This window comes from Coregonus clupeaformis, unplaced genomic scaffold (genome assembly GCF_020615455.1).
Source record: "Coregonus clupeaformis isolate EN_2021a unplaced genomic scaffold, ASM2061545v1 scaf0539, whole genome shotgun sequence".
NCBI lineage: Eukaryota > Metazoa > Chordata > Actinopteri > Salmoniformes > Salmonidae > Coregonus > Coregonus clupeaformis.
Genome location: NW_025533994.1, coordinates 121,573 through 264,282, shown reverse-complemented (window position 1 = coordinate 264,282; position 142,710 = coordinate 121,573). Strand labels below are relative to the sequence as shown.

Here is a 142,710-nt window from a genome sequence, read left to right as displayed (position 1 = left end):
TTAAAGCTGTCAACACCTCCCCTTGTCTATCATTGGTGAATGACCTTACTGTCAACACCTCCCCTTGTCTATCATTGGTGAATGACCTCACTGTCAACACCTCCCCTTGTCTCTCATTGGTGAATGACCTCACTGTCAACACCTCCCCCTTGTCTATCATTGGTGAATGACCTCACTGTCAACACCTCCCCCTTGTCTTTCATTGGTGAATGACCTTACTGTCAACACCCCTCCCCTTGTCTATCATTGGTGAATGACCACACTGTCAACACCTCCCTCTTGTCTATCATTGGTGAATGGCATTACTGTCAACACCCCTCCCCTTGTCTGTCATTGGTGAATGACCTCACAGTCAACACCTCCCCCTTGTCTATTATTGGTAAATGGCCTGACTGTCAACACCCCCCTTGTCTGTCATTGGCGAATGAACTCACTGTCAACACCTCCCCCTTGTCTATCATTGGTGAATGACCTCACTGTCAACACCTCCCCTTGCCTATCATTGGTGAATGACCTTACTGTCAACATCTCCCCCTTGTCTTTCATTGGTGAATGACCTTACTGTCAACACCTCCCCTTTGTCTATCGTTGGTGAATGACCTTACTGTCAACACCTCCCTTATGTCTATCATTGGCGAATGAACTCACTGTCAACACCTCCCCTTTGTCTTTCATTGGTGAATGACCTTACTGTCAACACCTCCCCTTTGTCTATCATTGGTGAATGACCTTACTGTCAACACCTCCCCTTGTCTTTCATTGGTGAATGACCTTATTGTCAACACCTCCCCTTTGTCTATCATTGGTGAATGACCTTATTGTCAACACCTCCCCTTGTCTATCATTGGAGATTGGAGGGTGACCTCACTGCCTGATGATTCGTTTTCAATGTTGCCATGACCCTGATGTTACAAGTCAATTAAGTTTGTACTATTTGTTTCTATAATGAGATATTTTATGGCGTTTTAGCTCTTATTTAAAAATAAATGGTCAATAAAAGTCCGAACAAATGAGTCTGTGGTGAATTACAGTGTTGTAGCGCCGTGCCACGTTGTACAGTGACTTTATTCATGTTGTCAGCTGTTTATGACTCTGTGCAGTAACACTCACACACACACAGACACACTCACTCACACACAATAACACACACACACCCACACTCACGCACGCAGTCACATTCACAGACACAGTCACACTCACAGACACAGTCTCACTCACAGACAGTCACACCCACACACAGTCACACTCACAGACACAGTTACACTCACAGACACAGTCACACTCACAGACAGTCACACCCACACACAGTCACACTCATGCACAGTCACACGCACAGAAACAGTCTCACTCACAGACCCAATCACGCTCACAGACAGTCATACTCACAGACAGTCACACTCACACACAGTCTCACTCACAGACACAGTCACACTCACAGACAGTCACACTTACAAACACACACTCAGCAAGACACTCAAGAGACACTGTGAAAGACTGAAAGATGCTGCAAGAGAGAAGTGTAGGAAGTAATTGTAGCAGTTCCTCCACATTTCACTCAGAGCTTTCTTTACACAACCATGGAAAAAGACAGCTGCTCTACTCCCAGAGAGAGAGAGAGAGCGAGGAGAGAGAGAGAGAGAAAGAAAAAGAGAGAAAGAGAGCGAGAGAAAGAGAGAGAGAAAAAGAGAGAGAAAGAACGAGAGAGAGAGCGAGAGAGAGAGAGAAACTGAAAGCTCAAAGTAGAGGGATCAGTGTGAGAGCTTTGTTTTATTTGTACTGTCACTGTAAATCAAACAGAAGCATTGTTTAACTCTAACTGTGTGCCTTAGCATATACAGCACACCCTGAATCATGGAAACACACACACACACAACCTTCCTCTTTGGGACATTCCAACAGTCCAGTACACAGTACAGTTGTATTATTAACCTAGGATAATGTTCTTACAGAATCACAAGTGGGTGTGTGGAATGATACAACAATATTAAGTCTGGTAGTGTTTCTAAATCTGCTAGTTGGCACCACCCATGACTAGCACTTGAGATGAAAAGTGAAATGGATCTTCCCTGCTTCCTGAATGAAAACAAAAACAACCACCCCCGTCTTTAGCCCCACACACTCCATTAGCCTAGCTGGATCATTCCACCATATGAGTACCTTAAGGTACACTGGAAGTTTTATTTCACCTCATTTTAACATTTTGTCATAAAGAGCACATGTTCAACATAATAAAAAACGTTTTTTCCCCCATCTCAAAAGGTTTAAAGAAAAAAGCCTATTAAGTGCCAAATAAAGTAACAGGGTTGACCGTAACAGTCTATACGAAGAGGCAGCACGCAGACATTAACCAGGTAAAGGTTTACTTAACAATGAGAACAACAATGTGCAAGTAAACGTCACGACACTAACAATTACACACAACACTGAACAGTCCAGGGCTGTATAGGGGTGGTGATGAGATGATGAGGTGCAGGTGCGCTGGAGGTGATTAGGGTGCGTTGGGTTTCCATTCCTGTGTTTGCCGAGGTGGTGCGCTCAGACCGGTGGCTCAGTAGACCGGAGAATCAGAGCGCCGGAGGGAAGCAACGGGAGGAAACGTGACAGGTTGACCGTAACAGGGTTGACGATTTTATCTTAATTCACCCATAAATCCTCTTGTGACAGGGGGAATGGAAGCTTATTGTGTAGAACAGGGAGGGGTAGTTGAATGCAAGCTTCACAATTTGTTTTTATTGTTAAAACATTTCTAGCCTTTCTATCTATGGCTAACAGGGTTGCTGTGTTATGCTCCACCCGCTCAGTTCACGTAATGACAGACATTTCATGTGATTAGATGAATCACTAGTCACAAGAAATAAATAATAATCTTCAGAAATGACTTTGTCAAAGCAACAAAATAACTAGGGCTTTGCAATGATGATGAGAACTTGGAGAAATGTTGGGTTGAAGTGGGTTAAATCTTCCTAGAAGTCACAGAGGATGCATAGAGGGACATGTCAAAATGAAGAATTTTGGCACTTTAGCAAAGTCTTTATTCATAATAAAAATCTGATTTAGTAATGTTTCCATATCTTAAAGGCCACTTCATTTAATATAACAGGCTTTTAAAATGCAATATTGATGCACAACTTTTACTGAAAATATCTAAGGGACGCAAAAGGCCCTCTTTTCCTGACATTACCCGGCACAACATTGACTCTTGGCAACAACGCCAAATGGCAACAACGCCAAATGGCAACAACGCCATACGTTTCCAGGAGCTATATCAGAGAGAAAGTGCTAGCTGGATATAGTATTTTCTGTTAGCCTTACCTGTATAAAACTGAACTGATCCTTCAACACCTGTTGGTAGACAAACATGTAGTGGAGAGTGGGGTAAGTTGAGCCATATTTTACATCTACAGTGAGGGAAAAAAGTATTTGATCCCCTGCTGATTTTGTACGTTTGCCCACTGACAAAGAAATGATCAGTCTATAATTTTAATGGTAGGTTTATTTGAACAGTGAGAGACAGAATAACAACAAAAAAATCCAGAAAAATCCATGTCAAAAATGTTATAAATTGATTTGCATTTTAATGAGGGAAATAAGTATTTGACCCCCTCTCAATCAGAAAGATTTCTGGCTCCCAGGTGTCTTTTATACAGGCAACGAGCTGAGATTAGGAGCACACTCTTAAAGGGAGTGCTCCTAATCTCAGCTCGTTACCTGTATAAAAGACACCTGTCCACAGAAGCAATCAATCAATCAGATTCCAAACTCTCCACCATGGCCAAGACCAAAGAGCTCTCCAAGGATGTTAGGGACAAGATTGTAGACCTACACAAGGCTGGAAAGGGCTACAAGACCATCGGCAAGCAGCTTGGTGAGAAGGTGACAACAGTTGGTGCGATTATTCACAAATGGAAGAAACACAAAAGACCTGTCAATCTCCCTCGGCCTGAGGCTCCATGCATGATCTCAACTCGTGGAGTTGCAATGATCATGAGAACAGTGAGGAATCAGCTCAGAAGGCCGTGAGGAATGATCTCAAGGCAGCTGTGACCATAGTCACCAAGAAAACAATTGGTAACACACTACGCCGTGAAGGACTGAAATCCTGCAGCGCCCACAAGGTCCCCCTGCTCAAGAAAGCACATATACAGGCCCGTCTGAAGTTTGCCAATGAACATCTGAATGATTCAGAGGAGAACTGGGTGAAAGTGTTGTGGTCAGATGAGACCAAAATCGAGCTCTTTGGCATCAACTCAACTCGCCGTGTTTGGAGGAGGAGGAATGTTGCCTATGACCCTAAGAACACCATTCCCACCGTCAAACATGGAGGTGGAAACGTTATGCTTTGGGGGTGTTTTTCTGCTAAGGGGACAGGACAACTTCACCGCATCAAAGGGACGATGGACAGGGCCATGTACCGTCAAATCTTGGGTGAGAACCTCCTTCCCTCAGCCAGGGCATTGAAAATGGGTCGTGGATGGGTATTCCAGCATGACAATGACCCAAAACACACGGCCAAGGCAACAAAGGAGTGGCTCAAGAAGGGGCACATTAAGGTCCTGGAGTGGCCTAGCCAGTCTCCAGACCTTAATCCCATAGAAAATCTGTGGAGGGAGCTGAAGGTTCGAGTTGCCAAACGTCAGCCTCGTAACCTTAATGACTTGGAGAAGATCTGCAAAGAGGAGTGGGACAAAATCCCTCCTGAGATGTGTGCAAACCTGGTGGCCAACTACAAGAAACGTCTGACCTCTGTGATTGCCAACAAGGGTTTTGCCACCAAGTACTAAGTCATGTTTTACAGAGGGGTCAAATACTTATTTCCCTCATTAAAATGCAAATACATTTATAACATTTCTAACATGCGTTTTTCTGGATTTTTTTGTTGTTATTCTGTCTCTCACTGTTCAAATAAACCTACCATTAAAATTATAGACTGATCCTGTCTTTGTCAGTGGGCAAACGTACAAAATCAGCAGGGGATCAAATACTTGTTTCCCTCACTGTAGCATCACTCCGTCAAGGGAAATAAAGTATTATTTCTAACAAAGATATCTACATATATTTCAGGATGTTGTGTATCCCTGGAAATAATCAGAATCCATGTATACATTACAGTTTTGAAGCATAGCTTGTATTGGGTATGTTGAGCCGTGAGACAGGGTAAGTTAAGTCGCCTACACATTTCTGTACTTAATGAAATATTACCACTAACTTTTTAAAACCATGTCTATCTTTATTTCCCAAACACAATTCAATACAGTCATAATGGCTTTTTTTGTCTTTTAAACACAGGCTTAACACCTAACAAACACTTTGTACTTTTTGAAAACACTTTTAACATAGGCCAGGCCCCGTTGTTACCTCATATCCCAGTGATAATGCCTTGCATTATGCCTGGGAAGAAAACACTTACATTTGCTCAACTTGCCATTAGCTCAAACACTTGCTCAATTTACCTCATGGCCATTGGCTCAACTTACCCCAAGGCAAACATTTTGACTATATTAGCCCACACAGCTACAATGATGCACTTTCAACGCTAGGTTTAGGTCCTCATATTGAAGCTTATAGAGACCCCAACTAATGTATAGAACAATCTTTAAATTATCTACTTTGGTTTAGATAAAATCGTCATGAAACCTCTAACTTGCTTATCACTTTTTCCATGTGGTTTCTTCCTTTACAGACTCCATGAAATGATGACCTCTTCCTAAATATTTGGTCAAATGATTAATTTTGTGTATGGTTTCCTAGAAACAAGGGTGGCTCAACTTATCTCTTTGGCTCATCCTACCCCACTCTCCCCTACAAGATTCTGGAACTAATGAATTACCTTTTTCCAGTCCCCCCATACAGAATACATTCCCTTTGATTCTCTCCTCTCCACAGCCTGGACCATAAGACTAGTTATCCCTGTGTTATTTCCTGTCATTCACAGTGTACTTTATATTTCCAACAGGAATGTAGGGCCGTCTGTGTGTCTGTCAGTGAGTGGCTGTGTCTGTGTGGGCCTGGGCCGTCATGGAGATACAATCCAACTTTCTCTTTCTCTTCACCAGTCAACAGGAGAGATTATCATGAGCTATTTAAGACTCACAGGGCTTAAACCCCTTCTGTCACCGAGCCTGATTCAGAGGGGTTGGGTTAAATGCATTCAGTTGTGTGTGTCGCGACTTCCGCCGAGGCTGCCCCCCCCTCCTGGTTCGGGCAGGCTTCGGCGTTCGTCGTCACCGGAGTACTAGCTACTGCCGATCCCATTCTCATCACTCCACTTGTCATGTCTTGTCAATCACACACACCTGGTGCTCATTCCCCTAATTACTATGTGTATAAGTGTTCCCTCTGTTCCCCTTGTCTTTGTGAGTGATTGTTTGTTGTGCGAGCGTGTAGCTCGGTTGAGCTACTATTCTTAGTGTTTATGCCAAGTTGGATGTTTTCCCTTGTTAGCTTCGTTTTGACGCTTGGAGCATTTGATTTATGTAAACGTAATAAACTCTGGACTTCGGTATTTTACCTCCTGCGCCTGACTCCTTCCTTCACACCTCGTCACAGAATCACTCACCGCTGAATGGAGTCAGCAGGAGAAGACCGCATGCCTGGAGTTGTGGCAAGGGTCCAGGACCACTCTTTGATGCTGGCCAGCTTGGGGGAAGCGATGGATCGGATTCTTCAGGTAGTAGAACGCCTGGAGAGGAGAGGACCCGATCTATCGAGACCAGCTGGTCAACTGGATCCAGCTACCTACACCCCAGCCCCTGGAGGGATCCAGATACCCTGGCCACCGGCGTTTGATGGGACAGCAGCGCGATGTAAGGGATTTATGCTCCAACTCGAGCTGTATTTCTCCAGCATCAGGCCGGTGGATGTCCTCCCTTAGGTGGCACCGGGGGGTAGAAGGATTACTTTATCCTATCCCAGGTATTCCTTAAAGAGGTGGGGTTTCAAATGTCTCCGGAAGGTGGTGAGTGACTCCGCTGTCCTGGCGTCGTGAGGGAGCTTGTTCCACCATTGGGGTGCCAGAGCAGCGAACAGTTTTGACTGGGCTGAGCGGGAACTATGCTTCCGCAGAGGAAGGGGAGCCAGCAGGCCAGAGGTGGATGAACGCAATGCCCTCGTTTGGGTGTAGGGACTGATCAGAGCCCGAAGGTACAGAGGTGCCGTTCCCCTCACTGCTCCATAGGCAAGCACCATGGTCTTGTAACGGATGCGAGCTTCAACTGGAAGCCAGTGGAGTGTGCGGAGGAGGGGGTGACGTGAGAGAACTTGGGAAGGTTGAACACCAGACGGGCTGCGGCATTCTGGATGAGTTGTAGGGGTTTAATGGCACAGGCAGGGAGGCCAGCCAACAGCGAGTTGCAGTAATCCAGACGGGAGATGACAAGTGCCTGGATTAGGACCTGTGCCGCTTCCTGTGTAAGGCAGGGTCGTACTCTCCGAATGTTGTAGAGCATGAACCTGCAGGAGCGGGTCACCGCCTTGATGTTAGCGGAGAACGACAGGGTGTTGTCCAGGGTCACGCCAAGGCTCTTCGCACTCTGGGAGGAGGACACAACGGAGTTGTCAACCATGATGGCGAGATCATGGAACGGGCAGTCCTTCCCCGGGAGGAAGAGCAGCTCAGTCTTGCCAGGGTTCAGCTTGAGGTGGTGATCCGTCATCCATACTTATATGTCTGCCAGACATGCAGAGATACGATTCGCCACCTGGTTATCAGAAGGGGGAAAGGAGAAGATTAGTTGTGTATCGTCAGCGTAGCAATGATAGGAGAGGCCATGTGAGGATATGACAGAGCCAAGTGACTTGGTGTATAGGGAGAAAAGGAGAGGGCCTAGAACTGAGCCCTGGGGGACACCAGTGGTGAGAGCACGTGGTGCGGAGACAGCTTCTCGCCACGCCACTTGGTAGGAGCGACCGGTCAGGTAGGACGCAATCCAGGAGTGAGCCGCGCCGGAGATGCCCAGCTCGGAGAGGGTGGAGAGGAGGATCTGATGGTTCACAGTATCAAAGGCAGCAGACAGGTCTAGAAGGACAAGAGCAGAGGAGAGAGAGTTAGCTTTAGCAGTGCGGAGAGCCTCCGTGACACAGAGAAGAGCAGTCTCAGTTGAATGACCAGTCCTGAAACCTGACTGGTTTGGATCAAGAAGGTCATTCTGAGAGAGATAGCAAGAGAGTTGGCTAAAGACGGCACGCTCAATAGTTTTGGAAAGAAAAGAAAGAAGGGATACTGGTCTGTAGTTGTTGACATCAGTGGGATCGAGTGTTGGTTTTTTGAGAAGGGGAGCAACTCTCGCTCTCTTGAAGACGGAAGGGACATGGCCAGCGGTCAAGGATGAGTTGATCAGCGAGGTGAGGTAGGGGAGAAGGTCACCGGAGATGGTCTGGAGAAGAGAGGAGGGGATGGGGTCAAGCGGGCAGGTTGTTGGGCGGCCTGCAGTCACAAGTCGCAGGATTTTATCTGGAGAGAGAGGGGAGAAAGAAGTCAAAGCATAGGGTAGGGCAGTGTGAGTAGGACCAGCAGTGTCATTAGACTTAACAAACGAGGATCGGATGTCGTCAACCTTCTTTTCAAAGTGGTTGACGAAGTCATCCACAGAGAGAGAGGAGGGGGGGAGGATTCAGGAGGGAGGAAAATGTGGCAAAGAGCTTCCTAGGGTTAGAGGCAGATGCTTGGAATTTAGAGTGGTAGAAAGTGGCCTTAGCAGCAGAAACAGATGAAGAAAATGTAGAGAGGAGGGAGTGAAAAGATGCCAGGTCGGCAGGGAGTTTAGTTTTATTCCATTTCCGCTCCGCTGCCCGGAGCTCTGTTCTGTGAGCTCGCAATGAGTCATCAAGCCACGGAGCTGGAGGGGAGGACCGAGCCGGCCGGGAGGATAGGGGACACAGAGAGTCAAAGGATGCAGAAAGGGAGGAGAGGAGGGTTGAGGAGGCAGAATCAGGAGATTCTGATTATTGAGTCTCCTGCTTACCCTGTAGTCTTGGGTATCCCGTGGTTAGCCCTTCGTTTTCCAAGACGCAAGCTACTAAATTACCACCTCATCGGGAGGGGGATTGCGCGATAAACCTTCGGGTAGACGATGTACCTCCCAGGAGTCATGTGGTCCTCTGTAGCTCAGCTGGTAGAGCACGGCGCTTGTAACGCCAAGGTAGTGGGTTCGATCCCCGGGACCACCCATACACAAAAAATTTATGCACGCATGACTGTAAGTCGCTTTGGATAAAAGCGTCTGCTAAATGGCATATTATTATTATTATGTGTATCCCCTGTCACAGGCTGAAACGGAGGCTATGGAAACATATGTCACCGAGTCCCTGCGCCAGGGGTATATACGTCCCTCCACTTCACCTGCCTCCTAGAGTTTCTTCTTTGTGAAGAAGAAAGATGGCGGTTTACGCCCGTGTATTGATTATCGACCACTGAATAATGTGATGGTACGATTTAGTTACCCTCTTCCCCTCATTCCTTCAGTGATTGAGTCAATGCATGGAGCCCGTTTTTTCACCAAATTAGACCTCAGGAGTGCCTACAACCTGGTGCGTATTCGGGAAGGGGATGAGTGGAAAACAGCATTCGGCACAACCTCGGGGCATTATGAATACCTGGTGATGCCCTACGGTTTGATGAATGCTCCATCCGTTTTCCAGTCCTTTGTGAACGAGGTGTTTCGGGACATGCTTGGTCGTGGTGTGGTGATCTACATCGATGACATCCTGGTGTATTCCGTTACGCTCGCCGAGCATGTGTCCCTGGTTCGCAAGGTACTGGTCCGACTGCTGGAGAAGGATCTTTATGCCAAGGCAGAGAAGTGTGAGTTTTTCCAGCAGTCAATCTTCTTCCTCGGATATCGCATTACCACCACAGGTGTGGAGATGGAGGGAGACCGCATTGCAGCCGTGCGTAATTGGCCGACTCCAACCACGGTAAAGGAGGTGCAGCGCTTCCTTGGCTTTGCCAACTACTATCAAAGGTTTATTCAGGGCTTTGGCAAGGTCGCAGCTCCCATTACCTCCTTGTTGAAGGGTGGGCCGTCCCGGCTCCGCTGGTCTGCTGAGGCTGATTTGGCCTTCAGTAGATTGTGGGATCTGTTCACCTCCGCCCCTGTACTGGCTTACCCCGATCCATCACTACCATTTGTAGTGGAGGTGGATGCGTCCGAGGTAGGGATAGGAGCTGTCCTATCCCAACGCTCGGGCACGCAACCCAAGCTCCGCCCCTGTGCCTTATTTTCTAAGAAGCTCAGCTTGGCGGAGCAGAACTACGGCGTTGGTGATCGGGAGCTGCTGGCTATTGTCCGAGCTTTGACGGTGTGGAGACATTGGCTCGAAGGGGCGAAACACCCTTTCCTCATCCACCGTAACCTGGAGGTACTGACTATGTATCCCCCTTTCCCTTCCCTCTTTGGCAGAGAACCAGGGTTTAGACAAGAGGAAAGGGATCCCAGGTATCGGAGTGTTAGCAGGTGTATGTGTCATCTTGATTATTATTTTAGGACATCTGTCTTCTCCCCTGAGCACCTTGGTGTCCTCACTCCATATATAAATATCCTGTCCCATCGTTCAAAACACCTCTAAAGAACACACAGACAGTCTCTCTCTCTCTCGCTCTTTCTCTCTCTCTCGCCCCCTCTCTCTATCTCTCCCCCCTTCTTTCTCTCTCTCTCTATCCCCTCTCTCTCGCTCTCTCACTCTGTCTCTCTCTCCCCCTCTCTCTTTATCTCTCTCCTCTCTCTCCCCCCTCTCTCTCTCTCTCGCTCTCTTTCCCCCCCTCTCTCTCTCTGTCTCTCCCTTTCTCTCTCTGATCCAGCCATAGACAAACCCCAGGATAGTTATGAATCTCCACAAAAACATGGAGGTTCTAATCTAACACCCATTCATCCTATCTCTTTGTGTCATGTTGAAAAAGGATTGCTGTGAGACTCCAGAGAGTTTACCATGGAGCATAAACCATTCACTCTGACATCTGCTCTCCAGTGCAGACCAGCGGTTCCTCTGTGGTGCGGACAGAGTACTGTGTGTGTGCATGTATGTGTGTGTGTGTATGTGTGTGTGTGTGTGTCTGTGTGTGTGTGTGTGTGTGTGTGTGTGTGTCTGTGTGTGTGTGTGTGTGTGTGTGTGTGTGTGTGTGTGTGTGTGTGTCTGTGTGTGTGTGTGTGTCTGTGTGTATGTAACCCTCCCCTCTCTAGCCTCTCTGCTCTGTACTGATGTGGCGCCAGTGGTGTGGGTTCTCTGTCTGTTCTGAAATATGATTGACTGACTCACCAGGCTCTCAGACTTAACCCCTACACCTCCATCCAGATCTCTACACTCTGCTGCTCACCACCGGAATGTTATCTTCTGTTGGTGAGGGAGGAAGGGTGGGGGGGGTTGTATAGATTAGATCCAGAGGTGGGAGTGAGTTGTTGTTAGAAGCCCTTTAGGTCAAGAAGCCCAGGTGCAGGACCGGGTCAATGACCACGAGGTACTTGGGTCATCATAACTCCTCTCTTTAAGGTGTCCAAAAGTCAGTGAGGATAATTTATGAATGTATCTCACTCACTTTTTCTCTAATAACAGGCTTTCTAACTACATTCAGCATTTATTTTCTTTAAATGGATCATTAAGCCCTAAAAACTTATCAGTAACGTTAAGAAAGGTGACATGGAAAGTAGGTTAATTACAGAACTATCTAGGTCAAATCTCCTGAGATTTAAAAAGAAAAAGGGCCTTGAGGTCAGTGAGAAAACCCTTCCCAAGTTTTATTGGCCATAGCTCCATTCTGCTTCACCTCCACTTGTGTATGAGCTGCACCGATGAGCTGTACCAATGAGTTGTATCGTTGAGCTGCACTGATGAGCTGCACCGATGAGCTGCACCGATGAGCTGCACCGATGAGCTGCACCAATGAGCCGTACCGATGAGATGTACCGATGAGCTGTACCGATGAGCTGTACTAATGACACCACAGGAGTTCTGCTGATCAGTCAAAGGTCGCCATGACACACTGGTTTCCATGACGACCGATAGTGTTGATAGAGAGATGGAGAATGAAAATAAATACTTCCATCGTCATGTCACTGGGAGAGAGGCGTAGCAGTGCGGTCGTGTTCTCTTGTGTGTCCATGTAAATAGCCTGTTTTTTGTATTACAAAAAACCTCTACATGCTTTGTAAGTAGGAAAACCTGCAAAATCGGCAGTGTATGAAATACTTGTTCTCCCCACTGTATTTCCCTATCACACTTTTCATCCTTCTACTAAATATACTTTCCTGCAACCCGCCTCACTCAATGTGGAACAGATTCTATTATTTACTCACCTTTATCTAAAATCTCCAGTTGAAACTAGCCAGCCAGCTAACTAGCTACTTGCTATTAGCCACCGTCAGCGGTTTTCACCCAGAACATCGGATTTTCTGCCGGAATAACTGAATCTCTGGACCTTAACACCGGCTCTAGCTAGCTGCAACCAAATGGATGTCGCTGTAGGCTAATCACCACTGCCCCCGTAGCACCAGTTAGCCTTGAGCCTTGAGCTAGCCCCGGCTATCTACCTCTCTGTCTACCGGACGGGAGTAGCCAGCTAACCAGCTAACTAGCTACTTGCTATTAGCCACCGTTAGCGGCTTTTTCTCCATTGTCCGTGGCCTGCACTACCTACCAGCCAGCTCTAGTCTGGACTATTATCGGCCAGTCTGCACTGTCTGCACAGTGAGTTATCGACCCAGAACCTATCTGATTTTCTGCCGGAATCACTGGACCTTTAGCACTGGATAATCGCAACTAGCTAGCTGCAACCATATGAACGTTGTTGTTGGCTAATCAGCCTTGAGCTAGCCTTGAGTCAAGCACATCTCCCGGCTATCTACCTCTCTGTCAACCGGATGGGACCTCCTAGAGTCGACACGGAGCCCTGCCGATCCATCACGACTGGTCTGCCGATGTAATCGTCTGTGGTTTCAACAGGCTTCCCGTTGCGACGACCAAGAAGATCCATCGGCCCGCTAGCACACGCAAACTACAACCGTGCTTCCTGCTCGTTGTGCTGAAGCACCAATTTGAACTGCTCTCGGACTCACATACTGCTGTTCACTGGACCTTATGATCACTCAGCTGCAAAGCTGATGCCTGATGGACTGTTCCTTTACACGGTACCCTGTCCTGTTTATTCTGTTTAGCCTCAGCCCAAACTTTATCGCCATTACCAGTTGTTGTCTTAGCTCTCTCTAATAACACCTGTGATTGCTTTATGCCTCTCTCCCATGTCAATATGCCTTGCCTATTGCTGTTCCAGTTAGTTCTTATTATACAATTTCACTGTATAACCCCAAGTCCCTCTCAAACTGCCTCAAATAGTTCCTTTGTTCCACCCCCCATACACGCCGAGCCGGCTCAATCGGTGCCTCCAGTGATGCTATCTCTTTCATTGTTACCCAACGCTTAGGTTCACTGTACTCATATCCTTCCATATCCTTGTCTGTACACAATGCCCTGAATCTTTTCTACAACGCCCGGAAATCTGCCCCCTTTATTCTCTGTACCCAACGCACTAGAAGACCAGTTCTTAAAGCCTTTAGCCGTATCCTTATTCTAGTCCTCCTCTGTTCCTCTGGTGATGTAGAGGCTAACCCTGCCCCTGCAGCCCCCAGTATCACTCCTACTCCCCAGGAGCTATCATTTGTTGACTTCTGTAACCGTAAAAGCCTTGGTTTTCTGCACGTTAACATCAGAAGTCTACTTCCTAAGTTTGAGTTATTCACTGCGTTAGCACACGCCGCCAACCCTGATGTTCTAGCAGTGTCTGAATCCTGGCTTAGGAAGGCAACCAAAAATTCTGAAATTTCCATCCCCAACTACAACATTTTCCATCTAGATTGAACTGCCAAAGGGGGTGGAGTTGCAATCTACTGTAGAGATAGCCTGCAGAGCTCTATCATACTATCCAGGTCTGTGCCCAAACAGTTTGAGCTTCTACTTCTAAAAATCCAAGTCTCTCACTGTTGCCGCTTGCTATAGACCCCCCTCAGCCCCCAGCTGTGCCCTGGATACCATATGTGAATTGATTGCCCCCCATTTATCCTTAGAGTTCGTACTGCTTGGTGACCTAAATTGGGATATGCTTAACACCCCGGCCATCCTACAATCCAAACTAGATGCCCTCAATCTCACACAAATTATCATACCAGGTACAACCCTAAATCCGTAAACATGAGTACCCTCATAGATATCATCCTGACTAACTTACCCTCTAAATACACCTCCGCTGTCTTCAACCAGGATCTCAGCGATCACTGCCTTATTGCCTGCGTCCGTAACGGGTCCGGGGTCAAACGACCACCCCTCATCACTGTCAAACGCTCCCTAAAACACTTTAGCAAGCAGGCCTTCCTAATTGACCTGGCCCAGGTATCCTGGATGGATATAGATCTCATTCCGTCAGTAGAGGATGCCTGGTTGTTCTTTAAAAGTAATTTCCTCTCAATCTTAAATAAACATGCCCCATTCAAAAAATACAGAACTAAGAACAGAAATAGCCCCTGGTTCTCCTCAGACTTGACTGCCCTTGACCAGCACAAAAACATCCTGTGGCGTACTGCATTAGCATCAAATAGCCCCCGCGATATGCAACTTTTCAGGGAAGTCAGGAACCAATATACACAAGCAGTTAGGAAAGCAAAGGCTAACTTTTTAAACAGAAATTTGCATGCTGTAGCACTAACTCCAAAAAGTTTTGGGACACTGTAAAGTCCATGGAGAATAAGAGCACCTCCTCCCAGCTGCCCACTGCACTGAGGCTAGGAAACACTTTCACCACCGATAAATCTACAATAATCGAGAATTTCAACAAGCATTTTGCTACGGCTGGCCATGCTTTCCACCTGGATACCACTACCCCGGCCACCAGCTCTGCACCCTCCGCTGCAACTTGCCCATGCCCCCCCCGCTTCTCCTTCGCACAAATTCAGACAGCTGATGTTCTGAAAGAGCTGCAAAATCTGGACCCCTACAAATCATCTGGGCTAGACAATCTGGACCCTTTCTTTCTAAAACTAGCCGCCGAAATTGTCGGAACCCCTATTACTAGCCTGTTCAACCTCTCTTTCGTAACGTCTGAGATCCCCAGAGATTGGAAAGCTGCCGCGGTCATCCCCCTCTTCAAAGGGGGTGACACTCTAGATCCAAACTGTTACAGACCTATGTCCATCCTGCCCTGCCTTTCGAAAGTTTTTGAAAGCCAAGTTAACAAACAGATCACCGACCATTTCGAATCCCACCGTACCTTCTCCGCTATGCAATCCGGTTTCCGAGCTGGTCATGGGTGCACCTCAGCCACGCTCAAGGTCCTAAACGATATTATAACCGCGATCGATAATAGACAGTACTGTGCAGCCGTCTTCATCGACCTGGCCAAGGCTTTCGACTCTGTCAACCACCGCATTCTTATTGGCAGACTAAATAGCCTTGGTTTCTCAAATGACTGCCTCGCCTGGTTCACCAACAACTTCTCAGATAAAGTTAAATGTGTCAAATCGGAGGGCCTGTTGTCTGGACCTATGGCAGTCTCTATGGGGGTGCCACAGGGTTCAATTCTTGGGCCGACTCTTTTCTCTGTATATATCAATGATGTCGCTCTTGCTGCTGGTGACTCTCAGATCCACCTCTACGCAGACGACACCATTTTGTATATATCTGGCCCTTCATTGGACACTGTGTTAACAAACCTCCAAACGAGCTTCAATGCCATACAACACTCCTTCAGTAGCCTCCAACTGCTCTTGAACACTAGTAAAACTAAACGCATGCTCTTCAATCGAACGCTGCTGGCACCCGCCCACCCGACTAGAATCACTACTCTCGACGGGTCTGACCTAGAGTATGTGGACAACTACAAATACGTAGGTGTCTGGTTAGACTGTAAACTCCTTCCAGACTCACATTAAGCATCTCCAATCCAAAGTTAAATCTTGAATCGGCTTCCTATTTCGCAACAAAGCCTCCTTCACTCATGCTGCCAAACATGCCCTCGTAAAACTGACTATCCTACCAATCCTTGACTTCGGCGATGTCATTTACAAAATATCCTCCAACACTCTACTCATCAAATTGGATGTAGTCTATCACAGTGCCATCTGTTTTGTCACCAAATCCCCATATACTACCCACCACTGTGACCTGTACGCTCTTGTTGGCTGGTCCTCACTACATATTCGTCGCCAAACCCACTGGCTCCAGGCCATCTATAAATCACTGCTAGGCAAATCCCTGCCTTATCTTAGCTCATTAGTCACCATAGCAACACCCACCCGTAGTATGCGTTCCAGCAGGTATATCTCACTGGTCATCCCCAAAGCCAACACCTCCTTTGGCTGCCATTCCTTCCAGTTCTCTGCTGCCAATGACTGGAATGAACTGCAAAAATCTCTGAAGCTGGAGACTCTTATCTCCCTCACTAACTTTAAGCATCAGTTGTCAGAGCACCTTACCGATCACTGCACCTGTACACAGCCCATCTGAAATTAGCCCACCCAACTACCTCATCCCCATATTGTTATTTATTTTGCTCTTTTGCACCCCAGTATCTGTATTTGCACATAATCTCTTGCACATCTAGCATTCCAGTGATAATACTAATTGTAATTATTTTGCACTATAGCCTATTTATTGCCTTACCTCCATAACTTGCTACATTTGCACACACTGTATATATATTTTCTGTTTTATTTTTGACTTTATGTTTTGTTTTACCCCATATGTAACCCTGTGTTGTTGTTTTTATCGCACTACTTTGCTTTATCTTAGCCAGGTCGCAGTTGTAAATGAGAACTTGTTCTCAACTGGCTTACCTGGTTAAATAAAGGTGAAATAAAAAATAAATAAATAAAAAACTGGAAAGACTAAATGAATGTCCAGTCTGCTGGAGAGATGTTAGGGAGTACACATGAGTTCATATTCCAACCATAGATGGGTGGTAGACAGGACAACACGGTGCCTGACACTTCTCTGACACTGTTTCTGTGAGAACTGGGCCCCAAGTGGTTGTGTACTGTGCTGTGCTGTGTACCTCATCTCTGGACACTACCTGTGTGCTGTCCGAATACATGCATTCTCAGCCATTTCCCTAGACTGGATCAAATATTCTGCAGAAGAAGGTGGACATGGTTCTCAACTCTACTTGATCTGGGAACATGCTATACTTATCTACTGCACCAATGTGTCTTCACTCATTCTAGTGGGGTTAGGCACTATACAATGTCACACGCTTTGAGCACCTGGAAAATATATAAAGTAAATCCATTGGTATGACTACATTACCACTGGCATTATGACTACTGAGATACCCCAGGACATGGGTGAGCCAACATGACACAGACACACAGAGGAATTGTAGACACATTTCTGTTCTTTGGCCCACCAACATGTTGCGCCGTATTAGCCTGGTCTCAGATCTGTTTGTGCTCTTGCCAACTCCATTGCTGTCATTGTCCAGCCAAACATGTGTTCCATAAGGAGTTGGCAAGACAGTAGAAACAAACTGGCACCCACACGCTGCTTCTATGTTGTCATGACTTCCTCCGAAGCTGTCTCCTCTCCTTGTTCGGGCAGGCTTCGGCGGTCGTCGTCACCGGCCTTCTAGCCACTGCCGCTCCTCATCTCATCATTCCATTTGTTTTGTCTTGTTTATTACACACACCTGGTTCATATCCCCTCACCAGTACCTGTATAAGTGTTCCCTCTGCCCCTTTGTCTTTGTGTGTGATTGTTTATTGTGGAGGATAGTGAAGCTCGGTGGAGCGCCGCGTATTTTGTATCGCCGGGATATTTTCCCGTGTGCCTTGTATTTTCCAGTGCGCCTGTTTTGCGCACTGGAGTGTTTTTGACGGATTACTGCGTAACTCTGTATTTGCGGAATAAAGCCTGTTATTCTGCGATTTACCCTCCTGCGCCTGACTCCTTCAACATCACCTCATCACATATATATCACTCACTCTTGTTGCGTCCCAAATTACACCCTATTCCTAACATAGTGCAATACTTTTAACCAGAGCCCACATGGGTCTATGTTAGGGAATAGGGTACCATTTGAGACACAGACTCTGTGTAACACAGACAGAATCACTAACAGCAGGACCCTGTCAGGAGACAAATTAGAAACAGAGTGGCTGTTAAACCTTACACCTAAACACTTTGGCATCAAGACTTTTAACTCTAGGAACTGATCTCAAAGTGACTGCTTGGGCTCTGTTCTATTCAGTCCAACTGTCCATTCCATATTAGTTTGCTATTCATCTTGCAGGCTCCAAAGCCCACAAAGTACTGGTAATCTAACCAAACTGGTTGTGGGTAGCTGATTGTAATAATTGTTCCAGATTTAGCTGGCCTGGCAGCCCAAGATCTCAGGTCGTTGTGTTTTGGACTGAAACATGTGGGAAAGCAGAATGGTACTCCCCCCTCAGAGTACAGCAGAATGGTAGTGTCCCCCTCAGAGTACAGCAGAATGGTAGTCCCCCCTCAGAGTACAGCAGAATGGTAGTCCCCCCTCAGAGTACAGCAGAATGGTAGTCCCCCCTCAGAGTACAGCAGAATGGTAGTGTCCCCACTCAGAGTACAGCAGAATGGTAGTCCCCCCTCAGAGTACAGCAGAATGGTAGCGTCCCCCTCAGAGTACAGCAGAATGGTAGTGTCCCCCTCAGAGTACAGCAGAATGGTAGTCCCCCTCAGAGTACAGCAGAATGGTAGTCCCCCCTCAGAGTACAGCAGAATGGTAGTGTCCCCCTCAGAGTACAGCAGAATGGTAGTGTCCCCCCTCAGAATACAGCAGAATGGTAGTGTCCCCCTCAGAGTACAGCAGAATGGTATTGTCCCCCCTCAGAGTACAGTAGAATGGTATCCCCCCCTCAGAGTACAGCAAAATGGTAGTGTCCCCCTAAGAGTATAGCAGAATGGTAGTGTCCCCCTCAGAGTACAGCAGAATGGTAGTCCCCCCTCAGAGTACAGCATAATGGTAGTCCCCCCTCAGAGTACAGCAGAATGGTAGCGTCCCCCTCAGAGTACAGCAGAATGGTAGTGTCCCCCTCAGAGTACAGCAGAATGGTAGTGTCCCCAGTACAGCAGAATGGTAGTCCCCCCTCATAGTACAGCAGAATGGTAGTGTCCCCCTCAGAGTACAGCAGAATGGTAGTGTCCCCACTCAGAGGACAGCAGAATGGTAGTCCCCCCTCATAGTACAGCAGAATGGTAGTGTCCCCCTCAGAGTACAGCAGAATGGTAGTCCCCCCTCAGAGTACAGCAGAATGGTAGTGTCCCCCTCAGAGTACAGCAGAATGGTAGTCCCCCCTCAGAGGACAGCGGAATGGTAGTGTCCCCCTCAGAGTACAGCAGAATAGTAGTGTCCCCCTCAGAGTACAGCAGCATGGTAGTCCCCCCTCAGAGGACAGCAGAATGGTAGTCCCCCTCAGAGTACAGCAGAATGGTAGTGTGCCCCTCAGAGGACAGCCGAATGGTAGTGTCCCCCTCAGACAGAGGACAGAAGGGGCTCAAATGGAACGTCCAGTGCTGGGCTCCATCAGACGGTATCAGGGACTTTATGCCTTGGTACACTATTAATATTATACCTTCTGTTGGTACATTTTTATTAAGCTGTGTGGGTTTGCACAAGTATTTCCAGACACATATCTCTGCCAGGGCAGGTGTAAGATCAAAAATTGAGTGTGGGTCCGCAATTGACTCACTTATCCAACAAGAATAGTGGGGGGAGTAAAATAATTATTTTTGTGTTGCCGAATGAGTTGATAGTTTAAAAACTACTGAGAATAGAGTTGTAATGTGGGCTATTGAATTGAAATACATGGAGTCTAAGGATAACCTCCATCATGGAACTAGGTGGAGGGAGATGTATAAACAGGTAAAACAGATGCAAAAGGTGTGTAGAGATAGAGTAGAGAGACAGTGAGTAGAGGGGCTAGACAGTGCTGGGGTGTGGCTCTCTGAAGCTCGGAAGAGAGAGGAAGGTCAGAGAAGGAAAAAGGAAGTTATGCAGAAGGAGGAAGTAAGTGAGAAGAAGGTGAGTGAGATGAAAAGAGAAGTAAAGGTTGAGGTCCCAGTGCCTCCCCCAGAGCAGAGGGCAGAAAGGTTATATCCAGTCCTGGCAGAACAGACTTGGAAAGAGAATCCAGATGATGAGGTTGTTGTGTGTAGAAGAAGATTAGGACAGGTCCCCGCACCTCCCCCGCCATGTGATGGCCAAGCCGGAATGTTGGGGGAGGAAGGAGCAGTGGGGGGAGGGGGGAGACCAGTAAATATTAGGAAGAGGGGGAGAGCAAGAGAGAGAGAGAAAGCGAGAAACAGAGAGAGAGAGAGAGAGGGAAACAGAGAGAGAGAGAGAGAGAGAGAGAGAGAGAGAGAGAGCGAGAGACAGAGAGAGAGAGAGAGAGAGAGAGAGAGAGACAGAGAGAGAGAGAGAGAGTAGGGAGGATGTAGACAGACTGAGAAAAGAGCTGGAACGAGCAGTCAGACAAGTGGTAGGAAAGGATTGGGCAGCTGGGAAGGGAGACTGGACCCCAGGAAGGAGAGACAGAGTTATTTTACAGTGGGCTGTAGACGTAGAGTATCGAGATAAACTTAATCAACTATGTAACAATCTTAGAGATTACTACCATAGACATGCTGATTTTTCTAAAATCCATGAGTGCAAACAGTGAGACAGTTAGTCAATATTTGGAAAGGTTAAGTGTTACGGATACAGGTATCCTGTGTGTGTTTTTGTGTTTTTCCTCTCCTTCTGCCCTAATCACAGGTGTCCTTTGTGTTCCTGATTGGTGGAAGTTGGGGTGTCCCACCTGTCCGACATCCGTTTGTCTGCTGTTTGATGAGGTGGACCAATCAGTGGACATTCCTCTGTATTGCACCACCTGTTTCTGGTTTTTCATTCACATCACACATCCCATTGTTTTAAAAAGCCAGTCAGTTGTGTTTGCTGACAGAGACTCTTTTCGTTTGTGAGTATGGATACTGTGGTGTCCTGTTTTTTGTGTACTCAATCATTTGCTAGTTACTCTGTATGGTAACTATGTTGTGTGTTCCTGGGAAAAGGGGGATTTAGCAAGTGCCCTTGGGCATACATTACCCGTAGAAAGAACATTGTCTAAAAACATTAGTTAGACCTGAGCGGACCACCCACTGTATTTTTGTATGGTTAGCAGTAGCTTAGCGGTTCTTGAGGCAGGCAAGATCAGTTTAGGGGGTTTTGACATTATTGTTTCATTCCTTGGGTCCTGCTCAGCCCTTTTTCCCAAACCTTTACCGTGTGTTCATAATAAACATTTTGGTTTGACGGTAGCTTATGGTTGTCTGTGTATTTTTGTTCTCACTGTTTCCGTGTCACGATTCTAATTTGCATGAGTTATGTTACGGGTCTCTTTTCCATCCACCCTAGACTTTTAAAGCCACGGGGTTCGTAACATAATGGGATGTATTCAATACAAACAGTGGGTTGATAGATCCCGGACAGGTAGCAGATGGGCCATATCATCAACAGTTGAAAATAGCATTTTTGAGTGGTATGAGACCTGAAACCTACCAAGCAATAAAGAAAACTCTTATAGGGTGGGGAACTGCCACTCTGGCAGAAGTAAAAAGGTATGTGATTCACCATGAACAGAATGGGAAAGAAAAGAAAAGCAAGAAAGAACAGAGAGGAGCAGAGTATCTAATAGCGACTCTGGGAAATAGAAGGTCAGCATAAAGGGAGCTTTAAGGGAAAGGGACCTAACAGAGAAGGGAAAAAATGGACAGGATCAGACGATAGAAAGTGTTTTAATTGTGACAAAACAGGACACATGGCAAGGGAGTGTAATGCTCCTCCAAGGAATGACAGACAAAGACAGTACCGGGACAGACAGAAAAGACAGAACAAAAATAGAAAGAGAGTGGAAGGTAACAGGAATAGAGGGGAAGTAAGTGAAGGGAACGGAATATTTGATGGCCACATTGGGAAAGTTTGAACGTCAGGAAGGAAGCCAAATTTTAATTTATGTAGATGATATTCTATTGGCTAATCCCACTCAAGAGGGATGTAAGAAAGATACACTCCAATTGTTAACCTTTCTGGCAGAACAGTGACACAAAGTTAGCAAAAGGAAACTTCAACTCTGGTAGAGCGAGGTGATTTACTTAGGACATACCATAACTCAGGAGGGGCGAACGTTAAACTCATCCAGGAAAACTGTTATACTTGAAGCACCAAAACCGTTAAACAAGAAACAAATGATGAGCTTTTTGGGAATGATAAACTACTGTAGAGCTTGGGTACCCCATTATGCACTGCATACTGGTAAATAAAGTGATCTTATCTATGGGAAGGCAAAGGCAGGCCATGATAAAATCATTTGAACTCTGAGGCGGAGGAACAATTTATAGAGATAAAAAAGTTGCTCACTTCCCAAACAGTCTTATCTTTTTCTAGATATGACAGGCCTTTTACCCAAACGGTAGACTGTAGGGAGGGATATATGACATTGGTCTTGACTCAGAAACATGGTGATGAGGGAGATTTTTTAGTGGACTATGAGATAAAACTGGGTTAATCACAAAAAGAGAGTTAGAATTCTTTGTTGCTAGGCAAATAACTTAATTGGGTCATTTAACTGTGTTTGTGTGGGTGAAGTGGGAATCTGACCTAGGGTCAAATTGCTCGCTCTTACTTAAATCCATGGCTGTCCTACTTTATCAGAGACTGAAACCAGACTGTGGCCTTTTGCCTCTCTCCTCAAACAAAGTGGAAAGACAGCCGGGGTTGAACAGAGTTTAAACTAAACATTCGTGTTTTTCTAGATAAGGGATTGATTGATTGTATTACTATTGATTCTGAACTGAATGAAAGTCGAATTTAGCCGCCATCATAGACAAAGGAAATGGGCGGAGCGATAAAGAGGCAAGGGGCAGTCTCAAAAGAAGGAATATGGCATATATAAGAGCATCTGCTAAATGACGTAAATGTAAATGTAATAAGGATAATTTACCAATATTACCTAAGTGATTGTTTAGATATGTGGCAATATTGACACATGGGCAGAGCCATGTGTCAACAGGGGGGATGATGGTAGATGGTAGGATTAAAGATAACTAGATGGAGGCGAGGACTAAATACTTAAATATTTATTTATTTTTTGGGTACAGTCGGTACGATTAGAGAGGGGTTAAGGAAAACACACATGAGCACTGGTAGAAAAAGGGTACAATGCTTACCAATAGTATTAATGACTGTAAGGATAACCCCAGATAAAAATGGACTGTCCCCATTCGAGAAAGTATTTGGAAGACCATACAGAATGCCTGAGTTAGGAGGACCAGAGCAGGCAGAGATAGAAACTGAGAGCACCCTAGCCGAACACATGAGAAGGTTGTTTATTAACCACACCCGTATGTCAAAGGTTTTGTGCTAAAGGAGAAGGTGACCCACTCTATCCAACCAGGTGACTGGGTGTGGATCCAATCCTTAAGGAAGAAAGACTGGAAGCAGCCCCGTTGGGAAGGCCCCAATCAGGTTCTATTGGTCACCGCCTTTGCCATTAGAATAGCAGAAAGAGCAACCTGGGTCCACGTTACCCACTGCAAAAAGGTAGGAACACATACAAGCACCACTGAACACACGCAGAGTTAGAGAGAAGAACTACACCAATAGGGTCTGGGGATCACCTCTGTTAACGAAGATCTCCTACCCCGACCTATCATCACTGTAGTGTGTTCCTAGGGGTGTGAGTATGGGGTGGTACCAAGCAGACCGACTAAGGGCAGGAGAGGGGTGGCGGTTCTTGGAAATATGGGGGACCCTGAGCTGCATCATAGTCCTAACAATTTTTTTTTATACATCCATATCCACGACCTCCCAGCATGAATAATAACGAAACTCTACCTTTGGTAAGAACTAAAAGACAGACGACTCAGCATAAGGATTCCACTGAAAATGAATATTATAACATAGTGGTCAGAGAGGGGCAGGATGTGGGTTTCAAAATAACTATTGCCAAACTCTCCAGTGGTTGGGGAGCATGCAATCGAAGGAAAGTTGTTCAGACTTATGCGCTGTACCTCTGTACGGGACCCACTTCTAGTTGCCCTTGGGCTAAAGTGTTTAAACATGCTTGGGGAAAATATTCAGACACCTGTATACAGTTTCAATTAGGTTGACTGTACAGGGATAGGGTTGGCGAGATTGAAAAATGCTGCTAACCCACCTCAATTCACTCTAACTCCTGGGGAGTACCAGTGTTATAGACACAAGAATGGCACCAGGAATTTGGGTGATTTTAATGGATGTAAGTCAGTAGTTAATGTTACTGATCTAAGTTCAGAGGCACAGGAGAAACTACTAAACCTCACAGCCCCTGTAACCGATGTGTGGTGGGCATGTACCAGTAAAGGCCATATATGGCAGATATTGCCAAAAGGGTGGGTAGGTACCTGCGCCCCAGTTCTACTGGTTCAGCCAGTTAGAATTAGTCACCAGAAACCAAGGAAAGGGTTAAACAGACATAGTTTTGACCAGAAAGAGAATAGCCCTATTTGGATGGATGCGATTGGGATACCAAGGGGCTACCGGATGAATACAAAGCTATGAATCAAGTAGGGGAAGGATTTACTACCACGTTCTATTGGTGGGTAATAATCAATAAAAATGTGGATTGGATTAATTATATATATTACAACCAACAACGATTTGTGAACCAGACTAGAGATGTAAAGGGGATCTCAGATCAATTATCCGCCACCTCACTCATGACTTGGCAAAATAGGTTGGCTCTCAATATGTTGCTGGCAGAGAAGGGCGGTGCCTGTAGAATGGTGGGGGGCCATTGTTGCACATTTATCCCCAACAACACAGCACCAGACGGTACTGTGACAAGAGCTCTGATGGGGTTAACAGCTCTAAGTGAAGAATGGGCTGAGAACTCAGGAGTTAATACATCTTTGATAGGGTGGTTTGATGAAATGTTTGGTAAATGGAAAACCATAGCAGCCACCATCTTGGGGGCTGCCATCGCTTGTATGGGTATGCTTGTATTGTGTGGTTGTTGTCTTGTTCCCTGTGTCCGAGGGTTGGTGAGTAAGGCGTTGGAGGATGCAGTGTCTCAACAGATGGTGAGATATGGACCAACTCCGGACTCTGACCAGTGAAATGTGAAATGCGATCCTCCAGGCTTGGTGGATAACGAGGACTGTGACCCTGAAAAACTGCAATTGGATGACATTTTTCTTAGTTCTAATGTGTGAAGGTCATGATGAAAATCTTAACAATGAAGAGCCATGACTGGAAGTAGTAATATAACTGACCCCAGACATAAAGACATAATTGTAAATACATTTATCCTGTGTGTGTAATATTTAGTCAAAGGGTGGATTGATAGAAGATTTGTATGTTTAAGGTAATGACTAAAGTATTCTACCCCGAAACTGTAGAAATGTGTTAGAATCATAAGACTCTAATCTGATGAGGAGTGTAGCTTAGTTAGAGTTAGAACTAGGACATTGTGTTATTGTGTAGTTGTACCAGCTGGGTGCAACTTCGAGAACAAGAACAAAGAAAGAGGTTTTGAGACCAGAGGTCCCAGTGAGAGGCTGGCAGAATGTTGTGAAACGCGATAACCATGTAGGAGTATAGTGGGAAAATACAGCCAGCCTGAGCAGGCATAGCCTAGACTCAAAACTTGTGTGTGTGTATAAAAGGATTGACCCGTCTTGAGAGGGGCAGAGCTCTCATGAATAAAGAAACGGATTCATTGCAGAAATGGGACTTTGTTTAATTCATTATTAACTAGAGCCTTACAACCTCTGGGAATTATTATCCATCAAAATCTCACATCCACGTAAACATTTTAAAAGCTTCGAAAAAACTGATTAAATTAAACAGTCTCACACTTAGTCAGGTTAGCACACAGACGGTAATACTATTCACTATTGTTTTCTGCAGTTTCTCTCTCAGATCGCACAATGGCTAACAATATCAATTATGACCTCATGCATAAAGTAGAAAAAGAATACAACTGACTAATACAACAACATTATGTTTATGACTAACATTGTGTAATCATATGGCCATATAGACTTCAGACACATACTGTATTGTGCTTCATGTTTGATTTTCCACTCTACACCATGCATGGACATCCAGAAAGACACTTGATATCTCTGTCCGACCATGTTTGTCAGGTTTGTGCATGTGTGTGTGAGAGATAGAGAACGAGGGACATGAGAGAGATGGAATAGAATGAGAGAGAGAGAGAGAGAGAGAGAGAGAGAGAGAGAGAGAGAGAGAGAGAGAGAGAGAGAGAGAGAGAGAGAGAGAGAGAGAGAGAGAGAGAGAGAGAGAGAGAGAGAGAGAGAGAGAGAGAAAGAGAAGAGAGAGAGAGAGAGAGAGAGGGAGAGAGAGAGAGAGAGAGAGAGAGAGAGAGAGAGCGAGAGAGAGAGAGAGAGAGAGAGAGAGAGAGAGAGAGAGAGAGAGAGAGAGAGAGAGAGAGAGAGAGAGAGAGAGAGAGAGAGAGAGAGAGAGAGAGAGAGAGAGAGAGAGAGAGAGAGAGAGAGAGAGAGAGAGAGAGAGAGAGAGAGAGAGAGAGAGAGAGAGAGAGAGAGAGAGAGAGAGAGATAGAAAGAGAGATGGCACCCACACACTTCATCTGTGGTTCCCCTCTTCCTCTCTTCCTCTCTGGGCTTCTCTCCACTGCTTTTACTCCCTCAGCTTTTCCAGTCAAACCAGAGACAACCCAACAACGCCTACTATCACAGTCTACTCTCTACCATATGAGCTCATTTGTCTGTGTTCGTGTCTGTCACTCTCTGATGGCTTCCCTATATTGGTAATTCATCTGGGATATCCCTCCAACACTAAGCCAGATTCCCTGCTCTCTCCTGGCAAGAGTCCCTGCACTCCCCTGGCCAAACTCCCTGCTCTTCCCTGGCCAGGCGGATGCTGCAGCCTGCCTTTGATAGGTCTGCTTGGTGAATGGAGGAAACAGAGCTGGAGATCCTGAGGTATCAACTATCCAGAGTCTCTGTTCTGTCTCCAGATCCTGGATGTGGGAGGCTTCTCTACTACCACCCCACTGTGACGCTCTGTTATGCTTCTTCAGTCAAACACCTGATGCATGAGATCAGTACAGGACAGTAGGAACCGTACAGTACATCCACCAGCCGACTCCATCTTCTGTTGCCATTCCTGACATCATCTACATTCATATCCCTTCAGGCCCTGTATCCACAAATCCCTCCCTCTGACTTTCAATAAGCTAGAGTATGTTTGACCTTAACCTCAAAACTCTCTACGTCTATTCCACAAGCACACACACACTCACGTACAAACACATACGCACACAAAAAGTGACATCCAGAATGTGTAACATAACACTGCAATTTCAGACTTTGGTTTCTTTCCAGAGAAGTCTGGAGTTTCACACAGCTGGCTGAGGTCAAAGGTCAATAGAACAGCCCATAGGGTGACCGCAGTCAGTTCTCTCACGCTCCATCTGCTCCATTAATTCCACCTTGCTGACTGTGCAGCTCCTCTCCACTGTCCCACTTCAATGTCGCCTTAGAGACACTGAATCCCCTGTATGGCCGTTCAACCTGCATGTTGTCTGCAGAAGCAATCACTAGTAAACTAGGCCCATTAAAAAAAACTCCAGCAGACGTTCATATGGCAGCAGCCTCACCGACCGTGTTAACAGTGAGCCCCAGTGACATTCATAACTTATTTTACTGAGAAGAGGTTTTAAGACCTTGCTAAATTGGGCTTCAAAAGCATGGCATCTTGAGGTTTTGGAGCCGACAGGGGGGTTAGGCTGAGACACTGGGAACGTCCCAAATGGCACCCTATCCCCTATATAGTGCACTACTGTTGACCGGAGCTCTATGGGAGAGTCTCTTTGCTGTGGGCCCTGGTCAAAAGTAGTGCACTACATAGCGAATAGGGTGCCATTTTGGACGCAACCACTGAAGTCTGATAGGACAGTGGGGGTCTGTGATTCAGAACAGAGCAGACAGAGCTTTTCCCCTGTTGGGGGGTCCTGGGTATTTACAGCTGGAGCTGGCCTTGTATCCGAGCTGGGAACCGTAATGGGTTCTCTGGGATCATATCGTAACCTAGCAGAGACCAGAGAAAAAGAGAATAACTCCAACCAAAGCTGTTCTATACAAGCTCTGAACACAACACAATACCTGCTTTCAGCTGGGAAGGAAATACCTTCACACACACTGACACACAGTTGTCTTTCTCAGCAGACCATGTCACTGTAAAGTCTCTGCAGACGTGTCACTTTAAAGTCTCTACAGACCGTGTCACTTTAAAGTCTCTACAGACCGTGTCACTGTAAAGTCTCTGCAGACCATGTCACTGTAAAGTCTCTGCGGAACGTGTAACTGTAAAGTCTCTGCAGACGTGTCACTGTAAAGTCTCAGCAGACCATGTCACTGTAAAGTCTCTGCAGACCGTGTCACTGTAAAGTCTCTGCAGACGTGTCACTGTAAAGTATCTGCAGAATGTGTAACTGTAAAGTCTCTGCAGACCGTGTCACTGTAAAGTCTCTGCAGACCATGTCACTTTAAAGTCTCTGCAGACCGTGTCACTGTAAAGTCTCTGAAGACCGTGTCACTGTAAAGTCTCTGCAGACCGTGTCACTGTAAAGTCTCTGCAGACATGTCACTTTAAAGTCTCTGCAGAGCGTGTCACTTAAAGTCTCTGCAGACCGTGTCACTGTAAAGTCTCTGCGGACCGTGTCACTGTAAAGTCTCTGCAGACCGTGTAACTGTAAAGTCTCTGCGGACCGTGTCACTGTAAAGTCTCTGCGGACGTGTCACTGTAAAGTCTCTGCGGACGTGTCACTGTAAAGTCTCTGCGGACGTGTCACTGTAAAGTCTCTGCGGACGTGTCACTGTAAAGTCTCTGCGGACCGTGTCACTGTAAAGTCTCTGCAGACGTGTCACTGTAAAGTCTCTGCAGACCGTGTCACTGTAAAGTCTCTGCGGACCGTATCACTGTAAAGTCTCTGCAGACCGTGTAACTGTAAAGTCTCTGCGGACCGTGTCACTGTAAAGTCTCTGCGGACATGTCACTGTAAAGTCTCTGCGGACGTGTCACTGTAAAGTCTCTGCGGACGTGTCACTGTAAAGTCTCTGCGGACCGTGTCACTGTAAAGTCTCTGCAGACGTGTCACTGTAAAGTCTCTGCAGACCGTGTCACTGTAAAGTCTCTGCGGACCGTGTAACTGTAAAGTCTCTGCGGACCGTGTCACTGTAAAGTCTCTGCAGACCGTGTCACTGTAAAGTCTCTGCAGACCATGTCACTGTAAAGTCTCTGCAGACGTGTCACTGTAAAGTCTCTGCGGACCGTGTAACTGTAAAGTCTCTGCGGACCGTGTCACTGTGAAGTATCTGCGGACGTGTCACTGTAAAGTCTCTGCGGACCGTGTCACTGTAAAGTCTCTGCGGATGTGTCACTGTAAAGTCTCTGCGGACCGTGTCACTGTAAAGTCTCTGCAGAGCGTGTCACTGTAAAGTCTCTGCAGAGCGTGTCACTGTAAAGTCTCTGCAGAGCGTGTCACTGTAAAGTCTCATCAGACCGTGTCACTGTAAAGTCTCATCAGACCGTGTCACTGTAAAGTCTCATCAGACCTTGTCATACTATACCAGCTCAAGGGAGGGCAAGCTTGTTTGTCTAGAGCTCGACTGTTGGGCTGCTAGTAAACACCTCTCTTGCTTTGGGTGATGAGAGCTCTGGATGTTTCCATTGAGTGTCATTGTTGTCTGTGGGTCTGCTGTTTCCATAGTTTGAGTTCTGGGCTATTGCGCACCATGTCCTTCCAAGATCTGCATGTTCAGAAACTGTAATTTTGGTTTCGGAATAATCACAGGGTATCTCAGAAAACAGCTCCTATATATATATATATATATATATATATATATATAAACAGTGTGTTCCAGTGTGTTTCTGACCAAAGTGGGAGGAAAACACAGTGAAATAAGTGAATGCGCACATTAAAACAGAATGAAACTGTTTCAACATGGTGTTATTATCCATGAAGGAAACAACACTAACTGCTTTTCTGCTTTTCATACGACTAAAGTCTCACTGGTTGAAAATAAACCAATATATAAATAACATGTCTCATTATTATTGGTCTTATAAACCCATGAGAGTACCACTCCACATCATATTTAATGACAGTCTACATTTATAGAGTGACATTTTGTTTAGCACCAAAATACACATAGTAACTGCACTATCATTAACGCCAGAGCCATGTGTTACGCACGCCTCTCGGAAGAGAAACGCAACACCCTGCTACAACTCAACTCTCCGTGGTGTGAAAGAGGTATGGGACTGTAGGTGTGAGTAAGGATGACAAAAGGCAGAGAATACCGTTAACAGGGAATTTATTCCTTCGCACGGTAAGTTTGGGGAAAAGGGGCTGGACGGAACCAAAGCAAAGAAAGTCAATATCAAAGCCCCCTCTCCTACCTTACCTGCCTACCCACTACTTACTTAACTAGCACCACCTGGTGCATACATACACTATATATACAAAAGTATGTGGACACCCCTTCAAATTTGTGGATTTGGCTATTTCAGCCACACCCGTTGCTGACAGGTGTATAAAATCAAGCACACAGCCATGCAATCGGCATAGACAAACATTGGCAGTAGAATGGCCTTACTGAAGAGCTCAGTAACTTTCAATGTGGCACAGTCAACAAGTCAGTTCGTCAAATTTCTGCCCTGCTAGATCTTCCCCGGTCAACTGTAAGTGCTGTTATTGTGAAGTGGAAACGTCTAGGAGAAACAACAGCCCAACCGCGAAGTGGTAGGCCACACAAGCACATAGAACGGGACCGCCGAGTGCTGAAGCGTTTCCTGTTTCAGCATGACAATGCCCTCGTGCACAAAGCGAGGTTCATACAGAAATGGTTTGTCGAGATCGGTGTGGAAGAACTTGACTGGCCTGCACAGAGACCTCAACCCCATCGAACACCTTTGGGACGAATTGGAACGCCGACTGCGAGCCAGGCCTAATCGCCCAACATCAGTGCCCAACCTCACCAATGCTCTTGGGCCTGAATGGAAGCAAGTCCCTGCAGCAATGTTCCAACATCTAGTGGAAAGCCGTCCCAGAAGAGTGGAGGCTGTTATAGCAGCAAAGGGGGGGGGGGGACCAACTCAATATTAATGCCCATGATTTTGGAACGAGACGTTCGACAAGCAGGTGTCCACATACTTTTGGTCATGTAGTGTATGTGGTTTCTAAATAAGGTCCTAATATAACTTCTAAAATAAATATCAAGTGATTTTCTTCTTAGAGGTTTGGTACACTCATCTATTAGATGTGAAGCTCTTCTATAGGTTTTTCAGATGTGTGTAGCTAAAGAGGAGATAGATGGCTTATGTCCTGGAAGTTCCACACCCACAGGTAGTGTCCTGGAGGAAGTGGCTGCTTTGGCATGACTGTGGCTGGGATGAAACCAGAGGTAACACTGGGGCCCCTGGAGGAGGAATCTTTCTTATATATCCATGTAAACGTCAGCCTCTTTCTCTGTTTCTCCAGTCTCTCTGTAGGGATTGAGCCTCTCTGTCGGGATCCAGCCTCTGGTTCCTGGGCTTCTGGCAAACAGACTGAGGTAATTGCTTCCATCCGTCTTCAGCAGACATGATGTCCAGCAATGGGACAATTATTCTACACTGATCCCCCCACTGAATATATTCCCTTCTTTCTTTCTCTCTCTCTCGCTCTCTCTCTCTCTCTCTCTCTCTCTCTCTCTGCCGCTCTCTCACTCTCTCTCTCTCTCTCTCTCTCTCTCTCTCTCTCGCCGCTCTCTCACTCTCTCTCTCTCTCTCTCACTCTCTCTCTCTCTCTCTCTCTCTCTCTCTCTCTCTCTCTCTCTCTCTCTCTCTCTCTCTCTCTCTCTCTCTCTGTCTCTGTCTCTCTCTCTCTCTCTCTCTCTCTGCGCTCTCTCACTCTCTCTCTCTCTCTCTCTCTCTGCCGCTCTCTCACTCTCTCTCTCACTCTCTCTCTCTCTCTCTCTCTCTCTCTCTCTCTCTCTCTCTCTCTCTCTCTCTCTCTCTCTCTCTCTCTCTCTCTCTCTCTCGCACTCTCTCTCTCTCTCTCTCTCCCTCTCTCTCTCTCTCTCTCTCTCTCTCTCTCTGTCTCTGTCTCTCTCTCTCTCTCTCTCTCTCTCTCTCTCTCTCTCTCTCTCTCTCTCTCTCTCTCTCTGTCTCTGTCTCTCTCTCTCTCGCCCTCTCTCTCTCTCTCTCTCTCTCTCTCTCTGTCTCTGTCTCTCTCTCTCTCTCTCTCTCTCTCTCTCTCTCTCTCTCTCTCTCTCTCTCTCTCTCTCTCTCTCTCTCTCTCTCTCTCTCTCTCTCTCTCTCTCTCTCTCTCTCTCTCTCTCTCTCTCTCTCTCTCTCTCTCTCTCTCTGTCTCTGTCTCTCTCTCTCTCGCTCTCTCTCTCTCTCTCTCTCTCTCTCTCTCTCTCTCTCTCTCTCTCTCTCTCTCTCTCTCTCTCTCTCTCTCTCTCTCTCTCTCTCTCTCTCTCTCTCTCTCTCTCTCTCCTTTGCCCCCTATCCATCAAATATCCCCCTGTGGTCTATCTGTCAGCTCCATAAACACACCTCTCAGTCTTCTGACATCAACTGTGTCAGTGCTGAAAGTTCTTATTGCCTGACTGGCTCAACATGGTGGCCATTCCATCCACCTAACAAAACACTCCAGCCTTATTCTCATTGAATGGACAGGACAGGACAGTTTAGCTACATATGTTTTAGAAGAGATTTCCCCACTCAAGACGAGTTGTGTGTTGCCAGAAACGTCACACCCTGATCTGTTTCACCTGTCTTTGTGCTTGTGCATGTTTGTTTAGTTTGCTAGATTGTTTGTTTCGATATATTTGAGTTCTCAGTAGGGAAGTTATTTTATTACTTCACTAGGCCCCCTAATGCTTGACCAGAAGTCCATGAAATCCATATGGGAACCAACCAAGGAGTCAGATAACAGTAATGCCCCTGTTATGTGGAGCTGGGCACAGGAAAGCTGGAATAGCTTCAGGCTTAATACTGCTGGACATTCATAGGGTGTCCTTGGATGTGTTTCTCATTATAAGACACAGGGGGTCACATACCTGGGGTCAGTTGTGTTGCTTTTCAACGCATCTGAAAACTGTAAGTTGAAACAATATCTGTTTTAGTCAGTGCCTCATAAAATAACATTTTTAAAAAAAGGACCCATTGTAAAAAACTGCATGCATGAAAGCCTGTCATGGTCATGTTGCTTTTGATTGTTGTTCTGAATAATAACACTGAAAATGTAAAATGTAAATGTAAAGCAGTAGTAATAGTAGTAGTTGTAGTTAGCAGTACTTTATTTATCCCAACAAGAGAAATGTAAGTCTGCATTGGTAAGGCTGAAAGCAGTATCAGATGATTTCAAATAAAATTAATGTTTATTGGTCGCATACACAGATTTGCAGATGTTAGCGCAGGTGCAGTGAAATGCTTGTGTTTCTAGCTCCGTAATAATACCTATTTGCTAATTGAACAGATTTGCAGATGTTAGCGCAGGTGCAGCGAAATGCTTGTGTTTCTAGCTCCAACAGCGCAGTAATAATACCCATTTACTAATTGATCAAAGCCTTCACCAAGTAGATCATCTTAGCTAGAAGCAACAGTGATTCAAACTAACCTCTACCCAGGTGTGAAAATGTTACCTCATGTGGGTCTGCTGCAATGCCATACCTGCTGCAGAATCAAAGGCTCTCTCCAGGTACTCACTGCCAAGCTATGTGCATTCTCCAAACTCACATTTCGTCCAGATGCTGCCAAGTTCTTTGTTGAAAGGGAGAAGTATGATGTCATAAAAGCAGGAAAGTTTGGCAGGCCGTACACATTTCAACAGAATTTCCGTATTTGGATAAATTAGTCTATACTTTTTTAGCAACAAGAGGCCCTGGGATGTTAGGTCATAGCAGGTATTGGAGATATCTAGGTATAAATACTGTAGCTTTGTCAAAGATGCTTCACTTGAATCATGATGATGGAGTTGCTTCTTTCTCTTTTCTTCTGATGCCCCGAAGTGGATAAGTGAATGTAGGCCTACTGTGCCCCCTAGTGGTAGGCAGAGAGTTACACGGTTTTTGAGTGTCTTTTACCAACGTGTAAACCCCTTATTCTCCCCACTGACACAGGTATCGTACTTTTCCAAAGGCCCATCCTGAAAAGCCTGTATTGTAATACTTAGTTCAAACTTAATCTCAACCTTTTTCCTCACCGAATAACCACAATCAGCTGTTACAATCTATGTATTTAAAACTAAAAACTAAAAAAAACAATACAAAACATACACATACAAACGACATCATACAAACATCAACTACATCACACCTGCCCAGACCCACTAGCTTCCCTTATCACTTTCTGCCACATGGCCTCAAATTAAAATCTAATTGAATGTCTATAACGATGATGTAACTTTTGACCACTGACCAATGATTGTCACGTTAGGCAATATTGTACATAAATCATCACAAATTAAAATCTCTCTCAAGACGTCAGTAGTACGTCACTGATGTGCACATTTTTTAAATACAATTCCATAGCTTGCTATGTGTAAGCAGCTGGGAGCTCTGCTCTGTTCAGGCGCTGTAGTCTTTCAGCAACAACATGGATAGCAGCAGGTGTAGCATTAATGTAGTGTTTCCTCCAAAGCTAAAGTCCACTGCTCCAGTCCACTCCCCCTTTGGGACACTCACAAGGTCACAGTGTCATAGATCCACTGGCGTAGCGCACCCTCCCACGAACTTTGGGCCCCACAAATAGCATATGAACGCATCATAAGGAAAATATTTGTTTTTAGAATTTTTTTAATACTTTCAATATTATTCATTTCTATGCCTGGAAATGCCCTTGTCCTGAGCAAAGGATCCCAATTTCAAACTCTCCAAAAAAAGTGTTAAAAAAAATTAAATAAATGGCAATAATGGATATGAACTGAAACATGATCTTATGTAGTTTTATGCAATAGCCCTCTGTGACTTTAAATAATATTTATCTCAAAACTGTGATTCCTAAAATATGTGGCCGGAGATTTGGTGAACTCCATCAGATTTGTCGAAAAATCTCAGATTAATCAGGAATGAGCAGGGTCAGCTATACTATAAGGACCCCTTCATCTCCTTGTTACATTTTTTTTGGGACATTTTAGTCATTTAGCAGACGCTCTTATCCAGAGCAACTTACAATTAGTGAGTGCATACATTTTTCATACTGGACCCCCGTGTAGTGCAACAAGACCACTCATGGTCTGTTAAATTGAAAGACCCAGCACCACCAACCCACCCTGCCTTCCCTTCCCTTCCCTACCTGCCTTCCTCTCCCTGGGAAGAGGCCTGGCTGTCCCGACACCAGCAGCCCAGGTCCCCAAGGAGAGCCCCAGGGTCCTGAAGACCCAGGCCCCAGTGGGGAGGGTGTAGGTGCCTGTCCCCCCAGGCACAAGACTCAGTACAGCGAGCTGTTCCCCAGCAGGCTGCCCCTACTCCTGCCAGGCCTGAAAACATCCCTGGTGCAGGGAGAGGCCTCTTCATCCAGAAACCCCAAGGTCTCACCTCTCCTCTCAGTCTCTCCTTCAGTTCCTTGAGAAAGACTTAAGAGGACCTCCTGTGATTGTGAAGGGTTGGTTGAAAAATGTATGCACTCACTAACTGTAAGTCGCTCTGGATAAGAGCGTCTGCTAAATGACTAAAATGTAAATGTAAAGTTCTAAACTTTTAATAGATTTAAACAAACAATATTGAAATCACCATGGTCACAACCACATAAACTGTCAACTCCATCTGTCTGATAGATTACGATAGAATATGATTTTTGGTTCAAATATATTACATTTAATGAGGTTTTAGAGTCATAAAGCAACTGAGGAAAAACATAATTCCTACTGTGTATACCACTTGAATGAAGAAGAAAAATGCAATATTTGTAAACTCCTTAAAGCATCAACTCTGTCAGATTTTGGTCTAACGCCAACTCCGCCAGAGTGCTGAAAGATCTGATAGAATGGTTCTGTTTTTATTGGGGACTTTCAAATGAATAATTTTCCATATTTTACAAATGTTTTTTTAGAGGCAAAAATATGTCTGTTTTGAGTATCTGTTGTCAACTCCGTCAGTGGCTTGTCAACTCTGACGGCTAACCCCCTTAAGATAATTACTGCGCTACGCCACTGCATAGGTCATAGGTCAATAGTACCTAAAGGCACCCACAAGAGAGGAGTGTGTGTACTGTCTGTAATGGTCTCAGCTTCCCCTATTCCAGGGTTCCCTAACTGGCAGCCCGCGGGCTGGATTTGACCCATGGGTGGTTTTATTTGGACCTCCAAGTTTTCTGAGCAAGAAATATCTATACACTACCGGTCAAAAGTTTTAAAACACCTACTCATTGAAGGGGCTTTCTTAAATTTTTTACTATTTTCCACATTGTAGAATAATTGTGAAGACATCAAAACAATGAAATAACACATATGGAATCATGTAGTAACCAAAAAAGTGTTAAACATATATATTTTATATTTGAGATTCTTCAAATAGCAACCCTTTGCCTTGATGACAGTTTTGCACACTCTTGTCATTCTCTCAACCAGCTTCACCTGGAATGCTTTTCCAACAGTCTTGAAGGAGTTCCCACATATGCTGCTTTTCCTTCACTCTGCGGTCCGACTCATCCCAAACCATCTCAATTGGGTTGAGGTCGGGGGGTTGTGGAGGCCAGGTCATCTGATGCAGCACTCCATCACTCTCCTTCTTGGTAAAATAGCCCTTACACAGCCTGGAGGTGTGTTGGGTCATTGTCCTGTTGAAAAACAAATGATAGTCCCTCTAAGCCCAAACCAGATGGGATGGCGTATTGCTGCAGAATGCTGTGGTAGCCATGCTGGTTAAGTGTGCCTTGAATTCTAAATAAATCACAGACCGTGTCAAGAGGAAAGCACCCCCACACCATAACACCACCTCCTCCATGCTTTACAGTGGGAACTACACATGCAGAGATCATCCGTTCACCTACACCGCATCTCACAAAGCCATGGCGGTTGGAACCAAAAATCTCAAATTTGGACTCCAGCCCAAAGGACAAATTTCCACCGGTCTAACGTCCATTGCTCGTGTTCCTACATGATTCTATATGTGTTATTTCATAGTTTTGATGTCTTCACTATTATTCTACAATGTAGAAAATAGTAAAAATAAAGAAAAAACCCTGGAATGAGCAGGTGTGTCCAAACTTTTGACTGGTACTGTATATATACAGTGGGGAGAACAAGTATTTGATACACTGCCGATTTTGCAGGTTTTCCTACTTACAAAGCATGTAGAGGTCTGTCATTTTTATCATAGGTACACTTCAACTGTGAGAGACGGAATCTAAAACAAAAATCCAGAAAATCACATTGTATGATTTTTAAATAATGAATTTGCATTTTATTGCATGACATAAGTATTTGATCACCTAGCAACCAGTAAGAATTCCGGCTCTCACAGACCTATTCGTTTTTCTTTAAGAAGCACTCCTGTTCTCCACTCATTACCTGTATTAACTGCACCTGTTTGAACTCGTTACCTGTATAAAAGACACATGTCCACACACTCAATCAAACAGACTCCAACCTCTCCACAATGGCCAAGACCAGAGAGCTGTGTAAGGACATCAGGGATAAAATTGTAGACCTGCACAAGGCTGGGATGGGCTACAGGACAATAGGCAAGCAGCTTGGTGAGAAGGCAACAACTTTTGGCGCAATTATTAGAAAATGGAAGAAGTTCAAGATGACGGTCAATCACCCTCGATCTGGGGCTCCATGCAAGATCTCACCTCGTGGGGCATCAATGATCATGAGGAAGGTGAGGGATCAGCCCAGAACTACACGGCAGGACCTGGTCAATGACCTGAAGAGAGCTGGGACCACAGTCTCAAAGAAAACCATTAGTAACACACTACGCCGTCATGGATTAAAATCCTGCAGCGCACGCAAGGTTCCCCTGCTCAAGCCAGCGCATGTCCAGGCCCGACTGAAGTTTGCCAATGACCATCTGGATGATCCAGAGGAGGAATGGGAGAAGGTCATGTGGTCTGATGAGACAAAAATAGAGCTTTTTGGTCTAAACTCCACTCGCCGTGTTTGGAGGAAGAAGAAGGATGAGTACAACCCCAAGAACACCGTCCCAACCGTGAAGCATGGAGGTGGAAACATCATTCTTTGGGGATGCTTTTCTGCTAAGGGGACAGGACAACTGCACCGTATTGAGGGGAGGATGGATGGGGCCATGTATCGCGAGATCTTGGCCAACAACCCCCTTCCCTCAGTAAGAGCATTGAAGATGGGTTGTGGCTGGGTCTTCCAGCATGACAACAACCCCAAACACACAGCCAGGACAACTAAGGAGTGGCTCCGTAAGAAGCATCTCAAGGCCCTGGAGTGGCCTAGCCAGTCTCCAGACCTGAACCCAATAGAAAATCTTTGGAGGAGCTGAAAGTCCGTATTGCCCAGCGACAGACCCGAAACCTGAAAGATCTGGAGAAGGTCTGTATGGAGGAGTGGGCCAAAATCCCTGCTGCAGTGTGTGCAAACCTGGTCAAGACCTACAGGAAACGTATGATCTCTGTAATTGCAAACAATGGTTTCTGTACCAAATATTAAGTTCTGCTTTTCTGATGTATCAAATACTTATGTCATGCAATAACATGCAAATTAATTACTTAAAAATCATACAATGTGATTTTCTGGATTTTTGTTTTAGATTCCGTCTCTCACAGTTGAAGTGTACCTATGATAAAAATTACAGACCTCTACATGCTTTGTAAGTAGGAAAACCTGCAGAATCGGCAGTGTATCAAATACTTGTTCTCCCCACTGTATACACTGTATATATTTTTGTGGAATTTTCATTGTTGACATAAAAGACTGTAAAAACTACAGGAAATCAGCTCCAAGTGATTTTAATATAAGAAATCTGTTCCCAAGTATTCCCACCCATAATAGAGAGACACGTGAATGATACATATGGAAGCAAGGTTTTGAAATAATGTTTTAGTCAAACTATATCTGTTTCGGCTTCTTGCGGTCAATTTGCAGTTGACAAATTATTTGTAATTATGTTCCGGCCCCCCGACCATCTGTTCCAGAAAAAATGGTCTGGCGGCTTAATGTAGTTGATGATCCCTGCCCTATTCTGTCCACTTCCAGGTAGAACAGTGGCACGCACTCATGTCCCCCCAGGTATCCATTCTTAAATTCCCTCTGTTGTCCTTCCTCCTCTGTATGTTAGCAACACGTCTTCTTGTCTGCGATCACCGCCGGCCCGTTGATTGGTCTTGAGTTGGCTCGGAGCAGGACGCGAGGCGAGTCGTTGTTACTAGGCGCCTGTTGCTGGACGGCCATGCCGTTGCGTGCCAGCAACTCGCGGGCCATCATCATGAAGGCATCGTCCACATTCTGAGCCTCCTTAGCTGAGGTCTCTAACGCTGCCAGGATGCCTCTCTCCTCAGCCATACAGCACGCCTCCTGGAACAACACCCGACGCTCAGACTCCAGGTCAGACTTGTTACCTGGGAGGGAGAGGAAGGACATTGTTGGAAATGTGTCTTCAGCATCTATTTGACAGTTCACAGACAATATAAAAGACAAAGAGCCAGCTTCAATGTTTAACCCCTGACCCCTTCCTGTGACTAGTTGCCTGGGAGGGAGATAAATTGTTGTTTAAAAGACTTTAACCCCTGACCCCTTCCTGTGACTTGTTGCCTGGGAGGGAGAGAAATAGGTGTTTAAAGTTTTGTTTTTAGAACTGATTTGTCAGAAACACATTGATTTGACCTTTAATTGAACAGGAAGGGGTCAGGTGTTAAAGTATTTTAAAGGTTTGGACCTCTTTTCTGAGAGAGGCCCAGAAACTTTTTTATTTCAAATCTTTACATCTCAATCATAGAAATACAAATGGTAGAACAAACATTTCAATTCAAAACAATGGCCCATGTCACACGGAGTCAGCAGATATTTCAGCTCCCACTCACCAATGAGACAGAGCACTATATTGGCCGCGCCGTACAGCTCCACCTCTCTGATCCAATGGGACACAGAGTCAAAGGTTCCGCGGCGTGTGATGTCATAGGCGATCATGGCGCCGTGGGCGCTGCGGTAGTAACTCTGGGTGATGGTCCGGAAACGCTCCTGTCCAGCTGTGTCCCATACCTGCATCTGTTTTACACAGACACAGAATTAGACCAATATCTCACACACAAACACAATGATCTCAAAGCCTAATATACTCCTGGAGGGGACAATACAAAACAATGATCTCAAAGCCTAATATACTCCTGGAGGGGACAATACAAAACTGAAATGACACCTTAACAAAATGATGATGTACTGTAACTTAAAAAATGCTGCAATATGTCACTGTCTGAGGCATCTCCTTCAGCCTCCGCCTGCCCTTCTCCTATCTTCATGTTAGCATAGCAACAACTGCCATAGCAACCTGACAAACCTGGCACCAGAGTTCCTAATCTCCCCTGCTCACCTGGTCTGAACCTGCAACGGTTTCTTTATCACTCCCCTCACAGTCTTTATCTTTCTCTAAAACCACCGTTAACTCCTTTTATCTCTCTTTCTCCTAATCATCCATGCAACATGTACACAAGCACAAGAGAACTTGTTGGGAAAAAAATATTTAATATGCTTCCAAAAGCTACTGTAGGGATTGTCATTGTTTTGATCCATATGTGCTGTAGTTTTAATGTACTAAACATGGCTCTGTCACTGGCTTTGGGAGGGATAGCTTATATACAGTATGCGTGCAGTGATGCACAGGGGATTTCCACTGGTTCCTGTGTTTAACAATGACACACCTCTATAGGGTGGGAAGCAAAACACCCTTCAATTCCATTTCTGCCTGGAGCAAGAGCACTGGCATTGTCATGCAAAGTGAGGAAATAAATTAAATTGAAGTCTTCACAGCACGATGATATCCATGTTCCTATCAGTAAATAGTACAAGCCGTCTCAATAAATACTGTTTGCACTGATCTCTGTCTCTTTGTATGGTTACAGTTGTCATTTTGAGTCAGGCATGTGGTACTGGTTGAGGCAACAAGGTCCTATTCACACTGAGTGGCCATAAACTAAATGGCACCCTATTCCCTATATAGTGCACTACTTCTGACCAGAGACATGGGCCCTGGTCAAAAGTAGTGCACTATATAAGGAAAAGAGTGCAATTTGGGACATAGGCCCAGACTGAGATACATTCTGAAGCCATCATATTGCCTGCTCTTCCTTCCTGTGTCAAAGTTCAGTTGGTTGATGACACAGTCAGTATCACAGAATGAAATACAACCCATTCTAGAATGAAGGAGGTTTATGACACGGTAGGTCACTCTAGTAATAATGTACAGATACACTCATAAACAAAAAGGTGCTATCTAGAACCTAAAATGGTTATTTGGCTGTCCCCATAGGAGAACCCTTGTTGGTTCTTTCCACAGAGGGTTCTACATGGAACCAAAAAGGGTTCTCCTATGGGGACAGTGGAATAATCCTATTGTAACCCTTTTTTCTAAGAGTGTATCTCTATGGTTGGTAAGAGGAAGAGAGCCTGCCATAAATACCTTCCTATCATCTCTGTTGTCTGGCAGGTTTGGGGAACAATACAGTTAGCAGGTGTGGGTAGAGGAGGGAGGGAGGTGCCCTCCAGCAACAAAATCATTTAAACCTAAAGTATCTCTAAAGTATTTAAACCTACACTCTTAGAAAAAAGGGTTCCAAAAGGGTTCTTCTGCTGTCCCCATAGGAGAACCCTTTTTGATTCCAGGTAGAACCCCTTTGGGTCCCATGTAGAACCATCTGTAGAAAGGGTTCTACATGGAACACAAAAGGGTTCTACCTGCAACCAAAAAGGGTTCTTCAAAGGGTACTCCTATGGGGACAGCTGAAGAACCCTTTAAGGTTCTAGATAGCACCTTTTTTTCTAAGAGTGTAGCCAGCGCCTCATAGAGGTTTCCTATTCAAGCATACAGTAGGCCTACCTTAGTAGGTACTTAAGGCGTACTCCCACTTTTCTCACTGAAGTTTTTTTAAAATGCTGACGTTTTTGGTCCGGGAAAAGAAGGAGGAATGATGGATGTGTTGTTGGAGAACCAGAAAGGCGAGTCCCTCGTGAACTGCTGGTACAACTTGTTTTACATGTCAAAAGGCCTGCAAAGTCTTCTTGGCAGTATCACAAGACAACAGCTGTATTTTACATCAACCACTCCAATGGCCTCAAAACTGAAGTATTCAAACAGCAACTAATCTGATCAGGAGGCAACACTTAGATATTTCAGTTATACTTTGTGTGTATAGTCAACAACAGAAGATCTGTTGTAGATGTTCAAACTATCAACAAAATATCAACTGCAGCTCTGTTGATATGCAACAGCTTGCGGGAGTGAGAGTGACAGTAGGGTTAGGTTTAGGGTTAGGCTGACTTTCATTGAACCCTTTTTGGTTTTATAAGGCTGACTTCCTTACCTTAATTTTCTTGCCCTCGATGTCCACTGTCCGCACGGTGAAGTCCACCCCTATGGTGTTCTGTTGCCTCTCAGAGAACTGTCCTGACTTGAAGCTCTGGACCACACAGGTCTTCCCCACGTTAGAGTCTCCAATCAGGATGATCTTGAACAGGAAATCAAAAGATTCGTCCTGCTGCTCCACTCCTCCTGTCGGCTGCTGCATCGTGAAGAGGCCTGGCCTGGGAGCCTCACCAAGACACTGACTCAGTGTCACGTCACAATGGTATGACTATGTTATAACTGTGTTATGAGCAAGTGTGTGATGGTCTGCCTTACAGCGCCATCCCCTGATGGTTGTGGCTAGGTTACAATCACAGATGACATATGGTCTCTTTGTGACTTGTAAATCCTCCTAGGCCAGAGAAGACTCTTCCACATACAGTAGCTTCAGTCCTGTAGTAGGTCACAGCACAGGTGTGGAAAATATCATTCTTTAGTTGATCAGGTGTGTTACAGGATTTCCTTCTTGCCATATAACCACCTCAGAGCTGAGAATGGAGCACAGGTCTTTCAGTCAAGCCCAGAATGTTCCCTCCAACCAGGCCTCTGTCTCTTCCCTCGCTCCCCTACGTCCACCAGGGGAAGATAACAGCAGCTCAGTTCTCCAGAAAGACAGCGTTCCGTTCCCGCCTCCTTCTCAGGTGTTGCCCCAGTTTATCTCCAATGGCAACAGAGTGCACCGAACAGACAATAATAAGCGCTAACCCTCCACACAGAATAAGAAACAGATTGAGTCTCCTTTACACTGTCAGAAGAGCTGCCGTCCTTCTCCTCCAGATTGTTTTTGTTAGTGGATGGGACTTTCTCTTTCTCTAGCCACCTGATGCCTTCCCGCCCACATTAGGCTTTTCCGTCTCTCTCTCTCTCTCTCTCTCTCTCTCTCTCTCTCTCTCTCTCTCTCTCTCTCTCTCTCTCTTCTACCCACCCACCCTTAACTGTCCAACTGCACCTGCACAAAGAATTTAATCCCGCCCCACCTGCTAATCACCATGTGAGCCCCCCCCCCCTGTGGTATTGTATTTCAGTTCTCAACGACATTGCTCTCAAAACCTGGATAGAATCTGTTAAAAATACTTTGTTAAAAATACTTTTCAAATTAAATAGATAACAAAATAGATACAAAAACAGATCAACTGTTTGGATGTATTATAATTATTTATCATGTTGTCATTATTGCCTTTATCTGTGAGAAAAACAACTTTCAGTCTTTGTGGAAACTTCCTCACTTTCTATTCCATGTTGGAACTCAGAACTTTAAAGCAGTTGTTTTGAATTGAACATTCTATTCAAATGACTAGCATCTTCCAGAACACTTCAATCAAAACCTTCTCCACCACAACACAACTCCGGCTTGTGGATTGGTGGAGCAATGCCCCGGCTACCTTTGCAGAGTCTTGGGGACAGTGACGGTGACAGAGAGTATGAGATGACGAAAAAAAAAGGAAAGAGTTTCGGGGGAAAAAGAAAGAAGTGACTTTCAGGAGAAGAGGGAACAGAGGGATGAAGAGGAGAAGAAAGAGGAGGAACTGGAGGAGGAAGAAAGGCTGGAACTGGTGGTAGAACGGGCAATACAAGCAGCGGGGGAGTGTAATCAATTAACATCTGTGATACAGAAAGAGATTGAGAGAATCAGAACAGATTGGAAGAGAGAAAAGGAAGAACGGAGTGCAAAGATAAAGCAGTTTGAGACGGAGAGACAGAGAGAAGAGGAAGGTACATCTGAAGCAAGAGGGGGAGGTGGAATGGCACCTAGGTAAGATGGAGAGAGAGAAGGATGAGGAAATTCAATTGAAAGCAAAGGAGGTGGAGAAGTTAGAGGAGAGTTGAGGAGGACAAGAGAAGAGGAGGAGGAGGTGGACAGTGGTGGAAAAAGTACTCAATTGTCATACTTGAGTAAAAGTAAAGATACCTTAATATAAAATGACTCAAGTAAAAGTGAAGGTCACCCAGTAAAATACTACTTGAGTAAAGGTCTAAAAGTATTTGGTTTTAAATATACTTAAGTATTAAAAGTAAATGGAATTGCTAAAATGTACTTAAGTATCAAAAGCAAAAGTACAAGTATAAACCATTTCAAATTCCACATTTTAAGCAAACCAAACGGCACAATTTTCTTGTTTTCGTTTATTGACGGATAGCCAGGGGCACACTCCAACACTCAGACATAACTTACAAATGAAGCATTTGTGTTTAGTGAGTCCGCCAGATCAGAGGCAGTAGAGATGACCAGAGACACTCTTGATAAGTGTGTGAATTGGACAATTTTCCTGTCCTGCTAAGCATTCAACATTTTACGAGTACTTTTGGGTATCAGGGAAAATGTATGGAGTAAAAAGTACATTATTTTCTTTAGGAATGTAGTGAAGTAAAAGTAAAAGTTGGCAAAAATATAAATAGTAAAGCAAAGCACAGATACCCCCAAAAAACTACTGAAGTAGCACTTTCAAGTATTTTTAATTAAGTACTTTACACCACTGGAAGTAGAGCTGGAACTGTAGAAGGAGAGAAAGAAACGGTACCCATTGGAGATGGAGAGAGCAGAAGAGAAGGAAGAGTTGGAACGGAAGAGGGAGAAGGAGAGGAAGGAAACGGAGATGATAGATTTAGAGGATAACAGAGTTAACCAGAAGAAGCTTTGGTTAGAGTGTTGCATGGAGCAGCTAGAGAGAGATACGCTGGAGTACCAGCTATGGCTGGACGACCGCCAGGAAAGTATGTCGGCGGTAAGGGTGAGGTTTAGGAGCGAGAGAAAGAGGCTGAAAGAGTTGGAAAAGAAAGCGATAGAGGACAGAGAGTGGATAAAAGAGAAGAGCAAGGCAGCGCCGGAGGAGATCGAGTCACTCAGCAAACTCCTGGATCAAGAGAACTGGAGAAGATGTAGGAGAAGTAGAAGAAGAGAGAAGAGTGGGTCAGGGGACTGGAGGAGCAGAGAGTGGACCAGGAGGAAGAGGAGGAGAGAGAGGGGGAGGAGAGGTGGAACACTGAGAGAAATGCAATGGATGAGGAGAACAAGCATCTGAGGGGGACTGCTGACGTGCTTAATACCATCATCGACTTGCAGGACATGAAAAGCAATGGAAACATGGTGAGAACCATGCATTAGTAATAAAGACCGTTCTTAATCTAGGTCACACATTTCATTTGGACAGTCCATCTGTAGATGCTCTTCAGATCCTCATACAGATGACGGATATTCATTTGATCATGCTGTTGTTGATGAGAATTTTCCTGCACATCAGGAAATGCAAGCTTGTAGTGTATTCAAGGTTAAAAAATGCTTCTAAAGTTTGTAATTTCCACTTTTAAAATTTCAGACTTGAGTTGCCCTAATGAAAATTGACCATTAATTATATAATCCACATAATAATTCAAATGTTCTGTTGCTGCAGGACTATTTTCCTGCTGTGAAAAACAGGTTCAAATGAAGATACAGCATTTGTACTATCAAGAAACTATCTGTTGATAAGCAACTGCTTGCTAAGGTTACGGTTAGGGTTAGGGTAAGGTTTAAAATAAGGGTTAAGGTTAGAGTTAGGGTTTGTAGATAGATGAAATGCTACTGATAGTCTGTAGATAGTCTGTAGAGCATCTACAAATGGACTATCCAAATAAAATGTTACCTTAATCTATAAGGTATCAGGGGCCCTTCTTAGCCTGGGAACCAGTCTGTTTGTGTCATCATGCCTCTGCTTGTCATGTCAAACACATGATAACACAAACAGATCTGGGAACAGGCTAGGCCCCTCTCTCTGTGCATCTAACTAACTTGATGAGTTAATATATACTGCCCTCCTGTGATTTGACAGTGCAAGGCAGGTAATTTGGGGAGCCATGACAATGGAACCACAGCAGCGCAGCAGGTTGCCATGGAAGCTTCTGCCACACAGGTAAATAGAACAAAGTAGAGTTTATTGAATTCATGTAAAATACTATTTTGAGTAGGTACCACTGTAGCCTGGGTACCAGTGTGTTTAGATAACTTGTACTCCGTGTCATATGCCAAGGAGTGTCAAGGAGTGGAATGATAGCTAAACAGACTGGTACCCAGGCTAGAACCACTGGTCTAATAACATACAGTCTAGAGTCCTTCATTACTTCTTCATTGTTTTAAACAACTTTTCCCCCTGAGTCAGACTGTATTCAGATGGAAGAAAGAGAAGTTGAAGAAACAAGAGAAGGAGGAGAGGAAGAGAAAGGAAGCAGAGACAAAGGCAGAGAAGGAAGAACAGAAGAGGAGAGAGAAAGAGCTGAGGGAGTCAGAGAGGAGGAGAAGAGGGTGAAATAGGGACAGAGGAAGAGAGGATGAGAGGAGGTTGAGAGGAGAGAGCAGACGGAAAAGAAGAAGAGAGAGGAGGATGAGAGGAGAGCAGACGGAAAAGAAGAAGAGAGAGGAGGATGAGAGGAGAGCAGACGGAAAAGAAGAAGAGAGAGGAGGATGAGAGGAGAGCAGATGGAAAAGAAGAAGAGAGAGGAGGATGAGAGGAGAGAGCAGACGAAAAGAAGAAGAGAGAGGAGGATGAGGGGAGAGAGCATGCGGAAAAGAAGAAGAGAGAGGAGGATGAGAGAAGAGAGCAGACGGAAAAGAAGAAGAGAGAGGAGGATGAGAGAGGAGGATGAGGGGAGAGCAGACGGAAAAGAAGAAGAGAGAGGAGGATGAGGGGAGAGAGCAGGCGGAAAAGAAGAAGAGAGAGGAGGATGAGAGAGGAGGATGAGGGGAGAGCAGACGGAAAAGAAGAAGAGAGAGGAGGATGAGAGGAGAGCAGACGGAAAAGAAGAAGAGAGAGGAGGATGAGAGGAGAGCAGACGGAAAAGAAGAAGAGAGAGGAGGATGAGAGGAGAGCAGACGGAAAAGAGGAATAGAGAAAATGAAATGGGGATGTGGAGAGGACAAAGGCCACTGGAAGAAATACCATTTTTTGTCAGTCTGATTGTGACTTCCTATGATAATGGTAAAGTAATTTGGTAATACAGTTGTGTTTAGCAAACAAAATATATATTTTTAAGAGATGTTGGTTGTCCCTTTATTCAAGACACTGTAACCAACACTGAGGCACTTCAATGGTTAAATGGTTACCAATTATTTACAACAGAAAAACAAACCACAGGTTTTACAGAACCCTTGACAGCCAATAAGAAGACCCTTGTTGGCAGTCAGATGGACAATCAGTTGAACAGTAATACTTTGGACAACCCATCAGAGATCTCTAATGTCTAATAATGTCCCTAGTTGTCCTTTCAAGTGTGTTATGAATATGTACATAATATGAGTGCATTGCTAGCATGATCCCAGATCTGTTTGTGGTCTGGCCAATGCCAACTCCATTGCTGTCATTGCCAAGCCAACTATTTTGTCACCCATTGCCATGTGTGGCTTGACACGAATGAGTGACAAGGAGTTGGCATGATAGCACAAACAGACTGTCACTCAGACTAGTGCATTGTGTATCCTTCATAAGAGGACCATTTCATGTCAGACATTCTCTGCTGTGTCACACAGCTCTCTGTATTGAGGTGGTTGAGATGTGAAAATCACAGGTGGCACATCAAACTTTCTTCTCATCTGGCAGAGTATTGTGATGGCCAGGGCAACTCCAATATCCTGAGGACCAAACACACAGTAACGGTTCAGACAGGATTGATGGAGCAGGTGACTTGGTGCTGAATGTGAAAGATAACAGTGAAATCAAATAGGCCTACACTCGAAACATAAGGTAAAAAAAGTATGGTATAGTGGTGGGCTCGATTCATCCATCCTTCAGCTCCCATTCTGACTTTCACATGTTTTAATTGTTCTTGTTTACTTGTACAGTGAGGGAAAAAAGTATTTGATCCCCTGCTGATTTTGTACGTTTGCCCACTGACAAAGAAATGATCAGTCTATAATTGTTATGGTAGGTTTATTTGAACAGTGAGAGACAGAATAACAACAAAATAATCCAGAAACACGCATGTCAAAAATGTTATGAATTGATTTGCATTTTAATGAGGGAAATAAGTATTTGACCCCCTCTCAATCAGAAAGATTTCAAGCTCCCAGGTGTCTTTTATACAGGTAACGAGCTGAGATTAGGAGCACACTCTTAAAGGGAGTGCTCCTAATCTCAGCTTGTTACTTGTATAAAAGACATCTGTCCACAGAAGCAATCAATCAATCAGATTCCAAACTCTCCACCATGGCCAAGACCAAAGAGCTCTCCAAGGATGTCAGGGACAAGATTGTAGACCTACACAAGGCTGGAATGAGCTACAAGACCATCGCCAAGCAGCTTGGCAACTTCCGCAAATGGAAGAAACACAAAATAACTGTCAATCTCCCTCGGCCTGGGGCTCCATGCAAGATCTCACCTCGCGGAGTTGCAATGATCATGAGAACGGTGAGGAATCAGCCCAGAACTACACGGGAGGATCTTGTCAATGATCTCAAGGCAGCTGGGACCATAGTCACCAAGAAAACAATTGGTAACACACTACGCCGTGAAGGACTGAAATACTGCAGCGCCCGCAAGGTCCCCCTGCTCAAGAAAGCACATATACATGCCCGTCTGAAGTTTGCCAAAGAACATCTGAATGATTCAGAGGAGAACTGGGTGAAAGTGTTGAGGTCAGATGAGACCAACATTGAGCTCTTTGGCATCAACTCAACTCGCCGTGTTTGGAGGAGGAGGAATGCTGCCTATGACCCCAAGAACACCATCCCCACCGTCAAACATGGAGGTGGAAACATTATGCTTTGGGGGTGTTTTTCTGCTAAGGGACAGGACAACTTCACTGCATCAAAGGGACAATGGACGGGGCCATGTACCATCAAATCTTGGGTGAGAACCTCCTTCCCTCAGCCAGGGCATTGAAAATGTGTTGTGGATGGGTATTCCAGCATGACAATGACCCAAAACACACGGCCAAGGCAACAAAGGAGTGGCTCAAGAAGAAGCACATTAAGGTCCTGGAGTGGCCTAACCAGTCACCAGACCTTAATCCCATAGAAGATCTGTGGAGGGAGCTGAAGGTTTGAGTTGCCAAACGTCAGCCTCGAAACCTTAATGACTTGGAGAAGATCTGCAAAGAGGAGTGGGACAAAATCCCTCCTGAGATGTGTGCAAACCTGGTGGCCAACTACAAGAAATGTCTGACCTCTGTGATTGCCAACAAGGGTTTTGCCACCAAGAGGGGTCAAATACTTATTTCCCTAATTAAAATGCAAATCAATTTATCACGTTTTTCTGGATTTTTGTTTTGTTATTCTGTCTCTCACTGTTCAAATAAACCTACCATTAAAATTATAGACTGATCATTTCTTTGTCAGTGGGCAAACGTACAAAATCAGCAGGGGATCAAATACTTTTTTCCCTCACTGTATGTACTGTGTACTGCAATTCATCTGTTAGCTGCCAAGTACGGCCTGCGGGTAATAATTATAATATACCAATACTACTACTAATGCAAGAAAAGTTTTCAATTCAGGTAGTCAATTAAATTCAATCAATTGAAATTCACTTCCTGAATTGAAAAATCCACATGAAAAACGATGGACAATTTTCAATTCGGGAATTGAATTTCAATTGATTGAATTGAAAAAACTGAATTGACCCCAACCCTGGAATGGTTCAATAGTACAGACATAGATCTGAAATACATACCCATAATGCTGTAAGTGCTATAAATATTCCTGTTATCAGAATGAGTCCATAGCCCATGACAGAGATTAAGATGGGAAGACATGGCTGAAAATGAAAAATTAAGAGTTTGTCATTTTGTGAGAAAAACAAGAGTATATAGGTCCATATTATATCAGAACTTGAACAAATAGCCGTTTATTGTATCAATGAGTACTGTAACTCATCTTTATGTATCAAACTAGAATCATGACCTTCTAGTTTGATACACAATTGCGAGCAAAACATTTTGCGCAAAATTGCGAGCTAAACTTTTAGTTGCCCCCTCTTGACAGCAGAGAAGAAAAAAAAGTTTTTGAGTTCATTTCGTGCAATTCTACACATTTTGACATGGGGTGTAAAGAAAATGTTGCAGTTATAAAGCAAGTTTGCTGCAATTCTACACATTTTGCCATAGAGTGGTGAGAAATGTATGCAGTTTTTAATATGACATGAGAGTGAGACTGACTAACAACATCAATGGGGGCCCCATGGGCGGAATTTCGACCATGATAACAAGTTTAGATAGCTGGCCGCTAAACTAATTTAGCAATCTAAAAAATATTAGCTGACATGGGCTAACTGATCCGAGGGCCTTCAAAATGGCCAGTTGGCCAGTTGATGGCCAGTCACCAGGGATGGCCAGTTGCCCATCCCTGGTGTAGTGGAATTACATGTTTTTACCTCTTCATATACCAGCATGTGTTCATCCATTAATCTCTTGCGGTCATCAGGCTTATCACTGTTGGGATAGTGAATAACAAATATTGTATTGTTACCACGAGCAACCTGAAATAGAATGTGACATGGTTTAAAACAGTGCTTGACTTTATCTGCATTATTTCTTATTAGGTTACACTACAGCATCCATGATAATTGTCTGGTCCAAATGTGTTCTATCGTTTTTGTTGGTCTTTTAGAATATTGTCATGTACATCTTCCTCAGTGTATTTATGGTCGTCTTGTCACTCTCCTTATCGTCTGTTTTGTATTTTGTTTTAAAAACACATTTTAAAGAAATAATAGAATAAATAAATAAATTGCTCTTTCCGAAAGACAACAGATTTACACTTTCATATTTGAGTGGTAATTTATTTAACACAGACTGACACATTGAAACCCATCCTCCTTAGCATACACATAACAACAACATCATCATCAACAACAACAACAACAACAACAAGATAACTTATTTAACACAGCAGACTCACACATTTAAAGTCTGTTGAGTCCTCATCAGAACAGAGGCAGGAGATTGGGATGTCTGTGCCCCAGTCTTGGTAGCCTTGTACGAGCCCACAGCATTTGAACTGATAGTGAAGGAAACACCACAGCAGACATTTTAAAAACACTTAGGCGTGATTTACCAGATATAGTTCAAGCCTAGTCCTGGAAGAACCCTCCATGGAGAAATCTCCAATGAAAGTGCTTTTAGTCTAGGCCTAGGTTGACATAATATGGAAAACTGGCCCTTAAGACACACATTGAATTGACACCCTGGGACATTGAATTGGCACCCTGGGACATTGAATTGACACCCTGGGACATTGAATTGGCACCCTGGGACATTGAATTGGCACCCTGGGACATTGAACTGTCACCCTGGGACATTGAATTGGCACCCTGGGACATAAAATTGGCACCCTGGGACATTGAATTGGCACCCTGGGACATTGAATTGGCACCCTGGGACATTGAATTGGCACAAGCAGAGACCATAAGAAGCATTAAATGAAGGTGACTTACGTTAGTCTGGATGTTGTAAATCTCTTTTATATCTGTTGTATTCGCTCTACTCAGAGGCATCATCGCTAGGTATTCGTCTCTGGTTAACTCCTCCATCTTGAAATTAATAAAGTTTACATTGAGTGTTATATTCACAGCTGAAACCTATAATCAGCTATGAATTTGAAATGGACAGACACAGTACATTAAATTATCAAGAATCAGATGCATTGCACCATCATACAATACATTCTCAAATATATTTTCACCAGAACAGCAAACAAACATTGGCTCAAGGTTGAATTAAAAAGTTAAGATATATACAGGGAACTGCCAAAATAATGGAAACCCTTGAGTAAATGAGGGACACGGAGTATATTGAAAGCAGGTGATTTCACACAGGTGTGGTTCCTGAGTTAATTAAGCAGTTAATATCCCATCATGTTTAGGGTCATGTACAGTATGAACATTATTTTGGCTACCATGGCTACGCCCCCATAGGATGATATGCCCACATCCAAAGGGCACGAGTGGTCACTGAATTGTTTGTTGAGCATGAAAACGATTGATGTAAACCATATGCCATGGCCTTCTCATTCACCAGATCTCAACCCAATTGAACACTTGTGTGAGATTCTGAAGCAGCGCCTGAGACAGCGTTTTCCATCAACAAAACACCAAATGATGGAATTTCTCGTGGAAGATTGGTCTCACATCCCTCCAACAGAGTTCCAGACACTGGTAGAATCTATGCCAAGGTGCATGGAAGCTGTTCTGGCTGCTCGTGGTGGCCCAACACCCTGTTAAGATACTATGTTGGTGTTCCCTTTATTTGGGCAGTTACCTGTAAATATATATATATATATAGACTACTGTACCTCGTGTTTGGATTCATATGCTCTCACGCACTCCACAAACAGGTATAGGCTGGCCAGTGACATACCTACTGAAAACTACACACACATATAGGGGTTGTCAAGCAAAATCAATACTAAAGGTTAATTCAAACCTTATCACTCTTTTTGGAAAACATGTTGGAAGCATGTCATGGGAAAAGTCTTGACTGGTTTCAGTTGAGTTTTATGGCATGCCATTACTTGTCAGAAAGGAACAGTTTGCAGCAGAGGAGACGTCAAGTCGGTAGCCAGGTCCCAGATATGTTTGTGCTGTATAGCCAACTCCTATGATAATTATCCAAGACAAAACAGATCTGGGATCAGGCTAACATTTTTTGACAGGTCTAAGCAAGCTTACCAAAACCACAGCCCATTTCTTCTCCCTTGCGAGCGCCAAAACCCCCCAAAGATTGACAGGACCAGGGTTGCTGCTTCTAGGACATACATAATTACTATCCCTGGTAGAATCTCGCCTATCTGTGAATAGGAAGACAAGCCAAATTAATGATATGGCAATTCTGGCTTTATAATCATAATATTACAATGATGCTGCTGGACTCTAGCCTGGTCTCAGATCTGTTTATGCTGTATTGCCAACTCCTATGGTTGTTGTCATGCTAAACACTGTAGGAGTTGGAAAGACAGCACAAACAGATCTAGTACCAGGCTAGATGGACACATCATTATTATAACAACATGTGTATGATATAATTAGTAAATGTAATAGTGGCTATAAAAAAACAACATAATTACTTCTTCTTTTTTGTGGAAGAACCCATGTCCAAATAACGTGATGGCCAGCAAGAGGGTGCTGATGATCTGAAGAGAATACAACACATGATACAATCAATCATTCCACATGTATAGGGTATTATCCTGAGAGTTCTACTGCTAATGCACAGTAAAGCTTGATACAGTCATTTGATTCAGAGGAGAGTTGAGGGATCGATTTATTCATAACTTCAATAATGCATTTGATAATAATCTTATACCTCATTTATAAATAGACTAAGAAATTATAAATTGTTAAGAAATTAATCGCTGAAATGTTTAGTTAGTCGGCTGTTTATAAAAATGTAATATCAGTTATTGACTAGCCTAATATTTTGCAGAAACGTTACTAAGGCCAGTAGGCCTATTTGAAGAAGAGAATAAATATAACTCATAACTTTAAAATATTTAGCAGCTAGATGATTATACTGAGCAAATTAGCAAATAGGGGGCAAATAAAAAGGCGGAAATAAATAAATAAACTGGACACACCCAAAAAACAGCGCTAAAAAACGTGTTACAGTGAAAGTGAAACATGACAACTGAAGGTTAGATAAAAGCCAAGTGGCCTAATTGTAACATGAAATACAAAATGTATATGTGATTTTAGTGATTCTTTCAATACTGCACTATAGAACAATCGGCTCATATTGTTGATGAAAGCGCCACCGCTCTTTATTCCGTCGCGTGTAAACTGCAACTCTCACTGCTTGCGTAGAAGTTGCCAAAAGAACCAGCAATAATGTACAAAAATAATGTAATATTAAAAAACCTGTATACACAGTCCTAATTGGCGCCCTGCCCCTATAAAAAACAGGTTTATCAACTCGAATAGGACCAGGCCAATAGAATGGACGATCACTTACCCCGATTAAGACACAGACGAAAATGAACGCCCGTTTTACGCAGATATTAATTTTTCCCATTTCAATATTTGGTTATGATAAAAACAACCGTTTGGATAAGCGGTTCACTTCAGATTTGGGCTAACTGAAGCCCAAAATCTTTAAGTCCAGAAAACAGATTGTCCGATTCCTTTAACTGTTTCTTCTTTTTCTCAACATGAGTGTGTTTTCCATGCTGCTGAATGGTGTTTTCCATGGCAATAACGCCCCATTAAAGAGAGAGAGAGAGAGAGAGAGAGAGAGAGAGAGAGAGAGAGAGAGAGAGAGAGAGAGAGAGAGAGAGAGAGAGAGAGAGAGAATTAATAACTCATAAAGCACGTATTGTCTGTCCTCATACTGTAATCCAGACTCCAGAGGTCCAGTCCAGAGCAAGGTGGGGTGAGTGAACATGAAATCACATGACCAGCCATTCCTGGACATCTCTGAACTCACCAGCGGTTGCATCCGGAATCCAAAATGGCACCCTATTCCCTAGTGCTCTATGGGTCCTGGTCAAAAAGTAGTGCACTATATAGGGAGTAGAGTGCTATTTGAGACGCCATCCACTGGGTCCCTAGGGTTCCAGAGAAGGGCCAATTGTTAAGCAATGTCAATGCAACCCCCGCAAAACATCTTGAGCACATTTTGCACAGAGGAAGATAGTAATGGAACATACTCAAGCATATTCCCCATTCACAGGAAAAGGATGTACGAATTTTTTATTTTTTTATTTTTTATTTCACCTTTATTTAACCAGGTAAACCAGTTGAGAACAAGTTCTCATTTACAACTGCGACCTGGCCAAGATAAAGCAAAGCAGTGCGATAAAAACAACAACACAGAGTTACATATGGGGTAAAACAAAACAAAAATCAAAAAAAAAAATACAACAGAAATACAATTAATATACAGTGTGCAAATTTAGCAAGTTATGGAGGTAAGGCAATAAAATAGGCTATAGTGCAAAATAATTACAATTTAGTATTAACACTGGAATGATGTGCAAGAGATGATGTGCAAATAGAGATACTGGGGTACAGATGAGCAAAATAAATAACAATATAGGGATGAGGTAGTTAGGGCGGGCTAATTTCAGATGGGCTGTGTACAGGTGCAGTGATCGGTAAGGTGCTCTGACAACTGATGCTTAAAGTTAGTGAGGGAGATAAGTGTCTCCAGCTTCAGAGATTTTTGCAATTTGTTCCAGTCATTGGCAGCAGAGAACTGGAAGGAATTGCGGCCAAAGGAGGTGTTGGCTTTGGGGATGACCAGTGAGATATACCCGCTGGAGCGCAGACTACGGGTGGGTGTTGCTATGGTGACCAATGAGCTAAGATAAGGCGGGGATTTGCCTAGCAGTGATTTATAGATGGCCTGGAGCCAGTGGGTTTGGCGACGAATATGTAGTGAGGACCAGCCAACAAGAATGAAGGATAGGGGGGCATATGTATTTTACAATATGTTTGAAATGCTGGAAAATAACTGTTCCTTTCTGGGTAATTAATTAGTTCAACAACTACATAACTGAGCATAAACAGTATGTCCAGTTGTTTCGTGTGAGGTCTTAATGTTGATTGTCAACATGACACTTGACACTGAAGAGGGTCTTGTTTTGAAAACATCCTTCCTAATTCCCTTTGGTAGTCACTGAAATAACACATCTACGGTAAATCGTCTGAAGCATTCACCACTCCACTTATGATATCAGTGGTACTCGAAGTGTTAGAAATTGCGTAATTCAAATCTGGTATTGGAATAAGAATCAAGAGATCTTCAATCCAAGCTTAATTTATTATATGCAAAATGTATGTATGATAAGTATGAAGGTTCGTATATACGGGTCCACTGAAATACCTCGCAGGGCACTCAGAGAACTAAAACATTGTTTACAGGTTCTTTCTCAAATACTCTGACAGAGATAGTTCCCGCTCCCGGCTGGCCAATCAGAGTAAAGGACTGAGTGTGGTTTAGACTTTACTCAGCCAATCCGTTGGTGCACGGGTTAGTCCCACCCCTTGGCGCTTCACCCCTTGGCGCTCCACCGTTCCCAGGCATAAGTTGCTATCATAATAACCTGCGGAGTCAGCACCCAAAAGACACCCCTCCAATCTGTACTCCATGTACCCACGTTCAAGGACGTGTCAAGGGGTGCTGAAGGTGGGTGTGGTGCATGAATCAAGTGCAGGACGCAGAAGCTCAGTCCAAAAGACTTTAGTGCAATAATCACGTAGAAAATAAGCACAATAAGCCCGAAGGCGAAATCACGGCGCACACAGGCGTCAACCAAACGGCGCACTAACATGTGCGAAAACCCTCTCCAAAACACTGGAGGGAAGTACATAGCTCCAACACGAAAACAGAAGAGCAATCACACACAAAGACAAACACAACCAACGAGAACTAAATAGGACACTAACGAGGACTAACAAGACACAGGTGTACAACAAACCAAACGAACATGAAACATCGATCGGTGGCAGCTAGTACTCCGGGGACGACGACCGCCGAAGCCTGCCCGAACCAGGAGGAGGAGCAGCCTCGGCCGAAACCGTGACAGGACGGTTTCACAGACAACAAAGAGAGAGTGTTCGTATCTGTAAGAAATACAAGTCTTATCTGTCCTACCCCTAACGTTCCTTACACATGAATCACAGCCTGTTATGTGAAACAATTTATATCAGTATAGTACAAACCTATGCTCCTCATTAATGCATTCCTTCTAAGTTATTCATCACATACAGATCCAATTATGAGAAAAATAGAACCCAACAATCCCCCTTTTGACACCCTCTAGGGTGTCACTCATTAAAATACAATACAAACAAAAATAAACACTTTTATTAATAGACAATTTGATAATAAAAGGCCTTCAGTCCTTCCATCTACACCCAACTTGCAAACGGTTGGCTACAAGTCACCCAGGCACTTCAAACCTTCACATAAGGAAAGACAAACATACCCAATGGTTAACTTGATTAATAAAGCATAAAACACAGGATTAATAGAACACAAAACATAAGATTATTAAAACATAAAACACCAACAGGGAAGTACATTTTGGCCCCCTTTAGACACCCTCTAGTGTCATTCCACCAAGCCTGGTTTCATTCCTTAGGTCGGAGTCCGTGATTGGGCCGTATCTCACCATCTGTTGGGAAACCACCTTCTCCATCTCCTTTCTCACCAAACCTCAGACACAGGAAATAAGACAACATCCACAAAGAACAAGTATACCCATAGAAGCTATAACTTCACCCAGAATAGTCACAACAATAGTTTTCCATTTACGAAATATGTTATCAAACCAACCGTTTATGGAGCTATCAATACCAGAGTTCTCAACCAGTTCGTTCGCCAGCGTGGTGAGTCCCTGAAGCGCTTTGGTCACGGACCCGTCCGGTGCTGTGTTGTTTGGGGATGAAAGTGCAGCACATAGATCCAAACAGAACACAAACCCCGTCCCGCTCAGCCAAAAGCATATCTAAAGCTATTCTATTCTGCCATGTCATTAAGCTAGTTGCCGCTGTCTGCTCAGCTAATCCCTTTATTGCATCACGAGTGTGGTTTATAAATCTTTTGCTGGTTATATTAAATATAATTTATCCAATCTATGTTTTTATTAATTGTTGACCACCAGAAAATACTTAATTCAAACCCAGCTGCGATCTGATTGTGGATCCCATCAATATATATCCTTTCATCAAAGGATCCCGTGAGGAGGTCCTACTTTCTACGTGACAACTCACCAGTCTCTGACACGTTTGATTGTTTGCGTATGTAGGTGAGTTCACAATCAGTTATCACCACACAACCATCAGATGTCAGCACGGGCCTGGTTTTGGTTCCTAAAATCCTCTGGCTGCAACAAAGAGGAGAGATTAGTCATGGTCTCTTTTAGTTGTGATATTCTCTGTGTGGGAGCAGGAGCTAAGATGCCTTACCCTGTATCCTATCTTATTAGTCCTAGAAAAACAATAAGAATCCCCTGTGACTTCAAATTGAGGCAACCCAGGTCGGGATGACTTTGTTATGGGGGATACATATAGTGCAAGTTACTACAAGACTCTTTCACCACATTCCCAGGTGGCTTGCATGGAGGATAAACCTGACAGAGAGTCAAAGCCTGTCAAGGGGAACGGAGTAGTTGTCAACCTTGGTTTGGCTGTCCTACAGGCATAACAGTCCTCTTTAGACCGTATACTGAATCCATTCCAACCACAGGTTAAAATCTATTTACTCCGTCTCCATCTGTATTACTTCCTTCAGGTCTATAGTTTGCACTGTCTCACTACCTCCCTCAGAGAGGTTTACTCTATAGGGTGCCCCAGTTGAAGAGGATATCTCACCTGTCAGGTCTGTAATCTGTTTTAGCATAATTCAGACTTTCAGACAGTACCTACCCTTATATGGGTCGCACTGCCATTTCTGATAATTCCCTACTTTCACAATACTACACCTGTCCCTAAACTGTGTATGGAGATTGGTGATGTCCTTCCCTAAAGTTCCTAGTACTTCCCCTTTCCCTAAGTCTAGCTGTCTCCTATGCCTTTTCAACTTGTGTTAGGTTAACTACCACTTCTGGCTGAAACAGGAGGGTCCGTGTGTGTTAGGAATATGGCCCCCACAATCAGACAGCTACCTACCGTTGGGAGACCTGTGAATCCCCACCCTCGCCCTGAGAACATGTCAGACGCCAGAGGCCAACCCATTGCTTCACCTTCTATCGAACTCACACAGGGATGATCAGACAGGGTAAGGGAATCTTCGTTAAGGAGCCAACCCCCGAGCCCTAGTGGTGATCGGTTCTTTCTCCTAACTCTGTGTTTGTTCGTCAGGTGTAGCTGAGTTTACCTTTTTCCAGTGAGTGACATGCACCCAGATGGATCTCTCAGCTATTCTGCTGGCAAAGGCAGTACTTGGTAGGGCCCTTCCCGCCAGGCCTGCTTCAGTCTCCTGGTTAGATAGAGTGGGTCACCTTCTCCTTTAGTTCACCTGTGGGGCACAAAACCTCTGACATACGGGTGTGGTTAATAAACTATCTTCACACATACATGTTCAGCTCTCAATTTCTAATCTTTTTTTTTTTTTTAAGTATTTTGTCCTCTCCTTCGTATACATTTATTATTTAATCCAACATCCCCCTTTTTGACACATGATTTGGCCATGTGTCAATATTACCACCTACCTAAACAATCACTTTAGTTAATATTGGTAATTCATTATCCAATTGCCATCCCTCCACTCTCTCTTCTGTTATTTAATGGTTCAAATCAAATATACTATTACCAAACTATAATCTTCTTCACAATTTGCACAGTATTACAAATTACCCTCAACTTAGTAAAATAAACTATCTTAAAGTCCTCCTCTCATGCCTTTAGAATTTACTAGTGTGGATGATTAAAATAACACCAGAATGTTAAAACAGAGTTCAGAGGCAATTGAAATCATTTAACGAACTGTTTAATCCCATAGTATACTAAACATTACCATTATTCTAAATATTTCATAAATGTTAATTATCCCAAGTGTTCATTAAGTCCTCATGACATTCATTCTCATAAGAAATCATATATACCCCCAAACTCAGCCAAAAGCTAAAAAACTCCATAAAATTCACTGTGTGCTCCTCTAAGACCTATCACCCTTGACCTGCTGAAACCCCCAAAATTGAAACAACAAGGCTTTATAAACATCATACTAGGTGTGTTGTTTTTTGTTTGAAAAACCCAATTTGAAAAACAACCACAAATAGCCAGGCCTTAATTTGGTAGCTCACTTTTATGACCTAAATACTGCCTAACTTCACTACTGCTCCCCCTAGCCCTGGGCAACATTCCAACGAGATGAGCTAATCTCTTTCTCCTGGTTATAATCTAAAGATGGGAGTACACACAAAACATGATACAGATATCCCCAGTCTTAACCCATCAATAATTGTTTGTATCAATCTAATTCCTCATAACTAATCTATAAAACCACTCAAAATTCCTCGAGTATACAATTATTATTTAATTGATTACCCTAACTCTGCTACATGTGATCTCATCTCAAATGATCCATTATCAATTATTTGTTCAACCCCCTAGGAAAATATGCCTCCCCTTCTATTGTTCCTGTCCCCCCTGTAAATGTCATATTTGAGTTTTTAGCCAATACAATCACGGTTACATCAAATGTTCCCTCATTTAATGGTATTTTCTTCCTAATATAACTTCCCTAAATGAGATTAAATCCCCTGCCTTCCTCTACTATCCTTATATCATTACTGGATCAATGATAATAACTGTAATAACTATCAATAATAATTTTAATAACTATTTCACATTAAATTGTGTATTTTTTCTGATAATGTTATAATTGTAGCCTATTCCATCACTTTAGTTTAAAATATAAGTTTATGTAACAAATTCATAACCCACCACAGGCTGGCGCTATTCCCCCATCACAACAGCCAATGTCACTTGCATCCACTTAACCAAAATACATTATCGTTCTAAAATGTACCAAACATTTATATTTTCCCGCTAAACCATTTCAGTTCGCTATTCAATTTATTTAACTGTTCTCTCTGATTATGCCCTAATTAATAAAACAAATACTTGCTATCGTTGATTAGCATACATTTAATGATGTTCCTACCATCTGAACTGTACTGTCTCTCACCCTCCCCTTGCTCCTTCGGGGAGAGCGCATGGTAACCTTATAACATATTTTCATAGACTTTTCTAGAATACTTCTATTTAAGCTATCTAATTCAACCTTTCACATTTCTCAATCCACATAGTAATCTAGGTATATAGCCCCACTGCGAAAGCTTTGTCTACTGTCCCTACCTGTGTTCGAACCAGGGACATCGCCAGTCACTTCACACCATCTGCGATGCTCTCAAAGTAACTACTCCCAGTTCATAGAGCAAGTGACGTCACCAAATGAAAATCGCAGTAGCTTTCAGCTCAGCAAAAAACTCTCTCTCCCTTTGATTCCCTATTGAATAAGTTAGTTTTTCTATTTAACCCCAAAACATGCTACAAATAGTCCATTCAACATTACCAAACTAAATACTCAGTAGCATCCGGTCACCACCCACACCAGCCGTTGACTTCGCCTCATGCCACCGAAATGCCAAATAAACCATAATAGTTCAATGGAGCCCCCTATTGGCTCTCCCCTACCTATACATTACTTCCATAACCACATTAGTTATGGTCCGATTAGCAATTAAACCTTATCACATGATCAAACAACGCCACAACCTTAAACTCATATGGGGCGGCAGGCAGCTTAGTGATCAATAGCGCCGCGCCAACAACCGAGAGGTCGCCGGTTCCAATCCCCGAGCCGACCAGGCGAAAAATCTGCCGATGTGCTCTCGAGCAAGGCACTCAACCCCAATCGCTCCTGCAAGTCGCTCTGGACAAGAGCGTCTGCCAAATCACCAAAAATGCAAATGTAAATATTCTCTACTTTCTCACCCATCTCATCCATCGTCAGAAACCCACATGCACCTCTCAAGTAATCACCCCGTGGTGTTCCCAGCCAACTCCAGTCTTTCCTGGCTCCAAAAGCCACACTTTCGCTCTCTCCAGCCCCTCCCCTCGCAACTCTCTCTCCCTCTCCTCTGGGAGCAGGCTCTTTCGAGGAGCTGTGTTAGTGTTTCCAATATTCTGTGGTTATTTAAAGTATTTTAGTCTATTTATTTAAATCAAATCATTCCCACCTAATTAGTTAAAGTTGGTGCATATTTATATTTCAATGATAAACCGAATTATTTCAGTCTAATTGTTTAACCAGTATTTTGCAGGGTCAAACATAAAACGCCACAGTTCAATCATATCAGCTCAAACGTTTCAGTTCAGTCACACAATTAATCACTTTAGCTTTATGTTCCTAATTGTTATTAACGGGTTATATGGTTTAAGCAACCACAAACCCAACAGTTATCCCCAAATTATACAGTTTGGACAGCCACATACATTTTAATTCCCAATTAGTTTTCTATCAAGGTAAACTGGTTTATCATTCACACTCTCATGCATACGACAACACCCGCACTGTCTAACTTTTAAAGTACCAACAATAGGTACGTTGCCACGCCCTTACCCCTTTCGTTTAACCTACTCTATTTCTTATGTTCCCATTTACACCCTATTGGTGCAAAGACAATAAGTTTATACTCTCTACTAATTTGCAGTATCTCACTTATGTTCCCATTTACACCGTATTGGTGCAAAGACAATAAGTTTATACTCTCTACTAATTTGCAGTATCTACCCATGTTCCCAGTTGCCCCGGCCAATACCTAAGTACAACGACAAATGGCGATTTATACTGTCTTCTAAGTTTTTAGGAGTGCTGTCCTATGATCCCAACTATATTCAAACTATGTTCCCAATTATATCCATCCCAGACCGATACAATGACAATAGATTTTTATAGAATATAGTGACAAATAGCGTACACACTCGAGTGCTGTCCTATGATCCTAACTATATCCAGACTATGTTCCCAATTATATCCAGCCCAGACTGATACAATGACAATAGATTAATTAGTCTATGTTCCCAATTATATTCAGCCTAGACTGATACAATGACAATAGCTTTTTATGGAATATAGTGACAAATAGCGTACACACTTTTATCCAATAATTCCCTATATCCCCAGCCCACCCCTGGTGGTACCTAGTCTGGGGATTTCAGTATTTTCCCAGAACCGCTCTTCTGTGGAACAATACTCAATATACCATGGCTTTTAACCCTCACATTTATCAAACATTTGCATAGTATATTATGAAATCGAAATAGTATACTGTAATCGTTATTTATAGTACAATAGGGTTCACTTACATCAAACAGGTGTTTCACAAAATTAATTTGGATAAAGCCAATGTGCAAAACTTTAGTTATATTACAATAGGTGTTTTGCTTACCTTTTTAGAAGCCCGGGCAATTTGTGAAACACAGTTCGATGACAGTGATGTCCAATAGGCTGGGTGAATTCCAGTGATGTCCAATAGGCTGGGTGAATTCCAGTGATGTCCAATAGGCTGGGTGAATTCCAGCAAAGTTCCGCCACCAGATCACAGTCGGAGGTCACCAATTGTTAGAAATTGCGTAATTCAAATCTGGTATTGGAATAAGAATCAAGAGATCTTCAATCCAAGCTTAATTTATTATATGCAAAATGTATGTATGATAAGTATGAAGGTTCGTATATACGGGTCCGCTGAGATACCACGCAGGGCACTCAGATAACTGATCCATTGTTCTAAGTTCTTCTTCAAATACTCTGACAGAAAGCCTCCACTTCTGCTGTTGGCCAACCAGAGCAAAGGACTGAGTGTGGTTCAGCCAATCCGTTGGCGCAGGGGTTGGTCCCAACTCCTCTTCTCCATTTATTGCACACTGTTGCCAGGCATAATTGCTATCATAATAACCTGCGGAATCAGCACCCAAAAGACACCATTCCACTGTACTCCATGTACCCATGTTCAAGGACAGTTTCACAGACAACAAAGAGAGAGTGTTCGTATCTGTGAGAAATACAAGTCTTATCTCATCCTAGCCCCTAACGTTCCCCACATGAATAACAGCCTGTTATGTGAAACAATCCATATCAGTACAGTGCTCCTCATTAATGCATTCCTTCCAAGCTATTCATCACATACAGATCCAATTATGAGAAAAATAGAACCCAACACTATGGCTGGACGACCGTCAGGAAAGTATGTCAGCGGTAAGGGTGAGGTTTAGGAGCGAGAGAAAGAGGCTGAAAGAGTTGGAAAAGAAAGCGATAGAGGACAGAGAGTGGATAAAAGAGAAGAGCAAGGCAGCGCCGGAGGAGATCGAGTCACTCAGCAAAGACCTAGATCAAGAGAACTGGAGAAGATGGAGGAGAAGTAGAAGAAGAGAGAAGAGTGGGTCAGGGGACTGGAGGAGCAGAGAGTGGACCAGGAGGAAGAGGAGGAGAGAGAGGGGGAGGAGAGGTGGAACACTGAGAGAAATGCAATGGATGAGGAGAACAAGCATCTGAGGGGGACTGCTGACGTGCTTAATACCATCATCGACTTGCAGGACATGAAAAGCAATGGAAACATGGTGAGAACCATGCATTAGTAATAAAGACCGTTCTTAATCTAGGTCACACATTTCATTTGGACAGTCCATCTGTAGATGCTCTTCAGATCCTCATACAGATGACGGATATTCATTTGATCATGCTGTTGTTGATGAGAATTTTCCTGCACATCAGGAAATGCAAGCTTGTAGTGTATTCAAGGTTAAAAAATGCTTCTAAAGTTTGTAATTTCCACTTTTAAAATTTCAGACTTGAGTTGCCCTAATGAAAATTGACCATTAATTATATAATCCACATAATAATTCAAATGTTCTGTTGCTGCAGGACTATTTTCCTGCTGTGAAAAACAGGTTCAAATGAAGATACAGCATTTGTACTATCAAGAAACTATCTGTTGATAAGCAACTGCTTGCTAAGGTTACGGTTAGGGTTAGGGTAAGGTTTAAAATAAGGGTTAAGGTTAGAGTTAGGGTTTGTAGATAGATGAAATGCTACTGATAGTCTGTAGATAGTCTGTAGAGCATCTACAAATGGACTATCCAAATAAAATGTTACCTTAATCTATAAGGTATCAGGGGCCCTTCTTAGCCTGGGAACCAGTCTGTTTGTGTCATCATGCCTCTGCTTGTCATGTCAAACACATGATAACACAAACAGATCTGGGAACAGGCTAGGCCCCTCTCTCTGTGCATCTAACTAACTTGATGAGTTAATATATACTGCCCTCCTGTGATTTGACAGTGCAAGGCAGGTAATTTGGGGAGCCATGACAATGGAACCACAGCAGCGCAGCAGGTTGCCATGGAAGCTTCTGCCACACAGGTAAATAGAACAAAGTAGAGTTTATTGAATTCATGTAAAATACTATTTTGAGTAGGTACCACTGTAGCCTGGGTACCAGTGTGTTTAGATAACTTGTACTCCGTGTCATATGCCAAGGAGTGTCAAGGAGTGGAATGATAGCTAAACAGACTGGTACCCAGGCTAGAACCACTGGTCTAATAACATACAGTCTAGAGTCCTTCATTACTTCTTCATTGTTTGAAACAACTTTTCCCCCTGAGTCAGACTGTATTCAGATGGAAGAAAGAGAAGTTGAAGAAACAAGAGAAGGAGGAGAGGAAGAGAAAGGAAGCAGAGACAAAGGCAGAGAAGGAAGAACAGAAGAGGAGAGAGAAAGAGCTGAGGGAGTCAGAGAGGAGGAGAAGAGGGTGAAATAGGGACAGAGGAAGAGAGGATGAGAGGAGGATGAGGGGAGAGAGCAGGCGGAAAAGAAGAAGAGAGAGGAGGATGAGAGAAGAGAGCAGACGGAAAAGAGGAAGAGAGAGGAGGATGAGAGGAGAGCAGACGGAAAAGAAGAAGAGAGAGGAGGATGAGAGAGGAGGATGAGAGGAGAGCAGACGGAAAAGAAGAAGAGAGAGGAGGATGAGAGGAGAGCAGACGGAAAAGAAGAAGAGAGAGGAGGATGAGGGGAGAGAGCAGGCGGAAAAGAGGAATAGAGAAAATGAAATGGGGATGTGGAGAGGACAAAGGCCACTGGAAGAAATACCATTTTTGTCAGTCTGATTGTGACTTCCTATGATAATGGTAAAGTAATTTGGTAATACAGTTGTGTTTAGCAAACAAAATATATATTTTTAAGAGATGTTGGTTGTCCCTTTATTCAAGACACTGTAACCAACACTGAGGCACTTCAATGGTTAAATGGTTACCAGTTATTTACAACAGAAAAACAAACCACAGGTTTTACAGAACCCTTGACAGCCAATAAGAAGACCCTTGTTGGCAGTCAGATGGACAATCAGTTGAACAGTAATACTTTGGACAACCCATCAGAGATCTCTAATGTCTAATAATGTCCCTAGTTGTCCTTTCAAGTGTGTTATGAATATGTACATAATATGAGTGCATTGCTAGCATGATCCCAGATCTGTTTGTGGTCTGGCCAATGCCAACTCCATTGCTGTCATTGCCAAGCCAACTATTTTGTCACCCATTGCCATGTGTGGCTTGACACGAATGAGTGACAAGGAGTTGGCATGATAGCACTAACAGACTGCCACTCAGACTAGTGCATTGTGTATCCTTCATAAGAGGACCATTTCATTTCAGACATTCTCTGCTGTGTCACACAGCTCTCCGTATTGAGATCACATCAACATTTCTTCTCATCTGGCAGAGTATTGTGATGGCCAGGGCAACTCCAATATCCTGAGGACCAAACACACAGTAACGGTTCAGACAGGATTGATGGAGCAGGTGACTTGGTGCTGAATGTGAAAGATAACAGTGAAATCAAATAGGCCTACACTCGAACCATAAGGTAAAAAAAGTATGGTATAGTGGTGGGCTCGATTCATCCTTCAGCTCCCATTCTGACTTTCACATGTTTTAATTGTTCTTGTTTACTTGTACAGTGAGGGAAAAAAGTATTTGATCCCCTGCTGATTTTGTACGTTTGCCCACTGACAAAGAAATGATCAGTCTATAATTGTTATGGTAGGTTTATTTGAACAGTGAGAGACAGAATAACAACAAAATAATCCAGAAACACGCATGTCAAAAATGTTATGATTTGATTTGCATTTTAATGAGGGAAATAAGTATTTGACCCCCTCTCAATCAGAAAGATTTCAAGCTCCCAGGTGTCTTTTATACAGGTAACGAGCTGAGATTAGGAGCACACTCTTAAAGCTATGGCTGGACGAACGTCAGGAAAGTATGTCGGCGGTAAGGGTGAGGTTTAGGAGCGAGAGAAAGAGGCTGAAAGAGTTGGAAAAGAAAGCGATAGAGGACAGAGAGTGGATAAAAGAGAAGAGCAAGGCAGCGCCGGAGGAGATCGAGTCACTCAGCAAAGACCTAGATCGAGAGAACTGGAGAAGATGGAGGAGAAGTAGAAGAAGAGAGAAGAGTGGGTCAGGGGACTGGAGGAGCAGAGAGTGGACCAGGAGGAAGAGGAGGAGAGAGAGGGGGAGGAGAGGTGGAACACTGAGAGAAATGCAATGGATGAGGAGAACAAGCATCTGAGGGGGACTGCTGATGTGCTTAATACCATCATCGACTTGCAGGACATGAAAAGCAATGGAAACATGGTGAGAACCATGCATTAGTAATAAAGACCGTTCTTAATCTAGGTCACACATATCATTTGGACAGTCCATCTGTAGATGCTCTTCAGATCCTCATACAGATGACGGATATTCATTTGATCATGCTGTTGTTGATGAGAATTTTCCTGCACATCAGGAAATGCAAGCTTGTAGTGTATTCAAGGTTTAAAAATGCTTCTAAAGTTTGTAATTTCCACTTTAAAAAATTCAGACTTGAGTTGCCCTAATGAAAATTGACCATTAATTATATAATCCACATAATAATTCAAATGTTCTGTTGCTGCAGGACTATTTTCCTGCTGTGAAAAACAGGTTCAAATGAAGATACAGCATTTGTACTATCAAGAAACTATCTGTTGATAAGCAACTGCTTGCTAAGGTTACGGTTAGGGTTAGGGTAAGGTTTAAAATAAGGGTTAAGGTTAGAGTTAGGGTTTGTAGATAGATGAAATGCTACTGATAGTCTGTAGATAGTCTGTAGAGCATCTACAAATGGACTATCCAAATAAAATGTTACCTTAATCTATAAGGTATCAGGGGCCCTTCTTAGCCTGGGAACCAGTCTGTTTGTGTCATCATGCCTCTGCTTGTCATGCCAAACACATGATAACACAAACAGATATGGGAACAGGCTAGGCCCCTCTCTCTGTGCATCTAACTAACTTGATGAGTTAATATCTACTGCCCTCCTGTGATTTGACAGTGCAAGGCAGGTAATTTGGGGCGCCATGACGATGGAACCACAGCAGCGCAGCAGGTTGCCATGGAAGCTTCTGCCACACAGGTAAATAGAACAAAGTAGAGTTTATTGAATTCATGTAAAATACTATTTTGAGTAGGTACCACTGTAGCCTGGGTACCAGTGTGTTTAGATAACTTGTACTCCGTGTCATATGCCAAGGAGTGGAATGATAGCTAAACAGACTGGTACCCAGGCTAGAACCACTGGTCTAATAACATACAGTCTAGAGTCCTTCATTACTTCTTCATTGTTTGAAACAACTTTTCCCCCTGAGTCAGACTGTATTCAGATGGAAGAAAGAGAAGTTGAAGAAACAAGAGAAGGAGGAGAGGAAGAGAAAGGAAGCAGAGACAAAGGCAGAGAAGGAAGAACAGAAGAGGAGAGAGAAAGAGCTGAGGGAGTCAGAGAGGAGGAGAAGAGGGTGAAATAGGGACAGAGGAAGAGAGGATGAGAGGAGGATGAGGGGAGAGAGCAGGCGGAAAAGAAGAAGAGAGAGGAGGTGTCACGGTCGTCTATGTCGTCCAAGTATGACCAAGGCGCAACGTGTCCAAGAAACATGACTTTATTAATCAAAGTAACCAAATACAAAACAAAAGACGACTTAAATGAAGTCCACGGTACAACAGACCGAAAACGGAACAAAAACCCACAAAAACACAGTGCAACCACAACAGTTTAAATATGGCTCCCAATCAGAGATAACGAGCCGACAGCTGTCACTCGTTACCTCCGATTGGGAGTCACATGAATAATCAAGAACCACCACAACATAGAAATGAACACCTAGAAACCAACATAGAAATACACCCAAAAGAAAATGAACAACCCTGGCTCAATAATCAAAGTCCATGGAGCCAGAGTGTCACAGTACCCCCCTAAAGGTGCGAACTCCGGGCGCACCAGCATACAGTCTAGGGGAGGGTCTGGGTGGGCGTCTGTCCATGGTGGCGGCTCTGGCACTGGTCGTGGTCCCCACCCCACCATAGTCACTACCCGCTTACGTAGCCTCCTCCAAATGACCACCCCCCAACTAAACCCCACAGGATTAAGGGGCAGCACTGGACTAAGAGGCATCACCGGACTCAGGGGCAGCACCGGACTAAGGGGCAGCACCGGGCTAAGGGGCAGCACCGGGCTAAGGGGCAGCACCGGACTAAGGGGCAGCACCGGGCTAAGGGGCAGCACCGGACTAAGGGGCAGCACCGGACTAAGGGGCAGCTCCGGACTGAATGGCGGATCCGGGCTGGACGGCTCTGGCGGATCCCGGCTGGACGGCTCTGGCGGATCCTTGCTGGACGGCTCTGGCGGATCCTGGCTGGACGGCTCTGGCGGATCCTGGCTGGACGGCTCTGGCGGATCCTGGCTGGACGGCTCTGGCGGATCCTGGCTAGACGGCTCTGGCGGATCCTGGCTAGACGGCTCTGGCGGATCCTGGCAGGACGGCTCTGGCGGATCCTGGCTGGACGGCTCTGGCGGATCCTGGCTGGACGGCTCTGGCGGATCCTGGCTGGACGGCTCATGGCTGGCTGACGGATCTGGCTGCTCATGGCTGGCTGACGGATCTGGCTGCTCATGGCTGGCTGACGGATCTGGCTGCTCAGCTGGCGGTGGAGGCGGACCCCAGCCTCGGATTGCGGTCATCACCTCCAGCAGGGCGGCTCCCATCTGCAGGAGCTGCTCTTGCTGGCCCCGAACCTGGGCTTCCAGTCTAGTATGGGCTGCGTCGGCTCCTGCTGATTCCATAGCTGGTGTATGATTCTGTCTGGCGGAAGACTCTGGCTGATCCTGTCTGGCGGAAGGCTCTGGCTGATCCTGTCTGGCGGAAGGCTCTGGCTGATCCTGTCTGGCGGAAGGCTCTGGCTGATCCTGTCTGGCGGAAGGCTCTGGCTGATCCTGTCTGGCGGAGAGCTCTAGCGGCTCCCGGTCTGGCGGACGGCTCTGAAGGCTCATGGCAGACGGGCGGCTTTGCAGGCTCAGTACAGACGGGCAGTTCCTGCGGCGCTTGGCAGACGGACAGTTCAGACGGCGTTGGGCAGACGGGCAGTTCAGGCGCCCGTTGGGCAGACGGGCAGTTCAGACGGCGTTGGGCAGACGGACAGTTCAGGCCCGTTGGGCAGACAGGCAGTTCAGGCGCCGTTGGGCAGACGGGCAGTTCAAGCGCCCGTTGGGCAGACGGGCAGTTCAGGCGCCGTTGGGCAGACGGCAGACTCTGGCCGTCTGAGGCGCACCGTAGGCCTGGTGCGTGGTGCCGGAACTGGAGGTACCGGGCTGAGGACACGCATCTCAGGGCTAGTGCGGGAGAAGGAACAGGCCGGACCGGGCTGGCGACGCGCACCGTAGGTTTGGTGCGAGTGGCAGGAACAGGCCGGGTCGGGCTGGCGACGCGCACCGTAGACTTGGTGCGGGTGGCAGGAACAGGCCGGACCGGGCTGGCGACGCGCACCGTAGGTTTGGTGCGAGTGGCAGGAACAGGCCGGGTCGGGCTGGCGACGCGCACCGTAGGTTTGGTGCGAGTGGCAGGAACAGGCCGGGCTGGGCTGGCGACGCACACCGTAGGTTCTGTGCGTGGAGCAGGAACAGGCCGGGCTGGGCTGGCGACGCACACCGTAGGTTCTGTGCGTGGAGCAGGAACAGGCCGGGCTGGGCTGGCGACGCACACCGTAGGTTCTGTGCGTGGAGCAGGACCAGGCCGGGCTGGGCTGGCGACGCACACCGTAGGTTCTGTGCGTGGAGCAGGAACAGGCCGGGCTGGACTGGCGACGCACACCGTGGGCTTGATGCGTGGAGTAGGAACAGGCCGGTCCGTACTGGGAACACACACCACTGGCTTTAACTGGGGATCAGGAACGGGCCGGACCGGACTGGTAACACCCATCAGTCTCTCACGCCGTGCCGCAACAACTTCCCTTCCTCTACTCGCCAATGGCTCCCGTAATCCGATAGCCTTCTCTCCACGTCTCCCTGTGGCAGCCTCCTGCTGCCCAGCCGCCTAAGCCATGTGCCCCCCCAAAATTTTTTTGGGGGTTGCCTCTCGTCCTTCCGACGATGGCCCTGCTGATGCCGTTGCTCCTCTCCTGCCAGGTTCTCCCCCTTCATCGCCCTCCGGTACCGGACGGCCTCCTCCTGCGTAATATGTCCCCAGCCGAGGAGGACATCCACCAGCGTTCTCTCCATACCTGGCGCTTCCTCCCCAAGAAATTCTTGGGTAGTACTCTCGGGCTTCCAGCCTTGCCTCCGTGCTGCCTCCTCATATCGCCGCCTCTCGGCTCTAGCTGCCTCCCGCTCTTCACGAGGACGGCGATATTCTCCCGGTTGATCCCAAGGCCCCTTACCATCCAGAATCTCCTCCCATGTCCATGAATCCTTTATGGGAGTCCATAAATCCTGTGTAGGTAGGTCCTGTTGCCGCTTGACACGCTGCTTGGTCCTTTTGTGGTGGGTTTTTCTGTCACGGTCGTCTATGTCGTCCAAGTATGACCAAGGCGCAACGTGTCCAAGAAACATGACTTTATTAATCAAAGTAACCAAATACAAAACAAAAGACGACTTAAATGAAGTCCACGGTACAACAGACCGAAAACGGAACAAAAACCCACAAAAACACAGTGCAACCACAACAGTTTAAATATGGCTCCCAATCAGAGATAACGAGCCGACAGCTGTCACTCGTTACCTCCGATTGGGAGTCACATGAATAATCAAGAACCACCACAACATAGAAATGAACACCTAGAAACCAACATAGAAATACACCCAAAAGAAAATGAACAACCCTGGCTCAATAATCAAAGTCCATGGAGCCAGAGTGTCACAGGAGGATGAGAGGAGAGCAGACGGAAAAGAAGAAGAGAGAGGAGGATGAGGGGAGAGAGCAGGCGGAAAAGAGGAAGAGAGAGGAGGATGAGGGGAGAGAGCAGGCGGAAAAGAGGAATAGAGAAAATGAAATGGGGATGTGGAGAGGACAAAGGCCACTGGAAGAAATACCATTTTTGTCAGTCTGATTGTGACTTCCTATGATAATGGTAAAGTAATTTGGTAATACAGTTGTGTTTAGCAAACAAAATATATATTTTTAAGAGATGTTGGTTGTCCCTTTATTCAAGACACTGTAACCAACACTGAGGCACTTCAATGGTTAAATGGTTACCAGTTATTTACAACAGAAAAACAAACCACAGGTTTTACAGAACCCTTGACAGCCAATAAGAAGACCCTTGTTGGCAGTCAGATGGACAATCAGTTGAACAGTAATACTTTGGACAACCCATCAGAGATCTCTAATGTCTAATAATGTCCCTAGTTGTCCTTTCAAGTGTGTTATGAATATTTACATTTACATTTACATTTTACATTTTAGTCATTTAGCAGACGCTCTTATCCAGAGCGACTTACAGTTAGTGAATACATATTTTTTTTTTATACTGGCCCCCCGTGGGAAAGTTTACATAATATGAGTGCATTGCTAGCATGATCCCAGATCTGTTTGTGGTCTGGCCAATGCCAACTCCATTGCTGTCATTGCCAAGCCAACTATTTTGTCACCCATTGCCATGTGTGGCTTGACACGAATGAGTGACAAGGAGTTGGCATGATAGCACTAACAGACTGCCACTCAGACTAGTGCATTGTGTATCCTTCATAAGAGGACCATTTCATTTCAGACATTCTCTGCTGTGTCACACAGCTCTCCGTATTGAGATCACATCAACATTTCTTCTCATCTGGCAGAGTATTGTGATGGCCAGGGCAACTCCAATATCCTGAGGACCAAACACACAGTAACGGTTCAGACAGGATTGATGGAGCAGGTGACTTGGTGCTGAATGTGAAAGATAACAGTGAAATCAAATAGGCCTACACTCGAACCATAAGGTAAAAAAAGTATGGTATAGTGGTGGGCTCGATTCATCCATCCTTCAGCTCCCATTCTGACTTTCACATGTTTTAATTGTTCTTGTTTACTTGTACAGTGAGGGAAAAAAGTATTTGATCCCCTGCTGATTTTGTACGTTTGCCCACTGACAAAGAAATGATCAGTCTATAATTGTTATGGTAGGTTTATTTGAACAGTGAGAGACAGAATAACAACAAAATAATCCAGAAACACGCATGTCAAAAATGTTATGAATTGATTTGCATTTTAATGAGGGAAATAAGTATTTGACCCCTCTCAATCAGAAAGATTTAAAGCTCCCAGGTGTCTTTTATACAGGTAACGAGCTGAGATTAGGAGCACACTCTTAAAGGGAGTGCTCCTAATCTCAGTTTGTTACTTGTATAAAAGACACCTGTCCACAGAAGCAATCAATCAATCAGATTCCAAACTCTCCACCATGGCCAAGACCAAAGAGCTCTCCAAGGATGTCAGGGACAAGATTGTAGACCTACACAAGGCTGGAATGAGCTACAAGACCATCGCCAAGCAGCTTGGTGAGAAGGTGACAACAGTTGGTGCGATTATTCGCAAATGGAAGAAACACAAAAGAACTGTCAATCTCCCTCGGCCTGGGGCTCCATGCAAGATCTCACCTCGTGGAGTTGCAATGATCATGAGAACGGTGAGGAATCAGCCCAGAACTACACGGGAGGATCTTGTCAATGATCTCAAGGCAGCTGGGACCATAGTCACCAAGAAAACAATTGGTAACACACTACGCCGTGAAGGACTGAAATACTCTAGCGCCCGCAAGGTCCCCCTGCTCAAGAAAGCACATATACATGCCCGTCTGAAGTTTGCCAAAGAACATCTGAATGATTCAGAGGAGAACTGGGTGAAAGTGTTGAGGTCAGATGAGACCAAAATTGAGCTCTTTGGCATCAACTCAACTCGCCGTGTTTGGAGGAGGAGGAATGCTGCCTATGACCCCAAGAACACCATCCCCACCGTCAAACATGGAGGTGGAAACATTATGCTTTGGGGGTGTTTTTCTGCTAAGGGGACAGGACAACTTCACCGCATCAAAGGGACAATGGACGGGGCCATGTACCATCAAATCTTGGGTGAGAACCTCCTTCCCTCAGCCAGGGCATTGAAAATGTGTTGTGGATGGGTATTCCAGCATGACAATGACCCAAAACACACGGCCAAGGCAACAAAGGAGTGGCTCAAGAAGAAGCACATTAAGGTCCTGGAGTGGCCTAGCCAGTCTCCAGACCTTAATCCCATAGAAGATCTGTGGAGGGAGCTGAAGGTTCGAGTTGCCAAACGTCAGCCTCGAAACCTTAATGACTTGGAGAAGATCTGCAAAGAGGAGTGGGACAAAATCCCTCCTGAGATGTGTGCAAACCTGGTGACCAACTACAAGAAATGTCTGACCTCTGTGATTGCCAACAAGGGTTTTGCCACCAAGTACTAAGTCATGTTTTGCAGAGGGGTCAAATACTTATTTCCCTCATTAAAATGCAAATCAATTTATCACGTTTTTCTGGATTTTTGTTTTGTTATTCTGTCTCTCACTGTTCAAATAAACCTACCATTAAAATTATAGACTGATCATTTCTTTGTCAGTGGGCAAACGTACAAAATCAGCAGGGGATCAAATACTTTTTTCCCTCACTGTATGTACTGTGTACTGCAATTCATCTGTTAGCTGCCAAGTACGGCCTGCGGGTAATAATTATAATATACCAATACTACTACTAATGCAAGAAATGTTTTCAATTCAGGTAGTCAATTAAATTCAATCAATTGAAATTCACTTCCTGAATTGAAAAACTATGGACAATTTTCAATTCGGGAATTGAATTTCAATTGATTGAATTGAAAAAACTGAATTGACCCCAACCCTGGAATGGTTCAATAGTACAGACATAGATCTGAAATACATACCCATAATGCTGTAAGTGCTATACATATTCCTTTTATCACAATGAGTCCACAGTCCATGTCAGAGTTGATGGAACAACATGGCTGAAAATGAAACATTAAGAGTTTGTCATTTTGTGAGAAAAACAAGAGTATATAGGTCCATATTATATCAGAACTTGAACAAATAGCTGTTTATTGGATCAATGAGTACTGTAAGTCATCTTTATGTATTAAACTAGAATTATGACCTTCTAGTTTGATACACAATTGCGAGCAAAACATTTTGTGCAAAATTGCTTACCTGGGACATTGAACTGTCACCCTGGGACATTGAATTGGCACCCTGGGACATTGAATTGGCACAAGCAGAGACCATAAGAAGCATTAAATTAAGGTGACTTACGTCAGTCTGCATGTTGTAAATCTTTTTATATCTGTTTGACACGCTCTACTCAGAGGCATCATAGCTAGGTTTCCGTCTCTGGTTAACTCCTCCATCTTGAAATTAATAAAGTTTACATTGAGTGTTATATTCACAGCTGAAACCTATAATCAGCTATGAATTTGAAATGGACAGACACAGTACATTAAATTATCAAGAATCAGATGCATTGCACCATCATACAATACATTCTCAGATATATTTTCACCAGAACAGCAAACAAACATTGGCTCAAGGTTGAATTAAAAAGTTAAGATATGTACAGGTAACTGCCAAAATAAAGGAAACCCTTGAGTAAATGAGGGATACAGAGTATATTGAAAGCAGGTGATTCCACACAGGTGTGGTTCCTGAGTTAATTAAGCAGTTAATATCCCATCATGTTTAGGGTCATGTACAGTATGAACATTATTTTGGCTACCATGGCTACGCCCCCATAGGATGATATGCCCACATCCAAAGGGCACGAGTGGTCACTGAATTGTTTGTTGAGCATGAAAACGATTGATGTAAACCATATGCCATGGCCTTCTCATTCACCAGATCTCAACCCAATTGAACACTTATGTGAGATTCTGAAGCAGCGCCTGAGACAGCGTTTTCCATCAACAAAACACCAAATGATGGAATTTCTCGTGGAATAATGGTTTCACATCCCTCCAATAGAGTTCCAGACACTGGTAGAATCTATGCCAAGGTGCATGGAAGCTGTTCTGGCTGCTCGTGGTGGCCCAACACCCTGTTAAGATACTATGTTGGTGTTCCCTTTATTTTGGCAGTTACCTGTAAATATATATATATATATATATAGACTACTGTACCTTGTGATTGAGTACACATACTCTCACGCACTCCACTAACAGGTATAGGCTGGCCAGTGACATACCTACTGAAAACTACACACACATATAGGGGTTGTCAAGCAAAATCAATACTAAAGGTTAATTCAAACCTTATCACTCTTTTTGGAAAACATGTTGGAAGCATGTCATGGGAAAAGTCTTGACTGGTTTCAGTTGAGTTTTATGGCATGCCATTACTTGTCAGAAAGGAACAGTTTGCAGCAGAGGAGACGTCAAGTCGGTAGCCAGGTCCCAGATATGTTTGTGCTGTATAGCCAACTCCTATGATAATTATCCAAGACAAAACAGATCTGGGATCAGGCTAAAAAAAATTGGCAGGTCTAGGCAAGCTTACCAGAACCACAGCCCATTTCTTCTCCTTGCAAGCGCCAAAACCCCCAAAGATTGACAGGACCAGGGTTGCTGCTTCTAGGACATACATCATTACTATCACTGGTAGAAACTTGCCTATCTGTGAATAGGAAGACAAGCCAAATTAATGATATGGCAATTCTGGCTTTATAATCATAATATTACAATGATGCTGCTGGACTCTAGCCTGGTCTCAGATCTGTTTATGCTGTATTGCCAACTCCTATGGTTGTTGTCATGCTAAACACTGTAGGAGTTGGAAAGACAGCACAAACAGATCTAGTACCAGGCTAGATGTCACGCCCTGGCTCTGGGGACACTTGTATGTTGAGCCAGGGTGTGAGTTTCATTTGTATTCTATGTGTTCCATTTCTATGTTGGCCAGTGTGGTTCTCAATCAGAGGCAACGAGTGTCAGCTGTGGCTGGTTGTCTCTGATTGGGAACCACATTTAAACAAGCTGTTTGCCCACAGTGGTTGTGGGATCTTGTTCTAGTTGGTTTGTGTTAGACCGTTGACTGTCACGTTATCGTTTTTGTTGTTTTGATCGTGTATCACCTATAATAAATATGTTCGCATTCAACGCTGCGCCTTGGTCCTCCTCTCTTACCGACGATCGTGACAGAAGATCCCACCAGAACTGGACCAAGCAGCGGGTCCAGGAGCCATCGCCAGGGAAATCCCTAGCGGATATCCAGCGCCTCCTCAACTGGGTCAAGCCGGGTGAGGAAGAGAGGGGCTTGACGTGGAAGCAGAAGGGCGAAAGGCTGGCGAGAAGTATGGAGACCTGGTCCACAGGTAGGAGTGAAGCCCATAAAATTTTTAGGGGGGGGCTAACGCCGTGGACGACGGGCCAGCAGGAGACCGCGACAGAGCGGCCCAGCGGGTTGGCAGAGGAGGCCGCCAGGTTACGGGGGCCACTGGTCGAAGAGGGGATGGAAGGTGTAGAGGCACGGCGTGAGGTACTGGGGTGTGTTACCAGTCCGGTCCGGCCCGTTCCAGATCCCTGCGTAGGGCCAGTGGTGTGTGTCCCCAGTACGGTCCGGCCTGTTCCTGCTCCCCGCACCAGGCCAATGGTGCGAGTCTCCAGCCCGGTCCGGCCCGTTCCTGCTCCCCGCACCAAGCCAATGGTGCGCATCGCCAGCCCGGCCCGTCCTGTTCCTGCTCCCCGCACCAGGCCAATGGTGCGCGTCGCCAGCTCGGCCCGGCCTGTTCCTGCTCCCCGCACCAAGCCTATGGTGCGCTTCGCCAGCCCGGCCCGGCCTGTTCCTGCTCCCCGCACCAAGCCTATGGTGCGCGTCGCCAGCCCGGTCCGGCCTGTTCCTGTCACTCGCACCAAGCCAGGGGTGCGAGTCGTCAGCCCGGTCCAGCCCGTTCCTGCTCCACGCACCAAGCCAGGGGTGTGTATCGTCAGCCCGGCCCGGCCCGTTGCTGCTCCACGCACTAAGCCAGGGGTGCGCATCGTCAGCCCGGTTCGGTCCGTTCCTGCTCCACGCACCAAGCCAGGGGTGCGCATCGTCAGCCCGGTCCGGCCCGCTCCTGCTTCCCGCACCAAGCCAATGGTACGCGTCGCCAGCCCGGTTCGGCCCGCTCCTGCTCCTCACACCAAGCCAGTGGTGTGCGTCGCCAGTCCAGCACGGCCCGTGCCTGTTCTCCACACCAAGCCAGTGGTGGGCGTCGTCAGTCCGGCACGGCCCGTGCCTGTTCCACTGGTGCCTGGTCCGGCACCGGTCAGATGCGTTACGCCGGAGCTAGAGCAATCCGCTCCATCAGTGTGCAGTCCAGCTCCGGCCAGCGGGGCCAGACCGGATCAGGGGTACTTTGGGGGGTTGGAGAGGGAGTGGGGAACAGGCCCGGAGCCGGATCCGCCGCCAAGGCGGAGTGCCCACCCGGTCCCTCCCCTGTGGTATTTAGTTGGCGCGGTCGGAGTCCGCGCCTTTAGGGGGGGGTACTGTCACGCCCTGGCTCTGGGGACACTTGTATGTTGAGCCAGGGTGTGAGTTTCATTTGTATTCTATGTGTTCCATTTCTATGTTGGCCAGTGTGGTTCTCAATCAGAGGCAACGAGTGTCAGCTGTGGCTGGTTGTCTCTGATTGGGAACCACATTTAAACAAGCTGTTTGCCCACAGTGGTTGTGGGATCTTGTTCTAGTTGGTTTGTGTTAGACCGTTGACTGTCACGTTATCGTTTTTGTTGTTTTGATCGTGTATCACCTATAATAAATATGTTCGCATTCAACGCTGCGCCTTGGTCCTCCTCTCTTACCGACGATCGTGACAGAAGATCCCACCAGAACTGGACCAAGCAGCGGGTCCAGGAGCCATCGCCAGGGAAATCCCTAGCGGATATCCAGAGCCTCTCGACTGGGTCAAGCCGGGTGAGGAAGAGAGGGGCTTGACGTGGAAGCAGAAGGGCGAAAGGCTGGCGAGAAGTATGGAGACCTGGTCCACAGGTAGGAGTGAAGCCCATAAAATTTTTAGGGGGGGGCTAACGCCGTGGACGACGGGCCAGCAGGAGACCGCGACAGAGCGGCCCAGCGGGTTGGCAGAGGAGGCCGCCAGGTTACGGGGGCCACTGGTCGAAGAGGGGATGGAAGGTGTAGAGGCACGGCGTGAGGTACTGGGGTGTGTTACCAGTCCGGTCCGGCCCGTTCCAGATCCCTGCGTAGGGCCAGTGGTGTGTGTCCCCAGTACGGTCCGGCCTGTTCCTGCTCCCCGCACCAGGCCAATGGTGCGAGTCTCCAGCCCGGTCCGGCCCGTTCCTGCTCCCCGCACCAAGCCAATGGTGCGCATCGCCAGCCCGGCCCGTCCTGTTCCTGCTCCCCGCACCAGGCCAATGGTGCGCGTCGCCAGCTTCGGCCCGGCCTGTTCCTGCTCCCCGCACCAAGCCTATGGTGCGCTCGCCAGCCCGGCCCGGCCTGTTCCTGCTCCCCGCACCAAGCCTATGGTGCGCGTCGCCAGCCCGGTCCGGCCTGTTCCTGTCACTCGCACCAAGCCAGGGGTGCGAGTCGTCAGCCCGGTCCAGCCCGTTCCTGCTCCACGCACCAAGCCAGGGGTGCGCATCGTCAGCCCGGTCCGGTCCGTTCCTGCTCCACGCACCAAGACAGGGGTGCGCATCGTCAGCCCGGTCCGGCCCGCTCCTGCTTCCCGCACCAAGCCAATGGTACGCGTCGCCAGCCCGGTTCGGCCCGCTCCTGCTCCTCACACCAAGCCAGTGGTGTGCGTCGCCAGTCCAGCACGGCCCGTGCCTGTTCTCCACACCAAGCCAGTGGTGGGCGTCGTCAGTCCGGCACGGCCCGTGCCTGTTCCACTGGTGCCTGGTCCGGCACCGGTCAGATGCGTTACGCCGGAGCTAGAGCAATCCGCTCCATCAGTGTGCAGTCCAGCTCCGGCCAGCGGGGCCAGACCGGATCAGGGGTACTTTGGGGGGTTGGAGAGGGAGTGGGGAACAGGCCCGGAGCCGGATCCGCCGCCAAGGCGGAGTGCCCACCCGGTCCCTCCCCTGTGGTATTTAGTTGGCGCGGTCGGAGTCCGCGCCTTTAGGGGGGGGTACTGTCACGCCCTGGCTCTGGGGACACTTGTATGTTGAGCCAGGGTGTGAGTTTCATTTGTATTCTATGTGTTCCATTTCTATGTTGGCCAGTGTGGTTCTCAATCAGAGGCAACGAGTGTCAGCTGTGGCTGGTTGTCTCTGATTGGGAACCACATTTAAACAAGCTGTTTGCCCACAGTGGTTGTGGGATCTTGTTCTAGTTGGTTTGTGTTAGACCGTTGACTGTCACGTTATCGTTTTTGTTGTTTTGATCGTGTATCACCTATAATAAATATGTTCGCATTCAACGCTGCGCCTTGGTCCTCCTCTCTTACCGACGATCGTGACAGAAGATCCCACCAGAACTGGACCAAGCAGCGGGTCCAGGAGCCATCGCCAGGGAAATCCCTAGCGGATATCCAGCGCCTCCTCGACTGGGTCAAGCCGGGTGAGGAAGAGAGGGGCTTGACGTGGAAGCAGAAGGGCGAAAGGCTGGCGAGAAGTATGGAGACCTGGTCCACAGGTAGGAGTGAAGCCCATAAAATTTTTAGGGGGGGCTAACGCCGTGGACGACGGGCCAGCAGGAGACCGTGACAGAGCGGCCCAGCGGGTTGGCAGAGGAGGCCGCCAGGTTACGGGGGCCACTGGTCGAAGAGGGGATGGAAGGTGTAGAGGCACGGCGTGAGGTACTGGGGTGTGTTACCAGTCCGGTCCGGCCCGTTCCAGATCCCCTGCGTAGGGCCAGTGGTGTGTGTCCCAGTACGGTCCGGCCTGTTCCTGCTCCCCGCACCAGGCCAATGGTGCGAGTCTCCAGCCCGGTCCGGCCCGTTCCTGCTCCCCGCACCAAGCCAATGGTGCGCATCGCCAGCCCGGCCCGTCCTGTTCCTGCTCCCCGCACCAGGCCAATGGTGCGCGTCGCCAGCTCGGCCCGGCCTGTTCCTGCTCCCCGCACCAAGCCTATGGTGCGCCGTCAGCCCGGCCCGGCCTGTTCCTGCTCCCCGCACCAAGCCTATGGTGCGCGTCGCCAGCCCGGTCCGGCCTGTTCCTGTCACTCGCACCAAGCCAGGGGTGCGAGTCGTCAGCCCGGTCCAGCCCGTTCCTGCTCCACGCACCAAGCCAGGGGGTGCGTATCGTCAGCCCGGCCCGGCCCGTTGCTGCTCCACGCACTAAGCCAGGGGTGCGCATCGTCAGCCCGGTCCGGTCCGTTCCTGCTCCACGCACCAAGCCAGGGGTGCGCATCGTCAGCCCGGTCCGCCCGCTCCTGCTTCCCGCACCAAGCCAATGGTACGCGTCGCCAGCCCGGTTCGGCCCGCTCCTGCTCCTCACACCAAGCCAGTGGTGTGCGTCGCCAGTCCAGCACGGCCCGTGCCTGTTCTCCACACCAAGCCAGTGGTGGGCGTCGTCAGTCCGGGCACGGCCCGTGCCTGTTCCACTGGTGCCTGGTCCGGCACCGGTCAGATGCGTTACGCCGAGCTAGAGCAATCCGCTCCATCAGTGTGCAGTCCAGCTCCGGCCAGCGGGCCAGACCGGATCAGGGGTACTTTGGGGGGTTGGAGAGGGAGTGGGGAACAGGCCCGGAGCCGGATCCGCCGCCAAGGCGGAGTGCCCACCCGGTCCCTCCCCTGTGGTATTTAGTTGGCGCGGTCGGAGTCCGCCTTTAGGGGGGGGTACTGTCACGCCCTGGCTCTGGGGACACTTGTATGTTGAGCCAGGGTGTGAGTTTCATTTGTATTCTATGTGTTCCATTTCTATGTTGGCCAGTGTGGTTCTCAATCAGAGGCAACGAGTGTCAGCTGTGGCTGGTTGTCTCTGATTGGGAACCACATTTAAACAAGCTGTTTGCCCACAGTGGTTGTGGGATCTTGTTCTAGTTGGTTTGTGTTAGACCGTTGACTGTCACGTTATCGTTTTTGTTGTTTTGATCGTGTATCACCTATAATAAATATGTTCGCATTCAACGCTGCGCCTTGGTCCTCCTCTCTTACCGACGATCGTGACACTAGATGGACACATCATTATTATAACAACATGTGTATGATATAATTAGTAAATGTAATAGTGGCTATATAAAAAAAACATAATTACTCCTTCTGCTTTGTGGAAGAACCCATGTCCAAATAACGTGATGGCCAGCAAGAGGGTGCTGATGATCTGAAGAGAATACAACACATGATACAATCAATCATTCCACATGTATAGGGTATTATCCTGAGAGTTCTACTGCTAATGCACAGTAAAGCTTGATACAGTCATTTGATTCAGAGGAGAGTTGAGGGATCGATTTATTCATAACTTCAATAATGCATTTGATAATAATCTTATACCTAATTTATAAATAGACTAAGAAATTATAAATTGTTAAGAAATTAATCGCTGAAATGTTTAGTTAGTCGGCTGTTTATAAAAATGTAATATCAATTGACTAGCCTAATGTTTTGCAGAAACGTTACTAAGGCCAGTAGGCCTATTTGAAGAAGAGGATAAACATAACTCATAACTTTAAAATATTTAGCAGCTAGATGATTATACTGAGCAAATAAACAAATAGGGGGCAAATAAAAAGGCGGATGTGAAACATGACAGCTGAAGGTTAGATAAAAGCCAAGTGGCCTAATTGTAACATGAAATACAAAATGTATATGTGATTTTAGTGCTTCTTTCAATACTGCACTATAGAACAATCGGCTCATATTGTTGATGAAAGCGCCACCGCTCTTTATTCCGTCGCGTGTAAACTGCAACTCTCACTGCTTGCGTAGAAGTTGCCAAAAGAACCAGCAATAATGTACAAAAATAATGTAATATTAAAAAACCTGTATACACAGTCATAATTGGCGCCCTGCCCCTATAAAAAACAGGTTTATCAACTCGAATAGGACCAGGCCAATAGAATGGACGATCACTTACCCCGATTAAGACACAGACGAAAATGAACGCCCGTTTTACGCAGATATTAATTTTTCCCATTTCAATATTTGGTTATGATAAAAACAACCGTTTGGATAAGCGGTTCCCTTCAGATTTGGGCTAACTGAAGCCCCAAATCTTTAAGTCCAGATGTCACGCTCTGGCTCCGGGACTTTGTGTGTTGAGCCAGGGTGTGTTCGTTTCGTGGTGTTTTGTTTGGTTGGGTGGTTCTATGTGTTGTATTTCTTTGTTTGGGTCAATGACTCCCAATCGGAGGTAACGAGTGTCAGCTGTCGGCTCGTTATCTCTGATTGGGAGCCATATTTATCTGTATGTTTTCCTGTGGGTGTTGTGGGTTTTTGTTCCATGTTCTGTCAGTTTAGCAGAGGACTTCACGAATCGTTCTTGTTTTGTTGTTTTGTTCCAGACTTTGAGTTAATAAAGTCATGTTCACTCAACGCGCTGCGTATTGGTCTGCTCCCTTTCAAGACGGTCGTGACAGAAAAACCCACCACAAAAGGACCAAGCAGCGTGTCCAGGAGCAAAGGGTCTGGACATGGGAGGAGATTTTGGACGGAAAAGGGTCCTGGACTTGGGAGGAGATCCTGGATGGGATGGATCGCCGTCCATGGAGCGAAACAGTGGAGAGGCGACGGAGAGAGGAGCAACGGCGTCGGCAGGGCCATCGTCGGAGGGACGAGAGGCAACCCCAAAAAGTTTTTTGGGGGGGGCACATGGCTTGGGCGGTTGGGCAGCAGGAGGCTGCCACAGGGAGATGTGGAGAGAAGGCTATCGGATTACGGGAGCCATTGGCGAGTAGAGGAAGGGAAGTTGTTGCGGCACGGCGTGAGAGACTGATGTGTGTTACCAGTCCGGTCCGGCCCGTTCCTGATCCCCAGTTAAAGCCAGTGGTGTGTGTTCCCAGTACGGACCGGCCTGTTCCTACTCCACGCATCAAGCCCACGGTGTGCGTCGCCAGTCCAGCCCGGCCGGTTCCTGCTCCACGTACTAAGCCTACGGTGTACGTCGCCAGCCCGACCCGGCCTGTTCCTGCCACTCGCACCAAACCTACGGTGCGCGTCGCCAGCCCGGTCCGGCCTGTTCCTGCCACCCGCACCAAGTCTACGGTGCGCGTCGCCAGCCCGACCCGGCCTGTTCCTGCTCCACGCACAGAACCTACGGTGTGCGTCGCCAGCCCAGCCCGGCCTGTTCCTGCTCCACGCACAGAACCTACGGTGTGCGTCGCCAGCCCAGCCCGGCCTGTTCCTGCTCCACGCACAGAACCTACGGTGTGCGTCGCCAGCCCAGCCCGGCCTGTTCCTGCTCCACGCACAGAACCTACGGTGTGCGTCGCCAGCCCGACCCGGCCTGTTCCTGCCACTCGCACCAAACCTACGGTGCGCGTCGCCAGTCCGGTCCGGCCTGTTCCTGCCACCCGCACCAAGTCTACGGTGCGGCGTCGCCAGCCCGACCCGGCCTGTTCCTGCCACTCGCACCAAACGGACGGTGCGCGTCGCCAGCCCGGTCCGGCCTGTTCCTGCCACCCGCACCAAGTCTACGGTGCGCGTCGCCAGCCCGACCCGGCCTGTTCCTGCCACTCGCACCAAACCTACGGTGCGCGTCGCCAGCCCGGTCCGGCCTGTTCCTTCTCCCCGCACTAGCCCTGAGAGGCGTGTCCTCAGCCCGGTACCTCCAGTTCCGGCACCACGCACCAGGCCTACGGTGCGCCTCAGACGGCCAGAGTCTGCCGTCTGCTCAACGGGCCTGAACTGCCCGTCTGCCCAAAGGCGCTTGAACTGGCCGTCTGGACTGAGCCTGCAAAGCCGCCCGTCTGCCATGAGCCTTCAGAGCCGTCCGCCAGACCGGGAGCCGCTAGAGCCTTCCGCCAGACAGGATCAGCCAGAGCCTTCCGCCAGACAGGATCAGCCAGAGCCTTCCGCCAGACAGGATCAGCCAGAGCCTTCCGCCAGCCATGAGCAGCCAGATCCGTCAGCCGGCCATGAGCAGCCAGATCTGTCAGCCAGCCATGAGCAGCCAGATCCGTCGGCCAGCCATGAGCAGCCAGATCCGTCGGCCAGCCATGAGCAGCCAGATCCGTCAGCCAGCCGCGAGCAGCCAGATCCGTCAGCCAGCCGCGAGCAGCCAGATCCTTCAGCCAGCCATGAGCCGTCCAGCCAGGATCCGCCAGAGCCAGCCGGCCAGGATCCGCCATTGAGTCCGGTGCTGTCCCTTAGCCCGGTGCTGCCCCTTATCCTGGTGCTGCCCCTTAGTCCGGTACTGCCCCTTAGTCCGGTGCTGCCCCTTAGTCCGGTGCTGCCCTTTAGTCCGGTGCCGCCCCTTAATCCAGTGGGGTTTAGTTGGGGGGTGGTCATGTGGAGGAGGCTACGTAAGCGGGTAGTGACTATGGTGGGGTGGGGATCAAGGCCGGAGCCAGAGCCACCGCCGAGGAGGTATGCCCACCCAGCCCTCCCTTGTTTAGCCTTATTGAGGCGCGGTCGCAGTCCGCGCCTTTAGGGGGGGGTACTGTCACGCTCTGGCTCCGGGACTTTGTGTGTTGAGCCAGGGTGTGTTCGTTTCGTGGTGTTTTGTTTGGTTGGGTGGTTCTATGTGTTGTATTTCTTTGTTTGGGTCAATGACTCCCAATCGGAGGTAACGAGTGTCAGCTGTCGGCTCGTTATCTCTGATTGGGAGCCATATTTATCTGTATGTTTTCCTGTGGGTGTTGTGGGTTTTTGTTCCATGTTCTGTCAGTTTAGCAGAGGACTTCACGAATCGTTCTTGTTTTGTTGTTTTGTTCCAGACTTTGAGTTAATAAAGTCATGTTCACTCAACGCGCTGCGCTTTGGTCTGTTCATTCGTCAGACGATCGTGACACCAGAAAACAGATTGTCCGATTCCTTTAACTGTTTCTTCTTCTTCTCAACATGAGTGTGTTTTCCATGCTGCTGAATGGTGTTTTATATGGCAATAACGCCCCGAGAGAGAGAGAGAGAGAGAGAGAGAGAGAGAGAGAGATCATTGATAACTCATAAAGCACGTATTGTCTGCCCTCATTCTGTAATCCAGACTCCAGAGGTCCAGTCCAGAGTAAGGTGGGGTGAGTGTACAAGAAATCACATGACCAGCCATTCCTGGAAATCTCTGAACTCACCAGCGGTTGCATCCGGCATTCAAAATGGCACCCTATTCCCTAGTGCTCTATGGGTCCTGGTCAAAAAGTTGTAAAAGTAGTGCACTATATAGGGAATAGAGTGCTCTTTGAGATGCTATCCACTGGGTCCCTAGGGATCCAGAGAAGGGCCAATTGTTAAGCAATGTCAATGCAACCTCCGCAAAACATCTCGAGCACATTTTGCACAGAGGAAGATAGTAATGGAACATACTCAAGCATATTCCCCATTCACAGGAAAAGGATGTACGAATGAAGGATAGGGGGGCATATGTATTTTACAATATGTTTGAAATGCTGGAAAATAACTGTTCCTTTCTGGGTAATTAATTAGTTCAACAACTACATAACTGAGCATAAACAGTATGTCCAGTTGTTTCGTGTGAGGTCTTAATGTTGATTGTCAACATGACACTTGACACTGAAGAGGGTCTTGTTTTGAAAACATCCTTCCTCACTAACTTTAAGCATCAGTTGTCAGAGCACCTTACCGATCACTGCACCTGTACACAGCCCATCTGAAATTAGCCCACCCAACTACCTCATCCCTATATTGTTATTTATTTTGATCTTTTGCACCCCAGTATCTCTATTTGCACATAATCTCTTGCACATCTAGCATTCCAGTGTTAATACTATTGTAATTATTTTGCACTATAGCCTATTTATTGCCTTACCTCCATAACTTGCTACATTTGCACACACTGTATATATATTTTCTGTTGTATTTTTGACTTTATGTTTTTTTACCCCATATGTAACTCTGTGTTGTTTTTATTGCACTGCTTTGCTTTATCTTGGCCAGGTCGCAGTTGTAAATGAGAACCTGTTCTCAACTGGCTTACCTGGTTAAATAAAGGTTAAATAAAAAAATAAAAAAATAAAAAAAATTCCCTTTGGTAGTCACTGAAATAACACATCTACGGTAAATCGTCTGAAGCATTCACCACTCCACTTATGATATCAGTGGTACTCGAAGCCAACGAATGGAGGAGGGTAAGAAAGCATGGATTGTGTAGTATTTGGAAATGTCCGAAGTGTTTACCCGTGACAGGTCCCGCAGTACTAACTGTCACCAATAGAGGAGGTGTCTTGACGGTGACGACTGTGTTTGGCGCTGTGTTTACATATGCGTGCTGTGTTGACGTGGAAGAGACACAGAAGAAAGATGGCGGCGGCCACTGCAGAGCAGCAAGACGGCCCAAGTGATGAATCTGATCTACAAAGCCCTATATCGACAAATGATGAAGACTCCGAAACAGGATCGGGGGATGGAGCACTCCCCGACTACTTTGTCGACTTGATAGAGAAAGAAATCGGAGGGGATCTGAAGTCGCTGAAGAAAGTTAGCGCACTCCTGGAGAAACTGACAGCGGAAAACAAGTTGCTGGAGGAGCAGGTAGCTAGCAAGCTAGCTAGTGCGTTGTTAACTTTGTTGCGCACTCAAATCAGCGTTCAGTGCTGTATCAATTATTGAATGAAAATAATAGAATAGTTAATTATGCGAATATTATTCTACCCATTGACAGCAGCTAGTTAATGTAAGTAATTTAAAAAATGATCTATCCAGCTAGCTAACCTTTGATAGCTAGTTTAAGGGCGTGCATTTCCCTTGCTGACAGGTCTTCCTCCACCCACCTTCTCAGGTTTTGACGGTGTCCAGTTCGGTGCCGCTGCGGGTGTCAGTAGCACTGTCTGCAGCCGAGGAGTCCCGTGTGTCTCTGGAAGGTTTGCTCCAGCGGGAGAGGGTCCTGTCCAACACCCTGATACAGCACCTGCAGGGCGCCCAGCCCTGGGCAGACAGCCTGGGACAGACCCTGGGACAGCTGGACAACACAGAGAGACACATGAAATACCTGCAGTGTCTGTCACGAATTGAAGAACTCAGGTGAGCAGCAGTATTAATATCTTCTTCTTCTTCTAGCGGTTGGACAATATATTTTATTCTTCTAGCAGTTGGACAATATATTTGACAGTATTCAAAGATAGGAACCTGATTGGAATACACACAAACAAAATGGTATCTTACTGTATGTTAACATGTTCTGCTAACTGTCGCTCTCTCCTCCCACAGTGACAGCATCCAGCAGTGTCTGATGACCAACAGTATATGGGAGGCAGTGGGGGCGGTGGGCAGCATGGCCAGTCTAGATGTGGGCCTAAAGGAGTCTGGCTGCTCTCATCTCCAGGCCTTCCTCAGAGAGACACTACGCTTCTGGCACAAGATCATTAAGGACAGACTGTCTGGGTATGTATGTACTGTATGTATGTACTGTATGTACTGTATGTATGTACTGCCCTGTACTGCACTGTACTGTATGTACTGTATGTACAGTATGTATGTACTGTAATGTATGTATGTACTGTATGTACTGTACTGTAATGTATGTATGTATGTATGTATGTATGTATGTAAGGGTCAGACAGGGCAGGCACTGTGTTGTGTTAGCATGCTGGGCCGGAGCAAAAGGACTGGAGATGGAGAACTCTGTGTTAGTTATTAGTATCTCTATTTAGATCAGTGGTCAGCAACCCTGGTCCTGGAGAGCAACCGGCCATGCAGGCCTTGGTTCCAGCCTAGCACTAACCCATCTAATTCAGTCTTCATGATTAGTTGACCAGGTGTATTTGTGTTGTGCCGGAACAAGTAAGACACACCCTGTAGCTCTCCAGGACCGGGGTTGGTGATTCACAGATATTAGGATGATCCAAAGTCAAGCTACCTCAGACCTGAATGTTATTTTTAACAACTCCTCCTCTGTCTGGCAGTGATTTTGAGGAGTTGCTGACCCAGCTCCACTGGCCGTTCATCTCTCCTCCCACCCAGTCTCTCTCCCCCCCTGCCAACGCTCAGGAGCTCCACAGCCAGCTGGAACTACTGGTGGCCCAGCTCCTGTCTCTGCAGACCTCGTATCCTTCACCCTGATATACATACACAAAAATGTATGCACGCATGACTGTAAGTCGCTTTGGATAAAAGCGTCTGCTAAATGGCATATTATTATTATTATTATTATATAGTGTTATCTGTGTCGGAGACATACACACTAGCATTATCGTCTGTTATACACACTGTTATATATACACACTGTTATACACACTGTTATACACTATTGTGGCGTAAACAGTGCATTATATAAACTCTGCACACTTCTTCATACACTAGCTTCATACTGCATACACACCCAGTCACAGACATACTGTTCCCCACACACTTCCTAAGACATTGACTGATATTGATATTATCGTTTTACATTGAGACATTGTACTGAGATGAATACCTGGCCAGTTTCTTTAACCTCTATCTCAGTGATGATCTCATTTCAGAGGAGCCGCCCTCTGTGTCCCGTGTAGGGTTGCCCCCGACGACACCCCTGTCTCTTCCCGTCCAGATCATGTTGCTTCCTCTGAGCAAGAGGTTTCGATACCACTTTACTGGAAACCGTCAGACCAACTCACTCAACAAGGTTAGAGCAACACACACACACAGAGCATGTCACACACACACAGACACACTATGACAATAATAATAACCTCCCGTCTCTGTCTCCATCCAGCCAGAGTGGTTCCTGACCCAGGTCCTGATGTGGATGGGGAACAGCTCCAACTTCATGGAGGAGAAGATCCAGCCCATTCTGGACAGAAATGGAGCTAACGTCAACGCCAAGGTTAGAGGATCAGCCACTAAATGATCATCTAGAATCCTGACTTTATGTGCTATTGAAGTATTTGTTCATCCCCAAGATTCAAAGCAGTCTAAAGGCAAGCTGAGTCCATTGCAGTCAACTGTCAATCATAGCAGCTCTTGATATCCACAGTCATATTAGAGGATATAAGCATATATATTAATATAAATATTAAAAGTATGGTTCTAGCTATCGAAGTATCTCATGTCATCCCTCCCGTCCCCACCAGGTGGAGCTGTGTCGTGGTCTACTCACCCTGGCCCAGGAGAAGCTAGCGTCGGACGCTCCTCGGCTGCTCTACGACGACGCTCTCTTCTGCCACCTGGTGGATGAGATCCTGCAGTTCGAGAGGGAGCTGCGCAGCACCCACTCTTACCCCAGCACCCTGCCCGGAGCGCTGCATGTACTGCTGGAGGAGGTCGTGCTGCAGAAGTGGCTCACTGTGGAGAGGAAGAGTGAGTGAGAGAGGCAGCAGTGGAGCGTCTCGCATCGTTCCCTACTCCTTCCCCTTGGCCCTAACCCTCCATTATTTGCAGATCTGAAGGGTCTGGATAGGTATAAGCAGTGTACTGGCAGAGCTTCCACCATATAGCTTCCACCTTACAGATCTGCAAACATTGAAGGGTTTGGGTGATGTAAAAGGGGTAGGAAGCCATTTAGGACTGACTAAGAGATTGATTTATGTGGGATTTTAGTTATCTGTTAGACTTATTTTATGTCAGTGTATCTGATTGACTGAATGTGTGATGTGTGCTCATCCCAACTGTCTGTCTCCCTGTAGTGGCGATAGAGAAGGTGGATGCCATGCTGTCTGCTGAGGGGGCGTGGAGCTCCCAGTACAGAGACATCAGTGACATGGACGAACTCAAGGCTCCAGACTGCGCTGAGACCTTCATGACCTTACTGTTGGTCATCACTGGTAGGATTATTAACTACTTTATCACTTCATCTCTTTCTCTTTCTCTTTCTCTTTCTCTTTCTCTTTCTCTTTCTCTCTCTCTCTCTCTCTCTCTCTCTCTCTCTCTCTCTCTCTCTCTCTCTCTCTCTCTCTCTCTCTCTCTCTCTCTCTCTCTCTCTCTCTCTCTCTCTCTCTCTCTCTCTCTCTCTCTCTCTTTTTCTCTCTCTCCTTCCTTCCCCTGCTCCTCTCTCTCCCCCTCAATCTGTTTTTCTCCCCCTCCCAGACCGCTACCGTGCCCTCCCCTGCCCTCGTGCCCAGCTGCGTTTCCTGGCGCTACAGAGAGAGCTGGTGGACGACTTCCGTATCCGCCTCACCCAGGTCATGAAGGAAGAGTCTCGCAACCCGCTGGGCGCTAGATACTGTGCCATCCTCAACGCTGCCAACTACATCTCCACCGTGCTGGGGGACTGGGGAGATAATGTGGTACGTGGCCCCTCGGAGTCATCACACTGTTGCTGTACTTCTCCACATACTGTCTCTCTGTCTGTCTCCGTCTGCCTGTCTGTCTCTGTCTGTCTGCTTGTGTCTGCCTGTCTGTCTCTGTCTGCTTGTGTCTGCCTGCTTGTCTGCTTGTCCCTGTCTGTCTGCCTGTCTGTCTGACTGTCTGTACATTTGTTGTCAATTCAGAAGTAGTATGCACATCCAACAATTCTCCATGTTAAGGGTACAGAAAATGCCACATATGAACACCTTCACACTGCGGTATGCTCCCTCCTTTTACCGCAGTGCTCCAGAGGTCTTCTTCAAGGCTGTTCAATTTTCTTTGCTCTCCACCCTCCTCCTCTCTTCTTCCTCAGTTCTTCCTGCAGCTGCAGCAGTCAGCTGTGGTCCTGGGGGAGGAGGAGTTGTTGGGGCCGCTGGGGGTGACGGAGTCTGGCCGTCTGGCCTCTCTGGAGGGGTCTCTGTTTGAGGGGCTCCTGGGGCTGCTGGAGAGGCTGAGAGGAGACATGCTGGGCAGGCTACTAGAGGCTGTCATGAGGGACGTACGGGAGAAGGCCCAGTCCTACTGCAGAGACAGGTCAGTGGAGACTCTTCACTTAGAGGAAGGGCTCTTTCTATTGAATCTAGATCCTCTCAAGGTGTACTCCTATCTGTGGAGTTAGCCACACACTGTCGCCTTGCTTTGCTTGGTGTTTAGCCCCAGGCTGATTGTAAGCACTTTGTGACAAATGTTTTTGTCCTGTAACAAGCCTGGACAGTAGGAATAAAATGGGATTCCTTGAAAGAATCTGGTAGAGCTCAGATCATCACCTACAGCCACCATATACACAATTGAACAACAAAATGTTGGAGTCAACAAAATGTTAACTCGAATGGCACTAACGTGTATCCTTCTCCTCCCAGGTGGCTGTCCCTGCCGTCCCAGTGTGACCAGGCCACCATGTCCCTGTCCAGCTCAGCCTGTCCTCTCATGCTGTGTCTCAGGGACCACCTGCTCCAGCTGCAGCGGATGCTGTGTCAGCCTCTCTTCCAGATGGGCTGGCAGGGCCTGTCTGAGAGGCTGGACCTCTTCCTCTACCAGGATGTGAGTCACACTGCGGGCCTGCTCCAATAGGAATTAATGAGATGGTTGAGTTAATGAAATATTTGAACTTTTAGTTATTTCGCAGACGCTATTGTCTGGAGTGACTTAAAAGAAGCCAATTAGATTGTCACACATCATTAGACACATATGTTCTCAAATACATGAAAACTACAATGGCTACTGACTAATTCTAATGATAAAACACAGACATAAGAAATAGGATGAAGCAATAGAGATTTTTGTTGGTTATCACATCTCTATTAACTTATGGACCTGCTACCCGTCTCCCTCAGCTGATTCTGTATAACCACTTCAACGAAGGTGGTGCGGCCCAGCTTCAATTTGACATGACCAGAAACCTCTTCCCTCTGTTCGGACACTACTGCAAGAGGCCTGAGAACTTCTTCAAACAGTGAGTGGCCATTACACACGGGCAATTCTGCTGATAAAATCACCTGAAAACCTTGTCCACTGTACCATAACCTTTAAAAGAGACCTACAGTTTGTTTGTAGTTCCTTAGGCTATTAAATGTCCTGCACAGAGGTTGAATTCCTTATCAAATCATTAGTTATCAAATGTCCAGATACTAACTGTACTGATCATGTCTCCCTCCCTCAGTGTGAAGGAGGCCTGCGTCATCCTGTCTCTGAACGTGGGCTCAGCTCTTCTTCTACGAGATGTCCTGAGGCAGGCTGAGGAAGACGAGGAGGAACCAGGGACCCCGGAGGGCCAGCAGCCTAGCCCTGTGTCAGCCCTCAACGAGCTGGGGGTCTACCGCCTGGCCCCCTGCGACGTCCTCATCCTGCTCAACCTCAGGGCCTCCTGGCCAGGACAGTGAGGGGAGATGGGAGGAAAAACAGTAGCCTGGTCCCAGATCTGTTTCTGCCAACTCCTATGGTCTTTGTGATGCCAATTGGCCATAGGAGTTGAGCAAGGAGCAAGGTAGCACTAACAGATCTGGGACCAGGCTAGGACGGGCTTCAGCTGGGAAAGGACAACAACGACCAATGAACTACACCGTATCCCGGCAACCTGGACTAGACCTCTCTCATACACAAGGCCAGGAGTTTTTCCTGAATACTTCTGTCCTATCCCGTTTTAATCCCAGTTTTGTTTACTTTGCCGATTCTCTTGTCTACAAGATCAGCACTTGTTCCATATCAACTCACCACACCTGGCCTAAATGCAGGAAAGAGACCTCAACTGGAGACGGATGGATATATTAAAGGTGAACGGACACTGCTCGTGTAGATGACATTATTTGGCTATCGACTGACAGCACAGACTTCTGTCTTCTGTTGGAGGAGAGATAGTACTAACACTACATTATATAGTGTGGATGGGTATTTCAGGAGGTCCCCCTCTCACTTCCTTACAGGGACTGTTGTCTTTAACCAGACGAGACATAGGAGACCTTAACACTGCTGTTTTAAGCAGTCCAATGCATTTCATAACAACAACAGCCCTGTCTGTCACATTAGCTTATTTAATGTCATATACATTTGTAAAGAGTAAGAATGAGTGAGAAATAAAACATTTAAATCCCAATATTTGTATTTATTTATGTCAGTAACTGCCTTTTTGACAACAAAAATCATGTACATTCATGCTAATGTATTTCAGAGTGAAAGATTCTGATGCAGTCACTCCTGTGAGCCAAGTGCAGTATACCATAGAAACAGAAGCAGTGTTTGAGACACTGAGGTATAATGAGCACTAGAGACTACATCCAAGATGTCCTACTGTTGTTTAAGGTAATCTACTGACATTCTTCATGACCGGGTTTCATCTGTTTTATACGGACCAACATCACATGTGCACTAGCACTCAATGCGCAAAGGGAGCAGCCATTACATCATCCAAAAACATGGCAGACATTGGATGAACATTAAAATGTTAATGTGCTTGTTCGACATTGCAGGTGACTGCTGACTGACTGATCTACAAATCACCTTGCATCATAAATAACAACTCATTATTTGTAGATCAGTCAGTCATAATTTCCCCATGATACATCACGGTTTTGATGCTCTGGAACAGGACAGTTATCTTCGGCTGTGAGTGCTGGAAAAAAATCAGCCTCAGTGACAATTATTCAAATAATTAAATTGCTGTTTTCTGCACAAAGTTTATGACTAAAGTGTCTTTATTAGGAATTTTCAAATCTGACTTCTCTATGTGGCCATCTATCGAAATTGTCTTTCTGGGCCAGTGTCAGTTAAACTCTAGTACCATAGCAAAACTGTAGGAACAGTTGAGACCATACTTCTAGACCGGAACCCTGGTCCCTTTGGTTGGAGAGCATCAAATCCAAGATGCATTGTGGGTAAATGGTGACTGAATTATCTACAAATAATATTCAGAAGTTAATTATGATCCAAGGTGATTTGTATATTAGTCAGTCGGCAATCGTCTGCAATGTCGAACAAGCCCATTATCTCTAGAAAGGGCGGTCTGGTAAACTCATAGGTCGGTATGGCGATACCACTGAGGTATAAAGAACGGAGCGACACTCTTTTTCTGTGGATTTGGCGTCACCTTCTGGACACCAAAATCACTAGTGGATCTGCAATCATCTAGTCAGGTCTGATTCTGTTTCCGGTTTGTGACTGCACGCCGATTTTGCGATCCACGTTTGTGTTTTCTAAACAAACCCGGCGGATTTGAACGAGTATTTTGTTGTCATCATGTCGACTGCCCTCGAGAGCTACATCAACCGTATCCTTTCAACTAAATTCATTCTGGAACAGTCACTGAATGGGACTTTTGCTAATGAATCGCGTGATTATTGATGCGTGGCCGTGGGTGCTTTGGCCTGCTCGATTGAGCTTGGCTAACGTTAGCTAGCTAGCAATAGCATCACATATGGCTTTTTGGTAGAATGACTTGTACCTGCGAGCTAGTTAGTTAATAAAACGACGAAAAAAAATCTTGAAATTATTTTGGAAGCCAAACATAGGTGCATGTTCATCCAAATGTGTTATTTAAGTAATAATGCCCGAGGAGGTGTGGAATATGGCCAATATACCACGGCTATGGGCTGTTCTTAAACACGACGCAATGCCGAGTGCCTGGATACAGCCCTTAGCCGTGGTATATTGGCCATATACCACAAACCCCCGAGGTACCTTATTGCTATTATAAACTGTTTACAAACATAATTAGAACAGTAAATGTTTTGTTATACCTGTGGTATATGGTCTGATATACCACGGCTTTCAGCCAATCAGCATTCAGGGCTTGAACCACCCAGTTTATAAGAGCAAGCTAACTATGGATTTGTCGCGCATGGGCGGCAGTTAGACAGTATTGCTGCATGCGCAGCTTCTCATGAAATAGCAGCCTGGTCTCGATCAGACCAATAGCGTCATTGCATCAATACTACATCAATTCTGCAGTCAAACTTTTTTCATTTTCATGCAGAGTGACACATCTCCTTCGCATATAGTTGATCAGGCTGTTGATTGTAGCCTGTGGAATGTTGTCCCACTCCTCTTTTTTTATTTTAATTAGATTTTCTTTAGTCATTTTAGCAGACACTCTTATCCAGAGCGACTTACAGTTAGTGAGTGCATACGTTTTTCATATTTCAATGGCTGTGCGAAGTTGCTAGAAATTGGCGGGAACTGGAACACTCTCTCGTACACGTCTATCCAGAGCATCCCAAACATGCTCAATAGGTGACATATCTGAGTTTGCAGGCCATTTTCAGCTTCCAGGAATTGTGTACAGATCCTTGCAACATGGGGCCGTGCTTTATCATGCTGAAACATGAGTTGATGGTGATGGTGGCAGATGAATGACACGACAATGGGCCTCAGGATTTCGTCACGGTATCTCGGTGCATTCAAATTTCCATTGATAAAATGCAATAGTGTTTGTTGTCCGTAGCTTATGCCTGCCCATACCATAACCCCACTGCCACCATGGGACACTCTGACATCAGCAAACCACTCGCCCACACGACGCCATACACGTGGTCTGCGGTTGTGAGGCCGGTGGGACGTACTGCCAAATTCTCTAAAACGACGTTGGAGGTGGCTTATGGTAGAGAGATGAACATTCAATTCTCTGGCAACAGCTCTGGTGGACATTCCTGCAGTCAGCATGCCAATTGCACGCTCCCTCAAAACTTGAGACATCTGTGGCATTGTTGTGTGACAACTGCACATTTTGGTGGCCTTTTATCGTCCCCAGAACAAGGTGCACCTATGTATTGATCATGCTGTTTAATCAGCTTCTTGATATGCCACACCTGTAAGGTGGATGGTATATCTTGGCAAAGGAGAAATGCTCACTAACAGGGTTGTAAAGAAATTTGTGCAAAACATTTTAGAGAAATACGCTTTTTGTGCGTATGGAAAGTTTCTGGGATCTTTTATTTCAGCTCATAAAATATGGGACCAACACTTAACATGTTGCGTTTATGTTTTTGTTCAGTGTATGTACCACACAGAATGCACTACAACTGCTTCTGCAACGCAATGTTGCAAGGCAAGTGCAGCGTTCCATTGGAAATGAATGTACCAAAACGCATTGAAGCTGTTGGTCTGATCGAGGTGATAGACTAGACGTAATATATAGTAAACGTAAATCCGGGACACTCAAATTAGTATGATATGTCACGTTTGGTTACATAAGACAGAACGTTACTTAAGTAAAAAACGAAAGTAGGGTGGTTGGTCGGGCGTATAACGCGAACGTCTAGCAACCCAAAAGTTGCGTGTTCGAATCTCATCACAGACAACTTAAGCATTTTAGCTAAGTTGGCAACTTTGCAACTACTCACTATTTTTTAGCTACTTTGCAACTACTTAGCATGTTAGCTAACCTTAACCCTTTAACCTTAACCCCTAGCTTAGCTAACGTTAGCCACAACAAATTGGAATTAGTAACATATCATACGTATTGTAATTCGTAACATATACAAAATGGATGATGGACATCCACAAATGAATACATACCATACGAAATGTAACATATATATGAATTGGAGTGTCACAGATTTACATTTACTATGTTACGTCTACCCCTGAGCCCAGGTTGGAAATAGTGTTCCAAATGTTTTCCTTAGCTGTTGTGTTTCAGGTACAGTGGCCATAGTTACATCTGATGGACGGATGATAGTGGTATGTCTCTAGCTACTTCACTGCCATGCTCGGCTCCAGATCTGTGTGTCTGTATGTGTCCGAAGGGTTTTGACTGGACCATAAACCTGATTGTGTGTGTGTACTGTTTTGATTGGACCATTAATCTGATTGTGTGTGTTTGCAGGGTACCCTGAAGGGCTTTGACCAGACCATCAACCTGATTCTGGATGAGAGTCATGAGCGTGTGTTCAGTTCCTCTCAGGGCGTGGAGCAGGTGGTCCTGGGACTATACATCGTCAGAGGAGACAACGTGTAAGTATCCTATCGACCCCTGGTTGAACTTTCACCCAAACGACCCCTTATGACCTCTTCCCCTCACTGTAACCAAGTTCGATTCTCTTCCCCGCTTCCCCAAGTGTGCGCTCGTTCACTCCCCATCAAGGACTTGGATTGGTAAAGAGACTGAGTGTCGACATTTCTGAAACCGTGAGGGGAATGAACACTTTAAGTGGACACTGGATAGGAGGGGGAGAATCAGACTTCAACACACAGTAGGACACCCAGGCCCAACTGCTCTCCTCTGTTTTGCAGAGCTGTGATTGGGGAGATTGACGAGGACACAGATTCTTCGCTGGACCTGGGGAACATCCGTGCTGAACCCCTTAACTCTATAGTCCACTGACCTCTCAACTCTGTGGTTTACTGACCCCTACACCTGAGGGATTGTGTGTGTGTGTGTGTGTGATTGTGTGTGTGTGAAAGAGAAAGCTAGAAATAGAGTAGTGTTTCATTTATCACCACCTGCTCAGCCATAAGTGATGTCCCTGTCTGAAGAGCACAGTTTATCTTCCACCCTGAAGGACCCAGGGGACTAACACTAGGATGGTGATGAATTTGTGGTGATATTTTTTAATAAAGTGTGTTTCGTTAAACATGAAGTGTGTGTGTTGTTACTCAACAACAATAGTATGTGTGTGTGTGTGTGTGTGTGTGTGTGTGTGAGAAAGAGGGAGGAAGGGGCTGATATATAGTACCTTCAGAAAGTATACATATCCCTTGACTTATTCTAAATTTTGTGTTACAGCCTGAATTCAAAATGGATTCAATTGATTTTTTTTTTTACACACAATACCCCATAATCACAAAGTGAAAACATGTTTTTAGAAATGAACCCTTGTCTATATAAGGTCTCACAGTTGACAGTGCATGTCAGAACAGGAACTGTCTGTAGAGCTCTGAGATGAGCCATATATCTAGAGTGTTGAACGTTTCCAAGAGCACAGTGGTCTCCATCATTGGAAATTGAAAAAATATGGAACTAAGCAGACTGCCTAGAGCTGGCCGTTCGACCAAACTGAGCAACCGGGCAAGAAGGACCTTGGTCAGGAAGGTGACCAAGAACCCAATGACCACTCTGGCAGAACTAAAGCGTTCCTTGGCTAAGATGGAAGAACCTGCCAGAAGGACAAGTCTCTACAGCACTTCACCAATCTGGGCTTTATGGAAGAGTGGCCAGACGGAAGCTACTCCTGAGAAAAGGCACATGACAGCACGCCTCGAGTTTGCAAAAAGGCATGTGAAACACAGGGCGAAAGGCAAAATATTCTATGGTCTGATGAGATAAAAATGTAACTCTTAGGCCTGAATGCAAAGCGCTATGTCTGGAGAGAACACTGACTGGTCTCATAGACTAGACGTAACAGTAAAAGTACTTCTGCGACAACTGTAATTAGTATGATATGTTTGGTATGGTTACTTAAGGTCGGGGTGGATGGGTGGGCGTATAACACAAAACTAGCAACCCAAAGGTTGCGTGTTTGAATCTCATCACGGACAACTTTAGCATTTTAGCTAATTAGCAACTTTGCAACGACTTTTTAGCTACGTTGCAACTACTTAGCATGTTAGCTAACCCTTCCCCTAACCTTAACCCCTAGAGCTAGTTAGCATTAGCCACCTAGCTGTTAGCAACAACAAATTGTAATTCGTGACATATCATACGTTTAACAAATTTGAAACATATCGTACAAATTGTAATTTGTCACAAATCATACAAAATGGATAATGGACATCCACAAATTAAGATACCATACGAAACGTAACATATCATCGTAAATTGAGTGTTTTGGGTTTATATACACACAAAATAATACGAAATGCTCTGAGACCATGTTGAGAAAACCAGGCACAGCTCATCACCCATCTAACACCATCCCTACAGTGAAGCGTGGTGGCAGCATCATGCTATGGGGATGCTTTTCAGCGGCAGGGACTGGGAAACTGGCAAGGATAGAGGGATCAATAAATGGAGCCAAATACAGGCAAATCCTTGATGAGAACCTGCTTCAGAGTGCAAACGACCTTAGACTGGGGCAAAGATGTACATTCCAACAGGACAATGACCCCAAGCATACAGCCAAAGCAACGCTGGAATGACTGCAGAACAAGAATGTGAAAGTCCTTGAGTGGCCCAGCTAAAGCCCAGACTTGAATCCCATTGAAAATCTGTGGAAAGACTTGAAGATTGCTGTTCTCCGCCGCTCCCCATCTAATTTAACAGAGATGGAGAACAGAACAGAGCTTGAGAAAAGGAAGAATGGGAGAAAAAACCCAAATCCAGATGTGAAAAGCTGATACAGACATACCGAAGACGACGCAAAGCTGTAATCGCTGCCAAAGGTGCTTCTACAAAGTATTGACTCAGGGGTGTGAATATTTATGTCAATTGTATTTCTGTATTTCATTTTCAATACATTTGCAAAACATTTTTATATTGATTGAGATGTAGCCTACATTGGGCCTTTATGAATCTTACTTACTTTTGAAGCACATCTGAAGAAGGCAACCTTTTTCCTTTCTTTCTGTTCCACTAAACATTTGCATAATATTAAAGTTACCAGGTTGTTAGGCTCATGTATTTTTTTGATATTATAATAGAGATGTGTGGACATGTGGATTCATATTTAGAAGCAACTTGGAAAGCAGTATCGTTGTTGTTTTGGAAGAATCTGTTGAGTGCATGCTGAGAGAAACAGGCACAGCGTGGAGGAACTGTCTGTGTACTGCCTGCCTGTTGAGTGACAGGGCGGGGCGGGGCTTCAGTCAGTCTTGTTTGAGCAGTGTACAGACACAGATAGAACAATGAGACAGATATTTCACCAGATGTATAAATGTGAAGCATCCGCGTGGCGTTTCCACTCACTACCAAATATGGTAGTGAGAGGAAGCCCAGTGGCCGGCAGTGGGAGAAGATGGAACGAGATGGACTTTGGCCGACATTCTGCACATTTTCTCATCTATGAAACATTTGATCTCAATACAGTTTTCTGTTCCCAAATGTAGAATATGTTATGAACAGAGTGGACTAAGTTTTGTAGAATTTACCCTTTGTCAAAGTAAAAACAAAATCAGTTGTTTAGAAGGAGTGCAAAGGCGAATTGAGTAGGCGTTCACTAGGATCTCGCTAGCTCGTGCTTTGCTCTGCCCACCTTCTTGCTTGTTCTGCCCACTATCACTCATTTGTTCCCATTTGAAATGACAGGCAGTGGTCTATTTGGTTTAGTTATAAAATCTTCGGTGGAGAAGTGTGTTGAGTGACAGGGGGCGGGGCTTCAGCCTGTCTTGTTTGAGCAGTGTAGAGTGAGAATGTTGCGGTGAAATATTGTTACGCATTGAATATTTTATAGGATTTTTTTGTTGTTGCAGTGTTCCCAAAATAAAACTCAAAGTTGCACAGCAAAATATTTGGTAGAATATGCTACACATTTGGTGGCACTTTAGAGCCCTGCCAGAGGTCATACACCCTACACCAGGGGTAGGCAACTAGATTTTTGGCAGAGTGGATGGTCAGGTGGCCGGAACATAGTTATAATAATTTGTACACTGAAAATTTACCACAACTAAGCCCAAAAAGAGATTGTATTTGAAAATAACCATAATTTCATACCTTGATTGCATTGAGACATGATCATGTCTCTGTTTTTATTCCTGGGATACTTGGGAACAGATTTCCTAAATTAAACAAATTTTTTGCTGAATTCCTGGTGATTTTAAGGAAAATCCTTGCCGACCCCTGCCCTACACAAACACACTAATGAAACTGCCAGTGAAACTGATGTCACACAGTCAGTTGTAGATCAACATCTGTCTTGGCTTACTGTGTGTGTTTCTGGATGAACTTTGAGCTTCATGACAGTTCCTGGAAATGGTTAACATCTTTTCAGTTTTCACAGAATCTTGTGTGACTTTATATGGGTGGTTCAGAGAGGACTCTGAGAGTGTGTAAAGAGCAGGAGGTACAGGCCAGTCTATTTCTCTGCGCAGGACTTGCCATGCTTGCTTTAGTTCTGAAGTATACATCCTTTAAATAGATGGCACACTGGGATTCCCAAAGGCAAGTCATCTTCCAATCAAGCTTTAACATAAGAGTGGATTGGTGTCACTACGGCAGGATGATTTCTGCCACTAGTGGCTGTGTGTGTAGCTGGTCGGCAGGGCCCAGTGTCAGCGCCCCTTGTAGGCTGAGTCTCTGCTCTGCGCTCAGCACCGGAGTCTCGTAGTGGATACGCAGCCATGGCTGCCCTGGGGTCAGAGGGCAAAGGTCGGGTCAGATTAGGGTGGCACAGACCCCTACACCCCGACTAACACACGCGCACACTCAAAAACACACACAGGGTCAGAGAGTTCTCACCTTTCTCCACATTCTGTCCCAAAGACACCAGAAGCTCCGCCCCCACGCTGTGATTGACAGGGTCTCCGGCCTTCGAACGTCCCGCCCCCAACCTGTGCAGCACCGTAGCAATGACCATGCCGTCTATGTCCAGCACTGTTCCTGCAGACAACAAAAGCCAAAGTCATGCAGTGTATACGTGTGTGTGTGCATTTGTGTATCTGTACCTGTGTGAATGTGTGTGTGTGTGTGTTACCGTGGCCCTGTGTCTCCAGTTCTGACTGGTAGCGTGCCCGTCTCAGGATGCTGTGGTAGTCTGCGTAGGTGGAACAGAGGGATGCAGCGATCTGACTGGTTACTCCCTGACCAATCATCATGTTCTGGAACTTTTCCAGGGCTGACCCATTCTGCAGGGTCCTAGCGATCACCTTTTTACCCTCCTCCATGCTCCCTGCAAGGCCAGTCATCCACAACAGCATCCCACCTACACACACACACACACACACACACACACACACAAGCATTCACACGCACACACAGAAGCTTGACTTGAATTTGAAGGTAAAGACTTAAGAATGACTTGGAACTTCCACAGCTTCTGTTTATAGACTCTAGCTAAGCCCGAGCAGCACTGACATTCTAACTAGGTCTTGGTCTGCTTGGTCTTGGTCCAAAGGAACCAATTCACTGTGTGTGTGTGTGTGTGTGTGTGTGTGTGTGTGTGTGTGTGTGTGTTTGTGTGTGTGTGTGTATTCCTCACCCAGACTTGTGACCAGCTCCAGTATGTCGTCGGGGCCCCTCCCCTTTAGACACTCCAGGGACTCCATCACTTCCAGGGCGTTCCCCACACAGCGACCAATAGGACAGTTCATACGACTAAGCACCGCCCCCGTACGGATCCCCAGACTGTTCCCAACTGTCACCTGCAGGATGGAATGGGGTCAAGGTAAGGGTCAGGGGTCAGGAGTTGGAGCAGGGGTGTCCTGGAGAGTCTGTTGCTTTTTGGTATGTCCTATTAAGACTTGACAACCAGGTCAGTTCCTAACTCATCAATGACCTTATTTGATCAATCACGTACAAGGCAGGAGTGAAAACATGGCCCTCCAGCAATTCCAACAAGAATGGGTTAAAGGTCAGGGGTTAATGTTAGGGTTACCAAGGACTGGGCCAGTGACTTGGCACTGCCCAGGTCTTTGTAGAGAGCTGCATTCCCAAACTTCACATCCAGAACCAAAGCACTCAGAGACTCAGCACCCTTCTTAGAGATGATAGAGCCTGGAGTACACACACACACACACACACACACACACACACACACACAGTATTCAGATGTTAATTTATCTACTTTGAAAGGTAGTCCAGTTTGCTGTTGTTGTTGTTGTTGTTGGCAGACCTGTGATGAGCGGGAGGCTGTCGACAGTGGACGTAGCGTCTCTCAGAGCGTACATGACCTTGTCAGCGGGCACCAGGTTATCTGTCTGTCCTACAATGCAACAGCCAACCTCCTCCAGGATTCGCTGCAGCTGAGGATGGTGCCACAATATCACAGGTTAATAACTCGTAAGTGAAAGTGTGTGTGTATGTTTGTGAGAGAGAGAGACAGAGACAGAGACAGAGAGAGAGAGAGAGAGAGAGAGAGAGAGAGAGAGAGAGAGAGAGAGAGAGAGAGAGAGAGAGAGAGAGAGAGAGAGAGAGAGAGAGAGAGAGAGAGAGAGAGAGAGAGAGAGAGAGAGAGAGAGAGAGAGACAGAGACAGAGACAGAGACAGAGACAGAGAGAGAGAGAGAGAGAGAGAGAGAGACAGAGACAGAGAGACAGTACCTGTTGTACTGACTGATAGACGTTAAAGCCAGGGATGGACTCCAGTTTGTCGAGCGTGCCGCCTGTATGTTCCAGACCTCTGCCACTTATCATGGGCACCTATGGACACAGCTGCTGATAGTCACACACGCACACAGACAGACAGACACATGCACTGACGCACACACAGACACGTTTACAGCAGTGGCGGTCAATGCCGTTTAAGATGAGGGAGGACACTTTTTTTTGAATGAGCATGGCCTTATTTCTATTACAGCATATTGGATGACTCTCATTCATATTCCATTCACCCAGGTCAATGTAACAGCGATAGGTTTAGGCTACTACAGGATATTTTTCCCTGTACCCATCATGAGGTTGCTACAACCTAGCCTATGAATGAAAGTTTACAACGTAGGTGCACAGGTCGACAGAAATGTGAGAGATCAAGGTGACAGACAGTGACACATTCAATACCGCCTTGAACACTCTTGCCTGCATCTAGCTGATCTACGTTGTAATCATTAGTCCAACAGTTGCAAACGAGAGTTCAGGTACAGTATGTTTATCCCCATTTCGTTCCGTTTGCTTCTGTTTAACAGAATCGGTGGAATGAATAGACCCCTGATCACACGCAAACACAGAACTAGCAGCCACATATAAACAGCATGATCACTTTGCTCATTTTATATATAATTCCTTCTCGCATGTGCACTCTCTCCTCCTCTCATGTTTTCCCCATCGCTGGTGGACTTCACAATACAACAACTGTCTGTGACCAGGCGAAAAAACCTTACCAAGCGTTAGTAAACGCGCTACAATCATGCAGTACAGTGTACAGCAAGCAGTTTAGCAGTTACACCGGTGGGCCCCGGTGGCAATAAATTAATAAAACCAAAGCTTACCTTGACTTGAAAGAGTTCCTGTGTTGGATAGCCAGAGCCATAGCATCCCTCTCTGTTTGAACCGGGTATTTGAGTAGGCTAAATTAGCTAGCTACATTCACTAGCTAAGTTTAAAAAATACTACGAAATATAGCTCTTTCTCTCGCCCTCTCTCTTTTTCTCTATCTCTCTTGCTTCTCCTTCATTTTTTAAAGAAACATTTTTTTTTCAAAACTGTTCAACTATTGTCTTTCTCTTTGAGTCAACTACGCATCACATGTTATGCACTGCAGTGCTAGCTAGCTGTAGCATATGCTTTCAGTACTAGATTCATTCTCTGATCTTTTGATTGGGTGGACAACATGTCACTTCATATTGCAAGAGCTCTGATAGGTCCGGAAGTTGTCATAATTACTGTGTAAGTCTATGGAAGGGGGTGAGAACCATGAGTATTCTAGGTTTTGTATTGAAGTCAATGTACCCAGAGGAGGAGAGAAGCTAGCTGTCCTCCGGCTACACCATGGTGCTACCCTACAGTGTGCTGTTGAGGCTACTGTAGACCTTTATTTTAATAAATTAATTGGTGACGTGAATATATTTAGTATAGTTTTATCTAAAAAGGTCCTCCCCTGCCTCCTCTGAGGAGCCTCCACTGGTTCACACACACACACACACACACACACACACACACACACACACACACACACACACACACACACACACACACAGGTGTATCCAGGCAGGTACCTTGCAGCCGCAGGCGGCCAGAGCAGGAGCCAGCACCAGGCTGATCTTGTCCCCCACTCCACCCGTCGAGTGTTTGTCCACTACTAGCCCCTTCCACTCTGCCGGCCATGACATCACTTCCCCTGACATCATCATCTCCTTTGTCAGTGCGAGAGTCTCTTCCGCTACCATCCCCTGCTGCCAGATCGCCATCATCATGGCTCCTACACACACACACACACACACACACACACACACACACACACACACACACACACACACACACACACACACACACAAATACACACATCAGCATTTCAACTGTAGAGCGCAGGTTTTGGCCTGAGCTTGACTATTGATACACAGTCTAAAGCAGGGGTGTCAAACGTCCGGCCCGCGGGCCGGATCAGGCCCGCAAACGGGTTTAATCCGGCCCGCGAGATGATTTTGTAAAGTATAAAAATGCGCTGCAATTTTTCAATAAAATAAACTGCTGTTCCAATTGTGTTAAGCAAGCAAACTGTTTATACCGGGGCAGAGCAAGTAGGTCAAGTCTGTGTTTACTCACAGCCGAGACATCAGTGACGCTGCAGTGAAAGCTAGCTACCTCATTACTAATGAAATCGCAGTGGCTTCAAAACCATTTAGTGAGGGTGAATTTGTAAAAACATGCATGATGAAGGCAGCGGAGATTGTGTGCCCTGAAAAGTGTCAGGCTTTTGTAAATATCAGCCTGACAAGAAACACAGTTGCAGACAGGATTTCCGATCTTTCAGTGGATTTGGACAGCCAGTTGAAGCAAAAAGTAAAGTCATTTATTGCGTTTTCGGTTGCAATTGATGAAAGCACGGACATTACAGATGTTGCACAACTGGCCATTTTCATCCGCGGAGTTGATGACACATTGACCGTCACCGAGGAGTTCGTGGAGTTGGTGCCGATGACAGATACAACGACAGCAGCTGATATTTTTACAGCACTCGTCGGCGCGCTGGACAGGGTCGGAGTGGACTGGTCCCGCGCTGTCAGCCTGGCTACAGATGGTGCGCCCTCAATGATCGGGAAAAAAGCAGGCGTTGTGACAAAGTTCAGAGAGAACGTGCAATCTGCAAATGGAGGATGTGATTTTTTGACTTTTCACTGTATTTTGCACCAGGAGGCTTTGTGTTGCAAGTCATTAAAGATGGATAACGTCATGAAGGTGGTCATCCAAACTGTTAATTTCATCCGATCCAGAAGCCTGAATCACCGTCAGTTTGACAGCCTTCTCAGAGAGAAAGACCACATCTATGGCCTGCCATACCACACTGAAGTAAGATGGTTAAGCCGAGGTGCTGAGGCGTTTCTTTGATTTACGAGAAGAAATTGAACAGTTCATGGAAGAAAAGGGCAAACCAGTGTTAGAATTCCATTCCGCAGAATGGATGCAGGACCTTGCATTTATGGTGGATGTTACAGAGCACCTGAATAACTTGAACAAACAGCTGCAAGGGCGCAACAAAGTTGTCACGCAGTATTATGACAGCATACGTTCTTTCAAGTTGAAGCTGTCATTGTGGGAGACGCAACTTGCCGGTGGTGATGCAGCTCACTTCCCCTGTCTGAAAAATGTGCGCGACCCAACATGTGGCAGACATGAAGCGGTTCAAAGATAAAATAACGGGACTGTTACGGGAGTTTGAGCAACGCTTTCAGATTTTGGTGAACTGGAGAAAGACTTCAACGTTTTTTGCTCGCCATTCACCGTGAATCCCTTTGATCTGCCCGTCAGCATTCAACTTGAAATAGACTTGCAGTGTGACTCGGATTTGAAGGGCAAATTTGCCTCAGCTGGCTTGGACACATTTAATCAGAATCTCTTGCCAGGTTACCCCCAACTTTGACAGCCCTCGCTGCAAAACTGTTGTGCATGTTTGGAACCACATATCTTTGTGAGCAAGTTTTCTCTGTAATGAGCATAAATAAAACAAAGCTGCGCTCAAGGCTCACGCACAAGCACTTGAATCACATCCTGAAGTTGGCTGCCACTCAGGATGTGACGCCTGATATTGATGCGCTGGTGAAAGCTAAAAGATGCCAGGTATCAGGAGTCAAATAAACTATGCAACCCCACTTAAAGTGCTACATGAGACACCCTGATATAGTTCTGTGATCTGTGATATACTTCTGTGAATCACTGAGGCATTATGTGTTTGTGTGTTCTTTGTCCTCAGAACTTTCAAATAACTTGAGGTGTTTTATGATTAATAGTGATGTTGTGCTTTTGGACACACTGTCCTCAGGCTCCAGCTTTATGTTTATATGTTTTTATGTTGATGTGCTATTGTTTTTAATTGATTTTATTTTATTTGTATATTTAACCTATTCTTGGTTCTTGCACTTGTTTGGGGAACAGGATTTCATTCTTTTTATCTACATTTCTGCCTGAGAAATGACCCCCTGATATAGTTCTGTGAAACAGTTCTGTTAATCACTGAGGCATTGTGTGTTTGTGTTCTTTTTCTTTAGAATTTTCAAATAAACTTGACGTGTTTTATGATTAATAGTGATGTTGTGCTTGTACTATTTTGGACACACTGTCCTCAGGCTCCAGCTTTATGTTGTATGTTGATCGTATTAAAACAAAGAAAACAATCTGAAGTTGTTGTTTTTAAGTTATATATACCATGATTTTTCCGGTCCGGCCCACTTGGGAATAGATTTTCCTCCATGTGGCCCCTGAGCTAAAATGAGTTTGACACCCCTGGTCTAAAGTGTGTGTGGGGGTCTTCCTATCTGCAGTGTGTGTGTGTGTGTGTGTGTGTGTGTGTGTGTGTGTGTGTGTGTGTGTGTGTGTGTGTATGTACCAATCTGGCTCTCTTGGATGGTCTCGTACTTGACACCCTGTACGAAGTCTCGGATCTCCCCCGCGCTCAGCCGTTCACCGTTCCGTTTCTTGCGGATGAGCTCGGGGAAAGTGGCTGTGCTCTGCTCGTGGTGCGCCATCCCTGCAGCTGACTGACACACAGCTGCGCGTGACAAGTAGGATAGGAAAAGACAAATGAGGGATTGTTTTCAATCAATAAACAATTGTGTGTGTGCGTGTGCGTGTGTGTGTGTGTGTGTGTGTGTGTGTGTGTGTGTGTGTGTGTGTGTGTGTGTGTGTGTGTGTGTGTGTGTGTCTGTGTGTGTGTGTGTGTGTGTGTGTGTGTGTGTGTGTGTGTGTGTGTGTGTGTGTGTGTGTGTGTGTGTGCGTGCGTGTGCGTGTGCGTGTGCATGTGCGTGTGCTTGTGGACAATAGCTTACCACAGTTTATCTGCTATCATCCGTTTATGGATGTCATTTTATGACTCATAAAATGCACAACTGATTCAGGTTTGTTTTAAATGTTTGATTCAATTGTGTTTGTTTTAATTCTGCCATTATTCAAATGTCGTCGTTGAGGATAATAAAGCTTTCTAATGTAATCTTATCAACAGGTCTACAGCAATCAAATCATCATATTCTCATTTGTTGCCATCTGCCTTGGTAGAGTCATAATAACTATCAAACTAGTCAGGAATAGACCAAATCTATAACAGTTTTATGCAATTGCTTTCAATTAAGGTTTTAAAAACTTCAGAGTTTCCTACCTGTACCTGAACGCTGCTTCTGAACACTGTCATGTCCTCCAACCTCGAGGACACAGCGGTCAAATACCCCTCTCTGTCTGTCTGTCTGTATGGATGGACTAGTGGCCAATGGGTGTGAGTGGTGGAGTGGGTCAGTTACTCATTAACAACTACAGTAGACACAACCCACCACGAGTCAGAAAGGGAAACAGTCATTTTGACCTAAATAAATCTGACCCTACCACATCCCTTCACCCCAATACCCTTACCCCCTCCCCTCCCCTAACCCTCACCCCTTACCTCCTTCCCTCCCCTCCCCTCCTCTCACCCCATCCCCTAACCCTCACCCCCTCCCCTCACAACCTCCCCTCCCCAATACCCCCTCCCCTAACCCTCACCCACTCCCCTCACTTCTTCCCCTAACCCTCACCCCATCCCCTCCCTCCCCCCTAACCCTCACCCCTCCCTTCCACTAACCCTCACCCCCTTACCCTCACCCCCTCTGCTTCCCCCTCCCCTTCCCCTCACATCAAACCTATAATACAGTATATTAACTCTTTCCAGTATCATCTATCTTTACCTGTCTTCCTCTACCTGTATCCTCCCTGATCCTTACATCTGACCCCGGTCTTTACCGGTCTTCCTCTACCTGTACCCTCCCTGATCCTTACATCTGACCCTGGTCTTTACCTGTCTTCCTCTACCTGTATCCTCCCTGATCCTTACATCTGACCCTGGTCTTTACCTGTCTTCCTCTACCTGTATCCTCCCTGATCCTTACATCTGACCCCGGTCTTTACCGGTCTTCCTCTACCTGTACCCTCCCTGATCCTTACATCTGACCCCGGTCTTTACCTGTCTTCCTCTACCTGTATCCTCCCTGATCCTTACATCTGACCCCGGTCTTTACCTGTCTTCCTCTACCTGTATCCTCCCTGATCCTTACATCTGACCCCGGTCTTTACCTGTCTTCCTCTACCTGTATCCTCCCTGATCCTTACATCTGACCCCGGTCTTTACCTGTCTTCCTCTACCTGTATCCTCCCTGATCCTTACATCTGACCCCTGTCTTTACCTGTCTTCCTCTACCTGTATCCTCCCTGATCCTTACATCTGACCCCAGTCTTTACCTGTCTTCCTCTACCCGTACCATCTGATCCTTACATCTGACCCCGGTCTTTACCTGTCTTCCTCTACCTGTATCCTCCCTGATCCTTACATCTGACCCCTGTCTTTACCTGTCTTCCTCTACCTGTATCCTCCCTGATCCTTACATCTGACCCTGGTCTTTACCTGTCTTCCTCTACCTGTATCCTCCCTGATCCTTACATCTGACCCCGGTCTTTACCTGTCTTCCTCTACCTGTATCCTCCCTGATCCTTACATCTGACCCCGGTCTTTACCTGTCTTCCTCTACCTGTACCCTCCCTGATACTTACATCTGACCCCGGTCTTTACCTGTCTTCCTCTACCTGTATCCTCCCTGATCCTTACATCTGACCCCAGTCTTTACCTGTCTTCCTCTACCCGTACCATCTGATCCTTACATCTGACCCCGGTCTTTACCTGTCTTCCTCTACCTGTATCCTCCCTGATCCTTACATCTGACCCGGTCTTTACCTGTCTTCCTCTACCTGTATCCTCCCTGATCCTTACATCTGACCCCTGTCTTTACCTGTCTTCCTCTACCTGTATCCTCCCTGATCCTTACATCTGACCCCAGTCTTTACCTGTCTTCCTCTACCCGTACCATCTGATCCTTACATCTGACCCCGGTCTTTACCTGTCTTCCTCTACCTGTATCCTCCCTGATCCTTACATCTGACCCCCTGTCTTTACCTGTCTTCCTCTACCTGTATCCTCCCTGATCCTTACATCTGACCCCAGTCTTTACCTGTCTTCCTCTACCCGTACCATCTGATCCTTACATCTGACCCCGGTCTTTACCTGTCTTCCTCTACCTGTATCCTCCCTGATCCTTACATCTGACCCCGGTCTTTACCTGTCTTCCTCTACCTGTACCCTCCCTGATACTTACATCTGACCCCGGTCTTTACCTGTCTTCCTCTACCTGTATCCTCCCTGATCCTTACATCTGACCCCAGTCTTTACCTGTCTTCCTCTACCCGTACCATCTGATCCTTACATCTGACCCCGGTCTTTACCTGTCTTCCTCTACCTGTATCCTCCCTGATCCTTACATCTGACCCGGTCTTTACCTGTCTTCCTCTACCTGTATCCTCCCTGATCCTTACATCTGACCCCTGTCTTTACCTGTCTTCCTCTACCTGTATCCTCCCTGATCCTTACATCTGACCCCAGTCTTTACCTGTCTTCCTCTACCCGTACCATCTGATCCTTACATCTGACCCCGGTCTTTACCTGTCTTCCTCTACCTGTATCCTCCCTGATCCTTACATCTGACCCCGGTCTTTACCTGTCTTCCTCTACCTGTACCCTCCCCTATACTTACATCTGACCCCGGTCTTTACCTGTCTTCCTCTACCTGTATCCTCCCTGATCCTTACATCTGACCCCGGTCTTTACCTGTCTTCCTCTACCTGTATCCTCCCTGATCCTTACATCTGACCCCGGTCTTTACCTGTCTTCCTCTACCTGTATCCTCCCTGATCCTTACATCTGACCCCAGTCTTTACCTGTCTTCCTCTACCCGTACCATCTGATCCTTACATCTGACCCCGGTCTTTACCTGTCTTCCTCTACCTGTATCCTCCCTGATCCTTACATCTGACCCCGGTCTTTACCTGTCTTCCTCTACCTGTACCCTCCCTGATACTTACATCTGACCCCGGTCTTTACCTGTCTTCCTCTACCTGTACCCTCCCTGATCCTTACATCTGACCCCGGTCTTTACCTGTCTTCCTCTACCCGTATCCTCCCTGATCCTTACATCTGACCCCGGTCTTTACCTGTCTTCCTCTACCCGTACCCTCCCTGATCCTTACATCTGACCCCCGGGTCTTTACCTGTCTTCCTCTACCTGTATCCTCCCTGATCCTTACATCTGACCCCGGTCTTTACCTGTCTTCCTCTACCCGTACCCTCCCTGATCCTTACATCTGACCCCGGTCTTTACCTGTCTTCCTCTACCCGTACCCTCCCTGATCCTTACATCTGACCCCGGTCTTTACCTGTCTTCCTCTACCTGTATCCTCCCCAGTCCGTACCTAACATCTGACCCCGGTCTTTACCTGTCTTCCTCTACCTGTATCCTCCCCAGTCCGTACCTAACATCTGACCTGTCTTCCCTCATGCCTTCCCTCATGGTTTTCACTAAAATATGAAAGACACATAATGGAACTTAATCAAAGCAATCCATAGGCCTATATACACCACTCACACCACATCTCACAAACAGAATGCCACTCTCTATGTATAAAACGCACCTGTGTCCCTCAAGATAACCAGGAGAGGGTGCCATTGTGAAGAATCAAGAAATCCAATTCAGAAGATTTTAATGCGTAATTGACAGACAATCAATCACTTATCACCAATGTCAGGCATCACACAATTATAGTACTGTCAAACTCAATTAAATATTTAAAGGCAGCACTGTTAACGTGGGTCATCTGCAGACGTAAAAATAGTATTGTGATATGTAAAGGGGTTCAATAGTTCATATTAGTCAAGGGTGGAGTAGGCTTGCAGTTTCAAAATGGTGGTACCCTTCTTTATTTTTACATTTCCAAAGAACTGGTTAGGCTGACTAGTAAAGTACACAACTATTCACACGAGGTGAGGTCCGGCTGACTAGTAAAGTACACAACTATTCACACCAGGTGAGGTCCGGCTGACTAGTAAAGTACACAACTATTCACACCAGGTGAGGTCAGGCTGACTAGTAAAGTACACAACTACTTCACACCAGGTGAGGTCCGGCTGACTAGTAAAGTACACAACTATTCACACCAGGTGAGGTCCGGCTGACTAGTAAAGTACACAACTATTCACACCAGGTGAGGTCAGGCTGACTAGTAAAGTACACAACTATTCACACCAGGTGAGGTCCGGCTGACTAGTAAAGTACACAACTATTCACACCAGGTGAGGTCCGGCTGACTAGTAAAGTACACAACTATTCACACCAGGTGAGGTCAGGCTGACTAGTAAAGTACACAACTATTCACACCAGGTGAGGTCCGGCTGACTAGTAAAGTACACAACTATTCACACCAGGTGAGGTCCGGCTGACTAGTAAAGTACACAACTATTCACACCAGGTGAGGTCAGGCTGACTAGTAAAGTACACAACTATTCACACCAGGTGAGGTCAGGCTGACTAGTAAAGTACACAACTATTCACACCAGGTGAGGTCCGGCTGACTAGTAAAGTACACAACTATTCACACCAGGTGAGGTCCGGCTGACTAGTAAAGTACACAACTATTCACACCAGGTGAGGTCCGGCTGACCAGTTAGGGCTTCCATCAATAGTAGAAAACAATAGAAACTAATGAATTAAGATTGTTCTCATTGTCAGCAGAAAAACATATTTAGTAGAAGGCCTGTGTGGCTGAAAGCACTGAACTGAGCATTTAGAGTTAGAGCAATTCGATGTTAGATCCCAAAGTGACTTCAGTCATACAGCAACACTCTGGTCCTGGTTAGCGATGGTAGGCATGGTTTGGTCCGGAGTAGGCCTGGTGTTGGTCCTCAGAGTAGGCTTGTCTTGGTTCAGGGTAGGCAAGGATTTGTTCAGGGTAGGCGAGGGTTTGTATGTGCGTAGGGCTGGTTTGGTTCAGGATAGGCATGGTTTTGGTCAGGGTAGTCAGGGTCATCAAGGTAGTCAGGGTTTGGTTCGCGATGGTCCTCAGAGCGAATCAGCTGACTAACACATCTCAGCTTGGCTTTCTGACCAACAGTCTGGTATAGATACACAAACACTATCAACTGGAGGACCTGTCACAAGAAAACAACCAACACAAGGACCTGTTTAACAACAACAACAGCAACAAACTGGAAAACCTGTCAATCAAGACAAATGTGAACAGTGGACTAGTGGGTGGGTGTATCTGTATGTGTGTGTGTGTGTGTGTGCATGTGTCTGTGTGTCTGTGTGTGTGTGTGTGCGTGTGTGGGTGTGTGTCTGTGTGTGTGCATGTGTGTGTGTGTGTGTGTGTGTGTGTGTCTGTGTGTGTGTGTGTGTGTGTGTGTGTGTGTGTGTGTGTGTGTGTGTGTGTGTGTCTGTGTGTGTGTGTGTGTGTGTGTGTGTGTGTGTGTGTGTGTGTGTGTGTCTGTGTTACCTGAATGATTAGCAGGCCCATGTCCATGCCCACTATTGTCAAAGTGTTCTCCTTCAGCCAATCAGTGATCATCTTTTGACAGCCCTGTAGCAACACACACACACTTGAAATGTCATTTTGTTGATACATACATCTTACAGGCTATTGGTAAATAATACAGATGGGAAACGTGTGTGTGTTAGTGTGCACTTGTTTTCCTACATTAAAGGTGTGTGTGTGTGTGTGTATGTGTGTGTGTGTGGTGTGTCAGCAGGCAACCGCAGGGTGCATGTGACGCGTCTAGTGCAGTAGTGCCTAGGTAGAGGTAAGTTGCATTCCCGCTTACCACATGCTTGCATACTCTCACTTACAGCTCGCTGCCGCCGGCTAGCCCTTGTGGTGTACGGGCCCACCTCTGTGTGGACACGCCCTGGCAGCCATCAACCACTGCCCCGCTGCCTTGTGGGTTAGTCTGGTACGACAAAGCAGCCCTATTTAGGAGCCAAAATGCTCACCCCAGCTGGGGAGAGGCCTAGAAAAGGTGGCCAAAAAATTTCCCACTCACTCCATCCTGGATAGGCTACCGCACCTATCGGGAGTTCCACTCGGCGGTCGGAAAATGCTAAAGAAAATATTTCCCTGAAAATGCCGACATGGAACATCAGAACTCTTTTGAACACTGATGACAATAACGATAGATCCCATCGGAGAACAGCTCTGATTGGTGCAGAACTAAGGCGCTACAACATTGACATTGCTGCCCTGAGTGAGACCAGGTTCCTGGATGAAGGTTCCCTGGAAGAGGAGAGAGAAGGCTACACCTTCTTCTGGAAAGGTTACCCTCTGGGTGGACAACATCAGCACTGTGTGGGACTCGCAATTAAGTACAGCCTTTTACCCAGCCTCACCGAAACACCTGTCGGCATAAGTGAAAGACTCATGTCTCTCTGTATCCCCCTAGCCAAGATGCGCTATGCTACTCTTCTCAGTGCATACGCACCAATGTTACCATCTGAAAATGAGGCAAAGGACTGCTTCTACCAGTCACTAGATGAGGCCCTTCATCGCATCCCCAGGAATTACAAGATCTTTCTGCTGGGTGACTTCTACGCAAGGGTGAGACAGAACAACAGGATATGGAGCGGAGTGCTGGATAGGCATGGTGTTGGCCAGGTCAATGAGAACGGCATGAGACTGCTAACTCTATGTGCCGAGCATGATCTCATTGTCACTAACACCTTGTTCCAGCAGAAGAACAAATATAAAACATCATGGATGCACCCACGCTCCAAACACTGGCACCTGATCGACTACGTCATATTGAGACGTTCTGACACTAATGACGTCCTGCTGACACGTGCCATGAGGGGTGCAGAATGCTGGACTGTATGATACTGGCTAAACTCCAGATGAGAATACGTCCCTCCCAACGCCTGCAGAAGTCCAGTAAGAGGCGTCTGCACTGTACCTGGCTTGAGAAAGCTGCAGTAAGGGACGAGTTCTGTCGCTCCCTCACTGAAAGGCTGAAGGAGATTGAGCCTCTTCTGAGCACAGAGGACCCCATGGACCAGAAGTAGGCATCTATCAGTGCTCTAACAGGCAGCGGCACATTCCATTGGCTACAGCGGTAGGAAACATCAGGAACTGGTTTGATGAGAACTCGGACACCATCACAACCTTACTGGACAATATGCCCAAAGCGCACAGGGCTACTCTCAACAGCCCCACATCTGCTACCCTCTGCCAGCAATGGCATGCATCACGCAAGGAAGTGCAAACAACCTTGCATGCTCTGCAGCACAGGAAATCAACATTAATGCCGACAAAAACAACATGCACAATTTCTACAACTCAGCTAAAGCTATCTATGGCCCTATAAGTTGTTCCATCACCCCCCTGAAAACAGCTGATGGTCTGACTCTCTTGAAGGACCAGAACCAGATCCTGATGAGGTGGCCTGACCATTTTGAAGCACTGCTCAATCAGCGGTCTCCTACAGACCACTCCATCCTGGAAGAACTGCCTGTCCATCCACTCATTCATTACCGCAACCATTCGCCAACCTTCCAAGAGGTGTTATCAGCAATCAGTTCGCTCAAGAACAACAAGACTCCTGGCGCTGACAGCATCCCTGCTGAGCTACTTTAGATGGGAAGTTACTTCTACACCAGAACTCTCCACCAGTACATCACTGAGGTTTGGGATCGGGATATCGTCCGCCGAACGGTGTCAGGAGGCAAACGTTGTCACCATCTATAAGAACAAGGGTGACAAGTCAATCTGCGGCAATAGCCGGGGGATATCCCTTCTGGCTGTTGCCGGCAAGGTCCTGGCCAAGGTGATGCTACACAGGCTGGTGAACAACATCACAGAGGAACACCTGCCAGAGTAACAATGCGGCTTCAGAAAGAACAGGAGTACGGTCTACATGATATTCACGGCATGGCAACTCCAGGAGAAGTGCAGTGAACAACATCAGGACCTTTTAATGTTCTTTGTCGACCTCTCCAAGGCCTTTGACACTGTGAGCAGGGAACTACTATGGGGCATTCTACTCAAATTTGGCTGTCCAGACAAATTTGTCAACATCCTTTGCCAGTTCCATGATGGGATGATGGCTCGGGTGGCCATAGGAGGGCAGGAGTCAGTGCCTTTTGGAGTAAGCATCGGTGTGAGGCAGGGGTGTGTGCTGTCACCTGTACTCTTTAACATCTTCCTCCTATGTGTCACCCAGCTTCTCCACAAGGAGCTTGAGGACAGCAGCTGCAGTATGCTGATGACTTTGCTCTTGTGGCCCACACTCCAGAAGACCTTCAGTCCGTCCTTGTAGCGGCTGTGAGGGTCTATAGCAGGATGGGACTGTCTATCAACACCACCAAGACAGAGGTGGTCTGCCAATGGCGATCCAGCCCTCCAACCACCATGCCTGTCTTCACCATTGAACACAACTCACTGGCAATAGTCCCTTCAAATACCTGGGCAGCATCCTCTTGGAGGACTGAAGCATCGACCTCGAAATTCAAAACAAGATCAAGCAAGCATCAGCTGCCTTCAGGAAACTCAGATGCAGGGTCTTCCAAAACAGCCTCTCCACCGCGACACTAAAGTCGTCGTCTATCAAGCCGTCTGCATCCCCACACTTCTTTACAGCTGTTCTATCAAGCCGTCTGCATCACCACACTTCTTTACAGCTGTTCTATCAAGCCGTCTGCATCACAACACTTCTTTACGGCTGTTCTATCAAGCCGTCTGCATCACCACACTTCTTTACGGCTGTTCTATCAAGCCGTCTGCATCACCACACTTCTTTACAGCTGTTCTATCAAGCCGTCTGCATCACCACACTTCTTTACAGCTGTTCTATCAAGCCGTCTGCATCACCACACTTCTTTACAGCTGTTCTATCAAGCCGTCTGCATCACCACACTTCTTTACAGCTGTTCTATCAAGCCGTCTGCATCACAACACTTCTTTACGGCTGTTCTATCAAGCCGTCTGCATCACCACACTTCTTTACGGCTGTTCTATCAAGCCGTCTGCATCACCACACTTCTTTACAGCTGTTCTATCAAGCCGTCTGCATCACCACACTTCTTTACAGCTGTTCTATCAAGCCGTCTGCATCACCACACTTCTTTACAGCTGTTCTATCAAGCCGTCTGCATCACCACACTTCTTTACAGCTGTTCTATCAAGCCGTCTGCATCACCACACTTCTTTACAGCTGTTCTATCAAGCCGTCTGCATCACCACACTTCTTTACAGCTGTTCTATCAAGCCGTCTGCATCACCACACTTCTTTACAGCTGTTCTATCAAGCCGTCTGCATCACCACACTTCTTTACAGCTGTTCTATCAAGCCGTCTGCATCACCACACTTCTTTACAGCTGTTCTATCAAGCCGTCTGCATCACCACACTTCTTTACAGCTGTTCTATCAAGCCGTCTGCATCACCACACTTCTTTACAGCTGTTCTATCAAGCCGTCTGCATCACCACACTTCTTTACAGCTGTGAAGCCTGAGTCACTTACAGTCGCCACAACAAGCAGCTCGAGCGATTCCACATAAGATGCCTGCAGTGCATCCTGGGAATCACTTGCTAAGACCAACTGCAAGAGTATGGAGGCCATGGTCACCTGACACCAACTGCGCTGGCTTGGGCACGTCATTAGAATGTCTCAGGAGCGCTTGCTGGGGAAGATCCTGTATGGCCAGCTACATGTTGGCCGGCGGTCTGCAGGGGGACAGATGAAGCGCTACAAGGACCAGCTGAAAACGCAGCTGAAGAAGTGCAACATCAAACCCACTGACCTAGAGGACGCTGCTGCCGACCGTTCCACCTGGCGGCAGCTCTGCCAGAGCGGTGTACAGAGGAGGAGGAGAGGAGCACAAAGAAACGGCAAAAACAGCTCAGGAGACATACAACCATGCTGCCCCCGCCAACACAGACTGAGACATACAACCATGCTGCCCCCTCCAACACAGACTGAGACATACAACCATGCTGCCCCCTCCAACACAGACTGAGACATACAACCATGCTGCCCCCTCCAACACAGACTGAGACATACAACCATGCTGCCCCCACCAACACAGACTGAGACATACAACCATGCTGCCCCCACCAACACAGACTGAGACATACAACCATGCCGCCCCCACCAACACAGACTGAGACATACAAACATGCTGCCCCCCACCAACACAGACTGAGACATACAACCATGCTGCCCCCACCAACACAGACTGAGACATACAACCATGCTGCCCCCACCAACACAGACTGAGACATACAACCATGCTGCCCCCACCAACACAGACTGAGACATACAACCATGCTGCCCCCCACCAACACAGACTGAGACATACAACCATGCTGCCCCCACCAACACAGACTGAGACATACAGCCATGCTGCCCCCTCCAACACAGACTGAGACATACAACCATGCTGCCCCCACCAACACAGACTGCACATGCCCCACCTTCAATAAAGTTTGTGGATCTCGGATTGGACTCTACAGTCACCAAAGAATTCACCGTTAACTCAAAAGTGGAAGTCATCATGGTATACGATGGACTACCATAACGTAATGTGTGTGTGTGTGTGAGAGAGAGAGAGAGAGAGAGAGAGAGAGAGAGAGAGAGAGAGAGAGAGAGAGAGAGAGAGAGAGAGAGAGAGAGAGAGAGAGAGAGAGAGAGAGAGAGAGAGAGAGAGAGAGAGAGAGAGAGAGAGTCTGTACCTGTGGATGGATGTGTGTTTCATTTCCATTTCCAAACAGCGTTGTGCTGTATCCAGAGATGGCAGGACAGTCCGTGGTGTTGAAACAGGAACAGGGAAACACCTCTGTCAGACTGGTGTTCATAATGAACAAGTTCCCCTGCCAGTCATTAGGAACCTGCATACCACAGCAGTGCCCCTACACACACACACATTCACACACACGCATGCACGCAATTGGTCAGTTTCGTCTCGCCTCATCTTGACTTTTAATGTGGACCATATTTCACAATTGCTGTCATACATACATAGCGCTGTACATCATCCAGAAGCTTCCAATGTCGTTGATTGTCAGGGTTTGTTCCATATTCAGTCATGGTCTTATTCACTTCCATTTTCATCTCAGATGTGATCTGTAAGAGCAAAACACATGTCTGTATGTCTGTCTGTCTGTCTGTATGTCTGTTTGAATGCCTGTCTGTCTGTCTGTCTGTCTGTCTGTCTGTCTGTCTGTCTGTCTGTCTGTCTGTCTGTCTGTCTGTCTGTTTTCCTGTCTGTCTGTCTGCCTGTCTGTCTGTCTGTCTGTCTGTCTGTCTGTCTGTCTGTTTGCCTCTGTCTGTCTCTGTCTGCCTGCCTGTCTGCCTGTCTGTCTGTCTGTCTGTCTGTCTGTCTGTCTGTCTGTCTGTCTGTCTGTCTGTCTGTCTGTCTGTCTGTCTGTCTGTCTGTCGGTCTGTCTGTCTGTCTGTCTGTCTATGTAGCAACAAAGGAGTTATCATAGTACTATGCAACAACATGTTAATACAGAACATGTCCTCTGAGACGCTTAATGCAAGGTCCTGGACATACCTTTTCACGCGATAACAAAATGATGAAGGTGACAAACAGCTGACCAAGGACGATGCAGATCAGGAAGCCCATATACTGAGAGGAAAGATAAGACAGAGAGTTGACTAATATCAGTTAGATCACCACATACACTAGAAGCTTAAGATGAGTCACATGTGTGTGTGTGTGTGTGTGTGTTAGACTAACACACACACACACGTGACTCAGTATGCTGGTTATGTTTAATGTGATGATTACGTGCTGCGCAAATAGAGTATACGATTATTATAAATATACGTACTGTAGGCTAATAATAATTGTGCCCTGCCCTCCCATGCATTTCATATGCCCCCCTTAAGACTGAGGTCTGGCGACGGGTCTGGTGTTAGTGATGCGCGGGTCAGCTGTTTGTTCCAACAAGCTCTCACAATCTCACTGCAGAATCAGACGTTTGTCCATAAATGTCGAATTTCAAGGGATAAGTTTTGGCAACCGCCCGACTATATGTGATAAAGTGCAAATCTGAGGCCCGCACCCGACCCTAACCTGCAAATATAGAAAATACGCTGTACAGTTCCCTTTTTTTCTCTTGAACATGTCTTTATTTATTGATAGACATGAATTGCACAATAATTATACATTGATGGATTTCTTTATGCATTGTTTTCTCTTTATTCAACCCACCTGCCGCTGCTGCCGCCCGCCCTTCATCCACACAATATTTCATGACCCTAAACCCACCCACCCCCTGGATATAACCGCGGGGACTACGGGTTATGAGTCAACCCACGCATCACTAGTGTGTGTTTGCGTTATTATGACTGTAACATGACCACTCACCAGTAGCAGGAAGAACCTGTTCTCCAGTTGGGCTCCCACACTCCCCAGAATAGTGACACCAACCACCATCAGTCCGATGATGAACAGTCCCCCAGCTACAGTCTTCACCTCAACTACACACACACGCACCCGCACCCGCACACACGCACGCACACACACACGCAAACACATGCACACACGCACACACACACACACACACACACGCACCCGCACACGCACCAGCACACACACACACACGCACGCACGCACGCACACACACACGCAAACACATGCACACACGCACACACACACACAAGCATACGCACACTTGCACAAGCACACACACAAGCACACACACACACACACAAGCACACACACACAAACAAAAATACAGGTTTCAGTGTGTTTTCAGAGGAACAATCATACCCTTGTCTCTCTCATAACATTTGAGTTAATATAGAAACTCTGAAATGTGATAAATGGCAATTCTCTGTCCAGAATAACTTACCAGAGCTGAGAACAGCAATGAAATTGTCTTTGTCAAACAAGATCCATACCGCACATCCAAAGATACAGAGCCCCAGAATCTGTGTAGTGGATTTAGAAAGCTGCATGTCACTTTCATATGTAGTACATCAAGCCCTAATGTTGAGAGGCAAAGCCACATCTCTCGATCGTTTAAAGAAAATTCAGACGATGAATGCTAGTTGGTTAAGATTAGGGTTAGGTTGAATTCTCCATCATTTTTGTTCTTACCAGGAAAACAGAGTTGAAAACTGCTGCAAAGAATTTCAGAATTTGAAACTTGTCGTCCACCTTCATGATGTCTTCCTGATATTTGATCTGTGGTAACTTCTCACATTACTTCTCACTCACACGGCGACGGGCAACAGCAATGGCAGCCAAACCTATTTTCTCTCACCTCCCTATCTGCCTGACTACTGTTAAGGTAATGCTTCACTTGGTAGGTGCCATTTCCTGGTTCCATCACCTTGGGAACAGAGTCCAGTTCCGTGTTGTTCTTAATAATTAGCTACACCTGTCGCTGTGCAAACACAGACACACACACACACACACACACACACACACACACACACACACACACACACACACACACACACACACACACACACACACGCATGAAGGCACACACACACACACACACACACACACCCACACATGAAGACACACACACACCCACGCATGAAGGCACACACACACACACACACACACCCACACATGAAGGCACACACACACACACACACACACACACACACACACACACCAACGCATAAAGACACACACACACACACCCACCTACAACCTACCTACCTACTTACTTTCCTGATACTTGAAGTACTGTAGTCCTGGACCCTATGTCCTAGTAGCCTATGGGACAATGTTATCGTTATGGCATGGGTTTGAATCCCGGGTCTGCCATGGTAGGGATAACCTACATTTTGTGACACACAAAGTCAGCATGCTTTTTAGGCTTTGCTACAGAACAACAAACTGATGTTTTGAGAGCAGTGGAGGCTGCTGAGGGGAGGACAGCTCATAATAATGTCCTGATTGGAGTGAATGGAATGGTATCAAACACATGGTTTTCATGGTTTTCATGTGTTTGATACCATTCCATTCACTCCATTCCAGCCATTATTATGAGCTGTCCTCCCGTCAGCATTCTCCACTGTTTGAGAGACATAATTACAGTTTTTTCCTATTGCTAACACACTAAAATGACATGCACAGCACAATTATTTAAACTGACACACAGAGAGCAAAACCTCTTCTCAAGTCTCCAAAAGTCTAAACACATTTTCTGCTTTACACACATTTTGCAATTCAAAATGGCACTTTTTAAATGCACTGCACATGGTTCTCTGCATAAGACACAACAATCTGACATAAAGTCACATGTTTGCCATTTCAAAACACTGCCATTCAAAATGACACAACATGAGCTAATAGGCCACCATGTGCCACCTGGCCAAACACCTCAATGGTTAATTGTTACCACTTAAATCAGGAAGTAAGCACTATGAAAAGACCACAGGTGAGCGCCTTTTGTTTTACAACAACAATGGAAGACGTTGCAGAGAGAGGAAGAGGAAGAGGGAGGGTGAGAATGAGAGGGGGAGGAAGAGTGAGAGGTAGGGGTAGAGCTGGTAGAGGAGTTCATGGCCAAAGAAGACAACAACTTTCAAATGAAATCAGAGCAACCTTAGTTGATCATGTCATCAACCATGGGCTGACAATGCGAGAGGCTGGACAGAGAGTGTAGCCCAACTTGAGCCGTTTTACTGTCGCCTGTGTCATCCGGACATTTAGACTGGAGTACAGGTATGTAACCAACATTTATTTCACACTATGTAGTACACCCCATGCCATAGTGTATCAGTTGGGTGACACCTGTTTACTTCATGAATGGCTGATGTCATACTCTAACTGCACAAGTTTCCTGTACAATTTACTCTAATGTGGGGGAAATATCTTTAGGCTGCATTGTCCAAGCCCTATATTTTTGTTTTTTTGTTTTTCTAAAGGACTGAGAGACGCAACCATGGTGGAGGAAGGGGCCAAATGTTCACCGGGGTACAGGAAGCTGCCATTGTAAACTTGGTTTTGGAAAATAATGAAATCAGATTACAAGAAATTCAAAGCCACATCATCCAAGACATCACCATATTCAACAACATTCAACGAGTCAGTCTGTCCACATTGGCTCGCATTCTCAAGTGAAACCAAATCAGAATGAAACAACTTTATAAGGTGCCGTTTGAGAGAAACTCTCAAAGAAACAAAGAGGTCAGACGAGCATATGTGGATGTAAGTACAATATTGACTGCAGTACACTACACGCAACATTGTTTCCCAGTGTACTGGATAACACCATATTGACTGCTTTTGTTCTTTGTTTTCAGGGAGTACTGGAAATGGATGCTCATGCAATCCCACATGAGGTCATCTTTATAGATGAGGCTGGGTTCAACCTAGCAAAGACCAGAAGAAGGGGGAGAAACATCATTGGCCACAGAGCCATTATAGATGTTCCTGGCCAACGTGGTGGGAACATCACAATGTGCGCTGCCATCTCCAATACGCATGGTGTCCTCCACCGTCATGCCAACCTTGGACCATACAACACAGCCCATATCCTCACATTTCTGGACAGACTCCACAACATTCTCATACCACCAGAGAGTATGAATGATGCAGACCATCAAAGAACTCGGTACGTTGTAGTTTGGGACAACGTGAGCTTTCATCGTGCAGCCCCAGTCCAAAACTGGTTTGCTGACCACCCACCATTTCTCGTGCAATACCTCCCACCATACTCACCATTTCTGAACCCCATAGAAGAGTTCTTTTCGGCATGGCGGTGGAAGGTATACGACCGGCAGCCCTTTGTGTGCATGCTTCTTGTGCAGGCTATGGAAGAGGCATGTCCGGGGCTGTAGTGGAACAGGTTGAGAGCTTCGAGTTCCTTGGTGTCCACATCACCAACGAACTATCATGGTCCAAACACACCAAGACAGTCGTGAAGAGGGCACGACAAAGCCTATTCCTCCTCAGGAGACTGAAAAGATTTGGCATGGGTCCTCAGATCCTCAAAAAATTATACAGCTGCACCATCGAGAGCATCCTGACTGGTTGCATCACCGCCTGGTATGGCAACTGCTTGGCCTCCGACCGCAAGGCACTACAGAGGGTAGTGCGTACGGCCCAGTACATCACTGGGGCCAAGCTTCCTGCCATCCAGGACCTCTATACCAGGCGGTGTCAGAGGAAGGCCCTCAAAATTGTCAAAGACTCCAGCCATCCTAGTCATAGACTGTTCTCCCTGCTACCGCACGGCAAGTGGTACCGAAGTGCCAAGTCTAGGTCCAAAAGACTTCTCAACAGCTTCTACCCCCAAGCCATAAGACTCCTGAACAGCTAATCATGGCTACCCGGACTATTTGCACTGCCCCCCCACCCCATCCTTTTTACGCTTCTGCTACTCTGTTAATTATTTATGCATAGTCACTTTAACTCTACCCACATGTACATATTACTTCAACTATCTCAACTAGCCGGTGCCCCCGCACATTGACTCTGCACCGGTACCCCCATGTATATATAGCCTCCCTACTGTTATTTTATTTTACTTCTGCTCTTTTTTTCTCAACACTTTTTTTGTTGTTGTTTTATTTATACTTTTTTTGTTAAAAATAAATGCACTGTTGGTTAAGGGCTGTAAGTAAGCATTTCACTGTAATGTCTGCACCTGTTGTATTCGGCGCATGTGACCAATACAATTTGATTTGATTTGATTTGATGAGATGTGGGTGCGATTCAGGGATGGATAAGGCACTCAAGGCGCTTCTTCCCTCGATGTCTGGCAAGGGAAGATATTGCCTGTGATGTGGACGAGGCGTTGTGGCCAGACCCAGCTGTGTGGCAAGATGCTGCCTAATTATTTTTCTTGCCTCTTTTCCTTTTCTATATATTTTTTCTGCACATTTTTTCTGCAATTTTCTTTTTCAGTTTACTGTTTTTTGTGAGCATATTTTTGTTCAGTCCAATGTAAATATATCTGCTGTGCATATGTTGCACTGAGTTGTTCGGTGAAAAAATATATATATATATATATTTCTGTGCATGTGAACAATCTGAAGAATTTTCTACAATTTGAACTATTTTAGTATTATGGCAAAGCATACTAAAGATGAGAGTGCTTTTCATTATGCCCAACAGTGTGTAGTTGGTTAGACAAAAATCTGGTAATATGAATGAAGTGTGTGCCATTTTGTGCAAACGTTTGATTTTGATAATGCTATATGTAGTTTTGGTTGCAGTGCTTCATTTTGCAGGATATATGAGGTATTTTGCAGTTTGGGTGTGTGGTTTTGTGAATTGTGTTAAGTATTTTGATAAAACCAGCCTAGTTTGCAAAATTGTGTTTTAGCAATTGGGAAAAACTGTAACATCTAAATGCAGTACATGGCTCTGTTTGGTGGGAAAGATACAGTTCCACCGCCAAGCGCTAGAGGGCAGGGTAGTTTGGATAGTGTGAGCCACAACTCACGTGCCGCAGCAACTCTCTTCTGTGCCGCAGCCATACAGGAGAGGAAGACAGAAAGACTTCCGTGTACAAACGTTTCATGTATTTTCAGGTGAAATATGCCCCGTTACTGTGCTGTAAAACTGTGCAAAAACCGTGGCGGAACACCCTCTAAAGAAAACAAGAGACTAAGCTTTTACCCGTAGGTTATATACTATTTTCCCATCACGTTTCAACATGTACAGATACAGTCCTACTGCTAGCTAGCTTAACTAGCATGATCATATTGGCTACTCGCTAGCGTTGTGTATCCAGCAGTGCTCTCAAAACAAATAGTTAGCTGTCATAGAAAAACACAAACACTAGTATGGAAGCAATGCTTTTTATGTAATCTTGTGAATTTGGATGGGGCTGACAAATCTAATTAGGGCATGTCAACAAATGTAGCTATGTTACCAACATATTCCTGTTGTCTCCCCACAGGTTCCCCTTGCAAGATGAGGCCAGGCTGCAGATATGGGTAGACAACATGAAGCGAGAGGAGTGGACCCCCAGCAGACACCAGTACCTGTGTAGTGAACATTTCACTGAGGACTGCTTTGACCTGCGATGGGGGATCCGATACCTGAAACACACTGCCATCCCTACCGTCTTCCCTCACAGACATGACGTCAGTAGACAGACACCACTTCTATGACACCCAACAACAAAACTAGCAGAAGTCTTAATGCACATTTCCGGAATAGTGACTGATATTAGAGTTTCACATTGGGTTGATCATGCACTTTACACTGATCGTCATTGCAGTGGACAAAGCATTGTGTTAGGATATTTTATTTGGGATTCATCAGGGCTGGGGTCAATTCGATTTTAAAGCAGTCGATTCAGGAATTTATTTTAATTTAAAATTCAACAATGGAAAAACTTCTGAAATAAATAGCTTCTACTCCTCAGTTTATTGAGAAGTCATTGAAAATAGATGCTGTTTTTTCACATTTTGAATTGCTTTTTAAGTTTACCTGAATTGACTGCCTTGAATTTGAATTGACCCCAGCCCTGGAATTCGTTAAATTGCAAGTGCAACATCAAATCAGATTGTATTGGTCGCGTACACATATTTTGCAGCGAAATGCTTTTATTTCTAGATCCAACAATGCAGTATACCTAATAATACAAAAGAATACACACAAATACACTATACATGGCTATAATATGATAGCATGATTTCTGTTCGTGTTTACCATCACTCTTTCCCCTCAGGATGAAGAGAAAACAGTTTCCACTAGTAAGAAGAACACCAAGCCCAAAACCAGGATATGCGACGCCAACATTGAACTCATCCGCTCCCCCTCCCCTCCTGGCAAGAATAAACCTCTGATTCTGAGAAGGAGAGTCCGAGTGGAACCAGTCGTGGTGAGTGTCCCTCCTGTCCCGAACCCTGAGGATGCCAGTGAATCTACGGTCACTACCCTGTTATATGAAAGACAGCTTGTTTCAGACGCAGAGGCCTCTACTCCTAGTGAAATGGTCCTGGGGGAGGTGATGCTCTCAGAGACCCAGGCTGCAGTGTGTGAGGTGTCCGGAGAACTGCCTGGAGACAGTGGTGGGATACTGACAGCCTCTTGCTTGAACCTGTCTGCTGAGACACAGACACTGCAGCAGCTGGATACACTGGACTCCACGGTGACTGTGCTCTGCTGTGAATCCGTCGGCCCTGTCGGCCATTTCTCGGAATGTGAAGCCACAGTGGACGCCCTCCAGGCGGTCCTCGGTCAGACGTTTAGGATCTTCCCTCTGGAGCTACGGAGGGAGGAGGGGGTCGGAGACGGAGAGGAGGGCCCCGGGGAGGGGGAACACATCTCGGTGTACGAGCACTCCTACTCCAAACAGGACACGGACAAGGAACAGCTGTGGAGTAAGATCGCCAGCCTCCACACCAAGATCATGGAGTTGGATAGGAGAGAGGAAAGCACCATGGGTAAAATACGATCGCTTGAGAGCGAGATGGCACATCTGAAGAAGAACAAAAATTTTTGCAAAGAAAAGCAGAAAGTACTAGAGGACTATATTACTTCTGCGTTGCTCTAATGTCTTAACCGTAGTGCTTTGTTTCCATTAACATCTGTGTCTTTTTAATTAGATGTTTTTGGTATAGTTATTACAGGGTTATTAGTCTCAATCACTTGTACTTATTTATTACCTGTTTACATGTTTCACCAAGAGTTATATTACGTACTAGTAGTGAGTCCCTTTGTTTCTCAAAGAGCATTGGCCAAGGCCTGTAATCTGTTCTCCATCTTGTTCTAGGCAGGGGATCCCTGTCCGTCCATATGTCCCCACTAGGTGGCACTGTGTCTTTAAGAGCCAGGACCAATCGGATAGGCCATGGCACTATGCACTACGGTTTCATGCTTAGATGTCACTGACATAAATTGTAAATATTAGTGGTGTAATTGTGAGCGTTTTAAGGGAAGCGATATTAGCTATAGTTGTGCTACAGATGGTTGCTTGTTTTATTCAGTGATATAGTATCGTAGCACATCTAAAGTGCAGTCATACAGGTCCTTGCTTTGCTTGTTATTTATGTGTAAAAAGGCATATGTTTTTCACCAATGTTTTATTATTATTTCGATGGTAACAAGTAACGTGCAATACATAAGTATCCGAGTAATTGAGATGATTCCACCGTTTTAGGTGTGAGTTCTTGGTTCTAATTAAATGTTTGAAAAGGAAAAGGCGCAATGCTTTTGCTCACTATTAAAAACATTAGCTCTGATCTCGCCGTGACACTGGAGCAAGAGCACCACCACATCTGTCAGTAAACCGACATTATTCGAGAACCTTATATCTGTTGTCTTTCTACACCGCCTGTCCTGAGTGAGTCCCATTATTTATCTCTACCTGCCTTCTCTAACGTGACCCCGCTAGCAGCCTAGCATTCCATCAGAGCAATAGCAGAGATAAATAACATTTTAGTCATTTAGCAGAAGCTCTTATCCAGAGCAACTTACAGTTAGTGAATATATATTTTTTTATACTGGCCCCCCGTGGGAATCGAACCCACAACCCTGACGTTGCAAACACCATGCTCTATCAACTGAGCTACATCCCTGCCGGCCATTCCCTCCCCTACCCTGGACGACGCTGGGCCAATTGTGCGCCGCCCATGAGTCTCCCGGTCGCGGCCGGCTGCGACAGAGCCTGGATTCGAACCAGGATCTCTAGTGGCACAGTTAGCACTGCGATGCGATGCAGTGCCTTAGACCACTGCGCCACTCAGGAGTTAGCATAACATCTACATAAAGCACCACAGCATTGATAAAAGGGCTGCTTGTAGGCTATTGCGAGATGAAGTGAGGTCTAATCCCAGTCTTCTCGGAAATCGATAAAATTGCTTTGAAGTGCACTTTGCAGCATTGCAGATGTGACTAAAATGTAAATGTAATCAATCAATCAATAATCTCAGTATGCATGCAGTGTCTTTTTACCTGAGATCAATCAGAGAAACGTCACATGCCTCATAGAGCCACTCTGAAGGCAAATTTAGGACATTGTCACTTTCCCAGTTTATTGATTGATCTCAGGTAAAAAGAACAGCATGTATACTGAAATGATTGATTGATTACTAGCCATGTCTGCAAAGTGCACTTCAAAGCAATTGTATCTATTTTTCTGAGAATACCTTTTAAGCAGTAATGAAGAAGCTGGGGACTTCACTGATGTTTTAAAATCATATATGTTGACTTCGATAATGTAATGATAGGCCTATAGGACCTGTCTTTGGATCTAGATGATTGGCCCACACCCTTGTTCTGTGTCTGTCCAATAGAATGTAGCAGAAGCACAAACACAAGGACACACAGCACCCAATCATGTCATAGGAAAACAATAATATTTGTCCAATGACTGATGTTAATTGCTGTGCTTGTGGGTTTCAATGCAGTACCTTTCTGCTCTCAACACATCTAATGAACGTTATATATATTAGAACATGGCCCTCAAAATGGCAGGCGGATTTTCCTCCTCATTCTTCTGCCTTGAGGATCTCTCCCAGTCATCTGACTGCAGCTCTGTTCGTTGCCAAGTGATAGTCTAATCCTGTTTGTGTCCTAGGTCCTATGGAGAATGCAAACTGCCATCGGGCAGGCTTTGTGTCTGCACTGCACCAAGCCAGTGGGGTATTCCAGAAAGCAGGATTATTAATTTAGCCAGTTAACTTTGATTAGCAGCCACATATAATTATTTGTGACGAGTACTGAGGATACGAAGAGGCAGGACACAGGAATCAACAATGTAAAGGTTTACTTAACACTGAGCAAGAGAACAACAAAGAGCGAGTACACGACATGACACTGAACAGTCCAGGGCTATATAGGGGTGGTGATGAGATGATGAGGTGCAGGTGCGCTGGAGGTAATTAGGGTGCGTTGGGTTTCCATTCCGGTGTTGCCGAGGTGGTGCGCTCAGTAGACCGGCGAATCAGAGCACAGGAGGGGAGCAACGGGAGGAGACGTGACACTATTGATGTTCTGGTTGATTAAATTGGTTGTTGTAGTCCATATTTCTCAAAACTATGAAGTTATTTCAGGCAATTTTGGACAGTTAGCTGGTTAACTCATTGATCCAGCTTTCTGGAACAGACCCCTGTTCACAGAGTTTGTGTGGATACAGGAATAACTCCAGCCCTGACTTTTGTCTTAGAAAAGTATTTAATTGTACCCGTAGTCATTACAAAAGACGAGGTCGTTAGGTGCTACTGCCACGTTGTGTGGACAGTCAATTTTTTAAAATGACAATTATGCTGATGCATTCATAACTGACCTTTCTAAAGGCTATCCTTAGATGTCAAATGTTCACTTAGTCTCCCATTGACATCACTGCATGACTACGTGAACATTGGTTAGGATTCACCCCTGGGTCTTTCTGCATCCATCCCCTGAGAGAAACGCCTTCCATCCCTAAGAACCCAGGCCCCTGCCTGCGTCCCAAATGGCACCCTATTCCCTGTATAGTGCACTGCTTTTGACCAGGGCCCATCTGGGATGCGTTCCCTGACTGCACTAGCCTGAATGACTCATATGAATAAATGGGGTGTTTAGCATTATTCCAATGCATTAGTCAAGACTCCAAACAAACAGACTTAATGGGGCCATTGTTTATTCTGTACGTAGAGTCACATTTAATTTCAGAGTAATGAGACTTTTGATGGTTTTATTATTGTTGTTTGTGAAAGGCTAATGCTAAATGAAGCGTTGTTCATCGGTGGCACATCCATTCGCTGTGTTATGTTCATTATACAGTACACAGTATACTTCCAGTAATTGAAGGCAGGCTACTAATCACCTCGAGTCTAAAGTATTAACATGCAGTATGCATGGTATTGTCAGAACAGGTCATTCGTTTTTGCCTTTAATTTGAGAAGAAAAAAGGTGTTTTCTGAAAGTATTTATACAATCATTATATTGGTTCAATTGACTCATGTTCCATGTGTACCATGCACATAAGTGACAAGTAACCTAACGCAGCGGGCGTTTCTCTCTTTCTGGTCCTGACGAGAAAAAATAACTGTCGGGGGAGGTTCTCTTCTGCACTGTTGAACCAATCCAGTAAATGTGGAGGAGGAGTTAAGATGGAGTGTCACCTTGTTGATGTCCTGAAGCGGAGGTCGCGTCACAAGCTTTCCATTTCTCCTGAAAACCGGATGCGTTCGGTTGTTTCCAACCTGCAGACGGTGGAGGACACGAGACACGAAGACATCCAATTCATTCACCATGGTTGTGTCCCAAATGGTACCCTATTCCCTTTATAGTGCACTACTTTAGACCAGAGAATGGCACCCTATTCCCTTTATAGTGCACTACTTTTGACCAGAGAATGGCACCCTATTCCCTTTGTAGTGCACTACTTTTGACCAGAGCCCTATACAGGGAATAGGGAGCCATTTGGGACACACACATGAAGATACCCAATCTATCCCTGAGACTGTGCTTTTAATGCATGTGAAGGGATTAGATGGACATATCAGGGCATTCTTCAACGATCACTCAAGCTTCATGTTAAGCCTGGCTGTTGATCTCTCCTGGAGATGGAGGATGACATGCCTGATCACAGAGCTGTTGATCTCTCCAGGAGATGGAGGATGACATGTCTGATCACAGAGCTGTTGATCTCTCCTGGAGATGGACGATGACATGCCTGATCACAGAGCTGTTGATCTCTCCAGGAGATGGAGGATGACATGTCTGATCACAGAGCTGTTGATCTCTCCTGGAGATGGACGATGACATGCCTGATCACAGAGCTGTTGATCTCTCCTGGAGATGGAGGATGACATGTCTGATCACAGAGCTGTTGATCTCTCCTGGAGATGGACGATGACATGCCTGATCACAGAGCTGTTGATCTCTCCTGGAGATGGAGGATGACATGTCTGATCACAGAGCTGTTGATCTCTCCTGGAGATGGACGATGACATGCCTGATCACAGAGCTGTTGATCTCTCCTGGAGATGGACGATGACATGTCTGATCACAGAGGGGCTAAAAGAAGGGTCTAAGGACCACGACAGTCTCTCTCTCTCTCTCTCTCTCTCTCTCTCTCTCTCTCTCTCTCTCTCTCTCTCTCTCTCTCTCTCTCTCTCTCTCTCTCTCTCTCTCTCTCTCTCTCTCTCTCTCTCTCTCTCTCTCTCTCTCTCTCTCTCTCTCTCAAACATACATGTTGAACCACTACAGTGTCAACAGGGAGGAGTGGCCATAACAGTTCCCAAGACATGCTAATAGAGCTTAGTCTACAATTGCCATGGAGACACAGAAAACCCACAGTAAACACTCTAATCCATAAACGCCAAAGAAGAGTCCAAATTGAGTGTCCGTTTGCAGTACAAGACGAGCCAACTGCCAAGTAAACAAACCTGTGGTTACTGACCGGTGTTCTCCCATTGTTCATTAGAAAATAATCTATAATTGGGACTGATTGGCTGGGAGAGAAGTCTCTTAATTGATTTTGTATTGAATGATCAGTAGGTGTCCATCAAGGCTAATTGAGGCTTGTTCATCAAGTAAATGAATAACATGTTCTTCAGTTAATGATATAAAGGCAGGTGAATGCACGCAGGCGGGGGTCGTCTAACTATAACCTGTAGAATAAACCCTACAGTACAGCACATACAGTTCCATGTAGGAGTCAAGTCTTTGGAACAGTTGGTCTTTAAAAAACGCAAATCTGCACATCAAACAATAACAAAGCGTCTCCCCACCACTGTTTTGGTAAAAAGCTGAGGGATAATTATATTTTTGACCATGTTTTGAGGCTATACACTGTCAGTTTACAATTGCATTGTTTACAAACATTGGAGTAAAACAAGCTTATCGATTGGGTTCTGATAGGGTACGACAGTTAAACTAAACTCATGGGGCATTTATAAGTCATATTCTTCAAGAATCGATGGGTATATGTAATTAATTTCAAAGTCCAAAAATTGATGTAGGAATCGCAGACTGCCCCTTTAAAGACAAAGTACATTATTTATGTGAATGCAGGTAGTGGTCATGTAACTTGTAGGACAAGCCATACTACATGTACTATATTGGGAACATACCGTAGCTGTTCAGACAATGCATTATGGTCCTGTGTTATAATTAAGCAATAAGGCATGAGGGGGTGTGGTATATGACCAATATACCACGGCTAAGGGCTGTTCTTACATGCGACGCAAAACGGAGTGCCTGGATACAGCCCTTGGCCGTGGTATATTGGCCATATACCACACACTAGCTTAAGTATGATAATAGCTTTCAACTAGAACATGAAAGGCATGTCCTTTCCTGAAAGGCAATTTGCAATCAATTCCCTTGTTCTTTTGTCTGAATGTTTGCAAGATGGATAGACATTTGTGAAGAGAATAGAACCTCTGTTTTTGCCAATTCATGGTCTGTTATTTGGGAAATGAAGCAAACCACAGCCAGGTGCAATCATACCAACACAATTAGTTATTGTCAACTCATAGGATTATTTATAAGGCATTTGTTAATGGTTGATTAATGGTTTGACTCACCATTTATTTACATATTTATAAATGTATTTATATATGTCATGAATTGTATATTTATTAATTGTAAATGAGTGCATTTATAAAATGTATGCGAGTACATGCACTTACGAATACCTCAGTTGATGATTAATGTACATCAACTAATGTAGATCGGACGCAGCGGCCTAAGGCACTGCATCGCAGTGCTAGAGGCGTCACTACAGACCCGGGTTCGATCCCGGGCTGTATCACAACTGGCCGTGATCGGGAGTCCCATAGGGCGGCGCACAATTGGCCCAACGTCGTCCAGGTTAGGGGAGGGTTTGGCCCAGCATCGTCTGGGTTAGGGGAGGGTTTGGCCCAGCATCGTCTGGGTTAGGGGAGGGTTTGGCCCAGCGTCGTCCACGTTAGGGGAGGGTTTGGCCCAGCATCGTCCGGGTTAGGGGAGGGTTTGGCCCAGCATCGTCCAGGTTAGGGGAGGGTTTGGCCGGGGGGCTTTACAAGTACGCCATCATTGTAAATAAGAATTTGTTCTTAACTGACTTGCCTAGATAATTATAAAAAACGTTATAAACTTTTATAAATGACTTGTTACTTCCCAAAAGCTGGCCACATCAGTAAACTGTACCTGACGCTCCACCAATGGCTAAACAGAACCTAACACATGCAATGGTAAAATAATCCAGAATCTATTGAATTGCATGAACTTCTTGCTTGAACAATTTCAGTTACATATTTAATATGCTTCATAACTGCAGCCATTAACAAAGGCCTGATAAATCACAAGTGATCATCTACTTAGGCAACTTGCACATGAACCAAAAACATATGTTCAGTGATATATGGCTGTTTAACACTAGAATAGCCGGTCCGAATACAAATAGATGCCATTTTAACAGTCAAATAAATCCATTTAATATACACCATCATAAATACATCTTTTTTTTCTTCATTTAGGCATGTCTTAAGAAACATTATGATAGTAAGAAAATGTATTTCAAAAGAACAGAATAGCATATTTTGTTGTTTAATTATGTTACTGTGCTTAGTTAGCCAAGACTCAACTTGAAGTTCAGTCTGCCTTCAAGTCGAAACTGTCCTATTCCAATATGTTTTCACCTCAGTGACGGATGAGGGATATGGCTTGAAAACGTACCTCAATCCATGGATAGAAGGTGTCACTGTACTCCTAATTATCCCATTATCCAAGCAACAAAACCGAGAAGATTTAAATACTGCTAGTTTCCCATTAAACTGCTTTTTTATTGTCAGCATGCTAGGCTAGCTAATGCTAAAGCAACGCATTGGATTCCACAACATTCCCAGGAGCAATTTTAGATTAGGGGCTGCAAAATAGTTGGTTAATAATTAGTAAATGGTTTATAAGGATCTACATTAATCATCCACTGAGGTATTAGTAAGTGACTGTTCTCACATTTATAAATGCACTCATTAACAATGTATAAATATACCATTCATGACATACTGTATATAAATACATTTATAAATAGGTAAATAAATGGTGAGCCAAACCATTAATCAACCATTAACAAACACCTTATAAATAATCTTATGAGTTGACAATAACTCCTTGACAGCTGTTTTATAAGTACATTAGTAGTACATTATTAATAATTTACAAATTGTGAACATGCTATGATCAAACAATTTATTAATGATCTTATAAATAATTAATAATCATTTAAAATGACGTTTATAAATGCGTAAACGACTGTTTAGAGATTGCTTAGTGACATTTACAAATGTAGGAATAATGATTACTAAGTGGTAAGTAAACTCTTTACAGACTGTTTAAACATGGTTTATTAAGGGACCTTAATATAAAGTGTTACCAAATTGTCAATAACATGCCTGCAGGGTTGGTTGGGTAGGTTACTTTCTAAATGTAATCCGTTAGAGTTACTAGTTGCCTGTCCAAAATTGTAATCAGTAATGTAACTTTTGGATTGCCCAAACTCAGTAATGTAATCTGATTACTTTCAGTTACATTTTGATTACTGTCCCCTTAAGAGGCATTAGAAGAAGACAAAAAGGATCCATCAAACGCATTTGGTGTGTCATCATAGTGGTCTCTAATTGGTGGTCATCATTTGGTGTGTCATCATAGTGGTTTCTGACTGGTGATCATCATTTGGTGTGTCATCATAGTGGTCTCTGATTGGTGGTCATCATTTGGTGTGTCATCATAGTGGTCTCTGACTGGTGGTCATCATTTGGTGTGTCATCATAGTGGTCTCTGATTGGTGGTCATCATTTGGTGTGTCATCATAGTGGTCTCTGACTGGTGGTCATCATTTGGTGTGTCATCATAGTGGTCTCTGATTGGTGGTCATCATAGTGGTCTCTGATTGGTGGTCATCATTTGGTGTGTCATCATAGTGGTCTCTGACTGGTGGTCATCATTTGGTGTGTCATCATAGTGGTCTCTGACTGGTGGTCATCATTTGGTGTGTCATCATAGTGGTCTCTGATTGGTGGTCATCATTTGGTGTGTCATCATAGTGGTCTCTGATTGGTGGTCATCATTTGGTGTGTCATCATAGTGGTCTCTGACTGGTGGTCATCATTTGGTGTGTCATCATAGTGGTCTCTGATTGGTGGTCATCATTTGGTGTGTCATCATAGTGGTCTCTGACTTGTGGTCAGAGTCTCTCAGGAGGAACAAACTTAAACTTGTGTCTTTTCACAATTGAATGTCATTGAGAAAAAAGAACGGTGTCATAATGTATTTTTTCCCGCAAACATCCTTTCTGAATTTAAAAGTAATGGAAGAAATAACCATCTTGTTTTTCAAAAGTATCTGTAACCTGATTACAATATTTTTGCTTGTAACGTAACTGATGGTTATCAGATTACTTTTAATCAATTACTCCCCAACCCTGCCTGCATGTGTCATAATCACTTGGCTGGAAGAAAACCAGCTCTGAGAGTTTGCTGTTGGTAAAGTATTTTCAAAAGAAAACCACAAGACTATTGTTGCATGTAACAATGGTCTCAATTTCTTTGAAATGTTTACCACACGGTACCATTTAGTTTGAAGCTAGAAGGGAGAGGGCCCAAGCATATGTAAGTCATTGGTGTTATTACTTTGATTGTGTGCTTTCTCAGCAAACGCTGAATTATTTCACTTCCATATGAATATGGAACTTTTTATTTTACTTTTATTTAACCAGGAAAAGCCAATTGAGACACAATCTCTTTTGCAAGGGAGGCCTGGCCAAGAAGGCAGCAGCAATCAACACAACATTAAAGAAATGTTAAACATACAATACAATCAGCACAACAACATGATCCGGCCTATAGAGAACATTTACACTCCTCCTGAACAGAGTTTTGCACCGGAGTTTTAAACTCATTTTAGTATTAGTAGATAGATACATTCGTACTTGTTCAGGGAATTATTAAAATGATGTATATACTTGTGTTTTATTGTTGTATTACACAAAACAGAGAAAATGCAGATATCTATATAAAGATATGTGAAAACTCAAACACACCAATAAATATATGGACCAGATAGTCATAATAAATACACATTATACTCGCAAAGCAAACATTTGTTGTTCAATGATGCCCATATCCTTCCTCACAATTGTTTTTCTGGTGGCCAGTCATCCCAGATAATCAGTGATTTATTTGGGCAGGAGCTCACCGGAACTGAGTACAGGCACCTCAAATGTTCTACTGCTTGAGTTCCTGCACCTCTTATATAATATTAGCTCGAAAGAATATACATTACATTTGCTTACTGCTGAGAGCTAAAATGGTCGGCTTGACATACCAATATTAATGTTGAATCAAAGAGGATATTTACATATATTTACATGTGTCTAAACCATTGGTCTTCATTGACATCAAAGAAATGCTCTATACAGTACAAGGTGAAGAAGTGGAGTAGGGGGAGTTTCCTATATGGTCCATCAATAGCTCTGGTCCATGGTGTTATGTGTGGCTTGCTGATGCTGAGCCTTCTGTGAAATGGAAAGTAACGCCCTGGACCAGAGCTAGTCCATCATATTGTCTCCTAGCTGTAGTAAAGATAGATCCAGGGGTTGGTACAGCTGTTCAGACTGGCAAGCAGCATGATGATGACAAATACTGGACCTGAGCGAGCGAGAGAGAGAGAGAGAGAGAGAGAGAGAGAGAGAGAGAGTTTGAGTTTTAAATAATCTTTATTGGGTCTGGGAGCCCACCACACAAATACTCATACAAAACCGTATTTACACATCAATTTAAAAACACAACTCCAATTCCTCCTCCACAGTAACTGAACACAACAGCGTCTGAATGCCCCATATACTCATGAACAGATCAATATTGTTGACCAGTTTGTAATAGGCAAACTCAATTCTCAATCTTGCTGCCACCATTCCCTCCAGCATTCCCACCACATCCACAGACCCCTGTCCCCGAATACTGTTCTTTCGGGTCTTCCATATGGCTAATTTTGCTGCCCCTAACACAAAATTAAGCAACAAAACTACAGCTTTCTGACTAAACCTGTACTTTGGCCCCAATATGTACAGTTGGGAAGAGAAAACCTCTCCCAGCGCTGAGAACCAGTTAGTGATCAGGTCAATCATCCCGACCAACCTGGGACACTGTAAAAACAGATGTGCCAGAGTTTCAGGTTCAGCACAGAATGGACACTCCTCCCCAACAGTAGGATCCAGGTGTACCAGATACATGTTGGTGGCTATGGCTCCATGTATTATCCTCCATTGGAGGTCAGCTGTCCTCTTATCAATAGGCAGTTTGTATAGTGTTCGCCAGCGGCCTTTTGGGGAGGCACCTGGACCAAGCACACCCGCCCACCTCGTCGATTTTACCCCTTCCAGGGAAGAGGCATGGGACACCTTTACACATGTTCTGTACATGGCCTTCTTTCCCACCTCCTTGAACTCCCCCCAGCTCCGGGGTATCGAAGGAAAGCAGCATCCCCACGTCCTCCTCGAATGCCCCCGCCGCAGCACTAACAATCAGTGCAGGGAACACATAATCCAGACCCTCCTTCCACCGATCAGAGTTGGAAGTGTCAGTCACATACTGCAGATGAAGTACTGGCAAGGAATCACAGACCTCAGCGACGACCTTCCTCAGTAGGCGAGACGATCGGATCCCCGCTCTTTCTCCCAGCTCCTCCAACGACCTATTCCTGTTCCACATCAGATGACCCAGCTTAGTACACCCCACGCCTAACAGGCATGAACGTAGGCTAGCTGAACCCAGAACACGGGACTGGATGGCAGTGTTGTGAAAAAGAGGCTCTTCAAAAAGCCACATCCCTGGTGGCGTGCAGGCCTTACGGGACTTGACCAGAACTCTCCAAGCCTGCATAACAGACTCATAAAATGGAGTCAGGCCAGGCAACTCACCCCCCTCCAGCTTTAAGAGGAAAAGATGCTTGTCTAAGCCCAAACAGCCCGCTCTCCTCATCAATGCGTAGGCTGTGTCAACCCAGCTAGAACCGTCACTGTACAACAGTCTCTGGGCTGCTTGAAGCCGGAAAGCCATGATCCTGGAAGAAATGTCCACCAGGCCTTGCCCACCCTCGTGCAGTGGCAGGTACAGGGCTGAAGCTTTAATCCAATGTTGTCCAGACCAGAAGAAGTTGACAAGGGTCCTCTGAAGCTCTTGTATCAGACCCTTTGGTGGCTGTAAAATCATTAGTCTGTGCCACAGGGTAGAGGCAGCTAGGTTATTAGCTACCAGTACCCTTCCCCTATAAGACAGCTGGGGCAGCACCCATTTCCATCTTGACAGTCTGGCACACACTTTCTCCACTACACCCTCCCAGTTCTTTTTCTGAAAGACATCGGAGCCTAGAAAAACCCCCCAAAGTCTTCATCCCATCTCTGCCCCACTGAAGCCCCCCTGGTAACCGTGGAGCGGACCCCATCTGAAGCTGGCCTGCCCACAGCGCTTCACTCTTTCCCCAATTGACTCTAGCTGAGGAGGCCCCCTCATACACCTTTAAGGCGTCTGAGAGAACCTTAACATCCTCATCCCCTGTAATAAAAACTGTCACGTCATCTGCATACGCAGACAGTGCTATCGTGGGACCCTTCATTACACCTGGCACAGAGAAACCAGTAAGCTTCGCTCTTAAAAAGCAAAGCATTGGTTCAATCGCCAGACTGTATAACTGCCCTGAAATTGGGCATCCCTGCCTGATGCCCCTTTGGACAGGGATGGGACAACTCAAACCACCCCCCACCTTCACCATACACGAGGCCCCAGCATACAGTAACTTCATCCAAGACAAAAAAACATCCCCAACCCCAAAGGCTTTCATTGTTTTAAACAAGTACTGGTGGTCCACACGATCAAAAGCCTTCTCCTGATCCAAAGAAAGTAAACCCACATTTACATCAGACAGTTTACAAATGTCCAAAACATCTCTTATTAGAAACAAGTTGTCAACAATAGAGCGATCAGGTACACAGTAGGACTGGTCCTTGTGGACCAACAATCCCAGATACTCTTTCAACCTGTTTGAGAGACATTTAGAAACAATTTTATATTCTGCACACAGCAAAGCAACAGGTCTCCAATTTTTTATGAGAGCCAAATCCCCCTTTTTTGGCAACAGTGAAAGTACCGCACGTTGACAAGATACAGGAAGAGAGCCCTCATGAAAAGATTCACACACCACTTCATAAAAATCCTCCCCAATAGACCCCCAAAAGTGCTTGTAAAACTCAGATGGTAAACCATCAATGCCAGGGGCTCGGCCTGTTGAGAGCTGCATAACTGCTGTGGACAGCTCTTGCAGTGTAATGTCAGAGTCCAATGCGACTCTTTGCTCAGGTCCCAATTGAGGAAGACCGTGTAACAACTGTTCAGTACACAGAGAGTCACAATCCTCCGCCTTATAGAGGGCAGAATAGAAATCCACGGCATGTTGACGCATTTCACTGTCGTCCGTGGTCACCTTCCCATCAGGGAGACGAAGGCAGACCATCTGTTTACGTTGCAATGTCGACTGTCCTAGGTTAAAAAAAAAAGCACTAGGAGCATCCATATCCTTGAGGGAAGCGAAACGAGACCTAATCAAGGCACCCTTCACTCTTTCATGCAGAAACGACCTCAATTCATGTTTCTTGTCCTGTAAGCTCATGACTAGTCCGGGGTCATTCTGAGTGAGCAACTTCAATTCAATAGATTTAATGTTCTGCTCAAGGGCCCTGATAGTCTCTTTAACTTCAATTCGAGACAGAGCAGTATACTGTTGACAAAATAATCGTATTTGGGCCTTCCCAACCTCCCACCATTGTCTCAAGGACTCAAAATTCCCTTTTGTAACCCTCCATTTTTCCCAAAACAACAAAAACCTTTCACAAAACATGACATCATGTAACAATTTAACATTAAAATACCAATAAGATGATGACCTTCGTGGACAGGACAAGTGAATATCAACAGTGACAATATGGTGATCAGAGAAACCCACAGGAGTAATGTCACACCTTCCAACCCTACTACAGTATTGCTCAGATACATACAACCTGTCTAACCTTGCTGCACTGACATGACCTTCATTAACTTTTAGCCATGTGTACTGCCTAACTTTTGCATTCCTTACTCTCCACACATCAGAAAGCTCAAACTCAGTTAATAGACCAGACAGATAAATTGCTGACCGCAGGTGAGGTTCTTCAGCGGTGCGATCAACAGTAAAATCCACTGTACAGTTCCAGTCCCCCTAAAACCATACACCCCTCTTGGTCACACTGTCTTAAGGTTTCCTTTATTTTATCAAAAACAACAATACGCTCTGTACCCTCATTAGGAGCATAAACATTCAAAAAAACAAACAAAAACCCCATAACATTCACCTTGACCAATAAAACCCGACCCTTGACAATCTCTGTTGTAGATACCACAGTCACCCCTAAGCCTGAAGAAAACAAGATTGCCACCCCAGCACTGAAATTAGTACCATGACTGAGTATATGCTGCCCCTCCCACCACATACCCCAGTCAGCCGCATTTTCCTCGTCACTATGTGTCTCCTGTAGGAAAACTACATTAAGCCTTTTCTGTTTTATTACTTCTAATAC

General features: G+C 45.6%; 8 protein-coding genes across 10 annotated transcripts in view; 3 read left to right on the top strand and 5 right to left on the bottom strand.

Moving 5' to 3' along the window:
* Window positions 1-38,982: 38,982 nt before the first annotated feature.
* Window positions 38,983-43,420, bottom strand: LOC121543910 (ras-related protein Rab-19-like). The gene is made up of 3 exons (XM_045215869.1): window positions 42,542-43,420; window positions 40,049-40,232; window positions 38,983-39,586 (listed from the first exon to the last, which is right to left on the bottom strand). The coding sequence occupies exons 1-3, from the start codon at window positions 42,743-42,745 to the stop codon at window positions 39,303-39,305; spliced, it is 672 nt and encodes a 223-aa protein (XP_045071804.1). The 5' UTR covers window positions 42,746-43,420; the 3' UTR covers window positions 38,983-39,302.
* A 4,167-nt stretch (window positions 43,421-47,587) lies between these two features.
* Window positions 47,588-83,489, bottom strand: LOC121543341. The gene is made up of 14 exons (XM_045215863.1): window positions 83,345-83,489; window positions 82,523-82,588; window positions 76,890-77,006; window positions 76,514-76,588; window positions 75,552-75,593; window positions 75,272-75,352; window positions 73,121-73,202; window positions 53,214-53,332; window positions 52,838-52,912; window positions 51,981-52,076; window positions 51,446-51,544; window positions 50,919-51,023; window positions 50,220-50,303; window positions 47,588-48,181 (listed from the first exon to the last, which is right to left on the bottom strand). The coding sequence occupies exons 1-14, from the start codon at window positions 83,402-83,404 to the stop codon at window positions 48,053-48,055; spliced, it is 1,230 nt and encodes a 409-aa protein (XP_045071798.1). The 5' UTR covers window positions 83,405-83,489; the 3' UTR covers window positions 47,588-48,052.
* A 4,176-nt stretch (window positions 83,490-87,665) lies between these two features.
* Window positions 87,666-94,231, top strand: LOC121568088 (RAD50-interacting protein 1-like). The gene is made up of 13 exons (XM_045215864.1): window positions 87,666-87,912; window positions 88,160-88,401; window positions 88,588-88,761; window positions 89,283-89,423; window positions 89,824-89,980; window positions 90,071-90,181; window positions 90,429-90,654; window positions 90,981-91,118; window positions 91,381-91,580; window positions 91,955-92,175; window positions 92,502-92,682; window positions 92,976-93,094; window positions 93,302-94,231. Exons 1-13 carry the CDS (start codon window positions 87,682-87,684, stop codon window positions 93,519-93,521), a joined length of 2,361 nt encoding a protein of 786 aa, XP_045071799.1. The 5' UTR covers window positions 87,666-87,681; the 3' UTR covers window positions 93,522-94,231.
* Window positions 94,232-95,260: 1,029 nt separating this feature from the next.
* LOC123485030 (U6 snRNA-associated Sm-like protein LSm8) lies at window positions 95,261-98,711 on the top strand. Its single transcript, XM_045215865.1, has 4 exons — window positions 95,261-95,401; window positions 97,772-97,812; window positions 97,958-98,085; window positions 98,365-98,711. Exons 1-4 carry the CDS (start codon window positions 95,371-95,373, stop codon window positions 98,453-98,455), a joined length of 291 nt encoding a protein of 96 aa, XP_045071800.1. The 5' UTR covers window positions 95,261-95,370; the 3' UTR covers window positions 98,456-98,711.
* A 3,009-nt stretch (window positions 98,712-101,720) lies between these two features.
* Window positions 101,721-109,539, bottom strand: LOC121543339 (thymidine phosphorylase-like). Of its 2 annotated transcripts, none has more exons than XM_041853145.2 (10): window positions 109,463-109,539; window positions 108,698-108,859; window positions 105,873-106,075; window positions 104,263-104,361; window positions 103,836-103,965; window positions 103,599-103,717; window positions 103,203-103,365; window positions 102,699-102,926; window positions 102,464-102,604; window positions 101,721-102,354 (listed from the first exon to the last, which is right to left on the bottom strand). In XM_041853145.2, the coding sequence occupies exons 2-10, from the start codon at window positions 108,834-108,836 to the stop codon at window positions 102,215-102,217; spliced, it is 1,362 nt and encodes a 453-aa protein (XP_041709079.2). In that variant the 5' UTR covers window positions 108,837-108,859; window positions 109,463-109,539; the 3' UTR covers window positions 101,721-102,214. The 2 variants fall into 2 exon arrangements, with proteins under 2 accessions (XP_041709079.2, XP_045071805.1); XM_045215870.1 differs by having other exon boundaries at window positions 109,469-109,513.
* A 4,606-nt stretch (window positions 109,540-114,145) lies between these two features.
* Window positions 114,146-122,515, bottom strand: LOC121568191 (leukocyte antigen CD37). The gene is made up of 8 exons (XM_045215861.1): window positions 122,307-122,515; window positions 122,059-122,137; window positions 121,572-121,684; window positions 120,753-120,827; window positions 120,215-120,319; window positions 119,929-120,105; window positions 114,706-114,789; window positions 114,146-114,361 (listed from the first exon to the last, which is right to left on the bottom strand). Exons 1-8 carry the CDS (start codon window positions 122,370-122,372, stop codon window positions 114,158-114,160), a joined length of 903 nt encoding a protein of 300 aa, XP_045071796.1. The 5' UTR covers window positions 122,373-122,515; the 3' UTR covers window positions 114,146-114,157.
* Window positions 122,516-126,652: 4,137 nt separating this feature from the next.
* LOC121543908 (THAP domain-containing protein 5-like) lies at window positions 126,653-129,218 on the top strand. 2 transcript variants are annotated; one of them, XM_041854042.2, is made up of 4 exons: window positions 126,653-126,799; window positions 127,081-127,267; window positions 127,858-127,994; window positions 128,214-129,218. In XM_041854042.2, exons 1-4 carry the CDS (start codon window positions 126,717-126,719, stop codon window positions 128,683-128,685), a joined length of 879 nt encoding a protein of 292 aa, XP_041709976.2. In that variant the 5' UTR covers window positions 126,653-126,716; the 3' UTR covers window positions 128,686-129,218. The 2 variants fall into 2 exon arrangements, with proteins under 2 accessions (XP_041709976.2, XP_045071801.1); XM_045215866.1 differs by having other exon boundaries at window positions 127,858-129,218.
* A 9,363-nt stretch (window positions 129,219-138,581) lies between these two features.
* Window positions 138,582-142,710, bottom strand: part of avpr2l (arginine vasopressin receptor 2, like) — a 14,717-nt gene continuing 10,588 nt past the window's right edge. The window contains exon 2 of the mRNA XM_041872425.2: window positions 138,582-138,751. Within this exon, the coding sequence (XP_041728359.2) occupies window positions 138,672-138,751 (80 nt within the window). The 3' untranslated portion in view covers window positions 138,582-138,671. The remainder of the gene's footprint in view (window positions 138,752-142,710) is intronic.

What these genes read in the sequence shown, in the direction of transcription:
- LOC121543910 (XM_045215869.1), bottom strand. Translation starts at nt 42,745, where the DNA reads ATGCAGCAGCCGACAGGAGGAGTGGAGCAGCAGGACGAATCTTTTGAT. An exon ending in TCGAGGGCAAGAAAATTAAG is followed by an intron (nt 40,233 to 42,541) that starts GTAAGGAAGTCA and finishes TGTGTAAAACAG; the next exon opens with ATGCAGGTATGGGACACAGC. An exon ending in TATAGTGCTCTGTCTCATTG is followed by an intron (nt 39,587 to 40,048) that starts GTGAGTGGGAGC and finishes TCTCCCTCCCAG; the next exon opens with GTAACAAGTCTGACCTGGAG.
- LOC121543341 (XM_045215863.1), bottom strand. Translation starts at nt 83,404, where the DNA reads ATGGGAAAAATTAATATCTGCGTAAAACGGGCGTTCATTTTCGTCTGT. An exon ending in TATGTGTACTCAATCACAAG is followed by an intron (nt 75,594 to 76,513) that starts GTACAGTAGTCT and finishes TCAATGTCCCAG; the next exon opens with GGTGCCAATTCAATGTCCCA. An exon ending in CATATGAATCCAAACACGAG is followed by an intron (nt 52,077 to 52,837) that starts GTACAGTAGTCT and finishes ATTAATTTCAAG; the next exon opens with ATGGAGGAGTTAACCAGAGA.
- LOC121568088 (XM_045215864.1), top strand. Translation starts at nt 87,682, where the DNA reads ATGGCGGCGGCCACTGCAGAGCAGCAAGACGGCCCAAGTGATGAATCT. An exon ending in GAGCTAACGTCAACGCCAAG is followed by an intron (nt 90,182 to 90,428) that starts GTTAGAGGATCA and finishes CGTCCCCACCAG; the next exon opens with GTGGAGCTGTGTCGTGGTCT. An exon ending in ACCTCTTCCTCTACCAGGAT is followed by an intron (nt 92,683 to 92,975) that starts GTGAGTCACACT and finishes CGTCTCCCTCAG; the next exon opens with CTGATTCTGTATAACCACTT.
- LOC123485030 (XM_045215865.1), top strand. Translation starts at nt 95,371, where the DNA reads ATGTCGACTGCCCTCGAGAGCTACATCAACC. An exon ending in CCTCGAGAGCTACATCAACC is followed by an intron (nt 95,402 to 97,771) that starts GTATCCTTTCAA and finishes GTTGTGTTTCAG; the next exon opens with GTACAGTGGCCATAGTTACA. An exon ending in ATCGTCAGAGGAGACAACGT is followed by an intron (nt 98,086 to 98,364) that starts GTAAGTATCCTA and finishes TCTGTTTTGCAG; the next exon opens with AGCTGTGATTGGGGAGATTG.
- LOC121543339 (XM_041853145.2), bottom strand. Translation starts at nt 108,836, where the DNA reads ATGGCGCACCACGAGCAGAGCACAGCCACTTTCCCCGAGCTCATCCGC. An exon ending in CATCCAAGAGAGCCAGATTG is followed by an intron (nt 106,076 to 108,697) that starts GTACATACACAC and finishes GTGTGTGTGTAG; the next exon opens with GAGCCATGATGATGGCGATC. An exon ending in GGAGCTGGTCACAAGTCTGG is followed by an intron (nt 102,927 to 103,202) that starts GTGAGGAATACA and finishes GTGTGTGTGTAG; the next exon opens with GTGGGATGCTGTTGTGGATG.
- LOC121568191 (XM_045215861.1), bottom strand. Translation starts at nt 122,372, where the DNA reads ATGAAGGTGGACGACAAGTTTCAAATTCTGAAATTCTTTGCAGCAGTT. An exon ending in TTTTCAACTCTGTTTTCCTG is followed by an intron (nt 122,138 to 122,306) that starts GTAAGAACAAAA and finishes TCCACTACACAG; the next exon opens with ATTCTGGGGCTCTGTATCTT. An exon ending in TTTTGTTATCGCGTGAAAAG is followed by an intron (nt 120,320 to 120,752) that starts GTATGTCCAGGA and finishes TTGCTCTTACAG; the next exon opens with ATCACATCTGAGATGAAAAT.
- LOC121543908 (XM_045215866.1), top strand. Translation starts at nt 126,717, where the DNA reads ATGCCCCGTTACTGTGCTGTAAAACTGTGCAAAAACCGTGGCGGAACA. An exon ending in AAGAGACTAAGCTTTTACCC is followed by an intron (nt 126,800 to 127,080) that starts GTAGGTTATATA and finishes GTCTCCCCACAG; the next exon opens with GTTCCCCTTGCAAGATGAGG. An exon ending in TCTTCCCTCACAGACATGAC is followed by an intron (nt 127,268 to 127,857) that starts GTCAGTAGACAG and finishes CTTTCCCCTCAG; the next exon opens with GATGAAGAGAAAACAGTTTC.